This window comes from Camelus bactrianus, chromosome 21, assembly GCF_048773025.1.
Source record: "Camelus bactrianus isolate YW-2024 breed Bactrian camel chromosome 21, ASM4877302v1, whole genome shotgun sequence".
Taxonomy (NCBI): domain Eukaryota; kingdom Metazoa; phylum Chordata; class Mammalia; order Artiodactyla; family Camelidae; genus Camelus; species Camelus bactrianus.
Genome location: NC_133559.1, coordinates 8468477 through 8604505, shown reverse-complemented (window position 1 = coordinate 8604505; position 136029 = coordinate 8468477). Strand labels below are relative to the sequence as shown.

The 136029-nt window shown below is 48.3% G+C and overlaps 10 protein-coding genes and 2 long non-coding RNA genes across 31 annotated transcripts in view; 5 read left to right on the top strand and 7 right to left on the bottom strand.

Annotated features, from left to right (window-relative positions):
- Positions 1–6200, bottom strand: part of TSACC (TSSK6 activating cochaperone) — an 8540-nt gene extending 2340 nt beyond the window's left edge. Inside the window, exons 1-4 of the mRNA XM_045515916.2 lie at positions 6034–6200; positions 5125–5184; positions 1518–1640; positions 1–423 (exon numbers count right to left, since the gene is read on the bottom strand). The exon at positions 1–423 is cut by the window's left edge and continues 2340 nt beyond it. Coding sequence (XP_045371872.1) covers positions 206–423; positions 1518–1640; positions 5125–5161 — 378 coding nt within the window. The 5' untranslated portion in view covers positions 5162–5184; positions 6034–6200 and the 3' untranslated portion in view covers positions 1–205. The remainder of the gene's footprint in view (positions 424–1517; positions 1641–5124; positions 5185–6033) is intronic.
- Positions 6201–6328: 128 nt separating this feature from the next.
- Positions 6329–18644, top strand: CCT3 (chaperonin containing TCP1 subunit 3). Its single transcript, XM_010953894.3, has 14 exons — positions 6329–6485; positions 8372–8433; positions 9115–9165; positions 9255–9317; positions 10060–10156; positions 12308–12425; positions 13064–13250; positions 13966–14115; positions 15057–15189; positions 15370–15451; positions 16513–16693; positions 17325–17570; positions 17841–17972; positions 18320–18644. The coding sequence occupies exons 1-14, from the start codon at positions 6455–6457 to the stop codon at positions 18422–18424; spliced, it is 1638 nt and encodes a 545-aa protein (XP_010952196.2). The 5' UTR covers positions 6329–6454; the 3' UTR covers positions 18425–18644.
- A 3690-nt stretch (positions 18645–22334) lies between these two features.
- GLMP (glycosylated lysosomal membrane protein) lies at positions 22335–25333 on the top strand. Of its 2 annotated transcripts, XM_010953895.3 has the most exons (6): positions 22335–22493; positions 23005–23262; positions 23464–23664; positions 23790–24008; positions 24461–24717; positions 24831–25333. In XM_010953895.3, the coding sequence occupies exons 1-6, from the start codon at positions 22335–22337 to the stop codon at positions 24994–24996; spliced, it is 1260 nt and encodes a 419-aa protein (XP_010952197.2). In that variant the 3' UTR covers positions 24997–25333. The 2 variants fall into 2 exon arrangements, with proteins under 2 accessions (XP_010952197.2, XP_074205675.1); XM_074349574.1 differs by lacking the exon at positions 24461–24717.
- On the bottom strand, positions 24085–24938 carry LOC141574364 (uncharacterized). Its single transcript, XR_012501334.1, has 2 exons — positions 24804–24938; positions 24085–24316 (listed from the first exon to the last, which is right to left on the bottom strand). It is a non-coding gene; the product is annotated as an uncharacterized LOC141574364 (long non-coding RNA).
- Positions 25334–25595: 262 nt separating the features above from the next.
- On the bottom strand, positions 25596–31295 carry TMEM79 (transmembrane protein 79). Of its 2 annotated transcripts, XM_010953896.3 has the most exons (5): positions 31173–31295; positions 29574–30373; positions 29096–29309; positions 26410–26652; positions 25596–26113 (listed from the first exon to the last, which is right to left on the bottom strand). In XM_010953896.3, the coding sequence occupies exons 2-4, from the start codon at positions 30331–30333 to the stop codon at positions 26439–26441; spliced, it is 1188 nt and encodes a 395-aa protein (XP_010952198.1). In that variant the 5' UTR covers positions 30334–30373; positions 31173–31295; the 3' UTR covers positions 25596–26113; positions 26410–26438. The 2 variants fall into 2 exon arrangements, with proteins under 2 accessions (XP_010952198.1, XP_074205676.1); XM_074349575.1 differs by having other exon boundaries at positions 25596–26652.
- Positions 31296–32656: 1361 nt separating this feature from the next.
- On the top strand, positions 32657–58609 carry SMG5 (SMG5 nonsense mediated mRNA decay factor). 3 transcript variants are annotated; one of them, XM_074349566.1, is made up of 22 exons: positions 32658–32900; positions 36604–36702; positions 37234–37357; positions 37721–37877; positions 39598–39687; positions 40648–40737; positions 41447–41525; positions 43686–43811; positions 43918–43986; positions 44452–44660; positions 45342–45479; positions 45640–46239; positions 47690–47865; positions 49030–49105; positions 49853–50028; positions 51049–51207; positions 54356–54415; positions 54794–54953; positions 55378–55468; positions 56386–56460; positions 56868–57006; positions 57168–58609. In XM_074349566.1, the coding sequence occupies exons 1-22, from the start codon at positions 32827–32829 to the stop codon at positions 57249–57251; spliced, it is 3051 nt and encodes a 1016-aa protein (XP_074205667.1). In that variant the 5' UTR covers positions 32658–32826; the 3' UTR covers positions 57252–58609. The 3 variants fall into 3 exon arrangements, 2 of the variants coding, with proteins under 2 accessions (XP_074205667.1, XP_074205668.1); XR_012501329.1 differs by lacking the exon at positions 57168–58609 and having other exon boundaries at positions 32657–32900; positions 55950–56460; positions 56868–56941; XM_074349567.1 differs by lacking the exon at positions 39598–39687.
- Positions 58610–60252: 1643 nt separating this feature from the next.
- PAQR6 (progestin and adipoQ receptor family member 6) lies at positions 60253–71307 on the top strand. 3 transcript variants are annotated; one of them, XR_012501330.1, is made up of 10 exons: positions 60253–60395; positions 61032–61107; positions 61550–61677; positions 61810–62015; positions 62143–62269; positions 62668–62764; positions 62937–63087; positions 63434–63847; positions 70460–70593; positions 70725–71307. XR_012501330.1 is itself a non-coding variant. In XM_010953898.3 (8 exons), exons 2-8 carry the CDS (start codon positions 61057–61059, stop codon positions 63706–63708), a joined length of 1035 nt encoding a protein of 344 aa, XP_010952200.2. In that variant the 5' UTR covers positions 60254–60395; positions 61032–61056; the 3' UTR covers positions 63709–64399. The 3 variants fall into 3 exon arrangements, 1 of the variants encoding a protein (XP_010952200.2); XR_012501331.1 differs by lacking the exon at positions 70460–70593; XM_010953898.3 differs by lacking the exons at positions 70460–70593; positions 70725–71307 and having other exon boundaries at positions 60254–60395; positions 63434–64399.
- On the bottom strand, positions 64515–65615 carry BGLAP (bone gamma-carboxyglutamate protein). Its single transcript, XM_010953902.2, has 4 exons — positions 65475–65615; positions 65198–65236; positions 64943–65012; positions 64515–64792 (listed from the first exon to the last, which is right to left on the bottom strand). Exons 1-4 carry the CDS (start codon positions 65536–65538, stop codon positions 64663–64665), a joined length of 303 nt encoding a protein of 100 aa, XP_010952204.1. The 5' UTR covers positions 65539–65615; the 3' UTR covers positions 64515–64662.
- Positions 65535–88437, bottom strand: PMF1 (polyamine modulated factor 1). 7 transcript variants are annotated; one of them, XM_045515920.2, is made up of 6 exons: positions 88252–88437; positions 71893–71998; positions 71033–71133; positions 69468–69663; positions 67751–67808; positions 65629–65766 (listed from the first exon to the last, which is right to left on the bottom strand). In XM_045515920.2, exons 1-5 carry the CDS (start codon positions 88410–88412, stop codon positions 67755–67757), a joined length of 618 nt encoding a protein of 205 aa, XP_045371876.1. In that variant the 5' UTR covers positions 88413–88437; the 3' UTR covers positions 65629–65766; positions 67751–67754. The 7 variants fall into 7 exon arrangements, with proteins under 7 accessions (XP_045371875.1, XP_045371876.1, XP_045371877.1 ...); XM_045515919.2 differs by lacking the exon at positions 67751–67808 and having other exon boundaries at positions 65535–65766; XM_045515921.1 differs by lacking the exon at positions 65629–65766 and having other exon boundaries at positions 67275–67832.
- Positions 88438–88614: 177 nt separating this feature from the next.
- On the bottom strand, positions 88615–103402 carry SLC25A44 (solute carrier family 25 member 44). Of its 6 annotated transcripts, XM_074349568.1 has the most exons (6): positions 103237–103402; positions 102946–103072; positions 97972–98609; positions 93382–93509; positions 91074–91261; positions 88615–88808 (listed from the first exon to the last, which is right to left on the bottom strand). In XM_074349568.1, the coding sequence occupies exons 3-6, from the start codon at positions 98594–98596 to the stop codon at positions 88760–88762; spliced, it is 990 nt and encodes a 329-aa protein (XP_074205669.1). In that variant the 5' UTR covers positions 98597–98609; positions 102946–103072; positions 103237–103402; the 3' UTR covers positions 88615–88759. The 6 variants fall into 6 exon arrangements, 5 of the variants coding, with proteins under 5 accessions (XP_074205669.1, XP_045371874.1, XP_010952205.2 ...); XM_045515918.2 differs by lacking the exon at positions 102946–103072 and having other exon boundaries at positions 97972–98635; XM_010953903.3 differs by lacking the exon at positions 102946–103072 and having other exon boundaries at positions 103237–103401.
- Positions 103403–108731: 5329 nt separating this feature from the next.
- Positions 108732–113378, top strand: LOC141574363 (uncharacterized). The gene is made up of 2 exons (XR_012501333.1): positions 108732–108875; positions 112713–113378. It is a non-coding gene; the product is annotated as an uncharacterized LOC141574363 (long non-coding RNA).
- On the bottom strand, positions 110144–126781 carry SEMA4A (semaphorin 4A). Of its 3 annotated transcripts, none has more exons than XM_045515923.2 (15): positions 126565–126781; positions 125632–125802; positions 124165–124397; positions 123173–123235; positions 122825–122923; positions 122489–122594; positions 121526–121642; positions 121038–121162; positions 120701–120873; positions 119898–120048; positions 114489–114669; positions 112548–112666; positions 112281–112438; positions 111857–111957; positions 110144–111464 (listed from the first exon to the last, which is right to left on the bottom strand). In XM_045515923.2, exons 2-15 carry the CDS (start codon positions 125771–125773, stop codon positions 110872–110874), a joined length of 2361 nt encoding a protein of 786 aa, XP_045371879.1. In that variant the 5' UTR covers positions 125774–125802; positions 126565–126781; the 3' UTR covers positions 110144–110871. The 3 variants fall into 3 exon arrangements, with proteins under 3 accessions (XP_045371879.1, XP_045371878.1, XP_045371880.1); XM_045515922.2 differs by having other exon boundaries at positions 126579–126781; XM_045515924.2 differs by having other exon boundaries at positions 124165–124325; positions 126579–126780.
- Between the last annotated feature and the right edge of the window lie 9248 nt (positions 126782–136029).

Genomic DNA, 136029 nt, shown 5'->3' with positions numbered 1-136029 from the left:
CTGTCTTATCAGCCCTGTAAGATAATAAAAACCCCCAAACTGTCTCTTCTGTAATATGCTTCCCCAAGTGCCTTGTACAGTGCTTTGCACTCAGTGAGCACTTATTATGAGCTTGTGAACTTACAGAATGTATATGCCCAGATTCTGCCAAGGGTTTACTGGAAAGAGAGAGGGGAAAACATACACAGTAACTTTGTTCCACAATTCATTTACTGAATTGGGGCAGGTGATTTAACAACAGATTGCGAGATAAGGCTGGGAGAGAAGAGTTCTTGCTTTCCCTCCCAGGAGTCAGTTGTGTCATGGATGCTTGTAAATTTTCCAAAATAGCCATCTGTTGTTGGGCAAGCTGGGTCTGAAGCTGGAGATTGGCATACATACGTTCTAGGAGTCCTAGGCATTCCTTGGGCTTGTGGTCAATTCCTGAAGGAAGAGCAGTGGAGGTGCAAAGGGGACAAAAGAAGATTTTATAATTGGACAGAGGTGGGAAGGGAGCTAATAAGATGACTCCTCTAATCTTTCTGGGCACAATTTAACCCAGATGCACCTTTGCTCAGCTGTCACCTTCTCCATGAAGCCTATCTGGACACCCTATTTTAATTTGAAACCAATCACTGGAACTTATTACCCCCTCCTTTGCTTTATATTCCCCTTAGTATTTATGATTATTTGGCACATTTTGTAATTACTTATTTAATTGTTGGCTAATTCCCCTTTCTGGAACGTAAGCTCCAGAAGATAGGGATTTTTGTCTGGTTTGTTCATTGCTGTATCCACAGCACCTAGAAGAGTGCCTGGTGTGTTAAGTGTTCAACAAATATTCAATGAGTGAATGAAATGATCTGGGAGTGAGGCCTAACTTCCCTTTCAAGAGCTCAGGGGATGCCTTGGCCTTCTTTCGCTCTTATCTGATATATTAAGTTCTTAGCAGGGACCTGAAGTTCTTCCTGTTATCTAACCAGTCTTGCTGCATCAGCCCAATATTTGTTCTACTGTTTTCAACTACATGATACACAGACAGCTCTTAGTTAACCTTGGTAGTTATTTACCCATTGTTTGTGTATTTTTTTGGTCTTGACTTCTTTGTTAAACTCTGAGGTCTTCAAAAACAGGAGTCATGACAGTCTAGTCCCCTGTTTGACTCCCCAGTGGTATGCTAAATATCCACTGATATCCCCATAGGAGGATGAATAACTAAAATTCAAAGAAACTGACCTAATAGTTACTATTTCCTTGCCTGGCCACTTTTTAACTAACATTATCAGCAAGCAATAAAGTTTCCATTTCATTCTGCCTCACCTAATAAAGGTGCTGATAAGCAAGGAGACAATACAAATTGGTAGAATCAAGAAGAAAATAAAATCAGTAGAACTGAATAATCAGCAAGCCACCAGTGGAAAATCTAGAGGTGGCTTGACCCAGAGTTGGCACCAGATCAAGACAAAGCTCCAGCCACCTCCTCCATGCATCCTCTCCCCTTGCTGAGACCATCTGGGAAATCCACCCTGCATCCTTACCTGAGGGCAGCTTTGTTGCCTGGACATTCAGGAAAGTGGCTGGTGGGGAACTTGCTTGAAGATTAATAAAGCTGGGAGAGGGTTTGGCTCGACAAAGAGGCACAGCATTACCTTCCCCTTTGGCTGGAACAAAATCAGAGGCAACTAAGTCAGAGCTCATTCTGACAAGGACAACCTTTCTGATTAGATCCCTGCATCTGGTCTATGAATGCAGGTGCCAACGCCCTGCCCTGAATATCTTCAAAGAAAGGTATATAAGACAAAAAAGGGACCACAGTCAGACTAAGGGAAATCAAGCAGGGATGGGATAAGCCAAAGCCTACCTTGCTTTCATTTTACAAATTCTTATTGACATGCGCTACATGCCCACTACTGTGCTAGATGCCAGAGCTGCACAAGACATCTAAACATGGTTTCTTCAGTGCTGAATATCTAGTTAGGGAGACAAATCAGACACTGATGAAATGGTGATATAACAGGACACAATGAGTCTGACACTCTGGAGTGCAAATAAGCCCTTTTATCTTTTAGCTATACTAAGATGGGATTAACATATAAAAATGAAGGTTTTCGAAAAGAGGGGAAAGATCAGTATGAGTACAGTAGTCAGAGAAGACTCCAGGCAGGCAGAGGATGTTTACTGGAGCTTGAAAACAGGAAGCTTTTGATAAATAGAAAAGATATTTCAGGTGGGAGAAAAAAGGATAGCATGAGCAAAGCAAGGAAGCAAGAATATGGCTGGAATGACAAGGAGCCCCAGGAAACTGGCCAGAATTAGGGTAGGAAGAGCGGGAAGGCAGGATGGGCCATGGAAGACCTTTTCCAGAAGCCAATCTGAGACTTTAGCCTTTCTCTTGAATACAGTGGAAAGCCCTTGAGTCTTTTATGATTAGGAACTATGATAAAAAAATTTATTTTAATTAATCTATAGGGATTAAAATGAGCTGGATGTGGAACTTCTTAACAGGGAAAACAGATTACCTTTGGGAAAAAATAGTCAAGTTAGAAGAAAATTTGATTTGTAAGGAAAAGATGGTGAGTCTGATAGGAGACATGTTATTTTTGTTTACTGCCCAGGAACTCTTCCTCTGGGAAACTACTCTTTCCCTAGATTCCAGGCTTTACTGGTGGGGCTGCATCAGACCCTTCTCCCCAACAGAAATAGGCATGTGACCCAATGCAGGCCAATCATGGTATCCTGTCCCCCCTGGCAACTATGATTGATTCAAGGGATAAGCACTGAGGCAAGTTGGGCCAATCATTCCCTGGAACCAACACATGTATTCTGCATCAAAGCCTGCTTTCTTCTGATTTGCTGTGCTAGGAAGACATAAAGTTGGAGCCAATGAAAGTGACCGAATTTGACCAGCAGTCCATGAGAAGCAGATACAAGCAAGAGATTAGAGATGAGAGAGTGTAGGAGAGAGATGAATAGATAGACAGATACCTACTGACACTGAATCCCCGGTTCCAGTCCCTGCGGCCCTGGTTTTTGCATCTCTTCTTCCTATTCTGTGACTTCCTCAGCAACCCTCCCAACTGCACAAGCCTCTGAATTTCCTTGTTACCCAGAGGAATCTGAGTTGGGGTAATTAACATAAATCACATCTGGGACATATTGGATCTGAGGAGAGACTAGGTAGTCCAAACAGAAACGCCTTGAAAAACAGCCAGAGAGATGGCCCTGCGTTCAGGTGAAAGGTCAAACTGCCAGGCCAGCCACGAAGAGGTGATGAAGGAGCTGCAAAAATAAATGAGCCCTCTGACGTCAAAAACTATGAGAGAAAACTGGACCTTTGGGGAACCCTTCCTTGGGAGTTTAGAAGATGAAAAGGGAGTAGAAAAGTAGACAGAGAAGCAATGGATGGAAAGGCCGAGTAGCTGGGACCATGAAAGAATTCAAGGGCTTGGGACAGTGGGGAGTCCATAATTCGCGTCAAAATGAGATCAGAAAGGATAGAAAAGTTGGGTGGGGGTATAGCTCAGTGGTAGAGTCCATGTTTAACATGCACAAGGCCCTGGATTCAATCCCTAGTACCTCCAGTTAAAAAAAAAAAAAAGGAGAGAAAAACTGAATTGATTCATTCATACATATACGAGATAGCTAAGTGCCTGCACTGTGTCAGCCACTGAGGCTACCACAGTGAGCTAAACAGACATGGTTGTTATTCTCACAGAACTGAAAGTACTGCAGTGTAGTCAGTAAGTGATCAAGCAAGCACGTTCCTACACCCCGTAAGTGCTAGAAGAGCAGCTAACCTAATCTGTGGGGCTGGGGAATGTGGTCAGGGGAAGTGACCCGGTCCCAACTGGGATCTGAAGGATGAAGACAGGGTCTCTTCATAAAAAACAAGCCTGGGGGCAAAGATGTGACAAGTAGGTTGTATGAAGGAAGAAGTCTTATTCCTGTTCTTTACTCAGTGCCAAGAGGAAGAAGCCTCATAGATGGGTGCCAGGCTAAGGTGCTTTCTGTCTGGAAAGGCACCTAACCTGTGAAAATTCAAATCTGTTTTATTCCCTGACAGTTATTCTTGGTGAGGGAAATTTGGGGTTTTTTTGCATTGGGTTTGTAGTTTTTTTCTAAGCCTACTGGAGGTCTTCCATCTTCTCCATGCTCCTGCCCCAGAGTCATCAACAATCATTTAATGGCTCATGCAGCGTGGTAAGGAGCCAGAAGCTGAAACTCAGGCCTCAAGATTCTTCTCACCATTTGCAAAACTCGTTAACTTCCACGCAAATGCACTTCTAAATAATATGAGCCCTTCCCAGGTGTATGAAGATGCATTTTCCACTGGGTTGTAAGGTTTGAAGAATATTTTACACACAATCCATACTAAAGGAACCATATTATGACTAGACAATATATAACAGAGGATGAGGTTGGAAGCAGCAAAAGGAAGCAGAACAGAGAAAATAATAAATAATAAATAATAATAGAAAATAGAAAATAATAATAATAAAAATGCTTTACACACATCTTCTACATTTCTCATGATGACCCTAAAGAGTAGGTAGCTTTATCTCCATTTTTTTTGAGAAAATTTAAGTTAGAAAATTTGCTAGATTCCACAATTAGTACGTGGCAGTGCTGGAATTAAATCCAGGCTTATCAACTCCAAAGTCATGCTCTTTACCACTGCACAATATATTCTGTGAAAAGAGCTAGTCCATTTATGTTCAAGTTATGACAGAGCAGGCCTCTCAGATAAAATAATCTACTCCTCCCACAGTTATCTGAATAGGCTCTGGAGTCAGATGGTGTCAGGCACTTTCCTGGCCACCAGTGGGACTATACCACTCAAAGTGAGTATCTGTTCACTCCAGTCAACAGTATGTCTTCCAAGTCTTAAGAGGACATACAAAGGAAGAATAATATATTCACCCATATATAACTACTGAGCATCTATTATTTAATAGATTCAGTTGTAAGCACTGGGAATACAGGAATGTTCCCATTTAGTGGGAAATACAGAACAAATACAAATACTTTCCAATTAACTAAGTAACAGGAATAAACATACATACAACTAGCTTCATTTTCCCCAAAGCAGAGCAGTTAAGGAAACCTGATTTTTAAGGGAGAGGAAGCAGGGCCTCTGACACACACCTCTTCTGTTAGTAGGATGATTAGAATGCTGCGCCATCTGAACACCAACAGGTGTGGTGCCTGGGAAAGAATCATAGATAGCATCACGTGATCAACAACCCACGCTATTATTTCCCTACTAACAATTTCATAAGTTCTCTCCAGCAGATCTCAGGCTTTTCCAATTTGGGGACGAAAAAGTGTCAAAGGGGATATTCCATTTAAGGTCAAATGTAAGTAACTGTTCTTGAATTGTTCGTATTCTCATGGTCCCATCACTATTTTGGAAAAAGTTGTTTCTATTAGTATTGCATCCTTTTTTCTGGCAAAATAGTACTTTAACCATGTCCAAACCTTAAAAATCTCCTACAAACCGGCAAATTCTCTGTTTTCTCTCCTCGTTTTAAATTTCTGCTGCGTTAGCCCTTTTCCTGCCCTGTATGGTAATTTAAAAACTCTGACTCCCCAACATCTCTAATGGATCAGCAAGCACATCGGATGAGGAGGGCAGGGGAGGGAATGGGCGTGGAAAAAGAAAATCTGAGAGCACTACAGGAAATACTTGAGAAAATGTTTTAGCAAGGGTAACTAGGGAAAAAGTAAGCCATCAACCTCCGGTACCGCTCACAGCCTCAGCAGAAAGCATCTGCTTAAGAAACGAAAGGTCCAAGCACAGCAGCGAGTCAGAAGCAATAAACCACAACTCCCAGCGTGCCCAAAAAGACAGTTTCCGCCCAGCCCGGCCCGATCGGACTACAACTCCCATTTCACCCCGCGTCAAACCGGTCAGGTCTTCCCTCAACCGCCGGTTGAAGTCCCGCCCCTCTATTCCTTCCCGTTGCTAAGGCTGGAACGAAAGCTGTGGATACAAGCTTTTCTTGACCTTCGCGGCCCAAGAGGAGCCGAGACACAGTAGTTTAGTGATCTCACCTGCGGTGTTAATCGAAAGCCTCACACCCAGCACCCACCCTCGTAGTTGATACACATGCGCAGTGGCGTGCCGGCCAACTGCCGGAACTTTGGCGCTTGCGCTGAGGTTCGCGCCGCACGCGGCCGGGAGCGGCCACCCTATTGCGCAAGCGCCTGTGCCCTCGCCTTTCCACGATCGTGCTCTCTCTATCTAGCTTGCCCTGCCGTTCTTGCGTAGAGGGCGGGGCTAAGGATGTTAATTGGCCTGTTTTCGTGTCGGTCAGTGAGATGGGTGCGGTGATTGGTGGCGACCCGGAGGGTAGCGGGTTTAGGTGTAAGCCCTAAGGAGGTAGCGTTTTCTGGGCTTCTCTCTGGTTCTCTCTCTCCAGAAGGTTCTGCCGGTTCCCCCAGCTCTGGGTACCCGGCTCTGCATCGCGCCGCCATGATGGGCCATCGTCCGGTGCTCGTGCTTAGTGAGTTGTGGGAAAGCCGGGGAAGGGACCCCCTTTTCGCCCCTACCTTTCCGCACTTTACCGCCCTGCCCCAGCCCATTCCTGCCCTGGGCCAGCCACTGAGCCTTCCAGTCTTTCATTTCGGAGGCTGCTGCTCCCGCTTTCTTCTCTTCCCGTAACCCATTCTCCTGTCTTCACAGACGCAAACTCACCTTCCTGTCGCCGAGCCTCTTGTCTTTTCCGGCACTGGCCTCGGGAAGGTGCTTACCACTCGGCTTTCCGTTCTTCACCCGCAACCCCCGCCCCTGCACCCTTCCTGGAGCGATTTTAAGCATGTAGCTGAATGAATAGTGGTTTTTTGTTTGGCCTAGCTTTATAACCTTAATCCATTCCTTATTAGCGGTGTGGCCTCGTCCAAATTGCTTGATTGGAACGTTTCCGTATTTATTATTGGAGTTAAGTGTATTTCCTATTTGTGAGGGATTATGAGGCTTAAATGAGTTAAGTGGGTGAAACTTCAAAAGAGGGTCTGGACAAACAGCGAGTGGTATCCTTGGTCACTTTTCTTTTCAGTAACGGCCCACTTGAATTTCCTTTCAGCAATCCCTGTTCCTGAAGTAACCTTATGTCCCTCATCGGTTTGTCTGAGATGTAATTACTCCCTCGGTGTCTCCTCCGTCGTAATCTTTCCCACTTACCAACGGAGTTTTCCCAGATTTCTTAACTGGTTGTCTTTACCTGTCAGGAACAGCTCAGATTTCTTAGTAATGAGTCCCATTTCTGTTGTCTTCTGGTATGTTTCCATTCTGTGTAACTTCTGTACCTCATCTTCAAGAGCACCTGAGAGGGCTTTGTCCCTCCCTTACCATTCTGTACACAGAATGCTGTTCAGAGATTTCACCTATTTTCTCTGTACGTGAAAAATAATTTTTCAGAAAAAATTCACTTAACCCAGAAAAAAAAACTATTCTTTCTGATTAATCTATCAGAAAGGTCCATTCAGGAAGTTACCACTGCCTGAAGTAGGACTCAAAATCCTAAGAGTTGTGAGCTTTCAGATTTGATGGGACTGGATTGAAACATTTACAGCAAATTGTAGGGGAAGTATAATTTGGAGAAGGGAGTGAAATAAACATTATATTGGTTCAATTATAACCATTGGTTTGTCTCCCAGGGAGTAGGCCCTGGGCTGAGTGGTGCATTATGAGCCCTTTTGAGGTTCAGGTCTGCATCCCTGGCATTAGTGGCTATAACCGATTAGGCTTCCTATTAAAATACGTAGTCGGCTTTTACTGATGGTAAATGAGTTACTGAGGCATTCTGATTATATATCCAAGCATGGAGTGACTATCTTGCAAACCAAGACGCTTTTGAGTGTGTGTTCTCATTCCACAGAACACTGGGGGATTCGGGGAGCTCTATCAGTAACTATGCTGGGACTGTCAGTACGATTCCCCATTTCCAAGTATGAGAATACGAACCCCCAAACTCTCCCTTTTTATATGAAGCAGTAATTGATGCTTTTTTAGGATCACCAGCGCTTTGAGAATCTGATGGATGTCAGGTTATGAATCCTCACTGTAAATATGTGACTGGTTAGAGGGAAAGTGATGATCAGGATACCAAAGTTGAAGTTTTATAGATTGTTTCTTAGTATTCCAAGGGTTGAAGTAAATAAAGAAGTAGCCATAAGTACATACATTTACTGTTTTAACAGTTTTTTTTGAGGTAGTCAGCTAGACTGAAAATAAGCTGCACGTATTTAAAGAGTACAATTTGATAAGCTTTGGTCGATGTATGCATCTGTGAAACCTGGGTGTGTTTTTATTTTGCCAAGATTGAGAAATAAGTAGCTTATATACAATGGGCAATCCTGGGGTGTTGCCTTTTGTTTTTATCTATTTTAGGCCAGAACACAAAGCGTGAATCTGGAAGAAAAGTTCAGTCTGGAAACATCAATGCCGCCAAGGTAGCATATCTTTTAAGTTGTTTTTAGTAGTTTGCCTCCGTGGTATTTCTGAATTTGCAATTTGGCAGAGGAAAATTTGACTTCCCTTTCTTCAGGACATTTCCCTCTTGGTGGTATGGAGGAGGAAGCCTTCCGTCTCTGAGCTAGGCCTAGTGGTCTTCTCACGTTAACTTGTGCATATTCTGTTGCCGTATATTGTTCTATAGTAATTGTATTTGTGTCTGTCATACTAGACTGAGTTACTTGAAGGGAAAAACTATATTAATTCCCTTTTGTATTCTAGTATTCGCTGTAGGTCCTAGATAGGTATTCAGTAAATATCTTTCAAATGAAAGAATGAACTAGCCCTAGATCTAATTTAGCATAGTGTGGAGGCCACTGTCATGATGATAAATACTAAGGTGTGGACTTTCCCAGGACTGCTGGGAAACTTAAGCTTTGGGAGGCATGTCCCCCTTTTTTTTTCTTGTGAAAAGGTATTTCTTTCCTCATCCAAAAGACATTCCCAAAGGGGTAAAACAACAGAATCTAGCCACATGGCATGCTACATTTAAAGTGGTTGCCAACTATATTTTAGAAGTGTCTGTTAAAACACTGGCTTTGTGGGTTAGTCATGCCACTTCTCTTAATACACTCACCATCTGATTTGTGCTTACATGTCTTATATTTTCTTTCCAATAGACTATTGCAGATATCATCCGAACATGTTTGGGACCCAAGTCCATGATGAAGGTAGGCTTATCTCTTACTGAAACTTTGATTACAGATTTTCCCTTTCTGTTTTTGGGGACATTTAGGTATAACTTTTGCTTTTGTCGTAGATGCTTTTGGACCCAATGGGAGGTATTGTGATGACCAATGATGGCAATGCCATTCTTCGAGAGGTATGACTTCATTTTGCCTTCTAACATTTCATAAAGAACCCTTAAAGAGATAATATAAGTAATTAGTTTCTTTGGGCTGCTGTAGCAAATTACCACAAACTGGGTGACTTGAAACAACAAAAACTTACTCTCATGGGCCAAAGCCTGGCGGTCCAAAAATCAAGGTGTCAGCAGTGCCATGCTCCTTCTAAAGGCTCTGGGGAAGAATTCTTCCTTTTCTAGCTTCTGATGGTTGACCACGATCCTCGGCATTCCTTGGCTTATAAACTCTCCTTCTCAGTTGTCATACGGCATTCTCCTGTGTGTCTCATAAGGATTTAGGGCCTACCCTAATTACCCCATGACTTCATCTTAACTTGATTACATCTGCAAAGACCCTGTTTCCAAATACAGTCACATTCACAGTTTTCAGGGTGTGGGACTCAACATGTCCTTTCAGAGGACACAGTTCAACCACAACAGTGGTGCTCCTAGTAAATAAGTTGAAAGATACTGTTCTGTTTTCAAGAAACTTTAATAGTTAAGTCGTCATAAAGCATTTTTCCCCAAAAAGAAGGAGACTTGGAAAGGTGGTTTACTTAGATAATTTGCAAGGCCACTTTTAATCTTTCCATCTGTGGTAAAACAGTAAAAGAAAAGTGCGTTGGTGAAAGCAGGAAGCTCAAGAGTTAGGACCAAGCAGAATGGGTTAAGAGGTCTTTGAGTAGTGTTGATTCAACGGCAATCACATTTTTCTTTTCAGATTCAAGTGCAGCATCCAGCAGCCAAGTCCATGATTGAAATTAGCCGGACGCAGGATGAAGAGGTTGGAGATGGGACCACATCAGTAATTATTCTTGGTAAGAGGACAGCGGGAGGTTGATAGGGAAAATTGGATTGAAAGGTTAAGATTTTTGCCAGAATTAATGTCTGTGTCATATTTTAAGAAGAAAATTTTCACCAGTTCATTAATTATAAATATTTAAATAACTTGTTGCTAATTTTCTATGTATTCTCTCCAACTGAGTAAAAAATAGTTCATCGTAGTATAGGATAAGCATTGCAAATCTGGTTGAATAAAAACAGTCTGTTCTAGTTATTCACAATAGGTTATGTAAGTCACCACAAACAGTGAATTACCAAATACCAAAACATCACTCCTTGGGAAAGTACAGGGTTAGGTTCCTTAGAACCTCTGGTCACATACTTATCAACTCATAAATACATACCTTATTTTATGTTTTGTTTGACACCTTATTTAATATATATTGTTGATTCATTAACATTGAACTCATGGCCAATAGCACTATAGCTAATGTTGGAATAAAGGTTATGTAATAAGTTATTTTCTTTATAAGGCACATCACAGCCTTCTTGCACTTAGGAAAACTAGATAGTACTTTAGGGCTACATTTAGGCCTTTTTAAACAGTATATCACCAACAAAATGCACAAAAATGTGGAAAACGTGCCACTAAATGTACCACATAAAGGACAGTTGTCTACAGGATGAGAGCTGAAACAAGGCAGAGCATTACCTTTTTCAGTCTGACCTGGGAATGTATGTACTGGGTAGCTTAAATTTTTTATCTCTGCACATGTCTGTGAATGACCATGAAAGTGCAGCAGACACTGATTTTGAGGTTATAAATTTTAGTGAGTAGCCAAATAGACAAATATTGAATCTTTAAAACGAGTCTTGGCTATGTAAGTTTTAATAGCTAATCTTTCTACTTCCTGTAGGATCATAAAAGATCACTTTTGAAAATTCAGCATACTGCCTTTGTTGTATAAAGTTTAAGTTGATTATGGAGTTTTTATAATAGCATTCATTTTTCAAGAAATCTGTAGCAACATGTTTTTAAGAATTGAGAAAAAACTTAAATTAGAGGATGCCAATTTATAGTGTTGGCCCACTTGCCTAAAAAGAGTCTTTACAACAAAATTATTCATAATATGAACTTTTTCAAAGGTAATATTTTAAAATTATTTTTAGAATTTATTTGTAGTAGTCCATTTTGAAAATGGTGAGTTGCATGGACATTGGCTTGAGTTGCTACCAGCTAATCACATCTTCAGATCCAGTTCTTTTGTGGCTTCAGAATTAATTACATATGGCTAGTTCTGTACTTTGAAGAGAAACTTAGGATGAAAGAGGGAGGTAAAACTTCATATGCTTTCTCACTTTTTTGGATAGAAGATGAGCTTTAGATTATCAGGCAGAATTTTCTAGCTGGTAATCTGAGTTGAATCTCCTGGGAGGTATTAGGTAGGTTAAGTATCCATGAGTTAAGTGTCTTAGAGGTAGCTTTTAAAAAAGCAAAACTTGACCATTCCTAAAGATATCTTCCTTCTATGTTACTGTTCTTTAACAAGGCATAGCCTTTTCTAAGTTAACTTACTAGAGCATCTTTTTAAATATTTGATTATCTTTCTTTTAGAGACTAGCTTTTGTGTGTATCTGTGTATTACTGTGTGTGTGTGTGTGTGTGTGTGTGTGTGTGTGTGTGTGTGTGTGTGTGTGTTAGAAAGTAGGACAGCTTTTAAAAGAAAAGAAGATTTTACCAGTAATCCCTCTTCCAGAGGGTAAATTTTTATGGGTTTTCTTCCAGGTATAAGGTTTTGTGTGTTTTTTGATTTTAGTACCAGCAGTTTTACTACACGCTAGGTGTTGAAATAATAATAAGCAAGTCAGATTTCTTTTGTGTATTTTTCTGTTTCAGAGTCTTTGGGAAAATGTTTATTTTTTGTTTAGAAAACTGATAACTTTTTAGTTAGATCACAAGAATAAACTCTAGGATCAATCTTTGATCATTTAAAATATATCTGATGAGGCTGTTTTCTTTCTGAATTGGCTTGTACAAAGGATAAAATTTGGAATAGTATTGGCATATTTTTTGGGAGAAAAAACTACTTTAGAAAAAAACAGGTATTTTTAGAAGCATAATGAAATTACCTTGATATCCAGCTAGGTACTTGTCATAATGTTATGGTATATGTATCCTTTTCCAGCGGGGGAGATGCTGTCTGTGGCTGAGCACTTTCTAGAGCAGCAGATGCACCCAACAGTGGTGATCAGTGCTTACCGCAAGGCATTGGACGACATGATTAGCACCCTTAAGAAAATAAGGTATTGGGGGTGGGGACCAAAAGTGGGTAGTGTCAAATATGGGAGGCCTGGAACACTGCTCTGTTATTGGGTGGCAAAAGAAGGCCAGGCACATTACACACAGTAGTTTACAGCCTGGTGTTGTTTTGTGAGAAGGAGAAACAAAGAGGAGCACACAATGAAGGGAAGGACAAGAGAGATAAATAAAAATGTTTGGAAAACGGCAAAGGATATAAAGCAGGCAAATAAAAGGAGCTCGGTTCAGTTCTTCAAAATATATTTTGGTTACAGTCTGCTGGTTTCCACGTTAGACACTGCCGTGGGAAATGTGTAGTAAGTAAAATAGAGCTGCCCTCCGAAGTTTTAGATTCTGGTTCTATTTTTAGAGAAATAAATTAAGGAGTTAGATAATTATTTATTCAGGACTTATATTAAAATACCCTACCATCATGTATGATCACAGCTAATTCAGTCAGTACCCTAACGTGCTGTGAAGGATGGTAGCCAGCAGTTTTCCATTAAAATCAAAAGGACTGGGAACTAGATTCCCCTAGTTCTGCCTATTGGCCCACTGTTCTGGTCATCAGGATATAGATGAAGGATTTCCTTAAATATCCAAGATCCCTCTGAGCATATTATTCATTTTCTCTTTTCTCCAGTACCCCTGTCGACACCAGTAATCGAGATATGATGCTGAACATCATCAACAGCTCCATTACTACCAAAGTACTCAGTCGGTGGTCTTCTTTGGCTTGCAACATTGCCCTGGATGCTGTCAAAACTGTACAGTTTGAAGAGAATGGTCGGAAAGAGATTGACATCAAGAAATATGCGAGGGTGGAAAAGGTAAACTCTTCAAGTGTGTGATTTGGAGACACATTATTTCCTAGCATGAGTCATCACACTGCACTTCTGGAGGAAATTAGTTTAAATCAGAGCAAGATACCTTTATTGTTAGAACCAGGAAGAATATTTGCTAACCTGGAATGCAAAAATTTGAAAAAGAGGGTACCAAGGAAGTATCTAAAATAATTGTTAGCTTCACTCCCTACATAAGGTTTATAGGGGTAAGAAAAGGGCTTATTGTTGTGTCCACATTTGTGTATTTGCATGTGTATCAGCCGCTTGGTCAGAAAATAAACAAGGGCTCTACAGCATAGTGCTAAGAAGCTCCAGGAAAGCTTTCTCCTTCTCTACTAATTTAAAATTTAAAAGTAGCATTAATAGCTTGTGGCCACTAGATGGCGACCTATGCCTATACTTCTTGGGAATTTTAGGAAGTAGAAGGGAAATTCAGAAAGTAGAAGTCTGCGCTCTTTTAAATCTTTGTCAATTACTGAATTTCTCTGAGTCTCAGCTGGCTTTTAAATTGTGTCTTGTGGTCTAAGACTGATGTGCTCCCTAGGGGAAAAGAAATACGATTGCAAATGTAGTTTTTGAGGTTCATGGAAAAAAGATACTTTAGAAACTAAGTGGTGGTCATTTGGGAAAGATGAATGTCTGGGAAGGGAATTGAGAAACTGTCTCTTGGGTTGTGGATTAAAGTGGATCTTTTGCTCAGATACCTGGGGGCATCATTGAAGACTCGTGTGTCTTACGCGGGGTCATGATTAATAAGGATGTGACCCATCCACGAATGCGGCGCTATATCAAGAACCCTCGCATCGTGCTGCTGGATTCTTCTCTGGAATACAAAAAAGGAGAAAGCCAGGTAAGTTTCTTGGCTCTATTCCTTAAGGTTGATGTGAGAATCTGTTACTGTGGATAAGGGAAATAAAAGATGTTTATTACATGCCTACTCTGTGATCATTACATGTAATCTCTGATTCTTACAACAACCCTTGGGAGTAGATGATACTGACTTCCATTTTACAGAAGAGGGATCTACAGCTCAGGGAAGTTAGGTTTATTGCTTGAGGAACACAGCTGCTGTTGGCCAGATCAGGATTTGAACCCAGCTTAGTGTGGCTTCAATTCCACACACACTATCATGCCACTTTTCCTAATGCATCAGTAGGACATAGAGTAGGAGTTAATTGAGCTTTGAGGTGCCAAAGAAGAATTTCCAGAGAGCAGGAAGCTCAGAAGGCTGTCACCTTTGGATAAAACAAAATAATTGAAGCTTATCAAACAAAGGTTGGGAATAAGAATCAGTTTATTAAGGAGGAGGGTGTACCTTAGCGGTAGAGAGTGTGCTTGGCATGCACAAGGTCCTGGGTTCAATCCCTAGTACCTCCATTGGAAAATAATAAATAATAAACATAAGTAAATAAAACTTAATCCCCGCCCCCACAAAAAAAAAGACAAAACAAAAAATCAATTTATTGTTGGGAAGAATTAATACCCTGAATTACCAAGCACACTGGTAGATCAGAGGTAGCATTGAACTGAGTGGCTAGAGACCTTAGCCAGACTCTCCACTAATTGCATTATGACTTTGCTTTCCAGTTGCTCTATAATTAAATGGAGTTAAACTAATGATTGCTAGAGCTAAACTGGCTTATTGAGGTATGGGGCCATGGATTATTCTAATTCATGCTTTCTAGGATACATGAGAAGGCTGAGGGGAGGGAACGTAGTAGTTGGGATGACCCTGAAGAGCTTCGTCAGTCCAAAATTTTTAATTCAGTGTGACTTTTCTTCACTGCACAGACTGACATCGAAATCACGCGAGAAGAAGACTTTACTCGAATCCTCCAGATGGAAGAAGAGTACATTCAGCAGCTCTGTGAGGACATTATCCTGCTGAAGCCGGACGTGGTTATCACAGAAAAGGGCATCTCAGGTAGGATTCTAATCATTTTTCCAGACTACTATTGAAGTAGAAGAGGGTGGGTGTTTTTTGTCCTCCCACATTGTCATAGACTGATCATAATGAACATGTGATGGTTAGGGCACATTGAGGATAAAACCAGTTCAGAACCCAGGGTTTCTGGCTTCCAGCTTGACACTTCTACTCTTTCAGATTTAGCTCAGCACTACCTCATGCGGGCCAATATCACAGCCATCCGCAGAGTCCGGAAGACAGACAATAATCGCATTGCTAGGTGAGTAAGCCAGGTAAAAATAAGATTCTTCCTATGTGTTTCTGTTTTGGAGCTTCATAATGTAGTCATTGTTACCTGGAAAAGTTTAATATAGGGTACAGTCAAATCAGTTACAGGTGGAGTTAACCTGGGTTTAGCTGTCTGCCCTCTTCAGAAGTTCTCTGTGTAGAGTAACAATTATTTACTGCATGAGTCTCTTCTAAACTGCTCCTAACAAGTAGTGACAGCTTATGGTTAGACATCTGTGGTCACTACCTTGATATAGGGGTCCATTATGGAGTAGTCTGTTTTAACTAGCTCAGTATAGCAGAACCAACAGTTAACTTGATTGGATCCTCAGCTGCTGTTAATGCAACTTTAGATTGCATTTACTATTTCTGCAGGTGTATCTATGTTCATATACCATCCATTTTTTAATATTTTTTTAAATAGTAGATCTACCCTAACATCACATAATATGTCATAGATCCAAATTGAATCTTATGCTTGCTCTGAAATGGCAGTGGGCGTAAATGCATACACTTAGTTGACTCTACATGCCCATATGTGGGGGGAAAGAGTGACAAGTAACGAATTAATCATACATTTATCAAAATTGGGTCAGATACATACTTACACTCTTTCTTGCTTGACCTTTTCCTTGTCTTTAGTACAGTCTTTTTATTTATCTTGAGACCTAACTGGGAGTATAGGATGAATTTTGTCTAGAAATGACCACTATGGGGTATATACATGTTAGATATGCATAAGAACTCATTTACCCAAATCTTAGGGTTCCCTAAATACACTTTGAATTAAACTGTATCTGGTTAATAGTAGTTGTCTTAGACAAGCACTATTTCATTTATAAAGCCATATTTAAGGAAATTTCACCTATGTATTTGGAAATCTATTTCACCAGGCAGCCAAGACCTCTTGAGTTAGGTAGAAATGTTACTAGCGACCCACTTTGCCCTTGCCCTTATCCCCTGACACAGACTGTAGGGGCTAGGAAGATGAGTAAAAGTATCTGAAATCATCTGGTCTGCTTCCTGTCCTGCTCCTCCCCGTCTAATCAATAGAGCCTGTGGGGCCCGGATAGTCAGCCGACCAGAGGAACTGAGAGAAGAAGATGTTGGAACAGGAGCAGGCCTATTGGAAATCAAGAAAATTGGAGATGAGTACTTCACATTCATCACTGAGTGCAAAGATCCTAAGGCCTGCACCATTCTCCTCCGAGGGGCCAGCAAAGAGATTCTCTCAGTGAGTCAGCCTTGGAAATGTGACTGAATGATCTAAGTCTTTCCATTTTTAATTATGGTTTAAAAATTTAAAAACATAAAATTTACCAACTTAACCATTTTTAAGTGTATAATTCAGCAGTGTTAAGGGTGTTCACATTCTCATGTAACAAATCTTCAGAACTTTATCTCCAAAAACTGACACTGTACCCATTGAACAAGGACTCATCATTTCCCAATTTCCTAGCAACCACCGCTTCCTTATTTTTCAAGTTGAAATTATGAGTATTATGTTTTTTCCCCTCAGTGAAGTTAAGTTAACATATCAAAGGCACATAGCTAGAAAGTAGAGTTTCCACTACACCATGCAGCCTCCTAAAGTACACAGTTAGGACATAGAAGGGTATTGCCGTGAAACACAGTGACAAAGGCCTGGATGGATACAGAGTGACACCTCATTCCCTGGCCTTCTTGCAGTTATAGTTATTGTGGTTTTCCAGGGTAAATAGCGTCTGCCCTGCCCAAAAGGTTCAAAGGACCTTTCTTAGTGGCCCTCTTTGCGGTTTAGCAAACTTCGCAGTCAGGAAGTCCTTTGGTGCCTCTGATTTGTTTCTGAGTCATCAAACTGGTTTTATACTGTTTGCTTTCCCAAGGAAGTAGAACGCAACCTCCAGGATGCCATGCAAGTGTGCCGCAACGTTCTCCTGGACCCTCAGCTGGTGCCAGGGGGTGGGGCTTCTGAGATGGCTGTGGCTCATGCCTTGACAGAAAAATCTAAGGCCATGACTGGTGTGGAACAATGGCCATATCGGGCTGTTGCCCAGGCCCTAGAGGTCATCCCTCGTACCCTTATCCAGAACTGTGGGGCCAGCACCATCCGTCTACTTACCTCCCTTCGGGTGAGTTCCTTTCCAAGCTGTTCTCTTGATGGGGTAGAGAAAGCTGTGTTTGGCCTAAGAGGATGGTTTGTGTCTCTTTCCAGGTTCTCCTTGCACCTTGTTCCCTTAAAATTCTTCATTCTTAATTTTTGACTTGTTTGCTGTCTTTGCCATTTCCCCTATTCCCTACCTTATCAGTCCAGTATATTTGATTTTTACCTAATGGTCTCTGTCAACTTACTTATTCCTAGTATTTTCCCCTTTAACTATTTATGCTTGTTTCAACTACAGGCCAAGCACACCCAGGAGAATTGTGAGACCTGGGGTGTAAATGGTGAGACAGGTACTTTGGTGGACATGAAAGAACTGGGCATCTGGGAACCGTTGGCTGTAAAACTGCAAACATATAAGACAGCAGTGGAGGTGAGGCTCTATAAGACATATGCTTTGCTGTTTATTTCCAGATAACCAGAAAATAGCGTGTTTGGCCCAGTCTTAAGGAGGGGGGTATAGAAGGCAGGGTTATTCCCCAAAATATCTCTCAAGGAATTCCATCCCCCTACTTCTCTTTAGCTCATTTAAAAAGCAAGGTACCAGCACAAGCTGCATCCCTTGCTTGGGGAGAACTACATTTTACTTTCAAGACTCTCAAAGGGTAGATTTCAGATAAAATGGTAATTATGTAGGAGGAGCTAGGTGATACGTCTAAAAGAAAACAAGTGTCCTTCCTTTCTTTCCTGACCGCTTTGGGGCTGTGGTTTTTCTCCTAGACTGCGGTTCTTCTGCTGCGGATTGATGACATCGTCTCAGGCCACAAAAAGAAGGGTGATGACCAGAGCCGACAAGGCGGGGCTCCTGATGCTGGCCAGGAGTGAGCAGTGGGCAAGGCGACCTCAACGCACAGAGTCTCCCCCTCCCCTGAGCCAGACTGCCAGGGACACTGTGGATGTCTTTGTTTGGAAGGGATCAGATTGAGGGGCAGCCCCAGTCCCTTTCTGTCCCAGCTCAGTTTGCAAAAGGCACTGACATGTAATTCTTCTCTATTGTAAGCGTTCCATTTAGTTTGCTTCCGATGATTAAATCTAAGTCATTTGAGACAGTTGTTATGTGTTTTTTAACCTTGGGTCATCTCTCTGCCTCCTGGCAAGGAGGGAGGAAGCAAAAATCCTTCCTGGGAAGGAAGAATGATGGGAATGAGGTCATTAAATATCTTTGCGTTCTTCAGGGGGTATTCTTCAGACTTCTCAGTAGATAGTGGTTGGGAAGACTCTAATAAGAGTTCAAAGAATGATACTGTAAGGCTTAAGGAAGCACCACTTTGCATTCACCACCCAAAGAACAGGAGGAGCCTGTCCAAACCATGGGTGTTCCTCATATGTGGCTTTGTATAGATCAACACCCAATAAGTGCTAGGGTTCAGGCATTTATCCCAAAGAACATAGAACATCTACATGTACTTTATTTTTGTATAGAATCCTTCCTATCATACCTGGAATTCTTTTTCTCTGCCCTCTCCCAGTGTTCTTCCTGATTCTTACCTATTCTGGCTAGCTGGCTTACTATCCCGCCATGCTTGTGTCACAGTAGGACCTCTGCTTTCCCTGTTAGAAGCAAAAGATTTAAAGCTATTTGTGCTTTGCTTTGTTCTTATCAAGGCAGAAAATCTTTTAGTGGCCTAGAAATACTGGAGGCTAGATGGGGCCAACCTTTGATTTCTTCAGAGTCCTTCCTCTTGGCTACTAGGCCTTCCACTGTCCCCTTTGTCCTTATGACTCATACAGTCACCCTTTATCTCCCTGACCACAGGACTTACTAAGCTGAATCTTGGGTAGACTAATGGTAGCTGGCATACAGTGCCTGTTGTGTAACAGAATACGTTCTGGGTACTTCACATGTGTTAGTTAATCAAGGACCCTATAAGATAGGTAATAACCCCATTTTATGATGGGGAATCTAAAGCATAAATAAAGTGGTTGGTTCAAGGATCAGAAAGCTGGTAAATGGCAGACCTGGGATTCCACTGCAGGCAGCCTGGCTCTGGAAGCTGAGTGCTGACAGCCCTGCTGCTGGAACTGAGCTGCGCTGTGGGAAGGGTCTCTGCAGACTGCTCTTACTCTGTCTACCTAATACTTAGCTTCCTGCTTAACCGAGTCTTAAGTCCTCGGCTTCTCTTCCACGAGGAGCTCTGGAATAAGCCTACCTACCTTTTGCTGAAATCCCTGCCTCTTTAGTTACAGTATTAATTCCTTCAACTTTTAAGGCCTTAGAGAAAGATAATGGATTAATTCTCAAGTAAATAAAAAGATCTTGGAAAAACTGCAAGACCTGAGAGATTATGAGGGGGAAGAATATCCTCCCATTTGTTCCTTACATGTTTCTAGGTCCATTCTGGTTTCAGCTCTAACAGTTAAGCACTTGGGTAACTGTACATAGTAGTCTTCTCTGCTGTCATCAGTGCCTCTTTTTTATTTAAGCCCCTGTAGCGTCTCTTGAACCTATGGAAATTCTTCCTGGCACATTAGATCAGTCAGTACTCTTCAGTCTAGCTTTCGAAGCCCCTTTGTGCTGTTCAAAGCCTAAATTTAACATAGTGATTAAAAGCATCCAATTTGTTGCCTTGCATGAGCCCTAAGTGATTGCATGAACACAATTTTGCTGCCATTTTGACTTTGCTCATGGTCCTTCCTGTCAGATTTCTAGATTCAGCTAAATCCTTTCCCCCACCCAACCCAATGACAGTATTTGGCGGCGGGGGGGGGGGGGGGGGACGGACTTGAATTCTTGTTTACTCATATCTGTACTCAGCCATGACCCTTGTTTATATTTTCCCTTATCAGCTCTCAGAGTTGGACCTCAAAGGGTGCAAGTAGTTTTTTTCTGAAGAAAATATAAGTTTTTAAGGAAACAAGTTTTATCTTAGAGTAGCCATTTGGATCCTTTCTTCACTTATTACAGCAAAATTAATTACATGCAAGATTTAAACATAAGAAAGTGGAACCGTAAGAATAGTAGAAGAAAACATGAGATTTAAAAATACCAGAGTGGAGAAAAATAGGGTAACTACATAGATTTGCACTGCAAAAGACAAATGAGGGATAGAGGATGTTTGCAACAATACAAGAGTAATTTCCTTAAACTTGGAACTTGGCAGTCAAGAAGACGGCCTCAGAAAAATAGGCAAAGAGTAAAAAATGCTTCAGAGAAGCAAAAACAAATGACTAAAACAAAGAAATGCTTAACCTTGTTCCTAGGGAAATGTAATTAAGTTTGGTAAACACTTGCAGGGATGTGGGAGAAATGAGCCCCCGAACATGGTGTGTCAATTGATGAACCTCAGAGGGCAGTTTGACCATCAGTTCTGCCCCTGGGTGTTTATCCTGTAGATTTGGTTACAAATGTGTATGAAATGCGGTACACACAGGGCTATTCCTCTCAGTGTTGTTTGCCATGGCAAAGTGTTGCAAACTATCAAGGTTCTGGCTAAATATATCCAGGGAATACCCCCCCTGCTATGAAATACTATGGAGAATGAGACAGTTCCAAATGCATTAATGGAGAATAGTCCCCAAAATATAAGTGAAAAAGCAAACTGCAAAACAGTGGATGCCATTATATGGTATTTTATATATATAATGTACTGTGTGTGTGTATATATTTGAGTGTGCTTAGACTATTTTAGGAAGGACACGTGAGAAACTGATAGTAATGTTATCTCAAGGAAGGACCCAGATTGCAGGGGAAAAGGGGTGATACCCTTTGGTACCTTATGAGTTTTATATCATATGCATTAACAGAAAAGGAACAAATCTGACTCCATATTAGATCTGTTCCTTTGGCTTTAATCCTGTGCCCTGTTGTCTAGGCTTAGTCTTGCTAGCTCTGCACTCACGTAAAGATAAGTTGCAGAATAGAGAATAACATTTGTTTTGTTGGAGGTTTTGCAGGAGCACCAAGAGCTGGCCCACGTGGACAGCTGCAGGAGCAAAGAATCCTACACCAAGAAGTTTGCAACAACCAACCACACCCCCTCCCCTGTTTTTTTGTGTAAAAGAAGCCTGTGTGCTAACTGGTGGAGGAGGATTCTCCAAGACATTAGCCTGTCATCCTCTTGGTCTGCCAGCTTTCCGAATAAAGTCCTTATTCCTTGCCCCAACACCTCATCTCCCGATTTATTGGCCTGTCTTGCAGTGAGCAGAACAAGTTTGGACTCGGTAACATGCATATACTATTAGTCAAAATAATTTTAGGCTTAAGAAAAAAAGAACAAGAAAAAGTGCTTCATTCATCCAGATTCGAACTCCCTCCTTTGACAAATACATATTGCTTTCATATCCTGTTACCTAGGGTTTCTTTTCTCTACGATAAAATTGTGAGCTCTTCCAGGACAAGAACCTGTATACCTGGGGGCTCAATAAATATTAATAATTGAATAAAAGAACCCCCTGAGGTACGCGCTCTCTTCTACCAAATTCCTTCAAATTCCTCTCTCTGCCTTCCCTGCTACAGAGACATTTTATAGAGATTCTATTTGGACCTTGAATCCAGACATAATGCCCACTTACAGATAACTGTTTAGTGGGACCAGCTGGGTAGGAGAGGTTGCGAGTATGTCTGCAAATCCCGTCTGGGATGTCTTGTTTGCCAGCTCCGTGGGGGATGATGAACTCCTAACCTTTCTGATTCTATTCTCACTCAAGCCGAAATCTGGGTTAAGGGAGGCGGTCTCTTTAAGAACTGTTGTGATGGCCCCACCCTTTAAAGAGATCAGCTGAACCTGTGAGTCACATGACTAGCGTTTCTTCCGCCCTCTGGAGCTGGGACCGCATGAGTGGCTGTGAGGAGCCCTGCCGGGGTTGGGGGCACTGTGCCCCCAGCCCCGTGCTCCTTCTGAGTCTACTTCTGACAACAGCTCCATTTGGCCTGCTGGGGGAAGAGACCCGCCAGGTGAGGAGCTACAGCAGTAGGTGTTTCAGGATATGCTACCCTTGAAGGGTATTTGGAACCCAGGCAACCGAGGGGTGGTGTTAGAGGTTGCTTGCATGGAATAGAGTTTCTTCAATCTGAGAGTCGGGGCAGCCATGGATCATGGGACAGGACTGTGGAACAGGGCAGATGTGAGGGTATCCTGTCTTCCGGTGAAAGCTGGACCATGACTTAGCCCTGAGTGAGCCAGGTCCAGGCAAGTGTTGGATTTTTTTCTTCCTCTTGGCCCTGTGCCCTGATCTCTCCACCAAGGTCAGGGCACTTCTGGCTCTACACACCTCTCCTCCACCCCACCTCTCCTTTTACACCAGGATCTCCTTAGCTCCCACAAGCATTTCTCTTGCCTAGACCCCAGGGTCCCACCCTTTCCTCATCATTTCTGAAGCCCGGTCTCCCTGTCCCCAAGCATCTTTCCCCTGTGTCTCTCCCTGAATCGGTTCCCTTGACCCTCCACTACTCATGTTCCTTCCAGGTGTCTCTGGAGGTCATCTCTGACTGGCTGGATGCCCCCCAGAACCTGCTTCATGTCCGGGCAGTGGGTACCAACTCCACACTGCACTATGTGTGGAGCAGCCTGGGACCCCCAGCAGTGCTGCTGGTGGCTACCAACACCCCCTACAGCACCCTGAGTGTCAACTGGAGCCTCCTGATCTCCTCTGATCCTGATGGGGCCCTGATGGTACACCCCAAGGACAGCATCCAATTTTCTTCTGCCCTCGTCTTTACCAGGGTGAGGAGGTTGGGGGAGAACCAAGGGGAAGAGTGTAGAGGAGAGGGTTCATCTGAATTAGAGGAAGAAACTAAAGACAGAGTGGGTGAAGTAGAGTCAGGTATGAGAGACTGGGGTGGGGTCCAGTGTATGGGGGGGGGTGGTGATTCAGGAGAAAGCTGGACTCAGGCAACCCAGTCCCTCCCCACCCCCACCCACCAGCTATTTGAGTTTGACAGCACCAACACATCTGATGCGGCTGCAGATTCTCCAGGAAAGTCATATCCTCCATATTCCTTGGCCGAGTTCTCCTGGAACAACATCACTGACTCATTGGATCCTGCCACCCTGAGTGTTACATTTCGAGGCCACCCCATTCACGACCCCACTGGGGCTTTTGCCAATGGCAGCCTGATCTTCAGGGTAAGGTTATGGAGAATCAGAATTCAAAAGGCCAGTTTATGAGGGTGGGAGTTAATGATGGGGGGTTGTCTTCAAATGCAGGTATCCACCTGCTTCCCACACCTCCTTTGCCTCCTCCATCCTAGGTGCAGGCCTTCTCCAGATCTGGCCGACCAGTCCAACCCCCTCGCCTTCTCCACACAGCGGACACCTGCCAGCTAGAAGTGGCGCTGGTTGGGGCCTCTCCCCGGGGAAACCGCTCCCTGTTTGGGCTGGAGGTAGCCACCTTGGGCCAGGGCCCCGACTGCCCCTCGGTGCAGGAGCAGCACTCCATTGATGATGAATATGCACCCGCCGTCTTCCAGGTTAGGCTTCCAGCAGAGAGACAGATGGATAGGGGGTGAAAGGGGGACCTTAGGATCACAGACAATCATTCAACCATTTACGATTTAGCAGCACTTTATTCAGCAATTTTGTGCTGGGCACTATGCTGATGAATTTAGCACCGTTTCTGCCCTCAGTGGGGAAGCCAGACAGAAGGCAGTCCAGTATGACTAGTGCTCTGGCAGGTGGGATCTGCAAGGGTGTGGGGGCCCAGAAGAGGGAGCTGAGTGCAGGTTTGCTGAGTGTTGAGGCTGGAAAAAGACTCTGCCATCCAGTTCAGCTCCCCTTTCTGCAGAGAAGAGATAGGTGCAAACAGCCTGTGAGTTCTAGACCCAGGCCTAGGACTCAGGACAACTCCTGTCAGAGGCTGGGAAAGGGTAGGGGAGCAACACTGTTGGTTCTCCTCACCCTGCCTGTTTGCCTTTCTCCCCAGTTGGACCAGCTGCTATGGGGCTCCCTCCCATCAGGCTTCATGCAGTGGCGACCAGTTGCTTTCTCACAGAAGCAGGGGAGCCGGGAATCAGCCATGTCCTGCCAAGTTTCCCCTCTTTACCCCACCTTGGCATACCTTCTCCCCCAGTCACCCATTGTCCGAGCCTTCTTCGGGCCCCAGAGCAACTTCTGTGCCTTCAATCTGACATTTGGGGCTTCCACAGGCCCTGGCTATTGGGACCAACACTACCTCAGCTGGTAAGAGTCAGGACATGGGCCGACGGTTGGGAGGGTGAAGTAGGGGAGGGCTGGGCCTCTCAGCCTTCCCTCCTAAGCCTACTTACCTCCCTTTCTCACTCTGCTTGCTCTAGGTCAGTGCTCCTTGGTGTGGGTACCCCTCCAGTGGATGCCTTGTCCCCGCTTGTCCTGGGCATCATGGCAGTGGCCCTGGGTGCTCCGGGGCTCATGCTGCTGGCAGGAGGTCTGTTTCTGCTGCTAAGCCACAAGCGGCACTCAGAATACCAGCTCATAAATTGAGGCTTGCTCACTAGACAGAAAAACATTACTGGACTTTCCTTGCTGGTCTACAGGTTTGAGGGTCAGTATTTCCAGCCAGCTGCTCCCTTTTCCCATCTTGCTTTTCAGCAGAACTTCAGAGACCAGCCTCAACTTCCTGTGGACCCAGGTGGAGCTTCCTTCAAACTCTGAGGAGGGACCAGGGACAGAGTGATTGGTAGTGGGAGAGTCCCCTCTTTTACTTCCCCGCCCCTCCACCCCCCATTTCCCTTGAATGAGACTCACAGGCCTAAATGAGAGGACTTCTCACTGATTGGCTGCCCTCAAGGGCATGAAATAGACTTATTTTTTCCACAGGGTTTGTCTCTCGGTGTGTGTGTTGTTGGGCTGGTTTGGGGCTGGTTCCAGGAAATGAGAGGGCTAAGAGATGGGCGTGGAAGGCAAGATCTTGTTTGTGGCCCCATTTCCTCAGCAGGCCTAGTTCTCTCCCTTGCCATGAGACCAGGCTTCTGCCAGCCACTCTTCAACATGTGGAGCTGGGAGGTTTCTGGAGCAGTCTGACTCAAACAAGGAAAGGACACTTAAGACTGAGGGGCAAACATGAAGGAAGAGCCAAGGAAGACTGTGGTAGTCATTTATTGTTACACACACATTCACACAGGCTTCATATCAGCCACTGTGCCTTCCATCCATTCCCCAGTCACCACATGTGGGTGCATACACACACACACACACACACACACACACACACACACACACACACACACACTCCTCTTGGGAGGCAGGTTTCCCTGTCCGCTCCTCTTCCCATGGGAGAGGCATGACTTCTGGGCAGTTTGGAGGGGGGAGGTTATAGGGACATAAAGGGTGGGAAGGGAGGAAGCAGCCATTGTGGACTGGGGCAGCTGTAATCCTCTTGATTGAGGCTAAAGGGCCTAAGAGGCCAGTCATGGAGGGTCCTGAACCCAGGCCCCCTGGAAGATTTCCACCAGCCGTGAAAGTCCTATTTGATCTGATGGCAGTCTTTACCTTTAGGCATGGGCAAAATTTCTAGTTCCATTGAGGCCCTCTGCTTAGACAACTGGCACAGAAATGGTCCGAGTTTTGGCTGTGGCTCTGCCGACTGCCTCACAGGAAGCTGGAGAGTGAAACAGAGTCCAGCAGTGATGGGGCCTAGCGGCAGTGGTGAGAGGCTGCTCAGGAAGGAACCATGCCTCTGCTCCTGTTCCTGGCCCTGCGCCCTCAGCATCCTTAAGGAACATGGCTGTCAGCCTCTTTCCCTACAAGAATGTCTTAAGTCCCTCCCTCATAACTGTCCCAGGCTCCAAAGGTGAAAGGCAGCACCCCAACTTGGGGGAGAGCCGGGGACAGTCCAGGCTCTAATTGGATGGGAACCCTGTCGGGGCAGTCGCTGGGTTCATCCCACCCAGGTACCTGGGCTGGGGGCAAGGGGGCGGAGCCGCTCAGCCCCAGGGGCGGGGCCTGTGATCCGATGCCGAGCGGGCGTGGTCGGGGTAGTCAAGGCGGCTCTCGGAGGCGGTGAGCATGCGTTCGGGCTCCACCAGGAACATGTAGTAAAGGTTCCACACCAGCATGGACAGCAGGGGCAGGAACGTCAGGCCGTAGCCAAAGCCTCGGAAGGAACGGCCCACGGCGAGGGTCAGCCAGTATATAAGCCTGGGAGGCAAGAAAAGATCGGGCTTTCCTTGAGGGAAGTGGGTCTGCTAACTGGCAACAGGCTGAGGATGGGGGGAGTAGAAAGTGAGGGAGCAGATGGGGGTTGGTGGGCATGACTGATGCTTCTGAAAACAGCCAGTGTTTGTGTACTTATTATGTGCCAGGCACAGTGCTGACTACTTTGGGGGCACTATTTAATTTAGACCCCCATATCTCAGAAGTGAATATATTATTCACTTCCCTCTTTTTTTTTTCACTTTTCAAATTTTAATTTAAAATGTTTGAATAGGCAATGTAAGTTCACATGGTTCAAAATTCAAAGTTTCCAGTGAGTATAGTAAAATGTCTTCCTCCCTTTATTGATTCCCAGCTGCCCCATCCTCTTCCCTCACTTCCCCACCTCGATTCCACTCCCATCCCAGACATCCAATGTTGTGGCTTCTTGTGCATCATGATGCTTTATGTATATATGAACAAAAAATGTTTGTTTTCTCTTTACCCCTTTTTTGAAATTTGGTAGCATACTATATATAAAGACTGTTCTACACATTGATTTTTTTCCCATTTACTGTATGTTGGAGATAATGTTGTATCAGTATAGAAACAGCTTTTTCATACTTTTACAGCTGCAGTGTATTCCATTGTATTTATTTCCCCTTTTGCAGATGAAACTAAGATTCCAAAGGGGTTAAGTAGGACTGGTCCAAAGTCGCACATTGGGGAAATAGTAAAACTGTGATTTGAACCCCTGCCTGTTCATCACCCTCCTCTCCTGCGATTTTAGACAAGCTGAGGGAAAGAAGAGAGGATGGAAGCAAGCTTCAAGAGAGCCTGAAGCCCAGAAAGATGGATCAGGCACAACCAAATTTCCTTTCTTGGAAGATCCACTCAGAATACACATCCCTTCATTGGGGGGAGGGCAGCAGCTTCCTCTTAATATATGAAGGACCACTTATTACAAAATTGAGGTACCTTTTTTTTTTCACCTGTGAAACAGAGGTTAGAGTAACTGCAGCCTCTCTACTGTACTAGGAAGTAGTTTGGCATAATGGTAATAAAAGTTCATATTCAGTGAACCCTTACCAAGTACCAGACTATTGTAAGCACTCTACATGAATTAACTCATTTAATCTTCACAATAACTCCATTTTATAGATAATGAAACTGAGGCACAAAAGCTTAAGTAACTTGCCCAAGGTAGAGAAGAAAGGACCCTGGATGAGAGAGGGAAGGGACATGGGTTCTAGTTCTGCCACTGCTGCTGACTGAACTATGCAACTCTTCTCCCCAGTCTGTAGTGACTTCCTCTCTGTAAAATGGATGAATGGACCAGACAGTTGCTGAGTCTTCTTTTAGCTCCCTGATGATTCTTACTGCTTAAGCCAACTTCTATCTGAGACCGTCAGAGGGAGATGTGAGGTTGAGTTACATGAGCAGGAACATATTTATCTTTGGAAACATCTATCGGGAGAACATGCAGGGCGGTATGATGGTCAGGAGGCTGGTGGGAGAGATGACCACCAGACTACACTCAGAAGTGTCAGGAAGACAGATTTTAGCTCAATAGGAAGAATGTTTTAGCAGTAAAAGCTACCTGCTAATCTATATGGAAAGTAACAAAAGGAAATGTATTAGGAGAAAAAAATGGAAAGACTTGCATTGGGCTTCAGAAATTCAAAGGTGCCTTGTGGGTTAACAGTAGTTCACATGAAAATACCTCTAAGGATTTCATGTGATGACAAATTCTAAATGGAAGGAGAGTAATAAGGCTGCTGTGAGGCTTAACATGGCCTTGGTTTGTATGAACAGGACAATACTCTTGAACAGCCCCCCCTCCACCCCCACAATTGACAAGCAGGACAATTTCCTGCCCAGACAGGAGGACCCAGGACAGTGAAGGGACCAGAGCTACTTAGAAAAGTAAACACTGAGGGAGCAGAGTGCTGGAGTCAGGGAATTGAGAACTGTTGTCAATCAAATATCTGAATTTGTCTAGGCACTTTCAGAGGTCAGAATCAGGGCAGCAGTTTTTAGCACAACGTAAAGAAGAACCTTCTAATAATTAGGATTTTTGAAAAATGAAACAGATTGCCTTATAAAGAACTAAGCAGTTGGTCACAGAGGGTGCTCAACTAGAGGCCAACAGCCACCAGACCGGAGTGCCACTGAGGAGTGCTGCAATGGGTGGGACGTTGGTCTAGGAGACACCTGAAAGCCCTTCCTGTTCTAGGTTTGCATGTGTTATATGAAAGACATATGAGCTGATCACCCGCTGCTAGGTGAGGTAAGGTACAATGGAGAAAGTGGACTTATATTTCCAGGGCTCATTTGGGCTGATGCAGAATCCAGAAAGCTCCCTGTCCCGGGCTCTCCAGACATTCTGATGTCCGGGTCCCTCTAGCACCACCACCTCCCCTGTGCCCCACCCCCATCCCCAACTCACCGGGAGATGGCAAAGAGACCAGTGAGCAGAGGGAGCAGTTTGAGGGTGTCTTGGGGCAGGTAGGTGGAAAGCACAGCCAGGTTAAAGAAGTAGAGGATGAAGAGCTGGACTGACTGGGCCACATATCGCCGGTGGAGCTCCACCTCCCGCCGTGGCTCCCCAAAGGGCCGTAAGGCAGAAAAACACAGCAGGCTCAGCCCGTGCACCAGGATCCCTGGGTGGGGTTGGAGAGCACAGAGGATCAGGAGAGGGGTGGCAGGCAGGAAGCGGGGACAGGGTTTGTAGTGGAGCATGGGCTCGACGCCGTGGGGCTGAGGTGGTCCTGGGAGGAGGCGGGCACACAGGGTGACAGGGTCACCTGGAGTCCCTGAGGGTCCAGGTCTAGTGAAGGGAAGCTCCTGTTCCCCAAGCCAGGCGGGCCCTGCCCTCCAGCCCAGCTCCCAGATGCGCCCTCCCATCTCACAGGGCCCAGGCTCACCCAGCACAATGGGGAAGGTGGCAAAGACCCCGCAGCGCAGCGTGTAGACGAGGCGGGAACTCATGGTGGGCAGGCGTGGGGCATCGAAGGGCAGGAAGGCATACGCCCCGTACAGCAGGCAGGGGAAGAGAACGAGGGCGGCTCCCACTGAGGCCACGGCCCTCAGCCCCTCACGGCCTCCACAGCCCCTGCAGCCCCCACAGGAGCGGCCAGGCGGCCTCACCACTGCCTCGGCCCACTTGCACTCTGGGGGCGCAGGGTGGGTGGCCCGGGGGGACAGGAAGGCCCGGCGGCGCTCGCCCTCGCTCGCCTCACAGAACACAACAAGGTCCTCCTGCGGCCGCCGCTCAATGCACTGTAGGTCGATGGGCACGAAGGCCCGGGTCGCCTTCTCAGGCAGCAGGCTGGCGTCATCTTCAGGCAACTCCTCTAGCTTGGTGGGTGGCTGTGACTCCAGGGGCTCAGGCTCAATGTCCTTCCAGCCAGGGGGATCTGGGAATGGGGCACTGGGCTGGGGGCCAGTCCCCCAGGGCAAGGTGGCAGCCTCACTTACTGTGCTGTCTAGACCATCCTCGGTCCCCTCTCCAGCTGTGGGAGACCCAGCTGAGGACCCTACTTTGGAGGACTCAGCTCCGAGAGACTCAGCCCCACCTTCTCCTTCTGGCTTCTGGCCATTAGGGACCAAGGCCTGGGGTGGGCTCTTCTCCAAAGCCTCAGGCCCCTTCACTTCCATCAGGGCCAGGGTCTCCGGTTCTGTCATCCTGGGGCACTTTGGGGGTCTACTGCAAGGTCGTGTCACCCTGAAGGGAGCAGAGGAAAGCTCTATCAGATGCTGCTGTCCTCTGGCCCTCAGGATGGGTTGATAGAATTGGAACTCTCCAGGACAGCTGGCCTCATGGGCTTTAGCCCCTTCTGGGTCATTAAGGAGAACATAGTCCAAGGGAAGGTGTTGAAACAGAGGGAGGCAAGAGGGAAGTGAGCAGCTGAAACGGAGGCACCGTTTCGACATTGAATACTATTCAGCAGCAGAGGGTGAGTTGGGGGCACAGGCTCTGGCAGCTGTGGCCTCAGCCAGCCTCCACCTATGCCTTCTACCCACCTCCACCAAAACCTCTGGGGTCATGGCCACCCTAATACAGGAATGGGAAGAAAAGGTGTCTAGAACTTTGCCAAGGGCTTTCTTCCCACTAAGGATCTTCTTGTGGCCAGAGAAGCTACCCTTTCACCTCCAAATCTCCCCTTCTCCCCACAAATCCCCAGTTAGAACTCCCCTGGCAATTGATACCACCATTGATTTGCCAACAAATCTATCCCAAAGAGCTGGCAGTGGCAGCACACCCTGTTCTTTCATCTCCAGTCTGGGTACTTGGTCAGTTTCCAGACTTCTCACTAACCCACCTCCTCCATCTCCGGAGAGTCTGGGTCTGTCCATTCTAACCTCTAGGTTAAATCATGGCTGTTTCCCATGCCTCCTCTCCTGTCTTTCTCCCCTCCCTGCCGCCCTCCACCTCACTGCTTCTGGATGGGGCTGATTCCCCTCCCTCTACCTCCTCAAGGACCTCCTACCCCTTACTGTTTGGATCCATGACACCCTCTTACTTTCCATCTGGAGAGAGGCAGAGGTTCCCCAGCACACGGGAAGGAGCTGCCTGGCTTCCTGCTGGCTCTGCAAGTATTCCTCTCGGTCTCCCTCCCTTTACCTGTGTCTCCAAACCTGTCTGACCAGAGCAGGTGGGGCCCAGATTAAAGGGGCAGGCCCCGCCCTGCTGAATCTGCCGACAGAAAAAGCAGAGGAGGACGTCGTCCTTTCTGAAAGTTGGTTAGGGGCTGGTGCAGCTGGGCATAGAGGTGTGTGTTCTAGGAACATGGGATGTGTAGGAACTCCCAGCACAGGAGACCAGAGTGGGGGAAGAGTGGGTTTGTGCATCAGAGGGTGCTTGGAGCAGGCTGGGATACCCCCAAAGAGGTGGAATTCACTTACTCATTCAATATTTATTGAGCACCTATTATTAGCTAGACACTAATCTAGGCACAGTCACAGTAAAGGACAAGATGACAGGCGAAGTCTTTGCGTTTCAGGAGCTTGTTCTACTGGGGTAACATAATAAAGAAGCCTAGCAACTAACCAACAGGACAATTTCAGTAGGGAAAACCTCTTTGCCAAACTTGATGGGAAATTAGGAGAATGACTGTTCCAGGCAGAGGAATAGCAAGTGAAAGGCCAATGAGTGGGAAAGACAGGTTGTTTCAGAAACAGAAAGAAGGTTAGTGGCTGGAAAGGGATTTTACGTTCCCATTATAGTGTGTACACAGGCCCCCCAAACACCTTGTTTTTTAGGTTAGGTTTAAGAGTAAGAAAGCAATAGGAACCCAAGGTGATCTTTTCTGTGGGAGGACTAGGGGCAGAAACATAAGGGTGTAGCTTCTCATTCCTGTAGATCTTCTTCCCTGAAGTCATCTGAGCTTTATGAGGGGAGAGACAGCGTCTGGATTGCTAATCTCTGTCTCCAGAACCCAGGATTGTGGCTGGAAGACAGGAGGTGTTCAATAAATGTTTGCTAGACTGGTGAGAGATGAATATCCAAGTGGAAGTCTTTGGGCTGGGGTAGGAGAGCTTGGGGCAGAGATGCTTGTACAAGAGCCTGTCTTGGAGGGCCCTACTCATATATTATTCTCTGCCCTTTCCAAGAAAATTTTCACATACGCGTTTTTTGCTTGTTTATTTAAATAATTGGGGAAAGGGAGAATTGGAATCACTATAACCAGTCATCTGAGAGAGACAAGGCTCAAAAGGGGGGGGACGGAAAGATGGACCAAATGACCACTGCTGGACAAAGCAAAGTCATGCTCCTAGCTGTGAGCCCGTCTGCACCGATCCAGCTTAGCCTCAACCCCCTTCACAGTCCACTGTTCGTTCTTTAGCAGCTTTGTCAATAAAGTTTTTCGCAAGAGCTTGCAGAAGCCGGAAAGAGGCCATGCCGCCCAGAGTTAGTTCTGGCAACTTCCGGGGAGGGAAAACGAGTTTCGCGAGATCTGGTAGCAGCAGGCCACTGGCCCGCAACTGTGCGACTGCTATCGCGAGATTTGGCAGGCGGAGGAGGAGCTGTCTCGGGCAGCCGCCTCACAGCGATGGCGGCCGAGCAGGGCCGGCGGCGGTGGCGGCTGCGGCGGCTACGGCCGGAGACGGCAGTGGTGGCAGTAGCGGCGGGTGGCGGGGGCCTGTGACCCGGAGCCGCCCCGGGACCCGGGCACCATGAGCCAAGGCCCCCCCACAGGGGAAAGCAGCGAGCCCGAAGCAAAGGTCCTCCACACTAAGCGGCTTTACCGGTGAGAGGGGCCGGGGCGTGAGTGCAGTCGCCGAGGGAAGTGGGGGGGACAGTGAGGGGCGGGGCCTCCCCGGCGGGCGGGGCCCGCTGTGGACTGGGGTGCAGGCGAGCGAGAAGGGTGCAATTTTGGAGGGAGCGGGGGGGCGGGGCCCGGTAACCCGGGATGGAGCTGAAAGAAGGAATTGGGTGGGTGGGAGGTTTGGAGGGAAGCACGTGGACTATTCCCTTCCGCAGTGAGCTTGGGGCGGGCACCGTGCTTTGCGGATTTGGGGTAAGAAGGTGGAAATTGGGGACTGCAGGGATTGGGAAGGTGAGAGTGGGGTCACAGATAGGAGAAAAACCCGGAAGGGAATGCTGCTTAGAACCCTGTAGGATTTACAGGGAAGAGCCCTGGACTGAAATCAAGAGAGCCTGATTCATGTCCTTGCTTTGCCATTCTCTCAGTGTGACCTTGGACCTCAGTTTTCTCATCCTTAAAAGGAGAGATTTGGATTTGATACGCTTTGAAGTCCCTTATGGGTCTAGTTTTTGGGAATCTGAATGAAAAGAAAGAGGCTGGAAGACTATTTGTGTTAGACTGGAAGGGCAGTGAAGGACTTTGAATCCAGAGTGTTCTTAGGTCTTAGGAGCCCATTTCAGGGCACCTGGGGACTCCTGAGTCCTGCTTGCCTTGCAGCCTCATGACTACAGTCTCTTGCCAGGCAGCTTCCATTCCTGGTTTCTGATTTCCACAGTGCCACTCACACTCCTCAACATCTTCAGCCTTTCAGCCCTCTGTTGGGAACAGGCCATTTTGAGCTCTTCCCATCCTGGATCAAGGATTTTTTTGTGGGGGGGGGGGGCAACTGGAACATGGGCTCTTGAACTAAAATAGGATGAAGCGTAGAGACCAAGTTGAGTTTTCTTCTTTCTAATGGGGAGTAGGTTTGGGGGTTCATTTGGCTCAGGCTCTGTAGAACAGAGGTGTGCATGAGAAGACCTCCTTCAGAGCCATGGACCCCATCTTGGCAGTGAAAGAGTCAAGAGCGTGTTGTCTTTTCCTCTCTTGAGTAGATATCCTGCCTGCTCTGGGTCCCTAAGCCAGAAGGCAGAGGGGAGTACAGGCTGCTCCAAAAATAGAAAAGTGATCCAATCCACCAGCCCCTGGGCTCCTACTGTGGGCTGCCTGGAGCGGTCTCCAGGTGCTGAGGAGTTGGCTGGGGTGGCACGTGTGCCTCTTCAAGCTGCTGAGTGTCAGCGCTGCCTGTCAGACAGAGCGTGGGCAGTGTCTGCAAGATTCCTTACTTGTCTCCAGCTTTTGGTAATGGCTCTGGTCATCCTTCTAATCATTCTCAAATCCTGTTCTTTCTCAGGCTACTGCCCTCACAGGACTGACTGACTTACGCTGACGTGTTTGTGTGTGTGGCTTACATGGGTGCACATGGGTGTCTCTGCCTGTAGTTGTGTATTGTTGGCTTTGAGCAGAGTGGAAATTTGAGGCAGCAGATCTCTTTTTATTATTTATTATAGCAATGGTGATTGGTGGAAAGAACTGGGGGAGGAAGGTCTGATTTCTCAGCCCAAGATAATTGTATTGTTAGACTATGAAACTGTCACTCCAAGCTTCAGTAAATTTGGGACGTTCCCACAATCTGTTTACAGAAATGAAATACTGAAATGTTTTAAGCCCTTCAGAAAAGACAGCTGGAAAAGAGGGTGCTAGGACACAAGCACCAATTAATTATGCCAATTTTAATTTAAAAATTTGTTTTTGTTTTTGTTAATGGAGGTACTGGGGATTGAACCCAGGAACCTTGTGCATGCTAAGCATGTGCTCTACCACTGAGCTATGCCTACCCCCCAACTATTTTTTAAAAAACATAATTTTCTTTTTTAACACTGCTAGACCTGGGATAACAGTAGTGAATGAGACACAAGACTGGTTTTTGTAGTTTTTGTTCCAAAGGAGATTACAGTTTAGTGGAGGTATTTATGTTCTAATGGGGAATGGAGAAGAAAGTGCAGAGTCCTCTCTGGTTTAAGAATTTGCAGTTAAAACTACTGAGAGTAGTGGTTATTAACATTTTTTGGATTGAGAATCTAAGGAGAGCTCTGAGGCCTGTCCATAAAAATGCATACACATACACACCTTCCCGTAGATATGTGCATGACACTGAAGTTAAAAGCTCTTCCCTGGGGACTAAGCTGGCGTAGAGTATATCACTTCTGGCCTCCTGATGCTGCCCTGGCATTGAGGGCCAGGCTGGCTGACAGGCTTGACTCCTGTCTCTAGGCAGCCCAGGAGGTATTTGGAGAAATGCTGAGTTCTTAAGATTGCCTGTGAGAAGGCCTTGATTACCATCTCACCCACTCAGCTGGTGTTGGCAGTCACTTTGTCCTGTACAGAGCAGCTTTTAGTGGTGTACCACCTGAGCCATCACAGGATGCTCGCCTGCTGTGGCCCACTTTCTCCAGCCCAGGAGCAAGTTTCAGTGTTCTGAAACAGTTTTAGATTGTTTGGGGAATCATCGCTCCCTACTCTTTGGTTACTTTGTGTCCAGAGCTGTGCCTGATCTGTTCTCACAGCTGCTAACATCCTCGGGGTTTCACCCTTCCAAAGATGATAATTACCTAAGGACCTCCTAGCCAACCATTGTAGAGTTTCCTTGGACTTCCCTCAGAGTCTGGAATCTCCTCCTCAGGATGAAGACTAATACTTACTGAGCATTTACCATGTTCAAGGCACTGATATGAGTATTTTTTGTATTAGCTAATTTAACCCTCACAAAGTAGGTGATAATATTAATCCCATTTTATGGATGGGAGAACCGAGACATAAGGAAGTTAGATATTGCCCAGGACCACATAGCTGGTAAGAAGTAGAGCTAGGATTTGAATCCAGGCAGTCTGGTTCCAGAGCCTACACTCTATATTAAACAAATGGTTCCTTCAGCAGAATCCAGGAGACCTTATGACTAAGCAGTTCAGGGATAACCCTCCCTCACTTTCCCATGCCCCATTATTCCAAAGCACAGTTTTCTACTAGGAATGCCTTTCCTTTATGTCAGAGATAATAAGCCCTTGTATAATAATCATTCATTCATTCCACCAATCTTTATGATTGCCTACTATGTACCAGTGATGTTATGTAAATTATTTCATTTAATCCTTGCAACAGCCCTTTTAGGTAGCTGCTATTATTTCTGTTTTTATGGATGTAGTAACTAAAGCTTAAAGAGGTTAGGTAATTCGCCCAAGGTTACAGAGTTAGTAAGACACAGCCAGGTTCAAATCCTAAATTTTCTGCCTAGCATCACAGCCTGTGCTCTTTCCGTTGAGAGAGTCTACCTTCCCGTGTCACAGAGTTTCTCTGCCTTGACAGTTTTCTCTACTGTTGACAGTTGGGGCAGGATAGTTATTGTGATAGACTGTCCCATGTATTGTGCAGTGTCTAGCGGCACACACTAAATGCCAATAGCAACTCCTCTTCTTTCCCTCCCACAGGTTGTGACAATTAAAAATGTCTCCAGCATTGCCAGGTGTCCCCTGAGGGAGCTGCTATATCAGGATGAAGACTATTCATCTTGTTTTGTACAGAGCTCAGCCTGCAGCCTTTTTGTTTCCCCACCCCTAATTCTTTAGCTTTTCTTCTAGGATCAGTGTCCTAGCATTGTGGCTGGACCATACAGATGGCTCAGGGGCTGTTTGCCTATATTTCCTTGCAGGGCTGTGGTGGAGGCTGTGCATCGACTTGATCTCATCCTTTGCAACAAAACCGCTTATCAAGAAGTGTTCAAACCAGAGAAAATTAGCCTGAGGAACAAGTAAGCTGAGACTCTAAACTACACATCCTTATGGTTTCTCTGTTCCTCTCCACCTGAATCCTGTCACATGTAGACACATGTTCTCTCTTATCTCCTAACTTCATGGTACAATAGTGGGCTGTGAATAATGGGCCTTTCTGAGAGAGGAGATGGGGATCCCTCACTCTCTGCAGTATCTACCTCTAACAGACTGGTGCCATAAGAATGGCATTTGAGTTGGGGGAGTTGGCCATACTGCCTAATGAAGGAAAGAAAGAGGAGATAAAAAGGCTGAGTAAAAAGAAGAGAAAGGTGCAAGGGAAGAAAATGAAGATTATTAAAATTCTTACTTTTCCTCTCTCTGTCTTGTGGGGCTCCCACTGCCTTCGAAGACTGCTGTTGTCTTGGGTCCTACTAACTGACCTTGGATGTCTATTGGGAAGCACAGAGATTTGTCAGTCAGGGTGTTGGCAAATGCCTTCTTGCCTTCAGTTCTTCTGTCCCCCACCACGGGATGGGCAGTCTCTCTCATGCTCCTCTGCACCCTCCCAGGCTGCGTGAGCTCTGCGTCAAGCTTATGTTCCTGCACCCGGTGGACTATGGGAGGAAGGCTGAGGAGCTGCTGTGGAGAAAGGTGTACTATGAAGTTATCCAGCTTATTAAGACTAACAAAAAGGTAAGGGAAGGTCATAGATCTTCGGAAGAAGTTTGTCTAAAGAGGAGAAGCTAAGGAAGAAGAAAGCTAGGCAGGTGGGCCAGAGCATGGTTGGAGACGGGAACCAAGGAAGAGATGGCAGAAGGAGGGAAGGGGGAGTCATATATAATTAGGAATAGAGAAGGAAGGGGGACTGATCTCAGATGGGGAGACCAGAGTAGACTTAAGGGTGTGGGGGTAACTTGTGAGTAAGAGGCAATGCGGATAAAGTTTTAGAACCAAGAAGATAAATTTATTTCTTCAGTGAGATGACTACAGTTAGAGAAGGTGGAATGGAACTCTGAGAGTGTTGCTTAGCTAGCCCTTCCCTCTCCCACTCTCCAGCACATCCACAGCCGGAGCACCTTGGAATGTGCCTACAGGACACACCTGGTCGCTGGTATTGGCTTCTACCAGCATCTCCTTCTCTATATCCAGTCTCACTACCAGCTAGAACTGCAATGCTGCATCGACTGGACCCACGTCACCGACCCCCTCATAGGTCAGTGAAGTCTGAAAGGTGGGCTTGAGGAGCAAGTTCATGTGCTTCCACCTCTGGCTTTCTTACCCCTCGGGATTTGTGTACCTTGTGACCCAGCCAGGCAGAGAGGATTCTAGCAAGACTTACAAATTCTTCATGAAGTTTGGATTTATCCAAAAAAGCAAGTGAGACTCTGGTTTGGGAGTGTAGCCCCATGTCAGGAGGAATGGAATGGATCTAGAGTAGGTCTGGCACTGGAAGATGCTATTAATAGCATTTGTTTTTTTTCTCCCAGTTGAATTTGGCTGACACTGTTTCTTTTAACTTTAGAGATTTTTTCCTAGTATTTGATGACAGTATTAAAGTTTTCATAAATGTTGGGGAAATTATGGATTTTCTTTCAAGATAGTACAAAACTCTTTTCGGCATTCTGAGGTACTGGCAACTATGATTTATCACCTTTTCTAGCTGGTAGTTTTCCCTTCAGTTTGGCTACCCTTTAGAGCTCCTCTCCCTCTTCCTCCAACTCCTCTTGCTCTTTATACCCTCTGCGCTACCCCAGCCCCATGCCCCTGCCCTCACCAGGACAAAGACATTCCTGGGTCAGAGATGGAGTTTTTGTGTGTGCGACTGCACCGTAGCATTCCCTGGTAAGAAGCACAACACTATATTCTGTGCACTTAAAAACACTTAAAAGTAAAACAACGTTAATCCAAGACAGCATTTGTAGGCTTTATACCAGCTCACCAGAGGGGTCCATAGTCTAAGCAAGGATTAAGAACCCTTATTTCAAAGAATCAGTTCCCTTTAGTTTTTCTCTGTATCTCTATTTCTCATTCACACAACTGATAGACATTTCTATAGAGATGTCTCGGTAGAAAACATTAGGAAGGGCTTCTCAGAATGGGAGCTACACAGCCAGGAGAGTGGCTGCAAGGTGTAGTGGATACAAGGATGGTCTCTGAAGCCAGACTGCCTGTTGAATACCGGCTCTGTCACTTCCCTGTTGTGTGACTTTGATTTCCTTAACTGTGAAATGGGAGTAATAAGAATAACTACCTCATAGGGTTGCTGTGAGGATCACTTAGGTTAATACTGTACTGCACTCAGACCAGGATCTGGCACATGGGAAAACTGCCTCCCAAGTAGCTAAGGCTCTCTGAAGTTACAAGGCTGCCTGGATGAAGGGAAAAGTGAGAGCCCAAGCATATTTGGCTCTGGCCACCACCAGTCCTCAGGTCAGGCTGACCTTGTCTCCTTTATGGGTAGACTCTCCAGTAGGCTGCCTTCTCCATGGACCTCCTTTACCAAGCAGAAGCCAAGAGCATTTACCTTGACCTTTTTCGCATGCCATTCTTCCTGGGCAAGTTTCCCATCTTTATCCAAACCTTTTAGCTTTGTGTGGGGAGCTGCTACCCAAGGCACCTGCAACTGTACTGACGCTTAAGTCTCACCTCTTCTTTCTGGAAGCCTTCCTATGATGAGCTTTCACATGACCTTCCCCCAGGGAGCTGTCCTAGGTTGAGGACTCTAGCCCATCTCTTCCAGTTCCTTCCTGTCCTGTAAATGACTTCTACCTGTGAGTCTCTGTGCCTCATCCTGTATGGATGTCTTCTCTGCCCCATAAGACTGTTCCAAAACTAGCCCTCGATTCTCGATCTTTCTTCACCTAGGAAAGGTGTGTCCCCTTCGGTAGGGGCAGAGAAGTGGGCTCATAAACCACTCTGTCTTTCTTTCTCAGGATGCAAGAAGCCAGTGTCTGCCTCAGGGAAGGAGATGGATTGGGCACAGATGGCATGCCACCGATGTCTAGTGTACCTGGGGGATTTGTGTAAGAATCTGAACCTTTCATTTTCTCTGTTTTGGGCTATAGGACAGGCTCCAGCTGCTTCAGTCATTGGTATTATCCTTTATGTGATTGGAGAGCAGGAGAAATAGTTTGACCTCTGGTAACGTTTTCCCTGCAGACTGCTTACATTGTTTCCTCTTTGTCACTGCTCTTCCATGAATCAAAAGGATGAGTGAATACAAGACAAAGAAAAATGTCTTTGTGATTTAAGGAAGTCAGGGTGATGACTCAGTTTCAGTAGTGGGTTAGGAAGATTTTAATTTGATGTCTTTCTCCTTTGGGATTTTCTTTTCTTTTCATGGACTCCTGGAGGAATTGCAGTTAGACCTCAGGGAGGACTTGCATGTCTGAAAAATGTTTCTCAGAATGGAAAAGTACCCTCTTGCTTTATGGCCCCTGGGTCTTAGTCTTAATAGACAAAGGTTCTGTCATTTGGCTGCCTGTATGTGACTGTTGGATGCATTCGCTTTTATTGACCTGAGGCTCCTTCTCTCCCTGCCCCCATTCCACTCCTGGACCTCTCATAGGCAGCGGGACATGGAGGGAACCTGCTGATATTCAGTAGACTGACCAAGTGTCCTTAGTAATGTCTTCTCTCTAGAACTGAGCAGTTGAATTCCAGAACCAAATATCAGAAGTGTTTTCAAGCATTTATGTATGCTGCAGCTCCCTTTCATTGGAAAGAGATAATCAAGAAGAGCCTCTTTACTTTACAAACACTAAATAGTGTTTACATTTTGGACCTACCAGCAAGGAAGAGAGAGTTGAACAGTTTGCCCATAGTCATGCAGATTTAAGACTGTGCCAGAGAGTCAAGCAGCCTGCCTCCTAGCTCAGGTATCTTCCTCCCAGGCTCTTATTACAGCTCTATAGAGTGGACTCCCAGATGAGGGGAGGTTTCTCTTAAACATGGAATCATCACATTTCTCATCTCTCTTACAGCACGATACCAGAATGAATTAGCTGGCGTAGACACCGAGCTGCTAGCTGAGAGATTTTACTACCAAGCCCTGTCAGTAGCTCCCCAGATTGGTAAGTGGACCCCCACTGGGGGCTCCTAAGCCAGCAGCATTTTCCAAAGGGAAGACGATGCTGAGGTGGCAGACAGGCCATACTCATCTCCCCTTAGGTCCTCTCCACTCTGAGTTCTTCCATACTTCACCTTGGTTCTGCAGTCTCCTTGTAACACACACTCAGAAGATTGTGGGAGGGGAGGAGAAATGGAAAAGTCTTGAACTAAGAAGAAGGGAGGCAGAAGAGAAGGGAGAGAGAAGACGACTTCTCTATGCCTGAGTTCTTTGTAGAATGAGGAGACTGTACTTTAGCTGCCCCCATGGAGGCACAGTGAGAGAAGGGGCTAGGCTGCATTACAGGGAGAGATGGGGATTAGTATGCAGGAAGGAGAACTCAGAGGTGGGAAACTGAGCCGGGATAGAGGAGCGGGCTCCGTGGAATTCAGTCAGCGCTGGCAGAGCCACAGCTGCTGCTGAAGGAGTGGCGCCCATCAGTGCTGAAATCCAGGGGGTTGGTGGGGGCAGGCAGGATTAGACTGATAAGAAGTGAGTGTGTAATCAGTAATCCCCCGGGGGAGCAAGATTACGCTGCTTATCACTGAGACACCAGTGTCACCTGCAGACCCACTTTTTTCCCCATGAGTTCTCTGATGTTCAGCATTGGTTGGGCCTGGCAGATTTCGGTGAGTATTATGGCTGCAGACTGTGTGACTTCTCTTTCTCTCCAGGAATGCCCTTCAATCAGCTAGGCACCCTTGCAGGCAGCAAGTACTATAATGTGGAAGCCATGTATTGCTACCTGCGCTGGTGAGTATCTGCTAGCTCTTTCCCCAGCCCTGCTTTCATGCCCATACCACTCCTGCTTTGTTTTCTCTCTTCCCTCTCTCCCTTCTCTAGCTCCTGCATGAGATAGGAGAATGCTAAGATTGAGGAGGGGTCCCTCCGCTCAGGGGCATCCTCACATAGCCCTGCTGCTTTTCACATAGCCACCTGGATTTGTAGGTGTTCAGGCAGCTAAAATAGCTGTCCAGTATCATGCAAAATAACAGGATTGCTGCCTTCCTGAAGAAGGAAATAAATTTGATATAGTTAGTAAAATGGTACCAAAGTAGCTTCTGACAAGAACTTCAGAACTGTAGAGCTTCAGTGTTTTGAGGTGACAGATGACAGCATGGGGGGACCAGCTTAGCAGCAGGGTGGATCACTGCTTCCCTGGATCTGACACTTTGGCTCTTAGAATGAAAAACAAATTTTTCAGGGCACCCAAAGTTGGTTAGGCTTAGGTTACTAAGTCACCATAACCAAACGCACATGAGACTGATAGGTAAACCAGAATGCCACTGATGAAATTATAGGGAGACAGAAACCCACTGTTGCCACATAAAAAGTCTACTTGAGAAGCTGAATCATCCTCAGAAGTTATACAGTGAATTGGGCTCCAAAGGAAATACAGTAGTGTTCATAGCTTAAATGGTCAGATGCTAGAGTGTAAAGTGAAATACCTAATTCTGCCTTGTAACTCCATGTGCTGTGATCCTTGGTTCACCTGGTCAGATTTCTCTGTATCAGCAAGTATTTGCTCTTGTGGTGCCCCTTTATTTCTAGATCAGTACAAACTGCCCTCCTATCCTCTGTCTTCATTCTTAAATATGATTACCAGGTTTATAACCTCCCTTTGCATCTTTCCTATTCCTCACATGCCTTCCAGGGAATGCCCCCCCTTACTTGTCCTGGATCCCTCAACACACTCATAATCATGATTTAGGATGAGTCACTTGCAAAGAGAGCCAAGCACATCCAGGTTTGGGAGGTGCCTACTAAGGTCCTCCTCTACTGTGCTTAAATAGTTGTATCTCAGGGTTTGTGGATCTGGCATGCAGGTAGGGCTCAGTTGGGCAGTTCTCCTTGTAGCATTGTCTAGGGTCAGTCAGTGGTATCCAGCTGTCTGGGGGTCTGATACGTCTGGAGGATTGCACACCTGGACCTCTATCCCTCTCCATCAAGTCTCAGGGCCTCTCCATGTGGTATCTTCCTCTGGATAGATGGACTTCTTACACAGTAGCTCAGGACTCCAACAGTGAATAATGACCCCAAAAATGTGGAAGTAGAGCCTGCCAGTCTCTTAAGGCCTGGAAACTGGCAGAGTCACTTCTGCAATATTCTGATGATCAAAACAATTGCACAGTCATTGTCCCCAACACCCCATCAAGATTTAAAGGAGGTGATGTAGAACCCACTTCTCAGTGGAAGGAATATCAAAGAGTTTGTAGCTATATTTAGTTGACCACAACATGTATTTCTTTTCTGTACCTTGCCCTTTATAATTAAAAGATGTTTTTTTAAAAATGAGACATAAAAAAATTACAGTGCGCTGTTTAGGTCATAGGCTTCATGGTAAGACAGACTTGGGTTGGAAACTCAGCTCTACCATGTGGTAGCTATGTGACCTTCGCATTATTCTTGATCTCTCAGGCTCCATTTCCTCATCTGTAGATGTGAACAGTATTAAGGGACAGTGCCTGGCACAGTATGGGGAGCTCAGTACCTTTTTGTGTTTGAATGAATAATGTGAGGATTAACTGAAGTAGTGGGTGTAAATATCCTTACATGTAGTAAATGCTTATTAAATGCTATCTATTAAGTGTTCTGTGCTTTAAAAAAGATGAAGGATTGTGTATTTCAGGGATGGTAACTAAGTTAAGTTTGTAACATACAGTAGGATTAATTGTCCCATTTATAGATATAAAGGAGATGCAGACATCATCATTGCCCTGATTAATCTGGAAGTTGTGTGTGTATATTTTATTAGGAAACATAGCTTTCACCCTGAGTATATACATGGAAGGGCAGGCTGGGGAAGCCTGTATTTACTAGAAGTGTTGCTCCTTCAAGTCCCAGAAGACTGACATTTCCCCTTTCGACCTATGCCTCTACCATGTCTCAGTAGTTTACCTCTGTCTCCTTCAGCATCCAGTCAGAAGTGTCCTTTGAGGGAGCCTATGGGAACCTCAAGCGGCTGTATGACAAGGCAGCCAAAATGTACCACCAGTTGAAGAAGTGTGAGACTCGGAAACTCTCTCCCAGCAAGAAGCGGTGAGTGGGGCCTGTGGGAGGAGGGAGGTCTTTCTACAGTCAGTGCAGTAGGACCACAGGGATTCTGGAGCCATTCACCGTATACCTTGGGCTCCTCTCATTTCAGATGTAAGGACATTAAGAGGTTGCTGGTGAACTTTATGTATCTACAAAGCCTCCTGCAGCCCAAGAGCAGGTGAGTGGAAGAGCATGAGCAAGAACTGACCCGTGAGCTCCATCCATGATGGCTCCCTTATGGCCGGAGACTTGAAGAGAAGGGAGTGGGCTGTTGAATTCTGCCTCTTGGTTGGAAATTCTTTAGCTGGTTGGTTAGTCCTTTCTTGGCATCATTTACTGTCTCACCTAGATTCCGTGCCCATTCTTCTGGTAGCTCACCCTCTGGCACAGAGTGGGTGCTTACTAGATGTTGAAGGAGTGGCTGAATGGGAAGCCCACCCACATCCATTCTACTGTGTGTCTGCCCTTCCTGTGTTATTCTGTCTGCTTTGGTGATCAGCCCAGCCCTGAGTCCTCCTGTACTCTCTTTGAAGTCTCCCTTGCAGGATCCTGTAGTCTTTCCTCTGAATCCTGTATTCCCAACTCTTTCCTCCTGCCCCAGCCCCCATCACCGATCTCCCCTTTTGCTCCTATCCTTGCGTAGCTCCGTGGACTCAGAGCTGACGTCGCTTTGCCAGTCAGTCCTGGAAGACTTCAACCTCTGTCTCTTCTACCTGCCCTCCTCACCCAACCTCAGCCTGGCCAGTGAGGATGAGGAGGAGTATGAGAGTGGATATGCTTTCCTCCCCGACCTTCTCATCTTTCAGATGGTCATCATCTGTCTTATGGGTGTGCACAGCTTAAAGAGAGCTGGTAAGTCCCCTTGTGTCCCTCTTTTCCCCCCCACTGAGTTCTAGGATCCTCACTATCCTTTTCGGCAGCTCCTTATCTGTAAACTTGCTTCCATAAGCAGTCCCTTGACTACCTGTGTCACTGCCTGGCTGTGGGAGGGAGGAGACAAGGAACCCTGCCCTGAGGAGCTCTTAGAGAACAAACAAAAGGCAGCAGCGTATTCCCTCCCCCTCCCACCAACACACACACCCTTGGCCAAGACCCGGGCCAACGAATGCTTAGCTGATGATCCAGACAGAATTCAGTCCTTGCTGGGGATGGGGGGAGGGAGCAGTTAGGCAGTTTTGGAAACCTTTCTGGCAGAGGTGTATGTAGAGCAAGGTTGGATGGAAGGGTGGAGGAGGCAGGGCGAGGTGTGAAGGTGCTTGAGGTATGGGGAGGGGTTTATGTGAAAGCCACGGAGGATGAGATGGGACAAGAGGATCCATGAGCTTACATGAGGAAGCAGGGTGAGCCAGCACATTCTACATTATAGGATGGTTGTGCAGAGACCTGAGAGATCTGTTTTTCACCTTAGAAGAAGCTTTGAGTGGTAGTTGGATCCTTGAAAGGGCTGAGGACAGGTGAGATGTGGTTGGAATTAATGATGCATACTCCTCTTCAGGGCCCTGGGCCTCTAACGCCTGGCTTTCCTGGCTTTAGGATCCAAGCAGTACAGTGCAGCCATTGCCTTCACCCTAGCTCTCTTCTCCCACCTCGTCAATCACGTCAACATACGGCTGCAGGCTGAGCTGGAAGAGGGCGAGAATCCCGTTCCGGCATTCCAGAGTGATGGCACAGGTGCAGGAAAGGGGGAGGTTGTGACTGGAAAGGTTATCTTGGGGTGTGGGGGTCATGGAAGGGGAACTCAGGTGTGGTGTGGGAGGTGCTGTCGAAGAGCATCTTCCAGTGTTCCGGTTCCAGTTTGTCCCTAGGCCTCCTGACCATCCTCTTTCCACAGATGAACCAGAGTCCAAGGAACCCTTGGAGAAGGAGGAGGAGCCAGGTCCTGAGCCTCCTCCTGCAGCACCTCAAGTGGGCGAGGTCAGAAAGAGCCGGAAGTTCTCCCGCCTCTCCTGTCTCCGCCGCCGCCGCCACCCCCCCAAAGCTGGTGATGACAGTGACCTGAGTGAAGGCTTTGAATCAGACTCCAGCCATGACTCTGCCCGGGTCAGCGAGGGCTCAGACAGTGGCTCTGACAAGAGTCTTGAAGGTGGGGGAACAGCCTTTGATGCTGAGTCAGATTCAGAAATGAACAGCCAAGAGTCCCGATCAGACCTGGAAGATATGGAGGATGAGGAAGGGACACGGTCCCCAGCCCTGGAGCCGCCTCGGGCCAGGTCAGAGGCTCCCGAATCCCTCAATGGCCCACTGGGCCCCAGTGAGGCCAGCATTGCCAGCAATCTACAAGCCATGTCCACTCAGATGTTCCAGACTAAACGCTGCTTCCGACTGGCACCCACCTTTAGCAACCTGCTCCTCCAGCCCACCACTGAAGCTCCCACCTTGGCCAGCCACAGGCCCTGCGTCAACGGGGATGTGGACAAGCCTTCACAGCCAGGTATTTGGGCCTGTCTTCATCTGGCTCTGGTCCCTATCTCCGTACCATCAGCACTCACTGAGAGAGGCTTCTTTCCTCTCTGTTCTAGTACGTCTCACCCTCACCGCCTTACCTTTGGCCTCTGCCTGTAGTGTGGCCCAGGAGTTTTCTGTGGGACTCCCCTCTCCTGCTCACTTCCTCATTCTCAGTTCCCAATCGATTTCATGGTCTTCATCCCGTCCGACTCCACCTTGCTTGTGGGTTTGGGGCTTTCCTCCCACATGACACTGCAGCTGCAGCTCCCTTCCCTGCCATCCCAGGTCTTGCCAGGGCTTGTGGAAACTAGAAAAACCAGCACCCACCAGGGCAGGCGGATTAGAGTGAGACTTACTTCCTGAGGTACTTCCCTTAAGGTGCAAAGCACCTGGTGAGCAGCATCGAGCATTTGCAATGTCTGCTCTTTGCCAAGTGCAAGGCTGGACTTTTTTTGAGTCTTGTCGTACTTAACTTTTCACAGCAGTCTTGTGGTGAGTTATCCCTATTCTAAGTGCTGTCCTTACCTCCAAGCTTCTGTGCATGGTGCTCCTTTGGTCAGGAACATATTTTTCCTCCTTTGCCCTGAAGCTGTTGCTTGGCTAATTCTCACTTGCTGTCTAGATCTTAGCTTAAAAGTCGCTTGTTCTGGGAGTCCTCCAAGGGTAGGCTTCCTGTGGGCTCCTGCAGCCTGTGCACGTCCACAGCTTCCAGCCCTTTCCCACTCAAGTGACAATGTCTGTTAACTTGTCTGTCTCCTCACCTACACTGTGAGCCTCTTGAGAGCAGGACAGTCTGTGTTTTGTCTCTTGCTGTATCCTCAGTACTTACAGTGCCTGGCTCGTGGGTGGGACTTAGGAAATACTGAATGAATGAAAGCAATGAGGAAGCTGATGCTCAGAGGTGAAATAAGACGTGCTCAGTGTTCTGACCTGCAGACTGGAGGAGCTAGGAGTTGGAAGTAGTTCTTTTCATCTTGTACCCCTTTTCTCCCTCCCTATAGCCCCCTTCTGTCTGTCTGCCTTGCCTTTTGCACAGAATAAGCGCATCATAAATATCGGTTGAGGGAATAGCTGTAGACCTCACAAATTAGCTTGAGTCTGAAAGAATCATATATTTTTTGTTGTTGTTTTTGGTTTGGGGTTTTTTTGGGGGAGGGTGGCAATTAAGTTTAACAGAGGTACTGGGGATTCAACCCAGGACCTCGTGCGTGCTAAGCGCTCAGTCTACCACTGAGCTATTCCCTCCCGTCTTGAAAGAATCATATTTTAAAAGGCACCTGGCTCTTGGCTTAAAAGCAGTCAGTGGGCCTAGAAAAATTAAGCAGGGGCCTAATTCCTTTCTTTTCACATTAGAATTCTTCAGAAAAGTCCAGGCAGTTTGGGGCATGCTCCCTGCACAGTGTCATTCATCCCAGTTCTCTATCACCCACCCCCAGCCTCTGAAGAAGGCTCTGAGTCAGAAGGAAGTGAGTCGAGTGGGCGCTCCTGTCGTAATGAGCGCAGCATCCAGGAGAAGCTGCAAGTCCTGATGGCCGAAGGCCTGCTTCCTGCTGTGAAAGTCTTCCTGGACTGGCTGCGGACCAACCCTGACCTCATCATTGTGTGTGCGCAGGTGTGTCACTCTGCTCCAGCTGCCCTCTGTCAGGTGCCAGGGTGTTAGGGAAGGGTGCCAGCCAGGATGGGGCATGGGAGTCCCCTCAGATGGTCTAGTCAAGCCAAAGTTACTGTCAAGCACGTGCTCTGTGCTGGCTCCTTAGGCTTTTTCCAGAACAAGGATTAGGCATAACCTTTGCCCTCAAAAAGCCTGTGGCTGGGGCTGGGATACAAACTTTGTGGACTGGGAAGGTGAAGGCCCTGCTTATTCTGCTTTGTGTCCCCCACGCCAGGCATAATTGCTGCCATCATGAGTAATGTTGTTGAAAGTATGTGTTTGAGGGTTAACCTCGGTAGGTAAACACTGGAGTCCCGAGAGGGGAGAGCACTGAGTGGTGACAGGAGAGATGGGACTAGGAAGTGCAGGATGTTCAGACAAGGGGTCAGCATTGTGGGCAGGGAAACGGCTTAAAGAGACTCCTGCCGCTGGAGGCAGTGGTGTCAGGCAGGCTGCAGTGGAGGCTGGCTGGGGCGATGGTGGCCTTCTCCTCCTCCTCCTGTTCTCAGGTTCAGAGTCTCAGTCTTGAGCCTCTGGTGCCCTGAGGCTTTTCTGTGATGTTGCTTTATTCCAGGGGCACAGCTGTCTGCTGTGGAAGACCCTTTTCCCTTCAGGTCACCCTCTTCCCTAAACGAGACAGTTTGGGTCAGGGCCAGGCACACCCTTGGGTGTGTGCTTGTGCCTGATGACAGCTAGTTAATCATTGTTGGTCATCAAGGGGTGTGGTGAAGATGGAGGTGGGGGGCGCGTCCCTGGAGAGGCGGCCCAGTGTGGGCACGTGAGGGCCGAAAGGAAAAATTTGTGCTGGATGGGGAGAAGCCTCCTGCAACACCAGCTTTTTCCATTACCAAGATCCAGAGAGTCCTTCCTGCAGTCTCACCCCCTCCCTTTACATGAAGCCTTCAGCTGGTGATGAAGTTCAGCAAGACTCCGTGGTCCTCCTTCTTTCTTCCTTATTTTCCAAGTCCTTCACGAGCCCCCCTTGGGCTCTTTTGTTAATTTTTGTATCAAATGCATCTAGGCCTGTGGCCATAGCCAGATGCCCCCCAAATATAATGTTTTTCTTGCTTGCTGCCATCCTCTAGCACTGCCCCAGCTGAAGGCCTCCTCTTTTTGTTCCCCAAGAGCTCTCAAAGTCTGTGGAACCGCCTGTCTGTGTTGCTGAACCTGTTGCCAGCTGCTGGCGAACTCCAAGAGTCTGGTGAGTGAGTTCCTGGCACTGCCCTCCCTTCCCCTCTCCCTCACGGGCCTCACGAAACCCACCATCCCCCCTTCCTGGTAACCTGGTCCTTGGGGTAAGGAGGTTAATGGGATTCACTGCCCAGCCTCCCTGACACACAGCAGTCATTGTGGTCTGGGCCTCTCTGGTTTCCACCCCTGACACTGCCCCACTGTAGGCAGGTAGCCTGCTCTGCCAGGGAGTGTGCTCCCTGGGGAAGGCAGTGGAGTGGACAAGAACGAGGGAGGGGAGCCTGGGAGCCAGCACCAGTTGCCGATGTGGCACCAGTACCTTCGTCACTGAGAATTGGCCTTGACCGTCAGAGCTCATCTGTCTCATTCATCTCCTCCTACCACCTTCCAGCTGGAAATCTACCTTCTCCCACCTCTGGGCTCACCCGAGGGTGATCCATTCCTTTTCCTCCAGAGTCCCTCCGCTCACAGCCATCCTAGTGTGATTGTCTCCACTGTCAGGGAGCCGTCCCCGTGTAAGCTGTCCTTACTCTCCCCACCTGCTCTGCTTCTCTAACCCTTCCAGCTCTGGGCTCCTAGAGTTCTGCCTGATGGCCTGTGAGCTGTCTCTCCTGTCCTCCCCCAAACCTCCCCCTACCTTCTGTCCAAGGGGTATGTCCTGTCTCACAGCCTGGGAATTCCCAAAGGGAAGAGCTGTGTACCTCTGACTGGGGCTCCCACAAGGCAGGTAGGTCTCATGTGTCCTCTTTCTCCCCAGGCCTGGCCCTGTGTTCTGAGGTCCAGGATCTCCTTGAAGGTTGTGAACTGCCTGACCTCCCATCTAGCCTGCTGCTCCCAGAGGACATGGCGCTCCGCAACCTGCCTCCCCTCCGGGCTGCCCACAGGCGCTTTAACTTTGACACGGATCGGCTCCTGCTCAGCCCTTTAGAGGAGGTGAGGAGAGCATTTCTCACGTCACAAGCTCTGTTGTTAGTCAGACTCAGCGGCAAAGCAGGGGCTCGGGGCTGCAGAGGGCCAGCAGGCACCCCTCCTTCCATCCAGACAGGGAGTGTGTCCCTGGGGCTGCAGCTGTGAGCGCTTCTTCACTCAGTGGGCCATTTGGGCTTCCTTTCCTTCTTGGCAGGGTGTCCTCCCACAGGTCTGCCGTTGGTGTCTTCCTTTGTAGAACAAACTTCCTTCCTTTTCGCCACCTTTTGTAGAGGACAGAAGAAGCAGATTATTAGGACTTTGAAATCTTTATCGGTCTTTTCTCTCTTCTGGGCCCAGCTTCCTCTAAGCTGACCACCAAACAATCAGAGAAAGTTAGAGCTGGAAGGGCATGTGCTACCCACTTAGTCTGGTGACCTTCACCCTTGAGTCAGTGTCACCACATGGGCCATCTGGGGGCAGCAGAGGAAAGCCAGGCAGACAGGCCTCCCTGCCCCTGTCCCTGAGACACACATACACACCGCCGCCGCCGCCCCGCCTCCCCCTTGGTTTCTCTCTCTCCAGCCAGAGTCGCTTGGCTTTAGTCTGTTTCATGTTTTAGGGTTCTAGATAAGATTTTTGTCTGTTGGAAAAAGAAGAGCTTTGCTGATCAAAAACGTAAGCTGGAAATAGTGATCTGGTTTGTCCTCTCATTTTACACATAAGGAACTGAGACTCAGAGGAGAGGGACAGCATAAGGACCCAGGTCTCATCACTCCCAGCCCAGTGCCCTGCTCTTCTCAGCCCCGAGTCCTACTTCTCTAGTCCTCGTAGGAGTCTCCTTGCCCTCCTTGCTTGTTCCTTTGTGGCAGCTGGAGGCTCTGGGCTGTGGTGCTCCTCTTTTCCGCCCCACAGACCAGAAGCCTTTCCGAGGAGCCCGTTTGCTGAGGCAGCTGGGCTGGCGGAGAGGCAGGTGGCGGGGAGTCCCGGTGGGCGGGTGGGCCTGCGGCGCCCTGCTCATTGGGCTGCTCCCATCTCTCCCCACAGACGGTCGTGCGCATCTGCTGCATCCGCAGCTTTGGCCACTTTGTTGCTCGCCTGCAAGGTAGCATCCTGCAGTTCAACCCAGAGGTCGGCATCTTCGTCAGCATCGCCCAGTCCGAGCAGGAGAGCCTGCTGCAGCAGGCCCAGGCCCAGTTCCGCATGGTGAGTCAGGCCTTCGCTCCCTCCACTCTGCTCCCATGGGCTTAAGTGTGCTGGTGGGCCTCGACTGAAGGTCAGTGGGACTAGGGAAACAGCCTAGGGAGAGGAGGCCAGGGAGGGAGCTAAGGGCTGATAGGGAGTGAGAGGTGCTTTGAGCAGGGGCAGCCTGGCACTGGGGCTATATCTAGACTGACTGGGGGTGGATGGCCATCTCTGTCCTCTACTAGTCTGAGTTGAGCAAGTTGCTTAACCTTGCTAAGCCTGTTTCTTCATCACTTATGTAGGAATAGAGTCAGCTTTATGGGCTTGTTGTGACGATGGAATTATAGCAAATGTCAGGCTCTGCATGTTGCATTATGGAGTGTGTGTGCTCAGCAAAAGCTTTTCCCTTCCCTTTTAGAAGGGTGAAGCCTGGGGAGTGGAAGGGAGTGGAGGGATCCTGGCATTAGATACCATGCAGGAACCCTCCCATCCCACGGAAGCCCCAGAGAATAGGAGGTGGCATGTGTTACCTCTTACCCATTCAGTCACTCATTCCACAGATGTTTATTAAGAGTCTGCTGTGTGCCAGACCCGTCCGTATCCTAGGCATGGGTCACAGCAACATACAAGATAGGTCTTTCTCTCGTGGGGCTAATACAGTATACAGCAACTTGGGTTCTGCAGTGGGGCCTGCAGCCCTGGGCATGTCGTTCTTCCAGGCTGAGTGGCACCAGCGCATTTGAGGGAATGGTGTCTGGCACGGGAGGCATGTCCCGTGTGTCTTGGCAGGCCTCAGGGGTTCTTCATCTCATGCCCCGTATTCTTCCCTTCCCCAGCCCCAGGCTCCCCTACCTCTCTGAGCACCCGCTTCCTGCGGACGTTCTGCTTGATGGGAAGGGGCACAGACTCCCCAGAAACTCCCTTCCTTGCTGCCTTAAAAGTCAGCACATTTTGTTAAAAACTAACCTTTTGTGTTAAGACTTTTATTGCTGTTCCATAGGGGAAAACACAGGGGGTTACAAAAATAATTATGGGGAAGTTACACAGCTTCAAAAAATGTTAGAGTTTGCAGGCATTTCCTCTGGCCTAAAGCTCCCGAAGACTCCTTTCTCGCGGGTGGGGGAGGGAACACCTGAAGCCCCTCTGGTGTGGTGCCGGACGCCACAGGCCGTGCTGGACTCGGGCCACACTGCCTGCCGGGGCTGCCGCCTGCCCTCCCTGAGTCACGTTTCCAGCCCGAGGAGCTTGTTCCCCAGCAGCAGCAGCATGGTCCCTGCCTTATAACCATCTCCTGTCATTTAGCAAGAGCTTTCTCTCTGTAAAGCTGCTTTGCATGTGACACCTCATTTAACCCTTGCAGCAGCCCCGTGAAGGGTGCTTGCACCCTCAGTTTACAGATGACGAAGCTCAGAATGACAAAGGGAGGTATCAGTGGTAGAGCCAGGGCTCTGGAATTGGAAGGACCAGGCTCTTGTCCTTGTTCTAAGCTGTTGTAGGAGTTTAGCTTCTCTGCAGGCCAGGGGGGCTCTCTGGGCTCTGGTGTCTGCCTGGTTTAGGGACCCTGTCTTTTCTGATGAGACCTCAGGTTTTCCCTGAGGAACACAGAGGCCCACACCTCTGAGCTGCTGGGTTTCAGAGCCTAAGCTTAGTGCAGCTCCCCTCCTGTGGGTCCAGGTGATCCCCACTCACCTGCACTGGTTCTCTGGGGGCACTTACCCAACTACACCCATCCGCCTCTCTCAGACACAGGCTTCACGATTCCAGTTGTAGCCTCAAAGTCAGATTCCTGGGCTTGAGTTCTACAGTGAGAAGAGGGGAAGCTTGTCCTCGGTGCTCCTGTTCCTTACCAGTCTGCCAGTGGGGCCTGTGAGAAGATGGCTCTCACCTGGGCTCTGGTCTTCTGCCTCCCTTTCCTTCTTCTACCAGAGTTTCTCTAAGGGGACACTCCTGGCATTTTGTGCAGGACCATTCTTTGTTGTGTAGGACTCTGCAGGGAGGTAGCAGGTGGATGTTGCATAACCACAGTATAATTATCAAAACTAAGAAATTAGGATTGCTACAACACTATTAACTATAGACTTTATTCGTATTTCATTAGTTTTTCTACAAATGTCTATTTTATTTTCCAGGATTCCACATTACATTTGATAGTTAATGTCTCATTATTAAAGACTCCTTTCCTTGTCTTTTATGATCTTGACATTTCTTAAGAGTATTGGTCAGTTGTTGTATAGCGTGTCCCTCAGTTTTGCTTTGTCTGGTGTCGTCTTATGAGTACAGTGAGATTATGTACTCCAGGTGAATATTTTAAAGCATCACTTTGATGATGCCACTTTGCTTGTCAAAGAGCCTTTAGTGGCTCCCCATATCTTTTAGGATAAGTCGCCATTCTTAACCTCATCTTTTAGATTGTATTAAGGAATTTGGACTTAATAGTCCAGAAGACAAAAGAAAACCATCAAAGGACTTTCAGTCAAGGCCATGGTAGACATCAGATGGCTTTTGAAAGCTTGCCTTGGTTGCAGGCAGAGAAAATGGATGGGGTTAGAGCCAGAGGCCAGTCAGGAGGTGGTTATAATAGTCAAGGTGGGAGGGGTTTGAATGATTTTTTTGAGGAACTACAACTGACAGGACTGAGAGGCTGATAGCTTCTGGGGCTGAGAGAGAGGGAAAAGTCAAAGCCAACTAGCTTCCTGACTTGGGCAGATGGTGGTTTATATAGCAAGTTGGGGAACAACAGAGGACGAGAAGCCAGTTTTGAGGAGCAGATGGGGCTGTCAAATAGGCAGTTGGGTATGTAGGTCTGGAATTCAAGGGGTCAGGTCTGGGCTGAAGCTGTAGGTTTTGGAAGAAGTTGATAGGTAGATGGTGATAGAAAGTGAGGGGGTGCATGGATGGTATCCCCTGGGAAGGAGGACGGATTGAGAAGAGCAGAGATGGAGCCCTGAGGCACAGCCATGTGCTGTCACTTCTGCTGATGGAACGTATTTAGATGGCACCCATGCCTCCTTTCTCCTCACTTAGCAGGAGTGGTAGAGAGTTGACTTTATATGAAGCTGTACCTATTTCAGACCCTAGGAATCCCTCTTGGTCTTCTTGATTCCTTCTGGAGAAAGGAATATTCCCCCAGCTCCTCGTCCCGAGCTTAGCACCTGGTTTCCCCTCGCAGGCACAGGAGGAAGCTCGGCGGAACAGGCTGATGAGAGACATGGCCCAGCTACGACTTCAGGTAGGAAGTCTGGAGCCAGCGCTCCTTCTGCTCTTGATCTGGTTATTGCCTAAAGCCCCTGGCACATCCTCACCCCTCCAGCTGCAGCCCTCGCTCTGTCTATTATGTCCCTCTGTCCCTCCACCTTGCCCTCTCGGTGCTGACTTGTCACTGAGCCTTCATGCTCTCTTTCTGCCTTCAGTTCTCTTTCTCTTCCTTCTCTTTCTCTTTCCCATATCCTTGTTTCTGTCTACTTTTCCTACGAGGCCATTTGTAGAAGGGGCCCCCTGCTCCCCTTGGCAGCAGGAGGAGCCCCATAAGAGCCACCTCGAGTACAATTCTTCCCCTACTCAGGCTGCGGCCCCACACGGCTCTACCCACTCTGCCTTCTCTCACCAGCTCGAGGTCTCCCAGCTGGAAGGGAGCCTGCAGCAGCCCAAGGCCCAATCAGCAATGTCTCCCTACCTCGTCCCTGACACCCAGGCCCTCTGCCACCACCTCCCTCTCATCCGCCAGCTGGCCACCAGTGGCCGCTTCATTGTCATCATCCCAAGGACAGGTAAGCACATTAGAGGGGTGGGGTGTGGGCAGAGAGTATGTTTAAAAGAGACTCTGGCTTGAGATTGAGACCTTTACTTACGGCCCAGTTTATACACAGTGGCCTTGGTCAAGTCCTACCATCTCTCTGAACCTCAGTCATTTCATCTGTAAAGTGGGCATGACAATCTCTGTTAAACCCTGACTCAAGATGGTTGGGAGAAATAGATGAGAAAATCTAAGTGACAGTAGTTGGTAAGGTGCCAAATACATTCGTGGCAGAAGGTCAGTCTTTGCAGGAACTTCAGGATTCCTGTGGGAGCCATGGCCCCTTCTTTTCCTGCAGCGTGTCCTGGAGCAGGTGCAGATGTTTCTGCAGGGCCCCATGTCACAGCAGCCCGAGCTCATCTGTTTTGTCCTTCCCCCACCCCCACCTTGCCCACCAGTGATCGATGGCCTGGACTTGCTGAAGAAGGAACACCCAGGGGCTCGGGATGGGATTCGATACCTGGAGGCAGAGTTTAAAAAAGGGAACAGGTGAGTGCAGGCTGGCTGGACCTGTGCTCAGCCCAGACAGCAAATGCATATGTGTTCCTTGTGTAAGACACATGCTCGTGGTCCCAGCTCGCAGTTGGCTCACTGTCTAGGGAGGGAGGCCAAAGACTATTAGAAATCAAGGTCTTAGGTGCATAAGTAGATGGTGATTGGAAGAGCCAGGAGCCCTGTCAGGGAGCACCAACCTGCCGTCCATTTACCTTTGGGGCAAACATGAGATCATTGTCACTGGGGAGAGGGGAGCAAACCACTGACTCCAGGCTGTGGGCTCTTTTGCAGGAGTTTCTCCTCCTTTAGGTGATCAGGTTGACCAGGGTGGGAGCGCCTTCATCGGGGCTGTCCAGGGGCTTCCTACCTCCCATGAAGCCATGTGGGGGGAACGGATGGCAGTGTGTAGGTGCTCAGCCTAGCAGTCTATAGCCTTTGGGGCCAGAAGAGGACTAGGCATTCGTGTCCCATCTAGGGTGCCAAAAAAAAAAAGAAGAAGAAGAAGAGGACTAGGCAGTCTGTGCAGGGAAGAGAGAGAAAGCTTCCCCTCTCCCTGCTGGCCGGCCCACCCCTCTCTGCATCTGCCCTTGCCTGGCCAGGAAGCTGCACAAAGCCTGCTTGTTTGGACCGTGTCTCCAGAAGCACTGACTTGAAAAGCATCTGCTGCCTCTCTCCTCCCAGCTCCTCCCCCGGGAGGAACCAAAAAGTTGATGTTATCAGGAGGAAAAGCGAGCCGGGCTCAGCAGCCAGGAAGCCACTTCAAAATCGCTCCAAACAGACCTGTGTTGGGGAAGATGCACCCCCCTCCACCTCCCATAAAACTGGGTCCCCTGCGCCACAATGGCCCGCTTTATGTGAGGTGCCCTCCCTCTCCTCTGCCCCCCACCTCCACTCTCTTGTCTCCTTTGCAGGTACATTCGCTGCCAGAAGGAGGTGGGGAAGAGCTTTGAGCGGCATAAGCTGAAGAGGCAGGATGCAGATGCCTGGTAGAATGTCAGCCCCTGCCCCTCGAGCCTCTGCTGGGCTGCCTGCCTCACTCCCCTGCGGGGACTCCCCGGGAGAGCGGGACAGGAGCGGACGGTTCTGTACTAGGCGGCTTGCCAGGGCACTCCTGCTGGTCTCACCTTGGATAGAGTGAGAAATTGCTCCAGTACCAGAGCCCCTGTGGCCCTGGACACTCGGGCTTGGCGTCCTCACTCATTTGCACTTTTGCCCAGTCCCTGTAGCACGTCCTCCAGGGCCAGCTCCCAGGACCCACTGCTCCTGGCTACCTGGTCTCTCTTGCTCTCTCCCAGGGCCCTCCTCGCCCCCCGCTTCCCCTGTGCCCTGGAGATGGGTGTTCAGTCTGTGCTAATGCTGGGGCTTGGCCCGCCTTCCCTCTCCTCCCCACCAGGACGCTCTATAAGATCTTGGACAGCTGCAAACAGCTGACCCTGGCCCAGGGGGCAGGTGAGGAGGACCCGAGCGGCATGGTGACCATTGTCACAGGCCTTCCACTGGACAGCCCCAGCACGCTCTCAGGCCCTATGCAGGTGGGTCACGGGGTGAGGTGGAGGCAGAGTGTGGAATGGGGAATAGGTACCAGAGTCGACTCCCTGAGACCAGACAGCTGCCCTTCCCCAACCCCTCAGTGACTTGTCCCGTAGTTCAGGAGGGCAGGCCTGCCTCCATCTGTCCTCTCCTCAATTCACAGGCAGCCTTGCAGGCCGCTGCACATGCTAGTGTGGACATCAAGAATGTTCTGGACTTCTACAAGCAGTGGAAGGAGATTGGTTGAGACCGACCCCCAGGCCCTGCAGCGGGGCTGACTCCAGATCTCTCCTGCCCTCCCTGGCAGCCAGGACCACCACCTGTAGTCACCCCACCACACACAGCCTCACGCACGCACGCAGGAAGGAAGCCCAGCTGCGCACGGGCTGCAGGGAGGGCCCAGGAGCCGGCTGGGAGGGCAGGGCCCCCTGTTGCCAAGACGACGTCAGGAAAGCAAGGAAAGTGCTTGGAGCAGGAGAGGCCTGTGGGCCCCTGGCTAGCCTTCCTGCCTCAGCCCCCCTGCTTTCCCCAGGGGCAGGGGGCAGGCGTAGGTGTCTGCGTTTCATTGGAGTGGTTCCTGGACCTCTGAGGGGAAGGGACAGCAGAAGGGGCCCTTCTTCCTCACCCAAGAAGCAGGGTGGTCGGTGCCAGGAGTTTGGGCCCTCTGGCCCTGGGGGAAGAGCTGGGTAACACAGGTGTCTGGGTGGTTCTCCGCAGACCCTTCCTCTCCTCGAGGACCACCCGTCCCCCTCTACCTCCCTTTGCAGGGGCTGGGCAGCTCTGGAGCCTTGGGGACTCTTGAAGAGGGGCCTGGAGCTGCCTGCACCGAGAGCAGGGCAGGGCTTAGATCCCCTCCTGCTGCTGCAGGGGCCACACACCTGTTGCCCCACTTCTGTTTTCTGTCTCCCTCCATCTAGCTTCCAGGGCAGGCAGCAGGACCACGACGGCTGCAGGCAGTCTGGCTCTTATGCCAGTGAGGGTTCCTGTGCCCACCAGCACGGTCACTGTGCTTTGTGCTCTGGGCTGCTTTGCTAGGACAGGGTGGGATGCCAGTAAGAGGAGAGGGGGGCACAGTTTGAGGCCACCCCCCCCCCCTTACTACTAGGGAGGGGACTGTGTCCGGGTGAGCAGCAGAAAGGAGAGGCGCCTTGAAGCTGCCCTGCCAGGGACCCTCTACCCTGGTGGGCTTCCCTACTTTTGTTCTTCCCCAGGACTAGCGGCCTGGAGGAGCTGAGCATGGGGCTAGCTTTTGGAGTGTCGAGGTGAATGTGGGAGCAGAGATCATGAATAGCTCAGGGCAGGGAGTGGAGCGAGAGCAGGGCTGCGTGGGGGGGGCTTTGGCCAGAATTGCCTCGGTCCCTCCCCTTCAGGCTGCACGTATAGCTCGGGCTGGGGGTTGAGGGTGGGGGATCTCAGCTCTGCTGTCTCCTGCCCCAGCGCTAGCCTAGCTTCCCAGGCTGTTCTCAGAGGAGAGCAGGCTTCCTGCCTCCTTCCTCTTAAGACAGAAAATCTGGGACAACCTCGGGGGAGTGGGGTTGCTCCCACTTCCAGTCCCTGGCAGAGACTGAGACTAAAGCATCACTTAATAAAGACCCCCAGAGCCTACTCCTTGTCTCCTGATGCCTTTCTGTACAGTTTTATTGGGATGTCGGAGATTACATGCCGAGATGGCGTTTCGGAAAGGTTTCTTTGAGGTGGACCCATTGAAGCAAGAAACCAGCAACTGAAGCACAAACTCCAGAGATGGTTTTGATAGACACTGTCAAGTTTATTGACTCTGTGAACTGAGCTGGTGGCTCCACAAGGGTGACAGGTGAAAACAATACATAGTTTGACCCTGCATGACAGAGTTTGAGTGCTGACCCCCATGCAGTCAAAAATGTGTACATGAGTTTACAGTTGGCCCTCATGCACGATACTTGTTGACCACAGTACTGAGTAAACATTTAATGGAAGAAATCTGCATGTAAGTGCAGTTCAAACCCATGTTCAAGGGTCAAGTGTATTTTGAAGGCAACAGTGCTGCTTAGGGGAGGTTTGCTGTCTCAGCTGGGTCCTCTGAGTTGGGGAGAAACTTCCTCAAAGGAGAGGTGAGAGTGGGCCTTGAAACCAGCCTCTTGAGTCTTCAACTCCTGTCCCTCTGCAAGGACAGACAACTCAAGTGTGTGGAGAGTGGAGAAGCTTGGTGAGTCCCCTCGTGGTTGAACCAACACAACCAAGTGCATTTGCTCTGGATCTTACCTAGTACCAGATGCTAAGAGGCCGTGAAGCACAGTGAGGAGTGGTTTCGGAAATCCAAAGTCAGGGTTTGGAGTCCTCTGCCCAGCCTAGGGCAGAGCCACCCTCAGCTGGGAGAAACTGGAACCCTGGCGCCAAGGGGCAGCCCAGTCTGTGGGGGGCGCTCTGTATCACCCTGGCTGCATCCTGGCTAGGGCCCCCGCCTCTTCCGGCCAGTCTGCTCTCTGTGGGGTGGGGTCAAGCTGGAGGGGCTGGCTGTGTGCTGGAGGCTGAGTGAGCTGCCTGCTAATGGGGCTGGGCCACCCTGCGCTGCTCCCTGAAGGGTGGACAAGGCTGGGATTGTTCCCCGGCTCTCCTTTGTCTCCCACTCCCCGCCCAGGCCTGGCCCGCCTGTCTGCCACTCTCCTCTCCCTCCCGTTGGCCCGGCTGGCAAGAGCCTGGGACTCCGCCCGTGGAGCCAGGGCCGGTCACCCACTGCCTTAGGAGCGCCCATCAAGCCCTGGGTAAGGAAGCTCACCTGGGGCCCGGATGCCCGTGCTGAGAAACGAGAGGCAATGCGCCTGCTCCAGCCTCCTCCCCTATTTCCATGGCTACAGCACAAACTCTACTCCAGAGACCCTTAGACCCTAGTGCTGAGGGAAGGGACCCTGAGGGGAGCTAGACCCCCAGCATCGTCCTGCCTCACCCCTCCCCCAGGCAGCTGGGCAGCACTCAGGTTAGGTCAGAACATCCCCATCCTGCTCCCAGGAGGGGTCATCTATCTTAAAGCTCAGTCAGGGCGCACGGACTAGGGGCCAGGTCTGCCTTGTGCCCAGCTGGGTCCCCAGCACCCAGCTCAAGAGCAGAGGGCCCCAAACTGTTCAATCACAGGAGCAGAGGCTTGGGGTTCCAGCTGGTGGTGTGAGGCCCACAGTGCGTGCAGCACAAACACATGCAGACAGTGCGCAAAGCAGCGGCAGGAAGATGGGTGGGGCTAGGCTGGAAAGTTTTGGCTTGGGGACTAGGGGAGTGTCCTGTTCTCTCTCCTCCCCGGGCGGTTCCACCCTCCTTGCTGGCTCAGCCCCTCCACTTGTGCCAAGGAATGTGCCTGGGAGAGGCAGCCTGAGAAGCAGGCAGGGCAGCAGAGCCGCAGCCACCCGGAGGCAGCACACAGGTCTGGGGCTGAGGGGCACGGGGCTCAGGAGGGACAGGGACCCCGAATGCCCTCAGAAGGTACTAGGGTAGTCCTCAGAGAAGAGCCAGGCATCCCTCTAATTCGCTGTCCCACCGGTGGCATCTGGCCTCTCCAGAAACTCTCCCCAGTGCCCTGAATTTTCTGTGCTCAGCCCAGGCACCACGGGCCAAGGGGCTTTCTGGTGGTGGCAATGGTGGGGTGTGCTTGGGCTCTCTCTGTGCTGCCTCCATAAGTCAGCGTTCTCCTGAAACAAATTGGGGGTTGGGCCTGAATCCAGGGTCCAGGGTTACCGTCCAGCTGAGGCAGCCTTCTGAGGGGGACCCTCTATCACTCCTTGCTGAGTTGAGGCTGACCAGCCCCTCTCAGTGGGGGAACTGAATGCCCTCGTGCTAGGATGGGGAGGGTTGGGGTTATGTGATATGGGGGCCAGGCCAGCCTCCCCTGGCCTGAAGGAAGCAGCTTGGTGGCCAGCTACCACCCACACGTATGTGTGTATGCGTGTGCACACAGCCCACTCTGGGTCTCAGTGACCGGGTCCAGCCTAGACCTGGGTGAAAAGGGACCCGTGGATGGGGGCAGATACCTAATTTCCAACCCCCTGCCCTTTGTCTCCAGGTCAACGTGGAGGTGCCGGGCCACCATGCTCAGTCTCAAGCTGCCCCAGCTCCTTCGAGTCCACCAGGTCCCCAGGGTGAGGGCCTTAACTCACTGACTCCTACCTCCCAGGAGACTGACTGGGGCAGATGTTCTCTTTTTGCAAGTGCAGAAGTCCCTACTGCAGGCTAACTCTTATCCCTGCCATTTCGGTGTGGGACTCTTATGTTCTCTAAGGAACAGGCTATGACCTGCTCCCTAGAGCCCAGAACGCTCCTTCATCCAATGTCCCCTTCCCCAGAGCACTCTGCGTCCAACTACCCCATCCTATCTTGCCCCTTTATTCTGCCTCTTCTGTTTCTCACCTGCTCTCTGGGTATTGGAACCTGTGGTGTGATGAGGTCGGATTTTAGCTTGGCTTTGGGTCCTTTGTGACCTCCAGCCCATTCTCTTCAACCCTGCCTCCAGAGATCTCTCTTGGACAAAAAGGCTGGGGCTCAGTAACTCCCCTCCTCTCCCCTCCGCCCCCACTCCACCAGGTGTTCTGGGAAGACGGCATCATGTCTGGCTACCGCCACCCTACCAGCTCGGCCTTGGACTGTGTCCTCAGCTCCTTCCAGATGACCAACGAGACCGTCAACATCTGGACTCACTTCCTGCCCACCTGGTGAGGGAAGCTCTGTCCCAGGCTTCGGTCTCGAGCTCAGAGGGGGTACTCAGGCGGGCCGGGACGGCCCAGGCCCGCGGGCTGCAGCGGGAGTCGTGGGGCTCCGGCGACCTGAGCACGTGCCCGCCGCAGGTACTTCCTGTGGCGCCTCCTGGCGCTGGCCGGGGGCCCGGGCTTCCGGTCGGAGCCCTACCACTGGCCGCTGCTCGTCTTCCTGCTGCCCGCCTGCCTCTACCCGTTTGCGTCGTGCTGCGCGCACACCTTCAGCTCCATGTCGCCCCGCGCGCGTCACATCTGCTACTTCCTGGACTACGGGGCGCTCAGCCTCTACAGCCTGGGTGAGCCAGGCGGCGACGGCGGGCGCGGGGCGGAGCGGGGCGTTCCGGGGCAGGGCGGGGTGTGGCGCGGGGGTCTCCGCCCAGAGCGCGTCCTTCGGGCCTCAGCTCCCGCCCCGCGTCCCCCTAGGCTGCGCCTTCCCCTACGCCGCCTACTCCATGCCGGCCCCCTGGCTGCACAGCCGCCTGCACCAGCTCTTTGTGCCCGCCGCCGCACTCAATTCCTTCCTGTGCACCGGCCTGTCCTGCTACTCCCGGTAGGTTCTCTGCCAGGGGTGAAGGGGAAGGCGGCGGGGGCGGGGGCACACGGGGCAGGGCACTCACAAACATTTGGACTCCCAGGATTTGTGGGAGACCAGCGATCATGTGCCTCAGCCTCACTGCTCTTGAACAACAGTAGTAACAACAGGACCATTTATTGAGGACCATACTGTGCCCAGACTCTGCACTGTCTCTAATTCTCACAGCCACCTAAGAGGCAGGCTTCTAGCCCCATTTTACAGATGTGGTCACTTACAAAGGAGTCATGTACCCTAAGGGCTTTCGTAGCCACTAAGCTACACTGACATTCTATCTTGGTCAAAGGTCCCTTGCCCTCCTCTGACCCCCACCCCAGCACAAGGATGGTGATCAGCCTTTCCCTCCCACCTCCCAGATTCCCAGAGCTAGAAAGGCCTGGACTCAGTAAGATCCTTCGCACAGCTGCCTTCACCTATCCCTTCCTGTTCGACAACCTCCCGCTCTTCTATCGGGTAAGGCTCCTGCTTTCCTGCCCTGACCCCTACAGTGCCCACTTCCAGTCCTGCCCACTCAGTCCCAGCACCCAGTCCAGCTGTGTCCTCCCCTCCACCCCCCACCAGATCTCAGACACATGGTGTCCACTCCCAAAGCCCCTCCCTGCCAAACCGCCTTTTCCTTTGCCAGCTCAGCCTGTGCTGGGGCAGGGCCCACAGCTGTGGACAGGAGGCGCTGAGCACCAGCCACGGCTACCACCTCTTCTGCGCACTGCTCACTGGCTTCCTCTTCGCCTCCCACCTACCTGAGCGGCTGGCACCAGGACGCTTTGATTACATTGGTGAGAGCAGGCCTGGTCTGGCCCGGGAGGGGAGCATTTGGGGTGAGTCTGGATTAGTCAGCTCCTCAGAGCGCAGAGTGAATTGAGTAAAGGAGCGTGTCCCTGGCAGGGTCCTCAGGGTCCAGCCCCAGCCCTCAGATACAGCAAAACCAGTAGCATGTCTGCTGGGGCTCTGTGCACCCCAGCTCACTCACTCCTGTCAATAATCCTGGGAATCAGGTTTCTTATTCCCAGTTTTAGGAGAGTAGCAAGCCCAGAGAATGGGGTGCTTGCCAAGGGTCACAGGATGAGTCGGGGCAGCCCTGGGGACGGGGTTTGTGCCCTGACCTGCCTACCCTCCCCACAGGCCACAGCCACCAGCTATTCCACATCTGTGCAGTGCTGGGCACCCATTTCCAGCTGGAGGCGGTGCTGGCTGATATGGGATCTCGCCGAGCCTGGCTGGCTACGCAGGAATCGCCCCTGGGCCTGGCGGGCACAGTGGCCACACTGGGCTTGGCGGTGGCCGGGAATCTGCTCATCATTGCCACTTTCACAGCTTCCCTATTCCGGGCCCCCAGTACATGCCCCCTGCTGCAGGGCGGCCCACTGGAGGCGGGTACAAAGGCCAAACTACAGTGAGGCCCCAGCTCTGAGCCTGCCCTGGAGGGAGGCAGAGGCCAGGCCCCAGTGCTGGCAGGAGACCAGACCCAACCAGGCCTGATAAGGTGCGGGCACATCTGAGCCTGGAACCAAGAGTGGCTGAGGAGAGAGTGCAGAGGTGAGAAGGGAGAGGAGAGGAGAGGGGCTGGGGGGCCGGGTGAGAGCAGGAGGGTCAGGGAGGGGGCTCTTGATGGGGTGGAGGAAGTGCTGAGGGTCTGAGAGGGGAGGTGCGTGTGTCCAGGCTGGAGCTGCCCCACCCACCTCAGAGGCTGGGATAGGGAGGTGTTGGACCCTTTTATCAGGTCCCATTTCTGGTGCTCCTGGAGTCTCTGCTCAGCCCAGGGAAGAACTAACATGACTAACCCAGGCCCACCCCAAATGCTCTGTAACCAGGCCAGGAGGCCTGCTATTGCCCCCTACCCCTAAGCCAGGCAGTACCGTCTGCCGGCAGCTGTTTGCCTACAGAGATAAGGCCTGTCCGCTCATAGCCATGCACTCCAGGTGTCCAGGAGTGCATGGGGTCTGGCCTATTTGGGTGTGTCATGGATGGCGCAGTGGGTTGAGGTGGGGAAGGTTCTGGCCTATAGAGGGGAACCCTAGTTAGACTTTAGGAAGCCACCTTCAGTGCTTCTGGAATGAGGCAGGGACAAATAAATAAATCAACAACAGACTTTGGGGAGCACTTTCTGGGACTGAAAAAGATAAAACCTCCTTTCCACTCCCCATCCTCCCAACGCCTCCTCCTCATACTCCATAGATGGACAAAGAATCAGTTCCACCACTAGTTCCTCTTCTGGAGTTTATTCTGGAGCAGCTGGAATGATGGGGACCTCACACTTGCAGGGCAGGGAGGTCCGGGCGAGGGGAGGGGAAGGGGTCCTGGAGAGGAGCCAGCGCTGGGGGCTGCCAGCCAGGCCAGCAGGGCTGCGAGCTCTAGGTTGTGCCGTAGAAGCGCCGGTAGGCCTCCTGGAAGCCCATTTGGTCAGCCAGCTCATCACAGTCCGGGTTGAGCTCACACACCTCCCTCTTGGGCTCCAAGGGATCTACGTAGGGGGCTGGGGCTCTGAGAACCCAACACACTAGCATCAGCCTCCAGGCAAAATGCCCACCCCTCCTCCCACGGCACTGGGGCTCCAGAGTCCTGGCCAGGAGGCCTGCCCTGACCCCCCCACCTGGAGATGCAGGGCCCTGTCCAGCACCTCCTTTCTCTCACCCCAGCCCATGATCCAGGTAGCGTCTGAGTCTCTTCACCATCTCACTGCCCTCCTGCTTGGACACGAAGGCTGTGGAGCAGAAGGGCAGGGGTCAGGTGGCTCTGAGTTTGGGTGGACAAGGAGGGGAGTAGGCTGGCCTTCCTGATAGCCAGGTGGGAGTGGGCAGGAGGGGGGAATGGGACTCGGGACGGGGGGACGGTGCTGGGAGTGGGCAGCACCACTGGGTGATACAGGGCACAGCCCCCACCTCATACCTGCACCTTTGCCAGACTCTGCACCACTGGGCTTCGCATCTGTAAAGAAAGGGGGCCCAGTTCACCCCTGCTTCTCCCTACGGCCCTCCTCCTGTGCCTCTCTGGCCCCTTACTCTTCCCTTCTCTCCCTCCACAAGGTCAGATCTGGGGGTGAAGGGACTGAGCCCACAGGAAGGTGGTTAGACTACCACGGGACCACCAGGGGAAGGGATGAGGAGAGGCGAGGCCATGGCACTCTCCCTTTGCAGCTCCCACGGGCTGGGGCGGGGGCACTCACCTACCCGGCCAGCGAGGCAGAGCGTGGCCAGGGCCAGTAGGGCGAGGAGCGTGAGGGGCCTCATTGTGTGTCTTGTCAGCGGCTGTGTTGGGGCTGCTGCTCAGGACTCAGCTGGTCTGCCTCTCCCAGCCTCCAGCACTGCTTTATACTCTCTGGGCTGTGCCCCGGAGGCAAGGGTTCAGGAGGGTCACGGGAGAACCTGCCAGGGCTATTTGGGGGTCATCCGCCCCAGCTCTGTAGGCCAAACCCCAAAGGATGTTGTGGTTGGAGCTGCGGCTGCCTGGGCAGGGCCCTGGGAGTGATGGAGGAGGGTAGGCCTCAATCAGACTGCCAGTCTCCAGACATGGAGGTCCCCAGCCCCTCCCTAAAGGGGCTGCCCTGGGTCCCCCAGCCCCTACTCACTCTTGCTCGGAGCCCCAGCCCCAGCCTCAGTTTGAGCACCAGCGGGACAGGCTAGAAGGGTAGGAGAGGGAGCCTAGAGAGGAAGGGGGCCCAGAGATCTAAAATAGGTTGGCACAGAGCTGGGCTACAGCCTCTTGCAGACTGTGATTTCCACCGTCGGCCCCATGGGCAGGAGCCAAACCCCAGGGAGGGAGGGCCTGCCGCTGCCCTCGTTCACCCCGAGGGGCCCTGCCCCAGAGAGACACCAACAGCAGGCCTGGTGTGGGGGCAGCTCGACTCTGCTCAGGCCCTGGGCATCAGGACTGGAAGGGGTTGGGGCAGCACAGGGACAAGAGCCGAAAGCCAACACAGGTGGGGCCAGGTATGAGGTAAGGACAGCCCTTCTGTTTGGGGCCGGCCAGGTGAGCACTGCAGTGGGGATGCCCTTCCCCGTGGCCCTTGCAGGTGGGGAGGCAGGGCCCACGAGGGGCAGGGAGGTGGAGAGCACCTCTGGGCTCCTCACCCCCCATCCTCTTCCTGCCCTCACAGCCTCCCCAGTGCCAACAACCAAGGGGACGTGTCCCCTGAGGGGCAGGACATCCAACCTGAAACCACCCCCAACACTTAGAACCGCTTCTGTCTCAGCTCAGCCTGGAGAGGAGGGAGGGTGTCCTCACCCACCACCCACTCACCAGGTGGAAACCTGCCAGACAAAGCACTGCCACCCCACAGCCTGCGGCTCGGCAGGAGGGGCTGCCTGATGTTTGGGTGCATTCAGGAGGAGGGAGGAGCCGCTGGGCACAGTTTGAGGGGTGGGGTTGGTGAGCAGGGACCACCCTGACAACTTCCCAAGTGTCTCCAGTGCTCCTAGACAGACCCCACTAAGCCTCTCTCCAGAGTTAGGGTGAGGACCTCACCAGGGAAGAAAGTTCTGCCCCCATTCACCCCCACCCCCTTCCCCCTCCAGTCTGGAGGATGCACCCACCCTGCCTTTGGGGAAGTCCCTCCTGATACCCTGTGGCCCTGGCTGGGGAAGAGGAAGGCATGAGAAGCAGGGGGACAAACTGCCCAGCTATTCAGAGGGCCCACCTGCTCCGTATGTGAGCGCTCACCAGGTGCAAACACCGAAGGAGGGCTACCATGGTGCCTTTAAGGTCAGGCTAGGTTGGACAGTGACATCCCCCTGGCAGCTTGTCTTGGCCTCAGGGAACCCAGGCTCCTGGTTTCTGTGACAAGGGGCTCCACTGCCCTTCCATACATGATGGTCAGATACACCCCCCACCAACCCACGCCGGCCTAGAGGTTCCCGGAGCCCTACAACTGAGGCCTCAACTGGAGCCAGGACTCTGGACTCCAGGGTGGGATCTTGGCCCAGGAGAGGCCTGGGAGAGGCCCAGGCGGAGGAAGCATCCTCACAGATTACAGTGCAGTGGAGGAAGTTTATTTGCGGATGTGGGGAGAACATGGCAAGAGCCCTCGAGCTGGCCAGCAAGGGGGCAATCAGTGGAGACTGAAAACAGATTCCCCATGCCAAGCCCGAGGTGGGGCTCAGGAACTGGTGGTACGTGTTGTGACGGGGTAGGGTAGGGGGTTGGCTTGAACCTAGAGAAGAAGGAGCATGGTGCCTGATCCCAGGGCTGGGAGCCGGCCACGGATGCTCAGGTTAGGAGAAAACGGGGAGAAGCCTGAAGGTAGTGTGTGTTTACGACCTCAAGGGACTGCCAAAGGCACAGTGGCAGTGGAGACGCTGAGGCCTCCTCCTCCAGCAGATCCCATCACTGCTTAGGGACTGGGCACCGATCTGGCTATTCTCAGAGGCAGCTCACTCAGGCCCAGCATGCTGGACCACAGGCCCTTGACCTTGACTGCCCTCTGATCCTGGGCCCGGCTCTTGCCTCCTCACTCAGGCTCCCTCAGCACGGCCACCAGCTCCTTCTGTTCTCTGTGTAGAGCCTGACATCAACAGGAGAGAGCAGACTGATTGAGAGGTGAGAAAACCCAACCCTTTCCCTCCACTGTCCTTGACTCCAGGCCTGGGTTTCCCCCCGGACGACGTGGAAGTGTCTGTACCTCATGTAACAGGCCCAGCAGGGCACTTTAGGAAATCCACCCCAATCAGCAAGCGTTTGTGGTAGGCTGTGTGCCGGCCAACTAGGCTGGACCTCCCCAGAGCAGAGCTGTTCCTCAGTAAGGGTCCCTAGGGTGTTCCGTGATCCTCTGACCTCACTGGGGATTTCTAGCAGAGAAACTTTCTTAAATTAAGTGGACTTTCAGCCAGGCTATAGCCATGGAAGTTGTGGTGAAAAAGAGCTCTCTGAAGCTCCCACACAGGGCTCAGCACTGAACAGTCAATCCAGCTGACCCACTTCAAACAATGGTTCAGATCTGCAGCTGTAATGGGAGAGGTGTGGCTATAAGAGCAGGGGGCTTCCTTCCTCCTCTTAAAATAGAAGCACCAAACAGAGCCGGCAGGCCCCGGGGATCACTATTTAGCCACTTTGGCAGCCAGGGCCCAGAAGGGAGTGAGGGACACTCATGGTGATGGAACAGCAATGGCAGCGCAGCTCCTTGCCTGAGGACTCAGCAGGGCGGCCCTGAGAGTCCCTGAGACGTGGCTCTGAGCTGTGGAACCTGCCCCAGGAGACAGCAGCAGGCCGAGGGCCTTGGTTACACCACCTGCATGCCTGCTGTGTAGAGCCTGGGCCGCTCCACTACACCGCAGACCCCCAGGGCCAGTGTGTTACAGGAGGAGGCTAAGGGGGTGAGGACAAGGGGAGGCAGAACAAGGCGCCAGCCTTTCTCGTACTGCTGCCTCTCTGAGGCTCAGTGCCTTGCTGAGGCCAGAGCAGGGCCTTCAGGCTGCAGCTGACTCGTCTTGGGAAGAGAAGACCGGGGGACCCAAGAGCCATAGATTTGGGACCTATTCCACTCAGGATCAGGAAGGTCTGCCCCAGGGAGGGAGCTGTCAAGTGGCCATAGGTAGACATAGGCTGGACATTTAAATGATGGAGAGAACCTGACAATGGGCCACCTTTCAAGCCCCACTAGAGACCCTCTTCTGGAACTGCACGTTAAGCCAGTGAGAAATCCATCTCATCACTCTCCGGCTACACTTGCTCTGTGTGTCATCCAGCCTGATCACCCTCTTTCCCCTTATTCACCATCTTGGCCCCAAGTGACTTTCAGAAATTCATCCTCAAAGGACACACATTTGTTGCACAGAGGGTATGTTTTAGATATGCTGACAGATCAGAGGGAGATACAGCTCAAGTGGCAGAGTGCCTGCTGAGCATGCACAAGGTCCTGGGTTCAATCCCAGTACCTCCTCTAAAAGTAAATAAATAAACCTAATCCCCCCACCCAAGAACTATATAAATAAATATTTTTTTAAAAGAAAAAATAGAGCAACCTTCGTAGAAAAAAAAAGAAGGAAAAAAAACAAATATGCTGATGGACTAAAGTCATTCTAATGTACACATTTTAAAGGTACTGGGCAGTATCGCATGAGGTAAAACCTCCCTGGCTACAGAGGGTTAACCCTGACTCTGACGCGGAGAGGTCCGCGTCAGAACCCGGGCAGCATGTGCCTGTGGGCAGGGCCGGGACACTCACCTGCCAGGCCTGCTGCCGGGCCTGAACCTGCAGCTGCAGCTCCTCTACCTGCCTGCGCCCGGCCAGGACGGCATCTGCCAGCTGCCTGTTCTCGGCCTCCTGCTTCTGTACACGGCGCTGCAGGGCGTCCCGCTGCTGCAGGAAGTAGGGCACCAGGGTGCTGCGCAGGTCCTTCTCCGGGATCCCACTAGGGCGCCTGCAGGGCCGCGGAGGGCACAGGGGATGGGGACAGGGAGGGGTGTGTGGGCTGAGGCTTCTCCCTCCAAACCCAGTGGTGGCATTCCTACCTTCAGTCTCAAGCTGGGCTGGCTTCCAAGGCCTCTCCTATGGTCTCTCTCACTCCCAAGACCCAGCTGCATGGCTCCTGCTGCTGATAGGCATGCTAAGCCCTTACCTCTCAGCTTCAGCGCCCAGGAATCTACTTCTCCCTTTCTCACCAGCCCGTGTCTTAGCCTTCCTCCTCTCCCCACATACAGTGCCCCCAGCTGTCATGCTCCAGGCCTACAGGTGACTTTTTTGGCTCCTGTCTCTGTCCTTGTGACCATGGGCCTTGCTGGTGCATCTGCTCCATCTGACTGTGAGCTGGGGGTGGGGGTGGGGTGGCGGTGGGATGAGCCATCCCAGATGGAGTGGTGGCCCAAGAGCAGGCCCAGACCCTGAGAGACCCTTGCTGGCTAAGGTGGGAAGAAAAGGGAAGGCAGGTCTGAGAAGGTGAGACTGTAGAGGGTTCTGAGTGTCCAGAGTGAGGAGATGGGTCAGTTCTGATGGGCAGGGGGCTAGAAGCCACTGTAGGTTCTTTAAAAATTCTTTTTTGGTTACAAAAGTTAGTTCTCTTACATTACTAAGGTCACAAAGCATTAACAAATTGAAAAGCACAAAGGTTTTTACTCCCTCTGCCCCAGGATTCTACTCAGGCAGGGAAGGGTGGCAGGAGGCAGGAGCTCAGGCCACTTATGGTCTCGGTGGCCTCAACTCTCCACTCCTGTCCCCAGGGCCCCTTGCTCCGCGCTGCACAGGAGAGCCAGGCAGCAGAGCGGCTCACTGAAACCACAGCCCTGGGAGAGCAAGTCTTTCATGTCTTACTCACTGCTGAATCTCTGGCATCTGAGACAGTATTGGGCGTATAGTAAGTGCTCCTAAATACTTGTTGAATGAACAAATGAATAAAAACCAGATGCTCAGGCCAGACTAATCGACCTAAGATTCCACACCTCGCTGTTCTACCTCGTCTCACACTACCTACCCTCTCTCCTGCAGGCTAGATGGGTCCTGAAATGAGCTCCCCGGGAAGATTTCCCTCATTCCAGTCACCTCATACCCCTGGACAACATGGGCTTGCCCCTGGCTCTCCTCCCTAGAGGGGACTATGCACTTGTTTCTCTGTTTTGGGTCACTGTTTGGTGTTGGTCCTCTCCATCTGTCCCTGTCACAAGGTCCTCTCAGGGGCTGAGAGCCCAGAGTCTCATGCATATGGGTCCACCATAGACGCTCCTTCAAGATGCGGAAGTGCTGCCTCTTTCCCCGCCCTCGGCCCTCCCGTGGGGAGCAGGCATTGCCCTTCTCACCAGGCCGGCTCCCTGCGGTCTTTGCCTTCTTCCACAATCACATCCAGTGCATTCAAGACAGCTTCCAGGTTCCCCTCCTCTTTGATTTCAGAGATTTCATCCTGAAGAGAAATGAGGAAAGAGCTATTATGATACTAGACTGTTCCATAAGCTGAACTGCTAACAGCACTTAGTAAAACTTTCGCTAATTTAGGTCCTGTGTCTTTATACAAACATTCCAAGTTTTCTACATGTGACTTTTATAATTAAGAAAATAAAGTATAAAATGGAAAACATTTGAAAAGGGCCTGCAGCAGGCCTCTCCTCCTGCCATCATCTCTGAATGCTGCCACCCCCGCTGTTACCCCCATGCCTGAGCACCATTTGCTGACAGCACACGGACATTTTGCTGCTGAACCAGGCCCATCCTGCAGTGCGACAGCGTGGAAGTGAAACTCTAGAGAGATCACAGATATTTAAACACATGAATGGACTCCTGTCCTTTTCTGTATCCCCTCTAGGCAGTCCAGTAAATTCAACAATCTGTTAAATGCCTCCTCTTTGCCAGGCTACACCAGGTACTGGAGATACACAGAGAAGTCAGACCCGGGCCTGTCCTTGCCAAGCTCACAAGGTCTGGTGGGGTAGACAACATCTGAACACAGTTACACACTGCACAATGAGAGAAGGGGCATTCAAGACACCCACATCGTTTGGAGGGAAAGAATGACTGCCACTGCAGCCTGCAGGGCATGGAGGACAGATCCATGGACTGAGGGTGGACAGGGGATGAGGGTAGGGTCTCGGCCTTCAAGGGGCTGAGGATCTGGAGGCAGGACCTGAGCCAACAACAACCACCCACTGGGCTTCTTGCCACTCACCCGGATAGATGTCTGCAACTGAGTTATAAACTTGTCATAGATCCGCTGGGTCATCTCAGGCTGCAACTGATAGAAGCGCTTGTAACAGTCAGTGAATCTCCGGTAGCTGGTGGGAAGGACAGAAGGCGAAGGTGGGGAGGGTTAAGGCAGCCCGGCCTCTCCCCACAGGGCTCTGAGCCTTGTCTACTTCATGGCTCTGGTTAAAGGCAGTGGACACGAAATGCCTCATGGGCAGCTCCCGGCACTGAGAATGGCTCAGCCCCACCAGTCTCCCCACTTCCTCTCAGCAGAGCCCCAGCTGAGTTCAGGTGTTTCCCCCGTAAGGGTGGGTCACAATGAGGCCAGCCATGGTTCTTAAACTTGACCTGACCAAGCACCAAATCACCAGGAGGGCTTATTAAAATTCAGATCGCTGCCATCCTCCCCACCCCACCCCCCAGTTTTGAATGAGCTCCCAGGTGGTGCTGCTGCTGCTGTTCTGGGCACCCCACTTTAAGAACCTCTTCATCCCAGTCCCCATGCAGGGCTGGATTAGGACAGGGCATGTGGCCTCTGGGAGAAGTTCCCTTACTTCCAAAAAGAGCCACACAGGAAGGAACTGATGTCCTTTCTGTGGGGCATGACTATATTCAGGTGATGGTCCAGCTCCCGGCAACCAAGGGGGACTTAGCCAGAGGGCAGAGTTTCTAACCTAAGGAGGCAAAGCAGAAAGAGGGAAAAGACCAGGGTCCCCGAGGACATCATCAAGCTGCTGAAAACACCAACCTAGAACCACCCTACCTCTGGGCTTCTTGTTAGTGAGGTAATGGAGTTCTCTGATTGTTCAAGCCATTTAAAATCAGGTCCCTGTCACTGGCACTGATAACACCCCTTGTAGCTGGAAAGGTCAAAGGGTACCCAATATACCCCCAATGGCTTGCTCCTCTTGGACAAAGAAACTCAAATAAGTTAAATGAACTCTCTTGGCTGTTTCCTCTGCCTGCTCTCTCAGGCCCTTCCCCTCCACAAATACTGAGTGCCTCCTATGTGCTGGTCACCAGCAGGTGCTGGGTGTCCCGGGGTGAATGAGACCAGCACGGCCCTCCTGGAGCTTCCAGTAGAAAGTGGAACTCCATGTGGAGATGATTACTGTGGAGAATGCTTGGAAGGAAAAGGGCTGGGGCTATGGGGATGAGAGTGTATCACGGAGATCATCTTTAGGAGTTGGGGGTGGGGGTGAAGGCCTCTCTGATGAAGCAATGTGCAAGGGACCTGCAAAAAGTGTTTGAGCCAAGGAGGAGCCCACACTTGTGCTTTACTATGGGCCCAGATCCTCTCAGGCTGGTAGGCCCCTGGACAAAGAAGGGGTTAGGTACCCTTTTCCTTCCAAGCAAGTAAATAAACATAATTACCTGCCCCCTCCCCCAAACAAATGAACAAAAAAACCAAAAAATAAAATTAAAAAAAAAATTTGTGGAGGGGAAGGGCCTGAGAGAGCAGGCAGAGGAAACAGCCAAGAGAGTTCATTTAACTGATTTGAGTTGGTGCCTGGAACCCAATGCACTGCCCCCACCCCACCCAGGGAGTCACAGCTGGGTCCTCCCTTTCTCATGGGCCTCGGGCCTCCTGACCCAATTCCTACCCCCAAAACAATGCTTTTTGAAACAGGTGCAGAGTGAGAGCAGTGGTGTGCTTGTAAGAGGTAACTTAAATTTTCAGGAAATCTGTGGGCCAGTTGTTAAACATAGCCATTATTGAAAACTATATAAAGTTACAATAAATTACATTAAAGACAAAGGCACTAATTACTCAAAACATATGACCTCCTAGTCATTTCACACATTTCACTCTGCTCCTGAGGTTGCTTCCATTGCTGGTTTCTACCTGTGGAAACAGGTGTGCCGCTGCCCATCTCTTCCCAGCCGTGTGTAGCGAGGCTACAGTGGCAGGCTTAGGGGTGTTTACACCTTGGAACCTGGCAAACACTGCAAGCCAGGGCTTTACTTCTGGACAGTAGGCTGTAAGCGTCTACCAGCACACCTCTGGGTAAGGGTGACAGTCTCCCATCATTCCCAGGGCACACGTTTGATATCAGTAAACCTTGGAGGCTACAGGCCGAGGTACCAAAAGGACAATACAGAGATGATGGGCATCCTTTCCACCCCCAGCAGAGCCGCAGACATCTTGCTGTTTTGCCACTGGCTCCACAAGCCACGCAGTCTGTGGCTATATGCAGGAATGTGGAGGACACATGGTGCCTGACCAAGAGCTGGAATTGAAACCGGGTAATTGTGGCCTGAGATGGGTTTGGCTCGGACGTGGGAGATCCTGTTTCTCCTCCCAGCCCACTGGCTAGGCAGAGGGTCTGAGCTGGGCACATCTCTCCTGGGTTCAGGCGGCTGGCAGCAGATAGGACCCAGGGCAGGGGTGAGGCACATTCTACCCACCAGTGCTGCTCATCAACTCTTCTGGTGACCCCCTTGGGGTCTGAGAGTTCAGTGAAAGTGAAGGACCCAGAAACACACACACTGATACAAACACAAAAGGTGGAAAACATGTTGCAAGGACATGGAGGGAGAGCAGCCAGGTTGGAGTCCAGGAGCAAAGTGATTTTTTTTTCTTTTTTTTCTTCTAGTTTCACTGAGATATAATCCACTTATAGCACCTGATAAATTTAAGGTGTACAGCATAATGATCTGACTTACATATATTGGGAAATGATTACCACAATAAGTTTAACTAATATCCATCAACTCATATAGAAACAAAAAAGAAAGAAAAGGGGAAAGATAAAGGTTTCCTTCTTATGAGAACTCTTAGGAACTACTTTCATAATAGCTTTCAAAATGTACCACACAGCAGTGTTAACTGTAGTCAACATGTTGTACATTACATCCCTAGTACTTATTTATCTAATAACTGGAAGTGTGTATCTTTTGACCACCTTCATGCAATGCCCTCTCCCCCACCCTCCAGTGATTCCTTTCTTGAGAGCCAATGCAGAGTTGGGAATGGTGTGAATGCCCCTGTCAATTTCCTGAAAAAATACCTTCACAGAGAAACAAGAAAAGTGATGAATTCAAAAAAAATTCATGCAATCCCCAATATCTCCATTAAAAAATAAATAAACAAATAAACCTAATTACCTCCCCCCACACACACAAAATTCATGACCACCCCCTCCCCAAACGTCAAATTTTATTTTCTCATATAAACTCTAAACTTTGTGGACAGGGACACTATCTGCAATGGATCTTCAGGTGTCTTAGATACACAGCAGCACTCAAGACGTGCTGCAGACCAGGTGACTGGGGCTGAGGGGAGGTCTGGCGCTACCTGGCCCCCAGCTTGTCCCACTCCCAGCCACTTCCCCTACCCTCGACCCCAGGTTACCAGGGCCCAGACTACTTGAACAGAGGAATCCTCCCCACAGAGCATTAACAATGGCCACTCTGCCAAGCCCCACTTTGCCCTTGGCTAGAATGGTCTCCTGGCCTTGGCCTTCCAAGAGTACACAGGGGCCACCCAGCTATGTGCTGGGTAAGTGCACTGGCTCTGAAGACTGCCTGTCCTTTTGCCTGGGTTCAAATCCCACCTCTACTACTCAGCAGCTGAGTGATCTTGCACAACTTACCTTTAAGCCTCAGTCTCCTCCTCTGTCAAATGGAGACAATAACTATAAGTCACAAAATTATTGTGAGGATTAAATGAGGTTTAACATTTACTACAGTGGATAGCATGTGGAAATTCTCCATATTAGCTACAATTATTACTACCATTCTCAAAAGAACAGGCCTTATCACCACTCAGAAGTGTAGGACACAGTCAGTAACTTGGCTTCCCAAAGCTGAGAAGTCTCCTCCCCCGCAGAAGGTAGGTGCTTAGTAAGTGCGTCTTGGTTGCAGCTGCACGTGCAGGAAGAAACCATTGGCCCCCACTACAAAGAAAAGGCGAAATTATGGCCCCACAAAAAGGGCCATTTATCATCAATGAAAGTAACTTTTAAAAACTGCATTTACTATGTAAATCAAAACTACAACAAGGTATCACCTCACACTATCCAAAACAGCCATCATTAAAAATAAGTCCACAAAGTGCTGGAGAGGGTGTGGAGAAAAGGGAACCCTCCTACATCATTGGTGGGAATGTAATTTGGTGCAGCTACTATGGAAAACAGTATGGAGGTTCCTTAAAAAACTAAAATTAGAGCTACCATATGATCCAGCAATCCCACTGCTGGGCATATATTCAGAGAAAAGTCTAACTTGAAAAGACACATGCTCCTCAATGTTCACAGCAGCACTATTTACAATAGCCAAGACATGGAAGCAACCTAAATATTCATCAACAGATGACAGATAAAGAAGTTGTGGTGTATTTATATAATATGTGGTGTATGTGTGTGTGTGTGTGTGTGTGTGTGTGTGTATATACTAAATTTACTGAGTTTCAAAACAGAGATGACTACATTAACTGATTTTAACCTATTTTTTTCTCTTAAATACTTATTGTGCAGTATCTGAGACACAGTAGCTGTTTTTGAACTCACTGAAAAAGCATTTCATTTACTTTACTAAAAACTAATCATAAATTGAGTTAGCACATGTTTAACTTAAAATATTTAATCCCAGAAAAAAGCTCTGGTGGCTTGCCAACCTGTCAGTTTATATATGAGATAAATTGTGCAGGAACAGAAAGACAGAGGCACAGACAAATAAACATGTGTACTAGTGCTAAGGAAGCCCTGCCTTCCTCCTTCATGGTAACTGGCTTGCTGCCCAACTGAATGCCTGTTCCACAGACTGTCCACCAGAGGGCGGGCGGGAACTGGTGTTTCCGCCCAGTAAAGGAGTGGAAGGCAAAGGCTGAGACCAAGACAGATAGAAGTTGGGGATCCCTGTGACAGAAATTCATGCTCTTCACCCCCGACATGTACAGCTGCTGTGTTTCATTAAGAAATGTTTCTCTGTTTGGCCTTTTCCCGTCCCCCCATCTCAGTCCTGTGTACACTGGGCTGCCCCAGGACTAAGAAAGGGAGAGGGGGAAAAAAAACAGAAATGTTCCTTGATGAAAAATAAGAGGTCAGTCAGCTGCATGTAAATCAATGAAGTCAGAACACTCCCTCACACCATACACAAAAATAAACAGAATGGCTTAAAGATTTAAACATAAGACAGGACACCATAAAACTCTTAGAACATAGGCAACACATTCTTTGACATAAATCATAGCAATGCTCTCCTAGGTCAGTCTACCAAAAAAATAAAAGCAAAAATAAACAAATGGGACCTAATCAAACTTATAAGCTTTTGCAGAGCAAAGGAAACCATACACAAAACGAAAAGACAACGTGGACTGGGAGAGAATATTTGCAAACGATGCAACTGATAAGGGCTTAATTTTCAAAATATATAAACAGCTCATACAATTCAATAACAAAAAAAATTTTTTTAATGGACAGAAGACCTAAATAGACATTTCTTCAAAGAAGAAATATAGATGGCCAATAGGCACACAAAAAGATGCTCAATATTGCTAATTATCAGAGAAATGCAAATCAAAACTACAACAAGGTATCATCTCACACTATCCAGAATGGCCATCATTAAAAAGTCCACAAACAATAAATGCTGGAGAGGGTGTGGAGAAAAGGGAACCCTCTTACATTGCTGGTGGGAATGTAATTTTGTACAGCCGCTATGGAAAACAGTATGGAGGTTCCTTAAAAAACTAAAATTACAGTTACCATATGATCCAACAATCTCACTCCTGGGCATATATCTGGAGAAAACTCTAGTTTGAAAAGACACATGCTCCTCAATGTTCACAGCAGCACTATTTACAACCGCCAAGATATGGAAGCACCTAAGTGTCCAACAACAGATGGTGGATAAAGAAGTTGTGGTGTATGTGTGTGTGTATACATATATATACACATACGTATACATACAATGGAATATTACTCAGCTATAAAAAAGAATGAATCAATACCATTTGCAGCAACATGGATGGACCTAGAGATTATCATACTAAGTGAAGTAAGTCAGACAGGGAAAGACAAATACATCACTTACGTGTGGAATCTAAAATATATGAATCAACTTACTTACAAAACAGACACAGACTCACAGACATAGAAAGCAAAGTTATGGTTACCGAAGGGAAAACAGGAGGGGAGGGATAAATTAGGAGTCTGGGATTAACAGATACAAATTACTATATATAAAATTAACAACAAGGTTCTACTGTATAGCACAGGGAACTATATTCAGTATCTTGTAATAAACTATTATGGAAAAGAATATGAAAAAGAACTGAATCACTTTGCAGAAACTAACACAACATTGTAAATCAACTATACTTCAATTTAAAAAAAGAAGAAAAGAAGAGGTCAGTGATTTATGATGAAGACTATTAAGAAGTTATCGTTTAAAAATTAAAATTGTATCTTTAGGTTATTAGGTCTCAGGCTAATTTTAACCTTTTATTGCTTGAATTCTTTTGGAAACTGCTAAAAATTAAATAGTGAGAATCTGAAATTGGGATAACTTTTTTCTAAAAAAAAGGAGGAAAAAAACTTCTGATTTGATAAATATTAGCATGAAAATTAAAAAATATACCATCAGGGTAACTGTATTCATTTATTCACTTGATAAACACTGAACACTGACCATGTGCCAGGCCGAGGTCAGTCGTACAAACCCAAAGAAGGGTATATAGTTTGGAAGAAAAGACAGATCAGTGCCCAGGAAAATGAGAATGGGATAGCATGGGGAGCTTAGCAGAGAGCTCAGGAAGACTCCCTGTAGGAAGCAACATCTGAGACTTAAGAGAGCAGCAGGAGTCGATCAGAGGACAGAAGGCCCCAGCAGTGTAAAGGAAGAGCAGAGAGCACGTGCACGCCTGTGTGTGAAGACAAAATAACAGGAGAGTGTACTGAGCACGGACTAGAAGCAGGTACTGTTCTAAGCACTCTACACGGAGTAACTCACTCAGTCCTCACAATAACTCTATGAGGTAGGGCCTACTATCACCATGACCATTTTTCAGATGCAGACGCTGAGGCAGAGAGAAGCTTGCCGGAGGTCACTCAGCTGGAATATGGTGGGGCCATCTGCTCTGGATAAGGTGTCCTTGGCCTCCAAGACACACAGTCTGCAGGCTGGTAGGTCAGGCAGGGAAGGGCCAGGCACAGAGAGTCTGGACTGTATCATGATGGGATGGGACAAGCTAGAAAAAGGTTTTATGCAGGGGTGAGACATGATCACATTTGTACTTTAGAAGCTCCCTCAGGCTGCTGTGTAAGGGTGGACTCAGAAGGCACAGCTGAGATGACAGGAGAGTCGAGCAAGGCAGACCCAGTGGGGACAGAGCGAGGTGGATGGTCTGGAAACACATGAAGAGAGAATCAGCAAGATGGGGCTGAAGCCGCACACCACAGTCAGATGAGTCATACCCACATTTCAGAAACTAATCACTGCCAGTAGCACAGAGCATCTGCACATTCAAATAGGGTGAGATATTTCTGAAGCACTTATTTAATCGGAATATTTTATACATCAAGCCACTCTTTTTCCTGTGAAGAACTGTTTCCTATGAGCACCAACAGTCTCTGCCACCAGTTTAAAACTCTACCAGTTGACGTACAAATGCAGTCAGCTCTCCTTCCTTGGTCGTTGTCAGAGGCAGGCTTTAAGTCTGTTTACACAAATCACACTCTACAGCACATCTCGGGCTGGAAGACTGGACCAGGACAGGCATTGGACCAGTCTGGCATCTAAGAACTTAAGAGCTGTCAATCTCCTCTCTCTCCCTAAGGCCCGCACCACCTTGCCCCAGGACTGACATGTGGCACAGCTGCAGATGCCATGGGTACCTGTGGCAGACTGAGCTTTCCTCCAAACAGTGCTAACTTCAACTGAAGCTCCACCAACACCACCTCTAACCGACTGCCTCTCTTGGCAGGTCCTGATTTCTAACAAAGCCGCATCTTCTTGTTTTAGCTATACAGAAAAACAGCTGTTTCTCAGAAGGTCCAGGAGGCAGTGAGGACAGAAAAGAACCCTTCATTTTCAGATGACAAGGGAGAGGTCGCAAATGGTAAGCTCCAATGGGGCCATATTTCTACATTCTGAAGCCTGAGAAAGGACAGATTCAGGCGTCTCTGCCTCACCAACCCAGTAAAGGAAGACACCCCAACTGAAGACAGGGCCACGGGTCCATGAGATCCGACAGCCCAGGGAGGCCAGTAATCTTCCGGTCACTCTGGAGTGCACCATATAATTTGCTCCCCCTCGTCAAGTTAACATGTACACAAAAATAGGCTGAGTTGTAGGGAAAATCAGTCTGAGGTTTAAATATCCCTTTGGATAACTGACATGTGAATAAACTAGCTTTCACTATGTAGAGATTCCTATCCCCAGTATAAGTACTTGGTCTTTGGGATTGAGGACTTTCAATTTAATGACCTGGGAGAGGGTCAAGTATTTGCATACATCTTAAAAGCCTGTATTCATACATGACATTTATTGAGCCCTTTCTATGTGGAAAACAGCCGTTAAGTTCCTATTTAACCAAGTGAGGGGAAGGATGTTCTAGCAAGGTGGAGGAGCAAGTGGAAAGAGCAGGTGGCAAGGGTCGGGGGACAGTGGCAGCACTCAGTGCAGAAGAGCTTATGTGCACGTGTGTGTTTGCACCTGCATGCAAGTGTGCATATGCTGTATACCCATGGCCCTGACCACAGCTGGAGAGACAGGAGGGCAGAAGGAGTGACTGGCCTTGTACACTAAGCTAAGGAGCTGACATTTGATTCTGGAAGCAACCCTGAACCAATTAAACATTTGAAGCAGAAGAACATGCTCAAATCTGAGCCATAGACTGGAGGGAGGGGGCGAGACTGAGGCTGGAGGGCCAGTCTGGAGGCTGGTGCAAAAATCTAGTGAGGGATGGTGAGGGCTTGAACTAAAGCATTTGCACAAGGAGAGGCAGCAAGGTATCGAATGGGATGTGATCATGCACATGTGTAAGTGAAGAAGGAAAGGGCCATGGTCACACGTTTAAGGGACAAGCGGAGGAAGAGGAGCCCAAGAAGGAGGCGCTAGTGAGGTAAAGGGGCAGAGAATGGTGTTGGAAGTGAAGGGAGAAATTTCAAGGACCAAGAAGTGGTTAACAGTGTCAAATGTTACAAGGAGAGCAAGTAGGTTAAAGATGGGAAAACATCCAAAGTATTTAGCAACAAAGCATTATTAATGACCTTGAAAGGAAGGTTTTAGGGGAATGGTGGCAAAATGCCCTAAGCTGAAGAAATAATTGGAGATGGAGAACTAGAACCTGGGAATGTAAAATCCTGAAGCCACAGCCTTGGATGTAAAGGGAAAGAAGCTGATGAGGAGTAGCTAGAAAGATGCAAGGTTGGGCATCTCTCAGCCAAACCTAGGGATGTAGAAACTCCTGTCTGGTGGTCTCAATTCTCTCTATAAACCAAGTGTTGGGGTCCTTTTCACCAAGAGAGTACAGGCAGCAGGGAAAGGGCCTGAGGGACACAATGACGATTTAAAATAGCTACTGTGGAGAAGGGGAAGAGAACTGGCTGTGGGCATGAGGATCATGGGCTCACTGAGTGCCCAGCTGAGGTCGAAGAACATGACTTTGTGGAGGCACGATTTTCCACCATGGGTGAGACTCCACAGTGCTGCTCAGAGGCTCAATGTAGGGACAGAGGAGTGCAGACAGGATACAGAAGTTGGGTTTGCCAGTTGGTGGGCTGGAAGAACGAGGGAACAAAAGAGCTGAGATATAGAAGTGTGGCTGCCTTGTATTTCCAACTGAACCTACCCAAAAATATGTTGTGATGTCCAACCCCAGAGCTCTCCCCCAATGCTCAGTGGTGAGTGTTTCTTCCCTATCTCAGCAGATGGTAAAACCCTCCACTCAACCACCCTCATGATGAGTCAGCATCCTCTTGGAGTTCCCCTTTCTCTCATCTTCCCCTCCAATCCATTCTATCTCTAATCAGCTCATATCTACCCATGTCTCTCACCTACATCATGTCTCTTGCCTTGACCACTTCAGCCCCTACCACAATGCAGTAAGCATTCCAGGCACAGGACTTTGACCTAACAAGCTGTTCAAAGGCATACAAAAAAATTTAGACTTCAAAATAATGGAATGCCTTCAAAAATAAAAGCTCAAAATTGAACTAGTAGTTTTTAAATTAATATAAAATGTAACATGTCAACTAGTCAACTGCAATTTTAATTAGATAAAAGTATTTAACATGGAATGTGATGCTTTCCCCCATAACCTAATTTTAAAACTTACCATTATCACATGATCATTTTCTCATGAATTATTTATTATTCAAAATAGAATTTTAAATATCTCCATAGTATTTTATCGGATAGAGTTATACTTATGTAACTTCTTCAAATGTTGGACATTTCTCACGGTTTCCAACTATTTCCCACTGAACATGATGCTACAATGAATATCTTTTGTACATAAGCTTTTCTGAAATTTCTATTTTGAAATAACTATATGTATATTTTTTGATTTTTAAAAACACGAAATAAAATTATTTAAGTACAGTCAGTTACAATGTGTCAATTTCTGGTATACAGCACAATATGAAATAATTATAGATTTTTATGAAGCTGCAAAGAAATGTACCCTCCCCGGTGTTAACATTGTTAACATCTTACACAACTATATTACAGTATCAAAACCAAGAAGCTGACACTGGTACAACCCACGGAACTCATTCAGATTTCAACAGTTATATACATCATTTGTTTGCGTGTGTACATCTTTGTCACATGTGTAACCTTGCATAACCGCCACCTCAGTCAATACACTGAGTGCTTTTTAAATAAATGTATTATCATGATGTGGGCTGGGGTCTCAAAAAAATCAGTCTAGAGCCTAGAAAGACCTTAAGACAGTCCTGCCAACAATCTATTATCTGCACAGCAGTCAGAGTACCTTTTAAAGATCAGTCACTGTATTCAGAGCATTATGAATAAGTAAATTTTTAAGCCGGCAGAGAGCCATCTCCCAAATATGAAAAATTTTTAAAAAGGATCAGTCATGACTTAAAAAACATCAATGGCTTTCCATTTCTCTTAGAATAATAAACTCCCTTGCATCTAATAAAAATAATAACCCCTACATATATAATGCAACAAAGACAGACTATGGGGGAAAACAGATATAAACAATTGTGATTGAAGATTTTGAAAAAGAAATAGATGGTTCAATCAAAAAGGTTTTTTAAATGAGCATATTAAATATTTTAATAATAAAATTTAAAAGCTCAAGCTAATAAATAAGTATAGAATTTTACACTCAAGAAATAGAAACTGCACACTCTTTTCAAGTACACGTGGAACATTCACAAAAATTGCCCCAAAATTGCCCACAGACTTGCCATATAGGGTCAAAGTACCAAAAATTCCGAAAAAAATCAGCATTACACAGACTGTGTTACCTCACCATAATGTGATAAAATTAGAAATCACAACAAAAGGATAACTTAAAAAAATTACATGTCTGGAAACCAAATAACATACTACTATAATCACTAGGTTAAAAGAAGAAATGATAAGGAAAATGACAAAGTACATAAAATTAAACGATGATGTCCATATGTTAAAATATGAAATTTGGACCTCTTTCTCATGTCATACAAAAATTAACTCAAAATGGTCCAAAGACCTAAATGTAAGAACTAAAACAATAAAAATCATGAGAATATATAGGTGTAAATCTTTGTGACCTTTAATTACACAGTGGTTTTTTAGATATGACACTAAAAGCATGAGCAACCAAAGAAAAATTCTTTGCAATTTTTAACCTAAATAAATAAAATTAATAAGTAAGTAATCTAAACTGGACTTCTCAAAATTAGAACTCTTACAAGTTAATAATAAAAAGACAGATAACCCAGTTAAAAAATGAGCAAAGCATCTGAATAGACATTTCTCCAAATAAGATACACAAATGTTCAAGAAGCACATTAAATATGCTCAGCATCTTTGACTTTTTGTCAAGTAAAAAAAATAAATATTATTCCAGTGCAAAAAAAAAAAATGCTCAGCATCATTAATCATTAAGAAAAGGCAAATCCAAGCCACTATGAGATACCACTTTACACCTAGCAGGATGGCCACTGGCTATAATAAAGAAGACAGGAATAACAAGTATTGGTGAGGATGTGGAGAAATCAGAACCCTCATAAACTGCTGGTGTAAATATAAAATGGTACACCTGATTTGGAAAACAGTTTGGCAATTCCTGAAAAAGTTAATCATAGGTTACTATATAATCCAGTGATTTCACTTCTAGGTATATCCCAAAAGAACTGAAAACACTTGTTCACAGATGTGTGCATAACAGCATTATTCATAAGAGACAAAAAAATGTAAAAATAACTCCAAATGTCTGTCAACTGATGAATGGATAAGTAAAATGTGATATATCCATACAATGGAATTATTATTCAGGTATAAATAGGAGTGAAGTACTAATACGTGCTGTAACATGGGGAAACGCTGAAATCATTAAGCTAAATGTAAGAAGCCAGACACATAAGACCACATCTTGTAAGGTATCATTTATATGAAATGTCCAGAATAGGCAAATCCATAGAGAGATAAAGTAGATAAATGGCTACCAGGAGCTGGAAGATTGAGGTGAGAAATGGGGAGTGACTGCTAATGAACACAAGTTTCTGGGGTGATGAGAATGTTCTGGAATTAGTGGTGACGGTTGTACAACTTTGTGAATATACTAATTGTACACATTAAAAGGTGAATTTAATGGTATATGAATTAAATAGCAATTAAAAAACATAAATGACTATGAAAATATTCGATATAAGAATTTGTAGAAACTAGCAAAAGCAATAATTAAATGAAAATTTAGTTTTAAACACATTTTTCAGAAAACAAAAAAGACTGAAAAAGAAGAGTTAAATGATCAACTCAAGAATTTGGGAAGAGACTAACAAAACAAATCTTAAGAAATAAAAAACAAACAAACAAAAAAAGACAAGGATAGATTCTGAAGATAAAGAGACTAACAATAACCTCAAAACACAGAAATTAAAAAAAAAAAGAAAACTGATTCTTTAAGATTAATAAAATAGAACTCTGGCTACATAAAGTCTAAAAAAGAGAAGCAGCATATAATGGAAAAAGGGGAAATGAAAATTAAATTAAAATAATATTTAAAATAGTTTGAACAGTTACAAATTAATAAAATATAACACACAAAAGAGACAGATTTCGGAGGGGGGGGGAACCGGTAAAGTGGCAAATTTGTCACAAGAAGAAATAACATCTAAACAGACTTGTAGCCATTAAAGAAACAATTACACCAAAAACCTGCAACAGACCTTATGGAGACACTTTGAGGACAAGACAAAGATGCCTACAGCATCACTGCTGTTTAACATAATACTGGCAGCCCTGGACAACCTCAAAAAGTTCTGAGTGTAAATAAGCTCTTCCAAACTACTGTGGATAATTTCGATCTCATATAAGCTGCTCCAGAAGAGGGAGTACTCTCCAACTCCTTATATATGTCTAATCTATCTTTCATTCTATAAGCCGATAAGAACAGTGAAAGAAGAAAGAAATTATAGGCCCTTTTCACTTATGAGCATATGAACACTGATCTAATTAAATCCAACTATATTTTTAAGATGCATCACAATCAAGTAGATTTATTTCAAGAATACAAAGATAGTTTAACTTCCATAAAATCTACCAACGTAGATCATGAACAATAATGAACTAGAAAAAAATCATCTTAACTGGGGAAGAAAAGATTTGATAAAGTTCAACAATTAATTATGATCTTTTTAATAGCTCTCAGAAAATTAGAATGAGACAGATTTCCTTAATTTGCCAAAAATATGTACCAAAAATTGTAGCTGAATGTTTTCAGGAACCAGAAAATTTCATTCTAAAGTTTATAAGGAAAAACCAAGGTTCCCAAATAGCTGAGACAATTTTAAAGAGAAGAGGGACTCTCTGTACCAGACTTAAGTTTCCTACAGAGGCCTGATATTAAGAACCTATGAGCACTGGCACAAAGACAGGCAAACAGATTACTGGGGCAGAAGTGAGACCCAGGGGCACAACGGGCAGAAGGACTTGCCATATGATAAAGGAGACCCCATAAAGCAATGGGGATAAGTGAACTGTTTAGTTGACAATGACTGAGAAAACTAAAAAAAATAAGACTGTCTGAGACCACCACTTTACACCTGAACCCAGACAGATCACAGATTGAGAATATAGAGCAAAATGATAAAGTAGCCAACAGAAGAAAACACTGGAGGTTATCTTTATGACCTGGGTGTGGGTATAGCTTCTATAAACAAGACCCCAAAAGCACAAACCATAAGATGAAAAACATGAAGTAATTACCAAAAAATTAAGGGTTTAAAAATAGAAATTGATTGGGCAATACTTAACAATTGATGCTGAGTTGGTACAAAGGCTGAGAAGAGTCATGAGTATCCATATAGCTTGCAAGAGGGTCCCCTGGGATGACTACATTTCTCTTTCTGCTTCATCTTCCTGGGGTAAAGTGTAAACAACTAAAATCTGTGTTATTTTTAATTTAATTAACGATTTCGGTTCCTCACAGGCCATTATAGACAAAGTTAACATAGAGATAGCTATTTCCTTCTTCAGTCTAAAACTGACAAAGGATTCATATCTAGACTATACCAGGAAATCCTGCAAATCAACCAAAACCGCCAATTAAAAAAATAAAAGGTCTGGAAAAAAAAAAAGCTAGAGGAAATGAGTAGGCAGTTAGCAGAAGAGGAAGCCAAACGACTAATGAGGCATATAAGGAAATGTCCACACCTGTGAGGAATTAGGGATGTGTGAATTAAAATAAATACCCCTTGCACACCTTCAGAATGGCAAATATTATAATGGTGGATACCCAGCGATGGTGAGGATGTAGGAGATAGGAACAGCTTTTCCTATCCAGCTTTTCTGGAAAGCGATCTGACAAAACACAGGTAGGTGTAAACCCCTGGATCCGGTGACCCTGCTCCATTTTACATCGCAGAGAAATTCTAGCACTAGTCTGTGAGGGATGTACCCTGGCCTAATTTGTGGAGGAAGGAGTTGGAAGCAATCAGGTGTCTATAACAGGGAATAGGTAAGTGCTGAATGCTTATCATGGAACGACGAGCAGCACTGAGAAACTCTGAACCATATGCACTTATAATGGTCAGATCTTTTTTAAAAAAAATGTTGAATGAAAAAAGACATATGCAGCATGATTATCATTCATATAAACTTAAAACATACACAGACAAAACAACAATTTTACAAAGATGCAAACACAAATGTCACTTTCTTGCACTCACACTAACCCAGACCCCTTCCCCATTGTTCTTTATTCCTTTACGCTGATTCAGTTTTCTTTATGGCACAAGAAAGTCTACTCCATGAGAGCAGGGACATTCCTATTTTAATCACTGCTGTATCTCCAGCTCCTAGAACAGAGCCTGGGACACTGTAGATAGCTAATAAATATCTGTATAGAAATATATGAAAAAATGGAGGATGTACAGCCAGTAGAAAGCAGGGCCTATGGGGAGGGGAGCAGGGAGCAAGAATGAGTAAAGGAAAATCAATCAATCAAAGGAGAGAGCTTGCCTGGACATATATTGATGGTGTGTCATAAATGGTCCATAAAAATAATTACAAATTATATTTTATCATATTTATCACATGTAAACTAGGCCATGCATACGGCTGTCACTTGCCTGACCACCCTCCTCTGATTTTACTCTTACTCTGATCACTATGTTATAGACAAGAAGGCTTCTGACAGTTCCCAAAAACGCCCTGACCATCTCAGGGCAAGGGCACAAGCTGTCCCCGGATTAGTATAAGCTTTTTCTCTAGTTCTTCAAAAAGCTATTTCTCTCTCATTCTTTAATTTTCAGATCAATGTCACTTTCTCAGAGTGGAATCCCTTAACCATCCTGATCTAGTTCCAAAGCCCGTATCTTTCCTCTCAACCATCTGCAGTCAAAACTAGGCTTACTAAAAACCAAGCATACAACAAACTAGATTTACTGGAGGAAGGAGTAGCTAGTTGTCCCAGGTCTGCTCTACATTAAGTGTGTTGGTAAACATCACGTGACTTCCCGAGCTCAGGAACTGAGCGTTGAAAGACAGCCAGTCAATAACCCGCGAACCCCGAGACCCACGTGACTGAGATGTTTTTCCCTCCGGCCTTCCTGGTCTCGCGGGACTTAGACTTCGGCGGGACAAACTCTCTCTGCCTCTCGCCCGCCTCAGGCTACTGTGAGATTTGCCCTCAGCCTTTGTTCCTCCACCTTACCTCCCGGAAGCGACTAGCTTCTGGAGAAAAGTGTCCACCATGGTGTCGAACAGCTTCACCCTCGAAATAGTAGTGCCGGTAGGCGCAGATTCCTGAGACAGTCCCTCAGGCTCTTTTTCCTCACGGCCTCTGCCTACATTGACGCTACCCGCTTCGGCCATGTTGAAGTAGAAGCGTCAAAGCTAACTGGCCCGGCCGCCCCGCCCACCGAAGCCCCTGATTGGCCGCTCCCAGCACTGGGCGCCTCCGATTGGAAGCAGCGGAATGTCTATCCCGAGCCACGGACGTGGGAGGGGAAACTGCCGGAGATGGAGGGTTATACAAACTAGCTTTCTCGGTAAGCGGACAAAATGAGCGCAAAGCTCAGGGACTCAATAAAAACGTTTAATTACATTTCAGAGACTTCGTACAGTGCAACAGTGAGTATTCGCTGTTAGTATCCACAAGTCTACTTTATCAAATGTTAACTGCATCTGCATTTTCATTCCCCTGTCCTTCAGTACTCCCATCAGGTGTCCCATCTTGCCGTCTCCCGAAAAATTCTTTTCAGTGTTTGGCTACGGAGAAATAATCAAAAATTCCAGCTGGTCCAGTTCATGGTCCTGGGAAAATAGAAGCCCACTGTCCCATCCCCACCAAGACATAGACATATTTTAACCAAACCCAGTCCTAGTCCCTAAAATATTAGATGGGAAAGTAGGGGCCAGGGGTCCCGTTTAGTATATGCACATCATCTTTTAAAACTCGTGTGTGTGCGTGTGTGTGTGTGTGAGAGAGAGACAGAGAACAGGTGAAAGACTGAAATACTGTACAAGAAAATAAAACAGAAGAAAGAGAATCTGGAGGAGTGTGGGAGGGAGAAACATCCTAAGACATGAGAAGCAAGAGACTACCTCCTGTCCACCATTTGCAATAGTGGGGAAGGATTGAAGATAAGTTTCCAGGGAGGGGAAGGTGTGGAGCTGAGAAAAGCAACTTCCAAAGGTCTCACTAGGATGAACTTAAAGAGAGAGGAGGGACACCTGGCTTCTATTATGTTGATGGTTCTTAGGGTAAAGGCATGACTGAGAGGCAGGAAGATTCAGAATGAATTGTGGGCCCAACCCTTTGGACGACCATTTGTGAAAAGAAATTGGAGGACTCTTGACAAAGTGCAAGAAGGGAAAAATATAAGTGAAAGAGAAAATAACCATAAAGATAAGAGACCAAGATGGGCAGTGGTGGTTGGTGAAGGTAGAGAATTCAGCTTCTGATCTGGCCCGGGGGACAGAATGTGGGGCAGCCATAGAAATATCAAGGCTTCAGGTAGCTAGCACCTTTCAAATTGGCACCATGGCCTTTCCCAGGGGGTGGGACCAATAAGAAAGTTTGAAGGGTCATCCAGGCCAGATGTCTGAAGTACAAGTGCGGGGTTTGATATGCCTTCTTCTCACTCTATTTGTTGCACCTCTCCTCACCTGCAACACAGGCTTGGTGCAGGAGGTTGGGGTGGGGAAGAGGGCAGGAGGGAGCACTCATCTAGCTCCTGAGAGCTTCAACAGATAATCTCGGCAGTATCAGGCTGGTAAGTGCAGTGGTCCTGGTATTGGGTGACTTCCTGACCCGCTCTTTACTCTCTTTCAAGCATCCCTCCAGAGGGTACCATGACCTGGATGACTTCTAACATCGAGGAGAAAAAAAAAAAGGTTCCACATCTCAGAGATTCCCATTGTGAGACAATATCTGTTTCTGTGTGTCCAAGTGATTGGGGTGTATATGTGTCTGTCATGACATGTGTCTGCCTAGGGCTGAGAACTTCCACTGCCCTATCCTAGGCTTGGCTCAGCTGGTCGAGAGATGCATTAGGGCACACATACCCTCCTGTCGCTTTCCAAACCAACTATTCTCTCAACCTGACTTTTCACGGTAGTGCTCCAAGTCCAGTGTGCCCCAGACAGCCTGATCTACTTAGAGCTGTGCCCACAACTGTAGTCATCTGGGCCGGGGAAAACAACAGCTTATATGTCCTGGGGCTGCTGGGACTAAGAGGACTGGTTGGGATAAGGAACAGGATTGAGGAAAAAGCTACGTTACTTTTTCCCACCTGTCTGAGGAAGGGGTGGGCTCTGACTGCAGGATTGGTGCTTTAGCAGGATTAAGACAGTAGCCTGGTTCACAAAAAAAATACACACACAAAATAAAGTATCAACAGTTCTACCCAACCTAATAACTCTCCAAAGAGAGGACGAGTGCTCTGGAGAACCAGAGGTTTTTACTGCTCCTACTCCATGTGCAAATGTGCCTGGGACCTTGCCCCCAGTGGCAGGGAAAAGCAGAGTAGTCTGGTGGGCAGCTCAGTCCCAAAATAAAAGTAAGCAAGCCTAAGAGATGAAGCAAGAAAGGGCTGATGGCAGCTGCTTGGAATCTGGGCTGAAAGCCCAAGAGGAGGAACCAGTGATAGTAAGCAAGCTCTATGTACAGCTCTTCTCAGGACCTCAGGGATGCAGATGGAGGGGGAAGGCAGAGAAGGGTCAGCAGGGGATGGACAGAGTGGGATTGGTGGGGAGGGTGGGTTTCCTTAGGGCAGGACTGAGTACCTGAACTTAGTGAGAGAGCCCAGTTTGGCAAGAAAATTAAAAATAATGGGGGCAGGGGATCCAGGCATGGAGCCTCTTCAGCAAGAGCAGTTCAAAGTCTCTGTCCCTGTCCCAGACAGGCCACCTGGCCCAGGGTAGGGCTAGATACGTGGTAGGGGCACTTGGAGAAGGTGCTCTCTTCTCGGCTCTGCCCCTGGCCCAGAGTAGTATGGGAAAGAGCAGGCTTCTCTCCCCACCACTGGTTACCAGTGTCTTGAGTCCACCAGCTCAGGTCGGAGGCTGAGTTTCTTGAGGCTCTCGTAGCCCACCACAATGACAATGGTGGAGGGCGTGGCTGAGATGATTCTGGCAGAGAGGCCCTTCATGAGGCCCCAAGGCCCCTCTTCTGCCATTAGCTGTCGGAAGGTCAGGATGATGGAGTTCTTGCCCTCAACCTGGAAAAGTTAACACAGTGGAAGACCATGGTTTGCAGTCAAAGCCCCTCTGCTCAGTCTCCCTCTGCCCTAGGCTACAGTGGAAAGAAGTAGACTTGAAAGTCAAAGTGCTGGATTCTTCTGAGGGACAGTTCAGCACACTGATTGACTATGGGCTCTGGGGCCAGACTTCCTGGTTTGAATTCTGATCCCCAATTTACTAATAGCATAATCTCTGGTAGTTTACTTAACACTTTGTACCTGAGTTTCCCCAACTATAAAATAGTGTTAATAGTACCTACCTCATGTGGTTGTTCTAAGCAGTAAACAAAAGAATATTCATAAATGCTGAGGACAGTGTCTAGCAGATATAAGTATTCAATAAATGTTAACTCTTATTAATATCATTAGATAAACTACAGAGCGATGAGTCTGGACTTGGTGCTTCTCTCTGGTCTCAGGGATGATTAAATCGCCCCTAAAATCCTCTGCAGCTCTACCAGTGATTTTGATTTTGATCATTTCAATCCCTCTGAACCCCCGCGGCTAGAGTCCCCCCTCCCGACCCTGTCATCTCCCATGCATCCCGTGACTTGTCTTCCCTGTCACACTGGAAGCCTGGCAAAGGCATGAATCTTTTCTCTCTTCTTACTTAATAATCTGCCCCCGTACTCTGCCACCAAACCACACCTTTAGAGACCACCTTGCTCAGACCCTCAACCAATGCAGGACAGATGCACTCCCTGTCATCCCTCCCCCTATTCTGTGTGACCTTCACAAGGTGGTCCCCCCTATGACTAAGAACATCTCCCATCCTCCCTGCCTGCTTTAGCACCCTCCTCCACATTCCCTCCTTCCTCCCCAGTACTTTGAACATCGGTGCTCCCCTAACCCTCCACTTATCCACAGCCTCGTCAAGGGCTTTTTGAACTATGGCTCTGGTCCTCATGTGTTCTTTGTCTCTTCCAGCCTAAGAACTCCTCAAAGTAGAGACCTGTCCTTTCCCTCGATTCTCCTTGTGGAACACCCAGAACAAGGCACAGGAGAGACTAAGGATGGGACCTGTGCATTTTATTATTTGCAAACCAATCAGATGCAATTCATTTTCAAATGTTGGGGTCATGAGGGGGCGGCATTCTTTTCTAGGGACAAATATAGAGTTTACCCTCAAACAACATGGGTTTGAATTACATGGGTCCACTTATATGCTTTTTTTTTTTAATAGTAAATACTATAGTACTATACAATCAGTGGATGGGGAACCACAGATTCAGAGGGCCAACTGTAAATTATACTCAGATTTTCAACTGCATGAAGGGTCAGTGCCCCATGTTATTCAATGGTCAACTGTACCTAGATTTACCGGCCACCTTCATCCTAACATTCTGGTATCAGGGAAGTTGACTTCATCCCAAACCTGTTAAAATTATTTTCCTCCCCACAACTCTTTACCCAACTCTCCTAGACAGCCATCCTCTTAAGCTACCCAAATCAGACATTAAAATTCCCCCGTTCTCTCCACGTAAAGCTTTATACAGCAAAACCTACCATTCGTATATTATACATCATCATTCAGATTCTATTTCCTTGGACTAGGTGCTGTGAAGTCATCACTGAGCTGACTAAAGACAGGACTATAATTTCTGGACAGCACTACCAAGGACATTGTCTGTGTTTGTGCTGAATTCACACAAGCTGTGAAACCTGTTCAAAAACAGTTATGCTCACTGTAGAGAGCTCATAGCCCAGTGCAGAAATCAGAAAGACTGATGAAATTACTGAAATCATATTTCTAATAACCATAAACCTACAAGGTAGGGGAAAGGTAGTTGATAGGCTATGCTAACAGGATGAAAGGCAGGTAGACAGCAGTAAGAATTCGTAGAGATACGGGCAAGTAAAGGAGTAGTGGCATGCAAAGCAGCAGACAGGATGACAGAAACATTCTAGGTAGTTCACAGTGCTCAGCTGGTTTCTGCAGATGGTAACTTGTGACCACAAGGTAGAGACTTGGATGACCAGGAGAAGGCTGGCCAGACTAGAGGGTCATGACACAAAGAGGTCAGGGGAACTGGAGGGCCAGAAGATCATGCTTCTAATGGCTTATCTGGGAGGAGGTGGGGGGAGAAGATTGGTCTTACCTGCACTCGGGTTCGGATGACATCCATGGGATTAGTGAGGATGGATGCAGTGGCTGCAGCTAGAGGCCCTGAGATGGCTTGAAAAACAATGTGAGGGCACTCCTTAGGACAGAGGGACGAGAGCTGCTCTGGAATCAAGGGAAAGACAATGCCTCAAGACATGAGGTACCACCCCATGCACCCCCAAGTTGCTTCTACCAGTTGGCCCAACGATGACAAACCCTCCGTCCTTAGCTGCCTTAGACTCCATAACTCCCATCTTTTCTTATCTTTGCTTCCTTCTGAACCAACAAAAATGTATAAACCTCAGGCCCCTTCCAGAAGTTATTTTGAACAGGACAAAATTTCTGTGGAAAAGGGTATTTCAAAACCTCTTTGCTTGCTGACTCCTTTCATCTGATGGAAAGAAATCTCCTTCCTGATGTAAAATTCTTATGCCTATGCTCTACTTTTCCCAACTCAAGGCTAGAAAAGCATACACTACATGTGTTCTTATACATGCATTGAATAACTGGTAAGATACATTAAAAACTGGTAACACTTATTGTCTTTAAGGAAGGGAGCTGGGTGACTGTGGTAGGTAAGGAGCGTTTTCACTGCATACCCTTTCCTCCTTTTGAATCTCGAACCATGTGAATGTTTTTAAAAATAAAAATAATCACAATTAAAAGAGAAAGTCCTGCAGTGAGAACTTTTCTCCAACCTATCGCAAGAAAGGAAAATTCATTTTTCAAAAAGCTGATGAAGAAATTGGAATGGTACCCAGATTCACCCATCCCCAGTAAAACTGGGAAGTTTACCTGCAACTGAATTTTTTTTGCTTTTCTCTCTCTGGAGGTGAAAGACAAGAATTAATTCATTTTTTTCAACAAAAATGTATTGAGTGACTACCATGAGCCAGTCACCTTGGGTTCTGAGGATACAACAGTGAATAAAAGAGCCTCAAATTCCTGTCCTTATGAAATTTACATTCTAGTGGGGGAAGACAGACAATAAACAAATAAAAAGCAAAACATATAGCTGTGTCAGAAGGTGATGTGTGCTGGTTATAGATAGAAATAAAGTAGGAAAAGGAGATAAGGAATGCCAAGGGTAGAGGGTGAAGTTTGAGCAAAGACCTAAAGGAGAGTTTAAGCCATATCATCCGTGGAAAGAATTTTTCAAGCAGAGGTAACATCCTGTGCAAAGACTGAGGCAGGAGCACACCTGAGATCTTCAAGGGGCAGCAAGGCCAGTATGTCTGGAGCTGAATGAGTGAGGGGAAGAACATTAGATGAAGTCTAAGAGGTAAGTCATTTAGGGCCTTAAAGGACTTGGGCTTTTACTCTGAGTGAGATTGGACATAAAATAGATTCACCACACCCCCCTCAGTTTTCTCTCTACAATTCAGTTGCCATAAAACCTTTAAGAATTTTTTTTTCATGCTTCTAGTTTTGTTAATTTGCAAATAGGCAACTAAAGATTAGGGGACAAGTAGAAGGGTGGAGGTTGGCAGGGCAGAAGAGAGTGCTTCCAAGTCCCAGCGGCGTGGCAGAATTCCTTAAGCCCCACCAGAACCACCTCGCCCCACAATTTCTAAACACTTTCTTCCCCAGGGTCAGAATACAAACAGAAACAAAGTGAACTGACAGCTCTACCTCATAGGTGTCTGGTTTCTCCGGAAGAGAAAGAGAAGACGTTATGCAAGCATCAGAAGGCAGCATCTGGACTGGCACTGCCAACCTCCGTGGGCCTGTCTGCACTGGCCCCAAGGCCTGCAAGCTACAATGGGATCCAGATTCCAATTCGAATCATGCACACATGCCATTTTCCTGGGGCTTAGGGAGAGGATGAAAAAACAAAAGCAAGAGGGTGGGGGAAAGACCCCCATGTCTTTCCTTCTCCGTTGTTCATTCAATAAGCATTTATTGGGCATCTGTTATCTGCAAGGCAGAAGATAAACCCAGGCTGATTTGGTTTAAGTCCCTCCTGGCTAAATGATTTTGGACAAGTAATATAAATGAATATTTACTTAATGCTATTATATGCCAGGCACTATGAAACCATTAGGCATAAAACAGAAATGGACAGGGAAATGCCTTCATGGAACTTACAGTCTAATTAAGGAGCTGGGTAGGAGTTGGGGATAAAATAATTGCAAATTATGACAAGTGTTATGAAGGAAACAAGATGCTGAAAAAGAAAACAGAAAGAGCCCTCTTTCCAACTGGGTAGTTAAAGAAGTCTTCTTTGCAAAGGTGGCATGGATGATGAGGCCTGAAGCATGAGAAGCATCCAGGCCCACAAAGAACAGGGGAAAGGGTATTCCAGGCAGAAAGAACAGTATCTGCAAAAACCTCGCAGTGAGACTAGAGCATGGTGTGTCTCAGGTACTGAGAGAAGGGCAGTGAGGACGGACCAGAGTGAATAAGGGGGGAGCAGCACAAGACAGTCCTGGCGAAGCAGGCAGCAGCCAGATCACATGGACCTGTGTTGACCGTGAGAAGCATTAGATTTTATTCTAAATGCCCATAAGGCAGCATTGGTAGATTTTAAGAAAAACGCAGTGGCAAGAGCCAATATTCTCACTCAGCAAGTATCTACTGAGAACTTTCAATTCACCCAACACTGAGACATGTGGTGTCACAGCCTGACACATAGTAGGCATTCAATAAATGTTAGTTTCTACGCTCTTCCAAGAGCCCTTCTAGTCAATTATATCAAAATAAAGCTGAAAAAAAGGCTTTTAAAAAAAAAAAGAAGAACCTGTCCACATAATAGAAGAGGTAGGCACATGCAAATAACACAAGGCAAATACTCTAACTGCCTTCAGAAAGACTGACGCAAGGACAAGAGGGTTGAAAGGAGGGAAAGATCACTTCTGAGTTGAGGGCTACTACATGGACAGGATGGGCGAGGAGGCAGTGAGTCATGATTTCACCAGGGCAAGTGGACGGGAAGGCATCGAGCAGAGGGACGATACGATCAGAGCAGAGGTGGGAGAGAGGAAGCATGGGTGAGGGATTGTGAGTTAACTGGCCTGGCTGCAGCATGGACTATGCACTGGGAGGCAGCAGGAGGAGTTTTCACCGTAAAGGGAGGGTGAAGCTAACCTGAAGAGTCTGGGTTTTACTCAGCAAGCAGTGGGAGCCACAACCAGGGTTTAAAGTTAATCCATTAGGGAGACGTGTGTAGGTGGGAAGGAAGAGACCTGGAACAGCTAGAAGGCTGATGTGGCCATCCAGGCGGGAGGTAACGGAGCATGGTTTCCAGGAAAGGCAGTGGGACTGGAGAGAAAGTTGGGCAAGACATACCAGGGTCACCACAACTAGATGTGGGGACAAGGAAGAGGGGGTGGCCAAGCACAAGTCTTCAGTCTCAGTGACTTAGAGAATAACGTGGCTGCCCCCACACAAAAGTAAATCAGAAGGGAAAGCCAGCTTGGGATGAAAAATAGTTAATTGAATAAAATTTCAGATGTAAATGCATGCCTCCAAGTTGAAAGGTCCAACAGTCAGAATGTCTGTCCAGAGCTCTGGACAGCTTAGTTTGGGAACAGAAATAGAGATTTTGGACATATTAGAAAAGGACCACTCTACTTGTAAATGAAATCAAATGAGGAGAGAAGGGTGAAGACAGACTCCAGAGAAAATGCTCACATTTCCTAGGAAGTTTCTCTAACACTAAGATCACCAGCATCCATTCCCAAAGAATCTGATACAGAGGGTCAGGGGTGAAGTTCAGGTATCTGAATTTTACCAAATACTCCAGACTATGTTAAACAGAAGAAAGAGACAGAGCTATTCAAAAAAAAAAAAAGTACAATTAGAAAAATGGAAAAGTAAACAGTGTCATAGAAACACGATTGTAGGTTAGGAAGTCATTACAAAACTTGGTCAAAAAAATTCCAGGTGGGATGGGACAGAATGCCTACTGCCAAGGGCTGGGAGCCAGCAGCAGGCACTAGGAAGGCTGCAAGCACAGACTGCCCTGAGTGGAGTCTGGCAGTTACCCAAGGCTGTGGACGTCGCAGGGGAGCAGGCACAAACAGGTCCTGCTCCTGGCAATGTGCTTTGCCCTTTCAGAAGGAAATCTGGCAGTATGTTGACTGGGGCCCTCAAAAATTTATATTTTGACCCAGTGATCCCATTTCTGGCAAATATTTAACAAGTAATGTCTTGTGAACAAAAACACATGATAGGAGTAGAGAGGTTCAGGGTTGTATCACATCTTGATCTGAGGAAAGGCATCCAACTCAAAAGCTCACTATTACCCATTGATTTCATCTTTAAATCTCATGGATTTTGTCCCTTCTCACCTTCTAATTCTCTGCCAATATTCCACTAACCCCAGTTGATTCTAATGCACACAGAACATGCTCTATATTCTACAGCCATATATTTTACTTGTCTGATTCCCTCCAGTATAATAGTAGCTCCCTGAAAGCAAGAATCATGTCTTATTTATTTTTGAATCCTTTTGAATTCAAATGTCTGCTGTATGAATGACCCATTCTCCCAGTAAATCTCCCGCTCCAACATGCACAGAGCAACAGCATCTCAGCCCCATTAGAAACCCATCCTCCGCCCCCACTGTCCTGGCCCTGCTTACCTGCATAGAAGTGGTAGAAGGGCCACCAGACAGCACTGTTTGGGATGTAGGTAAGCAGTGAAGCCACGTAGCCTCGGTAGAAGCCACGAAGTCCATCAGCCTGGAGGATCTGCCTGATGATGTCCTTGGTTTGGCCAAAGGCAACTACCCCTTGTCCCTCTAGATTCCCTCGCACTTGGAAGCGGCCCATTTTCTCACCCTTGCGCTGCATCATCAGGTGCTGGGAGACCACATCGATGGGCACCGTGATGCTCTGAGCCACGAGAGAGGCCGAGCCACCAGCCACCAGTGATTTGACTGTGTTGCTCTGGCTGTAGTCAGCTACAAACTTCCGGGTGAGCTCATAAGTGGTTACATAGCACTGGCCAGATATGAGGGTGAAGGTGTTGACCAGGAATCCCCGGTAGAGGCCAGTCACACCATCCGCCCGTAGGATCTTGATGAAGGCATCAAAGGTCCCATGGTAGAGGCTCTTGCCTTTCTGAACTTGCAGCCGAGTGCGGATGAGGGTGAATGGGTAGACGCTGACACGGATCATCATTGTCATTGCCACACCAAACACATAGAACTTCTTCTTGTCCAGGTGTTCCCATTCAATGATCTGGATGTTACGTTTGTCCTCCATGGTGCCTGAAGACCTGGGGATTTGAGCAGGGTGGAGGGACTGTGAAAGAGATCATAATTTGTATTCTCCCGTCCTGGCTAGGCTCTGAAACCCCATTCTCAGGCTTCATTTCCTGAGGTACTCAATTCCCCAAAGCTTAGAGGTCACCCAGCCTGGTTCTGCCAACCCCTGCCTAAGTCTTCCTTCAAAGATCAGGATTCTGTCCCTTCCTCTCTCCTTTACCACCAATCAGTCCCAATTCAGGTCCCCTCTTCTGAAAATTGTTCCTTACCTCAGTGACTCCTCTGGGCCCCCTCCCACCTAGGCTCCCTACCCCCGACTTATCAGATCATCTATTCTGATCTCTCTGCCTCTCCCCAAGCCCTGGTGTCATGGTCCATTCTCCTTTTTCTTCTCTAGCTCACCCGGACAGCTCAGGATGCTGTGGAAAGACTGACCACCTGGCAGGATGGAAGGTCTTTAAGTGGGCTAATGGGATGTCACTAAATGACATTCAGGAGGTTTCTAAAGGCTAAAGGGAAGTGCTTCATTTTTGATACTCCTAGGCTTACTGAGGAGGCATGGCCTTTGGCTTTTGAGCCTCAGCAGGGTGCCTCCTTTATCACCATTTACCAGTTTACTGACCTTTATTTATTTCTGGCTTCCCGTGCTGGCCCCTCTGAGCTCCCCTGACCCACACTCACTACACTTATGTTTTCTCCAGTGTGCATTAGAAGAAAGTGTGGGGAAGAAGGCAAGTGGGGCTTTCTCTCCACAGGGCACCCCCCCAAAACCTCCCTTCCCTCCAATGAAAGGAGTCAAAAAGTCAGGAGCAAGTCAAAGGTCAAAGTCCTCTTTGGTTATTAGATAACTCACTCTAGAGAAAGAAAAGAACCACCTGAGATCTAAACAGCTTCCCTGAAGAATCCTGAGAACTAAACATGATTGACCCCTTTCATTCCCAAGCATATAAATCATAATCTCAGTCCTGGATAATGAAGGGAAAGTCAGGTGACAAAGAAGATACACAGACTCTGCCTTCGAGAAACTCACAATCTCTTTAAAGAGACACAGAATCCCTCTCGGGAATGGGTGTAAGATACAGAGATAAAGAAACCAGGGCAAATTAATGTACATGTGGCCCTCATGTTACGTGTATCCAGTGACTGAAGTTTCAGACAAAACTAATAAGCTTACAAATGTAATCTGGAGCTTCCAACTTAAGAAATGTCAAATGGGAGGACATGATGTATTGGACATACACTTAGTGACCATGTAACCTGCTCCTGTATAAGATACTGACATTATGCAGCCAGAAGGGGAACATGGGAAGTTAAATTCCAAGAAGTGAGAAGTCAAGGGCTCCCCGAACTTAGAGACAAATCCCTAGAGGCTCAGAAAGGAGGTGGCCACATCAAAAGGACAACTCCAGAGAGCTGAAATACTCTACGCAAGCAGTCCCGGCGCCAGTGCCTCGAGAAACATCATGTCGAGTGTATAACCAGAATGTCTTCAACCACCTTCCCCAACCAAAGGTCCCAGCTGGCCTGAGTAGCTTCTTGGTTTACCATGGAAGTCAGAGGGGAAGCAAGGTTAGCTTTTTGGAATTCCCTGAGCTGGACTGTATCACCTTCATTGAAGTACAAGTACAGTGCAAACTGAGTACATGTGAGATGAGGGAAAACCTCAGCTTCAAGATGAGGCACATATAACCAAGACAGGCTTCCTGGAGGAGGACAAAGCAGTCTGAAGGGAGGAATACATGTGGACCATGAAAGGGAGAGAACAGTGGCTTGAAACAACTGGGTTGATCAGAATGGAGAATCTGACCATGGGAAATAAGCTAGAGATGGCGTTCTAGCAGGAGAACTCCTGGAACACTGATGTGCCACTGCTGTAGGCAAAAGTGGTCCTTCCTGCAGCCTCAGCCCGGAACACCACCAAGTCCAGCGGGGTAATCTTCTCCCTGGAGGCCTTCAAGAGAAGGGGATTACTGTATCACTGACAAACAGGGTGTTTGTCATCCAGGGCCCCAAGGACATGTTTCCATTTCCACTGAGAGATGAGAGAAATGGAGAGACACTGTGATTTACTGAATACCTATTACCTCATGCAGTCCTTACATCTTAACCTGTGCACGGTCAGGCATTTTTGCTAAGTGAAGAAAGGCACAGATAAGTTAAAAGAAAGAGGGCCAAGGTCACACAGCTGGTCAGTGGTGGAGGCAGGATATGAGCCAAGTTTTATTCTTTACTCCATCATGCCTTCTACCCCATGGGAGTTGAGAAGTTCCAGCACAAATCACTCTGTTCAGTCTAAAGCCAAGTCATTTTCACCCATGGGAGGCAGAATTAATGCCCTCATGACTGCCAGTCACCCAAGGGTTAAGCATGAGCTCCTGGCCCTGCAGACGCCCAGGGATTTCTCTCAGCTTTGTTTCAGAGAAACCAAGAGCTGTCCCTGCTTTCCCAGTGTGCATGTGGAGTAACTGAGCTGAGTGGCTGAGCGGGCGCGTTGTTGTCACAAGACAAATACAGCAAGGCTCAAGCAGGAGGGCTTCGGCGCAGCTCATGGATACCGCGTGCTATGCAGGGCAGAGAGGCAGAGCAACGAAGGACTCTGTTTCAGGACCTGGTTTTGTGGGCATCATCTCAACTTGTCAACCTGAATGACAGAGTACCAACATCTCCTGATGAGAAATCCTACAGCAGCCCCCAGCACCCCATTTCCCCACTTTCCTGCATCTCTCATGTGTGCCAGTCTATTTTAAACTCTCAGAAAGAAAGGAGGACTCTCCACGGCCGAAGCAGGTAACTTCTACCATTGCCGCGGTGATGGAAGGAACCACTAAGGGTCATGACACAGAGGGATGAGCTCCTTCAACTGAAGGGGAAGGCTCTGCACCCACACCCTCTACCCCTTTGAAAGGTGGGGCTACTCCTAAAAGTTGGGATCTCAACTTGCTCTTTGTTATATAAACTCGAAACTTCCCGCTGAAATATCAAAACCAGTTCCTCGTGTTACACTCTCTGAAAAATCATCCTTGCAGATACCTGTATGCAAACTTCCTTCAGTCTTCCCTTCTTCCAACCCAATTGCCCAATTTCTTTGTGGCTCTTTCCCAAACCCTTACTTGTGTGCATGGCTCCAATTCTGAATTTTCCCCTGTCTTTTAACATGGCTCAGGCACAAAGGTTAAAGTACCTCATATGGAGACCCAGCAGATGACCCAGGATGTCCTGAAGTCATCAAATGGGATGCCAGAGGCAGAGCCCCCACTGCTGAACCCACCAGAGGAAAAAGACAAACTGGCCCCAGGTAGGTACTCCTATCCACTTCCACTCTCCCAGTACCAGAAAAATCACAGCAGACTATTCACCAGGTTCTGAATAAGGTTCTGGTTTAGGACAAGGTGGTGTCACCTGGAAGGTAAGGTCATTCAATGGAAAGAAGACTAGTAGCCAGGAGATCCGAATTCCATTTCCATTACTTACTAGTAGGATTGGAACCAAGTCACTTCTTTGAAATTCAGTTTCCTCATCTGTGAAATGGGGCTAATAAAGCCTGCCATAGCTATGTAACAGTGTGGTGCAACTCACATGAGCTGGTATGTGTAAAAGCATTTTATTAACAGCAAAGCACTTCTATCACTGCAGAAAGCTCTACTGGTCAGTGCTGCTCTAAATCCTTGCTACTCAGAGTGCTACACAGACCAGCGGCATGGGCATCACCTGGGAGCTTCTTAGAAATACAGAATTTCAGGATGCTCCATAGACCTGCTGAATAAGAGTCGATATTTACCCAAGATCTCTGGGTGATTAATATGTATATCAGAATTTGGAAAGTACTGCCTTAATTATTAAGAATTGTCAGTATTATACAATGATAACAACTACTCAGGGAGACCAGGAGCATTATGACTAAGTTAGGAGCCCTCTGACTCCATCTTGACCTGGCACCAGGACTGGGCCCAATGATGACTACTAGACTCATTCAGATCTTTTCAGTCAACAACTCCAAATCAAATCACCTCTACAACTCCTGACAAGACACCCATGCGGTTTAGTCCCCACTTCTGTGCTGGGAAAAAGATCATTGCTTCCTCCTTCCGTTCCTCTGTTCTTCTTACTGCATCTGCATCAAGGCTCTGCCTCCTACCACATATACGTGAATATATTTACATGCTTGCCCACCTGTCCTAATGAATATGCATTTCCTTAGAAGGTCCCTGGCGTGTCTCCAAGCCCTCACTTAAACACAATCTCCCCCCTTGGACATGATGAGGCTCCCACCTAGCCTTCCTTTGGTCTTCCGTAGGTGCCCACATGATCCCTCATGCCAGACACCACATGACACTCCCCTTCACCTACTCCACATGACACTCCCTTTATGCAGCTTCTGTCCTGGCCCCCACACAGCCGCCTCTGGATCCTCGGACATGCCCCTGCCAGGCCTCTCGCCATGCTCCTTTCGCTGTCAGTGAACCTCATGCTCCTCCTACAGGAAGAGATGCCTCGTTGGAGTTGTCCCTCAATCCCAAAACTGCGTGGCGGGCTCCCACGGAACTGCAGCCGGGCACTGTAGACACCCGCTGCCTCCTGGACAGGTCCAGGTCTTTGGAGACCTTAGTCCTCAGGCACCCTAAACCGATGGTTTCTTACCTTCTCAGATCAGGGCGGTTCGGCCGCGTCTGCGGCGAACTCCAAGCGCGGACCTCTAGGCCGCAGCTCCCACTCTATCCTCTGTACCCAGCGACTGACGGCCTCGGGTCGCATCTTCCTCCATCTCGACCGGACTCCCGGTACTGCCGGAACCGGAAACTGGGACGCTGTCATTCCCACCCCCTGAGGGGGGCGGGGATAAATGATGGGCAACTCCACCAATGGCGTTCTGAGTCTTTGGCCTCTCCCTCGGCCCCCGCAGCGAGGGCGGACTGTCCTCCTAGCCATCTTGAGTTCGGGCAGAGGCCACGCCTTCATTCGCTTCGACACGCCCTTAACTCTACTGCGCATGCGTTCCCTTTCTAATTCATGAAAATTGTCATCCCGGCGCTTCTTGAAGGTCTTATTCTATGTGGGTCACCTTGTGTTTCGGGTCTGTTGGAATCCTTAAATTCAAATATAATCTGTATTTTTTTTTCATTTATAGAGCCAAAACAGAGGCCAGTGTACAACAGGAAGGACTAAGGTTAGACAACCAGTTTTGAGGTTTGGGAATTAAAAAAACTACAGGAATAGGGGACATCCTGAAGGTGGAGTATGTGACATTAAGGATCTCTTCCATCTGTAAAACTATTTGCCTGTACGTGGATTTAAAAGACAGGGCAGAGCCCTTTAAATGAGGGACTGGGAGATGGGGATTGGAGAGTCAATTCATTTCGAAATAGGTATTTCTACAACTCAACAATAAAAAGACAACCCAATTTTTTAAATGGGCGGAGGACTTGGATAGACGTTTCTCCAAAGAAGATGGCCAACAAGCACATGAAAATATGCTCAATATCATTAGTCATTAGAGAAAAACAAAACCATGAGATCCCACTTTACACCCACTCAGATGGCTAAAATTAAAGCAAGCAAACAAGAACCTAGAGAGTAAGAAGTGTTAGCAAGGATGTGGAGAAATTGGAACCCTCAGACATTGCTGGTGGGAATGTAAAATGGTGTAGCTGCTGTGGAAACAGTTTCGTGGTTCCTCAATATAGTAAGCAAAATTACTATATGATCAAGCAATTTCACTCTGAATGTATAGCCAAAAAGTTTAAAACAGGTGTTCAAACAAGAACTTGTACACAAATGTGAATAGCAGCACTATTCACAATAGGGAAAAAGTAGAAACCAACAGTGGTATATCCATATAATGAAACAGTACAAAGCGATTAAAGAAAGGAATGAAATATTGATATATACCACAACATGAATTAATTTGGTAACTATTATGCTAAGTGAAATAAGCCAGACACAGCAATCACATATTGTGTAATTCCATTTAGGTGAATATGCAGAATAGACAAATCTAAAGAGACAGAAACCAGATTAGTGGATTAGAGGTTGCCAGGGACCGAGAGGGAGGAAGAATGGAGAGTGACTACTTAATTAGTACAGTTTCCTTTTGGAGTGATGAAAGTGTTCTGGAGCTAGATGTGGCAATGATTGTATACCATTGTGAGTGACTAAATGTCACCAATAGTAAGTTTTATGTTATGTGTAGTTTACTCCAATCAAAGAATTTGATACTCCTAGGATAGATCCCTCCTGAACTCCAGAATTGTGTTGGCAACTGCCTCAGAATATCTATTGGATATTTCAAATTTAGTGTGATGGTTAGTTTTATGTCAGTCTGGCTAGGGCTACAGAACCTAGTCATTCAATCAAACACTAGTAGGTGTCGCTGTGAAGGTATTTTGTAGGTGTGGCTAACATCTACAATCAGCTGACTTTCAGTAAAAATTGCCTTGATAATGTCAGTGGGCCTCATCCAGTCAGTTGCAAGGCCTTTAGAGCAACACTGGTTTCTCTAGGAAGAAATTCTGTCTCAAGACTGCAGTATCAAAAAAAAAAAAAAAAAAAAAAAGACTGCAGCATCAACTCCTGCCCCCAGAATTTCCAGACTGCCCATCTGCCCTACAGATTTTACACTTGCCAGTTTCTGCAATGGCATAACCAATTCCTTGGAATAATAGACATAGATATCTCCTAATGGTTGTTTCTCTTCTCTGCAGAACCCTGACTGACACTTAGCATACCAAAAATGAACTCCTGTTCTTCACCAAAATCTAGCCTACCTACTTTCTTCATCTCAATTCATTGGCAATTCCATTCTTCCACTTGTCCAGACCGAAAATTCTGGAGCCATCCTTAAATGTTCTCTTTTTCTTATATATCACATGCAATTCATCATCAAATGCTATCTAATTTATCTTAAAAGTATGTCCAGAGTTTAACCACTTCCCACCACCTCCACATCACCATTTAAAGTACCCTATCTATTTTATTCATTTATCTGTCTTCTACACTTAGAATGTAGGCTCTGTTACGGTGAGAATTACCTATTTTGTTCATTGATATACCTTCAGCATCTAACAGTTCCTGTCACACAGTAGGTGCTCAGTAAATATTTGTTGAATAAATGAATGGATGTCAGCATTAAGAGAGTGCTTACTGTATGCCAGACACACAGAAACACAATGAAGCAGCAGCACTGTATAAAAGGGGTTATACTCAGACACACACTACTATACATAAAATAGATAAACAACAAGGTCCTAGTGTATAGCACAGGGAACTATATTCAATTTCTTATAGTAAGCTATTATGGCAAAGAATTTGAAAATATATGTATATGTATATATGTGTATATATAACTGAATCGCTTTGCTAAACACCTGAAACTAACATTGGAAATCAACTACACTTCAATAAAAAATAAAAACATTTTAAAAGGGGGCTTATACTGAGGTATATATAGGTCACTAATTCTGCATGGACGATTAGAGAAGAATCCACAGAAAGGATGCTGCTCTAGGTGGGAGACATAGCATGCCTAAAGGAAGCCATTAGTTCCTTTAGGCAGACTGTCTATTCACCTCTGTGTCGCCAAGGCCTGGAATAGTGCTAGGCACTCAATAAAGGTTTCTATGAAGTTGTATAGAGGGGCTCAGGATCTACAAGCAGTGCCCAGGTGTGGATGGGGGAGCTGGCAAGGCACACCATTCCAAGAGATTTTCACTTTATTTATTCTGAATTTAATGAAAAGCCACTAGTAGTTTTAGGCAGGTTTTTTGTTTTGTTGTGTGTTTTAGTAAGCTTTCCTTGACCCTTACCAGAGAGTGGAATGCAGGAGGGGAGTAGGAAAAGGTGGCAGAGACTGGTCAGGGGCCAGCTCTGGCTGTCATGGTACGTGGTCTGGGCCTGCTGGACTGGAGAGGCGCTGAGGAATTGCAGGGAGAGGGAGGAGGAAGAGGAGAAGAGACTGGTGGCCCACTAAATGTGGAGAGGAGAGAGAGGAGGTCTCAAGCTTCTCCACTGCAGTGTGGTTAACTAGCATGGGAAATATGGGAGGGGGAGCGGGGTTGGAGGAGCTGATAAATCAGATGGGGGCATGTTGCATTAGAGATGTTTGTGGTGTATCTGGGTGGTGGTAACCAGTGGCGGTAACCAGTAGCTAGAGGGGGAGGCAGGAAGCCTGAGCTAGGAACACTACCTAGGAACAGTACTTCCTCCCTACCTAACCCTGGGCTCTGATTGTTGCCAGTCCATCCCTACTGCTGGATTGTAAGCCTCATGAGAATAGGAAGCAGATCTGATTCATGCTTCTCTCCAGCTGTCTAGACCTCATTCAGAAACACAGCAGGTACTGAATGCACATTTGCTGAATGAAGGAATGGGCATCCTTGCTTGAGAGGTGAGAGTGGAAGCGATAATCGTGGAAGATACTGTCCAAGGGGATTTTTCAGTGAAATAAGAGAAGAGAAGAGAAGTGCTTGAAGGACCCTGAGGAACAATGGCCAGAGAGGTAGGAAGGTAAGCAAGAGCATCAACCAGAGACCAAAGGGTTAAGTGTTACAGGAAGGAACTGTCCCCAATGTCAAAGTCTGCAGAGGTCAGGTAGGATGAGACCAACCAAGGTTTTGCTCTCACAAATGGTAAGCATTTCCCAAGTACTTCCTTTTGCTATGGCAGACTGCCTCATGCCGTAAGCAGTGGAGACAGGCTTGAGATACTTCCTGTCCCCAGAGTGTTGACAGTCCAGCAGGGATAACCACCTGTGCAATCCCGTTCTGTGTTTTACATTCTTATGGTTGGGTCTGGGTACCTCATGAGTGATGCAGACAAGTGAGTGCTGGGGAAACCCTAGGGAAGACTAATCAGCCAGGACTGGGGCAGCCTGGCAGTTGGCACAGAGGAGACTGCATCTAAACTGTACTTTAGAGGGAGATGAAGAAAGAATACATGCTAGTGATGTTGGCAGGAGGCAAAGAAGGGAAGGAGAGAAAGGGTGAGGTTCCAGGGGCCTCTCGGTCACCTGGATAAAGATGTCCAGCAGGCTTACCCTGTACTGGCTGGAGCACAGGAGAGAGCTTGGCTATGGAGCTGAATATTCGGCAGTGAGGGATCCATTACGCTTAAAGCAGGAAGAATTTCCTGTGCATCCTTTCCTCCTGAAAGGTATAGAAATTGAAGTGCAAACAGGAAAAACTGTCCGAGTCTATTAACAGCAGGTGAATGCCCCAAGAACCCCGTCCTGGCCTTGTGTCCTTTCCACCACCCCACGCTGCCCCACTGCCCTTGGTCTAGAGGTCATCAGGGAGCCACAAGAAAGGAAGTCTGGAAAGGGTGCTTGGAACAGTGAAAGCCAGGCCTCAGGGTAAAAGTGCATTGGGTAATGGGAGGAAGAGAAGGAGCCAGCAGAAGAGAAAGACATAACTAGAAAAGCCAAGTAACTCTGATAAAGGAGCCCCAGCAGACAGGATCCTAAAGAGGTATTTGCACATCCTGTTCATTGCAGCATTATTCGCAATACTCAAGAAGTGAAAACCATCTAAATGTCCATTTATCTGTTGATGAATGGAGGCCCTCTCTCTGGATTTTCTCAGCTTCTCTGATGAAGTGAGATGCCACGTTGTGAACTGCCCAATGGAGAGGACCACAGGACCACTGAGAGCAGCTTCTAGCTAACATCGGGGGAAGAGAAGGATGGAGGCCCTCAAACCAACAGTCTTCAAGGAACTGAATCCTGCCAGTGCCACTTTCCCCCAGTGTGGATACCAAGGCAAATACAAAAGAGGCCTAGCACCGAGGGACATGATCTGAACCCGAAGCAAGCAGTTAAAACACCCTAGCATTGAGGGACAGATATTTTGATCATCAATACTTGCTATGGAAATATTTGCAATCAAGAGGGGAAATGATGGGAAAATCTGCACTCATTGAGGAACTAAGGCCCCCACCCAAGTGAAGGATAACAATTTCAGGCTGAGCTCAAGATTCCTGGAACACTGCCCTGTTACATCATCACCAACCAATCAGAAGGAAGTCACACACCCTGCTGCCCTCACACCAAGTTTTGTCTAGGAAAACTTCCCCTCAAACCATCGGGGAGTTCAGGTTTTTCGAGCACGAGCTGCCTGTCTTACTTGCCTGGCCCTGCAAGAAACTTTTCTCTGCTCCAAAAAACAAACAAACAGATGAATGGATAAAGAAATTGTGGTCTATACACACAATGGAATATTAATCAGCCTTAAAAAAGGAAGGAAATCCTGTCATACGCAACAACATGGATGAACCTTGAGGACAGTATGGTGAGTAAAATAAGCCAGTCAGCAGAGGCCAAACACTGTATGATTGCATTTACAGTAAGTACCTAAAGTAGTCAGCCTCATAGACAGCAGAATGGTGGTTATCAGGGGTTGGGAGGAGGGGGAGAGGGGAGTTGTTGTTCAATTTGTACTGAGTTTCAGTTTTGCAAGATGAAGAAGTTCTAGAGATCATTACACAATGTGAATATAGTTAACACTACTGAACTATATGCTTAAACACGGTTAAGGGGGTAAATTTTATGTTACTGTGTGCTTTTTACCACAATTAAAATTTAGAAAAAAATTTTTAAAGAAAAAGCCATCGTAGAAGAGAGTTGTGAGAAGAACAAGGTGGCCAAGGTGTGAAGACTGCATAGAGGTCAAGGTCGGTTAGTGCTTATGGGAAATTATGAGAGTCATTTGAGCACAGAGGTGGGGAAAAAAGCAAGACCACAGGGGATTAAAGAGGGTGAGGGTGACATTGGGCACGGAGTTGGCGAGGCAGCCAGAACAGACTCTACCTGGTGTTCAGTAGTAACGGGAAAGGGCGAGCCAGTGAGGGTGGAGGGCATAGATTGAAATGGTGGAGTTGTGGGAAGGATTATTGCTTTGTGTTTTCCCGGTACAGACAACACCTAGCACACCCGTGGGTGGGAGAGGAGATTAAAGATGAGAGAGTAATAAAGTGAGGAGGGCGATGCTGGTGGTGGAGGTGGCGGGAGGTTGGCACAGAGGAAGGGCAGATGCCCTGGTTAGTCTTGGTTGGAGGAGGGACACGTGCCTTCGTGACAGGAGGGAGAGAGGGAAGGTGATAAGGGGGTGTGGACAGAGTGTTTGTCAGATATTGGGAAGGATGTGGCCAGGATGGGGGTGGCTGCATGGTCTTTCTATAAATTCAATCCACCAGGAGTTGAAACCAACTGCTGCAGGGGGAAAGGGGGGCTGAGCTGGAGTCACGAGAAGTGTGGGAGAGCTGGGGACAGCCACTGTGGGGCTGTGGCACGGAGTCCATGATGGATGAGGTGTTGCCTGGCCAGCAGACACACAAACGTGTGTTGGCCCCAAAAGCAAAGTTGGAAGCACTCTCTAGCAGTGCCTGGAGTGGAAGAAAGGACTGTGGGGCTGGTTGGGGGCTGGGAGGGAGCTGGCAGGGCAAAAGGGGTGGTTTGGAATTTGAGAGAACAATCACCCCACAAACCTTGGACTGCCAGCTCCCCTTCCATCCCACACTCCTCAGCTGGAGCACTCTGCTCCGGCAAAAACAGCACCAGTTCTAAGCTTTGTCTTTTTAATAAAAAATAAACTGTCTGTTGCAAGCAGTTTTTGAATCCCAAAACAAAAGGAGAGGAGAGAGGTCAAGGGGGCAGCCGGGGAAAAAAGTATGAACAAGGCTCAGATCACCCCTGCCATTCTAGCCAGGCTGGAACGGAGCAAATCAGCCCCAACTGAAGCAGGAAGGAAGGAGGTCAGACTTCAGGAAAGACCTCCCCGGCTCACAGTTGTGTTGATAAGAGGAGCAGGAGGGAGCCTCTCCCTGCAGAGCCCTGGGACCCCTGGTAGAGGGGAGAGTTGGTGTCCGAGGTGGCAGCTGCTTTCAGAGTGGAGTCTCCAGGAGCGTGTGCTATCTTACAGTGGCTTAGATGCTTGGTGTTTTAGGGTCTCCTGCAGCAATAGGTTTCTGGAGGGTCCTGGAATGGCCAGAACTGAAGGAGTCTCGCCAAGTCCTCCTATCACAGCGGAGGTCCGGGTCTGCGGCAGCCCCCGTTAAAGAATCCACGTGCTTGGTAGAAGGGAGTCCCATAGAGGAGTCAGGCGGCTGTGCCCGGCCCCACCGAGTGCTCTCGGTGGCACAGAGTGTCAGGAGATGCTCCTCTTATGGGAGAAACGTGGTCTTTTGCGCTATTCCCACCCCAGTCAGGGCTGCACTGCTCTAGGTCCCTCCAGCCATCTTCGCCAGGCACCCTGCCCTACTCAACAAGCCGCAGCCTGTACCCAGAATTTAAGCCACCTCAGTGCCCTGGAGGTTGTTGTCGATGTCCACATCACCGGCAGAGGTCCTGCATTCCTTGGGGGGTTGGAGGCACTGCTCCCTGCTTAATGGGGCTTTCTCCCTGGAGTTCAAGGTCCCACAGCCTTGGACTTTGCCCCGGGCTCGGAGTGCCCCCAGTGGGGAGGCGAGGAGGATGATGAGGGCTCCTGAAAGCACTAAGGCAAGGAGTACAGTGACAGTGAGGAAGTGGGGCCAGTAGGACCGCTGGGCAGCCAGGGCAGCCCCGCCACCGACCCTGGTCAGCGGGGCCTCCACACGCTCCCGGGGAATGCCCGCCAGTTCAGGATCCAGGGCCAGGGGCTGGTCCTGACTGTCCACCCAGTAGGAGACCACAGGGTATGAGAAGTCATTCTCAGTGGCCCAGCACTGATAGAGCCCCCATGCCCCATCTCGCAGTAGCAGCAAGAGGGAGCCACGGTACACTGCGGAAGATGCATCTGGGATTGTTGCTGTCCCATGACTCCAGTGGTAAGAGGCCAGAGCTGAGAGATGGGGGCAGGGGAGTTCCAGGATGGAGTTGGGGACAGCTAGGACTTCTTTAACTGTAGGTGAAGGAAAGGGGCAAAAGATTAAGGGAAGAAGGCAGGCAGAGGGGAGTCTCTACCCTACATTTGGACCAAACTCCTGTCTCCAATTTTCATTTCAGCTCCCAAATCCAACTCTGACCTCTTCCCTATCTCCACTCTGGACCCCAAACGAATCCTCAGTCCATCTGATTCCAACTCTGATACCAAAACCAACTTTAACCTTAATCCTGAATCCCAGCTTAGAATTCCTGTCCCTCCTCCTTATAGTCTACACTCCAATCTATCCCAACTCTGGGTGTTCAGATCTCAAGCAGAGTAGGTGCTGGGGAGAGAAACTGAGGCAGGAGCGCCCAATCCTGCCCAGAAGTCCTCCTGAGCCTTTATACCTCGCCTGGTCCCATACTTACTGATCTGGGGGCGACTCTGAGGCAAGCGGCTCCTGCCCATGGGGCCACTGGCACATGCCCACCCTGGGTTCCCTTGCTGCATGTCCTGTTTCCAGGACTTCCTGAAAAGGAAGGGAAAGCAAAAATTATCCCTTGAAAACAAAAGTTGGAAGAGGATGGAGCAAGAGAGGGAAGTGCAGTGGGGAAAAAAGTGGGTCAGAGGAGACAAGGTAGAAAAGAGAGGAGAGGAGGAGAAACCCAGGATGCGCAGGAGCATTTTCAAAACTGCCTGGTGCAAACCATCCCTGAAGGAGCCCACTGCAAGAGGGCAGATCCTGGAGGGAATGTGTTAATAGCATCTGGAGAGAGGAAGACCCGGAGCATAAGCTGGGTAACTAGGGTCCTGATAGGCCAGCACCAGCCACCATCCAGGACTGGCACTCACGGGATAGGGGTGGGCAGGAGGCGGCAGATTCGGGACTCAGGGTCCCAGGCACAATGGGGGTCCCGGGCAAGGACACAGTCCACACAGCTCTCGTAGACACTACAGTTGGCTCGGGGAATCCTCCAGATGCCTCCTGAGAAGCCTGCAAACACTGCGCCCTGGAAGAGAGATGGAGAGTGTCAGGGCGCCCCCGCCATACCCAGTAAGGACCCCGCCCCCAAGGCCCACCCCACTGGAAGGCCATCTGATGACCAGACCCTTTCCCACCTGGGTGGGGGCCAGCTGCAGGTTGCGAACGGGTTCAGGGGCAGGGAACAGCTGGATCTCCTCCACCAGATAAGCGCTGTTGTCCCCACTTACCACAGCCTTGTGGAGGGACCCTGTGCCTACGGAGAGACAGAGATTGCTGAAATTGTCTCACCCCATCTACAGACCCCTCTCGTGCTCCTGCTCTCAGTCCAGATGGCCTCCCCAGCTGTCAGAAAGTTCCCTCGGACGTGTAACGTGCACTGGACACAGATCTGGAAATGGCTTGAAATTGTAAATGGCTGGAAATTTCTTGCCTCTGTCCTTCCTTTGCAAGCGCCGATAAAACTCCATCCCTGGAGGAACCCAACCGTCTGCTTTCTCCATGGACGTGGGGCAGTGGACAGTTGAGCGCTTCTATAGAAAACCACATCACCAGCCTCCCTCACTCCCATCGAGTGTCTCTACCCAAAGGCACTTCAGTGAGGTCTACCCTGACCACCCTTCTACAAGTTGCTACCTCCCCAAATATAACACAAATGAATTTATTTATGAAACAGAAACAGACTCACAGATGTAGAAAACAAACTTAAGGTCACCAAAGGGGAAAGGGGGTGGAGGAGGGATAAATTAGGTGTTTGGAATTAGCAGATACAAACTACTATACATAAAATAGATAAACAACAAGGCTCTACTGTATAGCACAGAGAACAATATTTAATATCCTGTAATAAATCATAATGGAAAAGAATATGAAAAAGAATATGTATGTATATGTATAACTTTGCTGTACACCAGAAACTAACACAATATTGTAAGCTGTATTTCAATAAAATAAAAATAAAAATTGCTGCCTCCCCAACTGGCATTCCTGACTACCCTTCACACTGCTCTATTTGTTTGCTAATCTCATAATGCATTAAGTAATTGACTCATTCAGTATGTTTATTGTCTGTCCCCATGTAGTTCAAAAGGACCTTGATTTCTGTCTGTTTTGTTCTCTGTTATAGACCCAATATATACATAGCTTACGTCCTAAAAGAATGAATGAAACTGTTGGGTTTCTGCCACTAAAGCTCAAGGTTATCCACCTCAACCAGGCCCTCAATATGTATGCTTAGCAACCTTCTATATCCCCCACCACTGACTGTCTTTCCTTCTTTCCATGATGAGTATTTGAATCTACACCCCTCTTCTCAAACCTCCCGCCTTTTCCATTCCTCAATCCCAGATCAAGACCTTGTGTCTTTCTACCTCATAGAAAACACAAAAGCCTTCACAAGAGAGCTCCCCCTGCTTCCTGCCCATCTCCCTGCAGTCTACCCACTCCCTCCTCCAGTCTTCACTCACCTCTTACTCCTTCACTCTTATCCCAGCAGAGATGCTGTCCCTCTTCCACTCACAGCCAGGCCCTCTACCTGTGAGCTGGACTGTGGCTTCCAGCTTCCTCTGCAACTTCACCTGCCAATTAGCCCCTTACCTGCCCATCTCTTCACCATCTCCCTCTCTACTAGATCTTTCTCACCTTTAAAAAAGAATGCTGGCTAGACATCCCCCCACCCCTACCAGTTACCTCCCCTCCCTCTCTTCCCCTTCACAGCCAAGCTTCCTGAAGCATGATCTCTACTGTTTCTGGCTCCCCCTCTATCCACTCTCACTCTTCATCTCTTTACCTCTCTAGCATGGTCTCCCCAGTAAGATAAATAGCTCTTGCTAAGGCCATCAAAGCCCTCTGTGTTCCTCTCCCCAGCCAGACTGAAAGCTCAGAAAAGGCAGGGACAGGGCTGTTTTGTTCCCCACTGTATTTTCAGAGCCCAGCAGGATGCCAGGAACCTAGTAGGTGCTCAGAAAACATTTGGTGAATGAATGCATGAGCGAATGAACTCAAAGGTTCCCTTCCTCAACCTGAGTTGCAGCCCCTGCTCTGGTCCCCTGAGGGATGCCCTGGAGCCCTTTACTCACTGGTGCCCAGATACATGACCAGATGGCTGTGCCCATGGACGCCCTGGGCTGTCTCCACCACAAGTCGTGTGTACTCCACACCAGACTTCACCAGCAGGGGTGTCCCCACCACTGGCTCATCCATTAGGAAATGGTCCTTCATGAAGGTCAAGGCTTTATCAGAGGAGGGGCCCTCCGAGCACTGAAGGGGGAAGAAGGCAAATCAGGTCAGTTTCCTCCTTCCCTTAAACTCACCCACTGTCTCTTCTCTCCCTCCCTCTCCCCCTAATCTCCTTTGCCTCCCTCCCTCTTGGCAGTCCTCATTTCAGGATGCTGATTAAAGCTGAACTCTGCCTGGCTTTGAATTCCAGCCTCTGAATTCAGCATGCCTGAGGTTCCTTAACAGTGAAATGGGCTTATTACCAATACATCATAAGCTTGCTGTGAGGATGAAATGCTCTAATACATGAAAAGCAATTAGAATAGCGCTTGGCATGAGGTACATACTTGAAAAATGTTGGCTGTTATTACCTTCATCATCATCACTTTCACCAAGGATACCTGGCCACCAGCAGGAAACAGGGTGAGGGTCCCTTGCAGGCAAGGACCACTCTGAACTCATGTCTGTAACCCCAGGTTTAGCACAGGACCCAACACACAGTTGGTGCCCAATAAATGTTTGCTGAGTCAATGATTGAATGAAGAATGTCGCAGAAATGCGGGGTGGGGGGTATAGCAGAAAGTATTTCTCATTATGGTTTGGTATGAACTTGATGCATGACTTTGGAGAGTCCCTTCTCCATTCTGGGCCTCCTTTTCCTTACCCAAAAAATGAGGAGGTTGGACCAGCTGTTGTCGAATGGCCCTGCCAACACCAGCGTATTGTGGCTCTAGGACACCTGTGTCCTGTTCTTTTGTCACGATTCTTATCCTCCTTTTCCAAGAGCACTGTCTTAATGCTACGCCCAGCTCTGTCACCTATAAGCTGTGTCTTCAGACAAGTTACCCCACCTCTATGAGCTGCAATCTCCTCATCTGTAAAGTGATGTAATAACATCTATATCTCATTTTGATGCCAGAATGAGCACATACACGTACTCTCACTTCCTCCCAAAGGGATTTTTTTTTTAAGACATAAACCTACAGGGATGGGGAGAACAGAAGAGGAGGCAAAAGCTGCCACATTTGGGAAGCTGGAAAGCAAATGAACAAATAGTAAAAGACTTAGCAGGAAAAAAAAAATCTTCTTAAGCCAGCCCAGGGATAACCCAAAATTACCTGATTTACAAGGCAGAATTCTTAATGTTCATGAATTAGTGGCCCCATCACCTCTGGAAATGGGGTAAAGGAGGGACTGAATAAAGAAGATTATTTGAAAGTCTGTTTAAGAAGCAAGTAGATCTTGTCCCAGTTCCATGCAGCTGAGTGACTGTCCCTTTCACACCCTGGCCCAAGACTGGAGGTTTATGCTCTGGAGAGGGTAAAGCACACTGGATGGAGGACAGCAAAGAGGGGACACCATCATGAAAGCAAGGGATTAAGTGCAGGTAGACATAGGACCTGCTTGGACTCTTCCCCCATACCCAGCCCTCTTTCCCCGTGGCTCCCAGAGATCAAGAGCCAGACCATCTCCCTTCAAGCAGAAGACTAGAAGAGTCCACTCCAGGAAAACTGACTAGAAGCTCAAAAGGAAAGACTTAAAGATACTGACATTAAAGGTCCCCAACAAAGCAGCCCAGCCAGACTGTCCTCAGGGGAGCTATCATGGAGCTCAAGTTGCCAAGTCACATCCAGGGGCGCAGTTTCCAAACAGCTTCATGGTCCCCTCCCTCTTAAGCATGAATAGCTAGCCAAAGATTACCAGACATGTGAGTGAAATCATGAACATGGAAGAGATCAAAACAAACCAATGGAAAAAGTGAACAAACAAAATCCTGACAGGAAACAGAAATGATTCAGAGAAAAGAAAACTTCACAGCAAAGTATCATTACTATCTTAAGAGAGAGAAGAACGAAGATAGCGCACCCATGAAACAAGAACATAACGCTACAAAAGAGGAATTCTTTTTTTCAAAGAGTGTGACCAGACATTACATACATCCTGAAAGAAGGCAACCCTACCACAATGAAGTAGTTGTGCTCCCCTAAATCAAATCAAGTCTCTAGATCTAACCACCAATGAATTTACATAAACCTTTTAAATTCCACCACAGAGATGCAAAATCATCAAGATCCAAACTGTAGAAAATTCCACATAACAAATAAATTGTAAGAGAAAATAAGACGATGGAAAGGGAACATACAGATTAAAAGAGAGAGAAAAGAACAACCAATCCAAATTTACAGATTTTATTTGGATTTTGATTCCAATAAACAAACTGTATTTTAAAAAACTCTTCTAACATCTATGAGACTGTTAGAAATTTGAAAATTTAATTATATTAAGGAATTATTATTAATTTTTTGTTGTTATAATGATACTATGGTTGTATTTTGTTTTGTTTTATTTTCCCTAAGCCCTTATCTTCTCAAGACACATACTAAAATACTTATGGATGATGTAGTGAGTTGAATGGTAGCCCCCCCAAAAGATATGTCCATCTAAAACCTGTGACTGTGACTGTTTGGAGGAAAGTTCTTTGTAGATATAATTTAAAATCTCTAGATGAGCTCATTCTGGATTAGGATGGGCTCTAAATCCAATGACAAGTGTCCTTATAAGAGAAGTGGAGGAGCTATACAGAGAGAAGGCGAAGTGATGACAGAGGCAGAGATTGAAGTGATGTGCCTACAAGCCAAGGAACACCAAGGATTGCCAGCAGCCAACCAGAAGCTAGGAGCGAGGCATAGAACAGAGTCTCCCTCAGAACTTCCAGAAGGAACCAACCCTGCTGACACTTTGATTTCAAACATGTGGCCCCCAGAATTTAGAGAATAAATTTCTGTTGTTTTAAGACACCAAGTTTGTGGTAATTCGTTATGGAAGCCATAGGAAACTAATACAGCTGAAATAATATGATGTCCAGAATTTGCTTCAAAATAATATGAGGGGAGGTAGGTGATGTATACATGAAACAGTTTGATTGGCTATGAATCGAAGCTGCCTGATAGATGTATGGTGGTGCATTATACTAGTCTGCCTAATTTTCATATGTTTGAAATTCTCTCTAACAGAACATTTTTGTAAAAGACATAACCAAAGTTCCCCCCCCAAATCTAGGAAATTAAATATGTTAGGAGAAAGTTAAAATCTGATAGAAAGATCGAAAGATAAAATTGAGGCACTCTCCCAAGAAAGTAGAACAAAACCAAAGACTTGGAAAATTAAAAAAAAAATTTTTTTGAAAAGTTAGAGGACCAGTTCAGGAGGTTCAGAAAGGAGCAAGAAAACATTCTAACGTAACAATGGCAGCTTCAGGAGGAAAGGGACTTTTGTTTGTTTTATTCATTGCTGTACCCCCCAGGGCCTAGAATGGTGGAACATGGCCTCAAAAAATATATGTTGAAAGAAAACTTAGAGCTGAAAAGAATTAAATTTCCAGGCTGAAGGAGCAAATTGAATATCCAGACAATAAATGAACAGAGTCCCATCAAAGCACAGTATCATGAAATTTCAAAACAACCACAGACATAAAAAAGACACAAGATTACAGTGGGGGGGGGCGAAGGTGACATTCAAAGAACTAGGGACCAGGACAGCTTTAGACATCTCAATAGCAGCACTGGAAGTTAGAAGATAATAGAGTAAGACTTCAAAGTTTTGATGGAAAATTATTCCTATTATAGAATTACATACACCTCGCCAAACTCTCAAATGTGCATGTGGAGTAAAGACATTTTCAGACATTCAAGGTCTCCAAAAAATTTACCTGCCATGTATCCCTTCCAGGAATCTCCAGAGGCTATCCTTCACTAAAATAAGAAAAGTGACAAAAAGAAAAAAGAGGAAGCCGTGGGATGCAAGAAACACCAAACTATCACAAGAGGCAAAGGGAATGCCCAGGATGATGACAAAGGAAGATTCCAGGATGGCAGCTGTGCTCTTGATGTAGAGGGCTACTAGTCCTGACTGCCACGGGTAGGAAGGATTTCCAGGAAAATGAAATGGTTAGAATATCTAATGGGTCTGTTTTTAGAAGAGATTCAGATAATTGAGGAAGAGTTTGGGGTTGAATTAAAGATAAGAGCTTAGAAAACAAAGAAATGAAAACAATTAGTAACCCCAAGGAAAATGTAAAATTATGCAAAAAGGAAAAGTAATCGTGGCTTACTATCTGGCTCAGTTTTGAATAATGGATCATAAAATAAATATTGATCTAACCCAAATTACTATAAAACTATGTTGGGAGATGAGGGGTGGGTGCAGTGGTGTGTTGGTAATTCAGGTCTGGGGTGATGGGTGGGGGAGTCCTGATTTGGAGCATTCATTGATTTCTGTGATGTATTATCCCCACCATGGCTGATTTCAAGTTATCAGTGTAATGTCACTGGACACAGATTTAAAAAAAGATATGCAAAGAGTTCTTGTTAGTTGCTGCAAGCCAGCTCCAGCATATCACTGAGTGGGTGGGGGTAGGGGAACATGGTTAAATCCTCACCATCCAGAATGGGAATTCGATAGATACTGCCTGAAACTGAAATATCAAGAAGCAGCAATAAGGGGGAGGGTATAGCTCAGTAGTAGAGTGTGGGTTAGCATGCGCAAGGTCCTGGGTTCGAGCCCCAGGACCTCCATTAAATAAATAAAAATAAACCTGATTACTTCCCCCTCCCCCCCAAAAAAAAATTAAAAAAAGAAGTAGCAATAAAGTATTTAGAGATTTGGAGATAAATACCAAAAGAACCAGCTAAAATAGTTGAAGGTAATTGTCTTTAGAGAGGAAAAAATGCTGAAGATTGGCTATAGGGTTATTTTTTGTAACCAACCATGTAGATCTATGATTCTTTAAATGGTGTGCATATACAACTCTGATAGAAAAACAAAACAAAAGTTAAATAAGAAATGCAGGTGAAGGGGGAGGATATAGGTCAAGTGGTAGAGCGCATGCTTAACATGCATGAGGTGCTGGGCTCAATCCCCAGTATCTCCTCTAAGAATAAATGAATAAACCTAATTACCTCCCCCAAACAAACAAAAAAAGAAATGCAGATGGAGATGTCCCCTTGTTTCTTTAGTGATATACCCAGGTATTCTGCGTGCATTTAGCTGGGGTGGATGCAGGGGCTGCTCTGTGTTTAGGATGGGGTTGGACACCTGTGGAATTGGGCAGCTTGATTGGGTGTATATCTGAGCAGAGAGAGCTTGAGTTCATGGGGAGCACTAACATTTACTGGGCATTTATTATGCCTTGATAGGTGCTTTGGCGTGGATATCATGAGTCTGAGGGAAGGAGGGCATTGCTCAGTGGCTGGGGTAGGGGTAGTACTCACGCTGCCTGGCCGGGGGCTGATATCAGAGAACCCATAAGTCGTCCAGCGTGAAGTCTCTTTGTTCAATTCCTTGTACTTCCCCTCAAAGACACGCTGGATGTCCTTGAGAGAAAAAGCACAGACAGCAGAGCTCCTGGTCCCAACGACCTGCCTGGAGACAGCCAGAGGGGACACTGTCTCTAAGCTCTGCTATACTAGGAAGCACCTCCTCCAGCCCTGCCCCACCCTCAGTGAGAAACCCCAGGACATGGCAGGAGTATGAAGGGCTGGGTCAGCCCCCAGCTGGGGTGATAAGGGCTAGGAGAGCCTCAGACCCTAGCCTGTCTTAGGATCTGAGGTGTGATTATCCTTAATGAGAATTAATTGGGGCTCAGGCCCTGGGGGTGTCTCCTGCCTGTCCTGCCCAGACTGGGCTGTGCCAATGGGAGGGGCAGTGTAATCAGCTCTGGGACAGGCTCTGGATGAAGCCGTCTCCTTGGGGTCGCACGTATTCCCGCTTCTCAGATAACCAACCAAAGCCTGACTACAAGACTATTTTTATTCCTTCAGCCCTGGTCTATGGAGATGAAAGGTCTGTCTCTCCTGTTCTCTTTAACCTGACTGTGGCACACACCATGTTGTCGGTTCTGGATGCCATAGATACCAGACCCTGTTTATAAGGAAATCTCAAAAGATTTCCTATATGAAGTGTGGAATATGTGCTCGGGTCACGTGAGTTCCTACCCTCCTTGGCCAGCGAGGGCAACACGGATGCTGGCCCTAAATCCCGCTTCCAGCCCCCAGATTCCCGGCTGGCTGCTCACCACTGAGAGGTGAAGACTGCGTAGACATGGGGATCGTTGGAGGAATTGTCTGCCAGCAGGACAGCGTGGCGGATGACGTTGAAGGGCAGCTGCCCCGGCTGGGCGCAGAGCAGCTGGGCCTTCAGGAAGGTGGTCCACTTCTTCTGCAGCAGCTTTTCCCCGCCCATGTCATTCTATCCACAGGAGAGAAGTCAGGGGACGCCCCCTGCCCCGCGTGACCCAGCCCTTTTCCCCGCCCCTCCAGGCTCCCATTGGGCCCTACGAGCTCAGCCCCGCCTCTGCCATATCCCCATTGGCTTCTCCACGGCCAGCCCCACCTCCCGCCCAGGCTGCGGACCTTGCAGATTCTGGCCACCCGGGAGGTATGGAGCTTCTCAAAGAACTCAAACTCGCTGGCTGTCTCCTCAAAGAAGAAGTAGACAACCTGGGTTGAAGGGATGGATGCCACGAAGGAGGCGTCCGCTGCAGGGATGGGACAGATAGGTTGAGAGATGGAGCACCTGTGTGCCCTGGCTTCCCCCTGGTGAAATCCCTTGGCTCAGGAGGCCAGGAGACAAGATACCTTGGGTCCCACATATGGTCGAAGCGTAACCATGGGTGGGGGGGTGGAGGTGGGGAGCGACTGATAACGTCTTTAATTTATTTACATAAAATGAAAGATTCACGAGGACAGGAGCTTTGTCTTCTTCCTTGCTGTACCACCAGTGCCTACCTGTACTGCCTTGCACATATCATGCCTCAACAAATGACAGTTGAGTGAATTAACAGCACCTGGGACTTGGGGAAGAGGGCCAGACCTGTGCTGAGTGGGACTCAGGTCCTTACATTGCAGCCATTGGAGGAAAATGTCCGTCTTGAGGACTGGCTGAGATCCCAGCGTGCGCAGCAGGATGGGCTCACTGCCCAGGAAGTTGTTCATGGTGCCGGAATAGAGCGTCCCATCTAGGGTGGGGAGAGGAGGGGAGACCTCATCAGTTGGAGGATGCCCCTGCCTTCCTGAGACCGGCCTCTGACTGGTGTCAGCATTCACACCAGACTCTGGCTTCCTTCATTTGTTCTACACCTTCCTGCAGCGCCCCAAAGTCCAGCTCACAATCTCCCACTGAGCACCCACCTTAGGTACTTCTGCCCACAGGGACTGGCCAACGTTATGGCCTGAAATGTTTTGACACTTTTCCAGTCCTTCTCTGGCTGCTCCCTCCCGCATCCAGCTGAAACACTTGCCAGTTAGAATCACTCATTGTTCCCTGAAGATGGCTGTGTTTTCTGTTTCCAAACCTTAGATCCTACCCTTCTCTTCCTAGAACACCTTCCCTGCCTTTCTACCTATTTTTCAAGGTCCCACTCGAAAATCAAAGGTCATCGCCTTCAGGAAGTCATGAGGGGAAGTCTGTAATGGTTGGGGGTGGGGGGAGGACATAGCCATAATTTCTTCTTTGCAATCCCTCTAGTTTCTGGCACAATGCTTGGCACACCAGAGGAGATGTTCACACAGCGCATATTTGTTGAACAAATGACTGAATCTCAGGCCTCTTTGCCTGAGACCCCTTCTTGACCCTCCTGCTTCTGTGTATCTCTCCACATCTGCCTTGCTGAACCTGCTTTGTAGCAGCTTCAGCAGGAGCTGTGGATTGGGGTGCCTGATTCTGTCTCTGATTTTGTGCTCTGAGGCTTCTGGCTTCCCCTCCCTCTGTCCCCTGCCTTTCAGGAAACTCTGTCAGGTTCCATATGTCACAGAATGACCTGGGAACACAGATGTTGGGACGGACCAGGAAACCTGATACTCACCTGCCAAGACAGCTGTGTGCTTATGGGCAGGGTCGAAGGGGCTCTGGCCTTTCCCCTCCACAACCTTGTCCTCTGAGATGGGCAACAGGTTGGAATCTTGAAGTTCCTGGAGGAGGGGAGTGGCTGGGGGCCAGAACGCCAGAGTCTCATGTCTGGGAAATGTGAGGTGTGAGGGAGGAAGGGAAGGGGATGTGGAGGGAAATTGGCCTGAGGCCAGGAAGCTCACAAGGGTCCTGCATCTGGAAGACCAGAGTTTTCCAGAGCTGCAGAGGATGGGCTGGGAGTAGGTGTGAGGAGGGATGCTTGGGGCCTAAGAGCTGGTGCCAGATAACTCACAATGAAGGTACAAGCAGGGCTGAAGGCGAAGGTGCCGCAGGCATAGAGATGGGTGGCGTTGAAGGAGACCAGGACACGAATAAAGTTGAAACACTGTGTCTGGGGGAGACAGAGAATTCAGGCCTCCTGGGCACTTGTGCCAAACTCCTGGGCCCCCAGAGGCTGCTCCCTCACTCCCTAGTAGGGAGAAGGACTGGGTGATACTGACGCCTTCTCTGTATGTCTTTATAGAACATGATGCAGGAAATAATCATGCAAACAAGCAACCTCTACTGCCTGCCCCACCTGAGGTCATCCTGGGGACACCAGGGTTCTCCACAAGAACCCCTGTACCCCACCTCCACTTACCTCATTGCTCTTCTTCTTAAAGGCACATTCACTCTTTTTTCTGTCACTGGCTGGCCAGGGTATCTGAAGTGGGGAGTTGGGAAGGGGGAGATAAAGGGAATGAGGTCTTCAGCTCTAGCTCTGACCTGCTGTCCCCTTCTTAGCTCTGGTGTGAAATCACCAGCAGGCATCATGGTTAGTTACATGCTGATGGGCGATCACAACCTCACTTTGTAACCCCAGCTATTGCTCTGATGATATAGATATTCATAGGACACAGCTTTATGGTAGAACATGGAATCAGACCTGAGTTTGAATCTAGGCTTAGCTGCTTCCTGATTGAGTGATCTTGGTCAACTGCATAGGCTTCGGGAGGGCACAACTAGGTAACATATGGAAAGCACTGAATGCCGTGCATGGTATATAAAGTAGCAGTTGGAAAATTACACATTTCCTGAGGAAATTGTTTAAAATGTCAGTTCCTGGGTCACACTTCAGAGAATCTGCATTTTTAATCGGCATCCCTTATGTGTAGTTGGCCCTCAGGCCACACAGGGAGAAACACAAACCTTGGAGATGCTCAGTAATTGCTAGCTCCCTCCCTCCCTTTATTCCTTCTTTCCCCCTTTCTCCCTCACATTGTTTACGTTAGGGGGGTGACTGTAATTCAACACAGAAGCTTCAGTTATTTCTACCAGTGGGTGGATATCACATTATTAATGTAATTTGAGTCAATGTTTCTCTCATTTGTCAATGATTTCCACATCAGCCATTTTAGCAATTAATGTTATTCAGCCAGTAGTCATGACACCAGTGAATAGTGAGGCCACTATAGTATTTCTTGTCTGTTATACGGACCAGATATATATATCCATCTATCTCAAGAATAGCTGATAGTTGCTGATTATAGACAACAGCAATTGGGTGGTTATTCATGCGTAGATAGCCCAGGTGCAAGGCAGCTACTGCCCCCCTCCTCACTCCCAGCCCACGGCCTTTCCTTGACCTCTCACCATGTTCTTCAGCCTTGGTACCCCTGGATCCTGGATATCCAAGGCCAGAATGGCCTCTCGAACCCCCACATAGAGAGTGCCTTCATCACCACTCAAGAGCAGAGTGTCAAAATCCTGGAGGCCCTTCTGGTGGAAGAGGCTAAGAGCTCTGCGTCCATCCCCTGTTGAGAGGTGGTGAGACGGGGTGAGTGATGAGGAGTCGGTGGACAAGCAGCTGACTTCTGAGATAAAAGCTGGGGGAAGCAAGGGTTGGCAGAGTGTGCTCCCCAGGCCTTGGCAGCTGGACCCACTCTTCGTCAGCAGCTCCCCACTTCACCCCACCCTGCTGGCAGCCATAGGAGCTTTGTGTGTTGTGCTCTCAGTAGAGAGGAGAGGCAGCTAGACACAGGGTAATGACAGGCTGGGGCTGGGGGAGGGTGGCCTGCACCCAAGAGACAGACAAAGGGACAGGAAATAAAGTGAGGCATGATGAATGATCTTCCAGGCTTGGGGGGCTGGTGGGGAGGATAAATTGGCCCTCACTGGTGGTGGGGTGGGGGAGGACAGAAGGCAGATAAACCAACAGGAAGGTGTTGGCAGCCACAGACATGAAAACTAGACAGAGACAGGACTAAGTGTCAGAGCAGCTGTGGGTTGTAGGGGTCCCACTCTCCAACCTCACTTTCCTCTCCTCTACTGCAGGAAATTTCCACCACTAGAATCACTGCCATAGGCTGAATAGAAAGGAAACTTTTTTCCCAAAGGTTCCTGTGGGGATGCCTGGATGTCACCTTGGCACGGGATTCCAGCTGGTGGAGGAAGGCTCCCCAAAGTCTCTCCATCACCCATCACCGTAGTGTGGCGGGGGTGAGGGGTGCGTGCCCTGTTCCCCTGGCATGTCAGCAAGGGGGGAGGAGCTTCTCAAGTCCTCTCTCACGAGCACATTTGCACTTTTGCATTAGAGGACCGACTAGCTACTTGTTACCTTTAGGGGCTCAGAGAGTCTTAGACAGGACCAAGAGGAGGAGTTGGGGAAACATGTGGCAAGGTACTGGAGGGGCCAGCCTCCCCAGAACTGTACATAAACCTCTCAGTCACTAAACTGATCACCCCAAGTAGTGATTATCTGATTGCTCACCTGCCTCCCCTTCAGGACTATGAGCACCTTGAGGGCAGAGGCTGAGTTCCAGCATCCAACACAGAGGAGGCCCCTCCATCAATGGGCAACATGTACTTCCTTTGGTTGTCCCAGAAAGATGCTAAAGACAGCTAGGCCTAGGAGATCCCGCCCCTACAACTCCCTATTTCTGGCTCACTCTCTCTCTCTCTCAATCTCTCTCTGAGGCCCTCTATCTCTCCCTGGCAAGTATGTCTTGGTTTCTCCATGTCCGTTTTCCTCCCGCTCACCCTCCGTTCCCTCTCTCTTTCCTCCACAGCCCTCCACTTTGGCGTTGCCATCCCCACACTTCCTGACCATCAGACACTTACCTGCATGGTATTTGACCCTGGGTATGGGCCCCTGCCCATCACCCACCACAGTCATCGACGGTGGCAACAGCAGCAGGAGCAGCTGGAAGAGGAAAATGTCCAGGAGGCTCCAGGAGTCCAGGCCCAGGGCTGGGAGGGCCATGCTCAGCCAGAGGCTGTCACCAGACGGCTCTGGGGAAACAGGCACCGGGCACTCTGCGTGAGCAGTCCTTACCACATCCCCCCCAGGAACCAATCAGATAGGCCCAGGCAGCAGAAGTGTGTGTGGTGGGGATGCTAGGGGGACAGGCCAGTTTCCTCTCCGGAGTGCCGTCAGAGAGTCTCACTTCCATTATCCTCATGGGCCTCATCCTGCTGCCACACTGTGCCCTCTGGGTAGGAGCCCAACTGCTTCCTTCCTGCCCTGCCGCTCTCTTTGCACCAATAGCCCTGCTCTGCCTTTTCTCACCTTACTCTCAGGGAAGTCCTTCCTGCCATCTATTCTTTGCCTTCCCTCCTCCCATAGTCCGGAGCCCAAATCAATGCCTGGTCCCAGGCAGGATTCCTGCACTCACAATATAGATTCTTACGACCCGACTCTCCTGGCACTATCAGATCTCTTGATTCCCAGGACCTCCTACTCAGCCCTGCCCTCTGATGACCCAATCAGAGAGACCAGGGCTGAACTGGCCTGCTCTGATCTCTCCCCCAGCCCCAGCTGGGCTCAGGTCTCTGACGCTGAGGCCTACACGCCTCTTCCTGCAGGGAGGAGGTGAGAGTCCAGCCTGCCAGGCAGGCCATCAGCACCACGCGGGAAGTGGCCAGGGCGAGGAAAGGCTGGCTGGCTCCCAGCCTCCGCAGCTGCCCTTCTCTCCCTGGTCCCTGTGCTGCTGTCAGTCTCCCTGGGTCTCTGCATAACCTTCCCTTGGGATCGGCACCCCTCAAGCCACCCACCTCATCTCACGTACCCTTGAGCCAGCCACAGTGTGGAACCAAGCGTCTGGACTCCTGGGCAGGGGTGCCATCCAAGAGAAAAAAGAAGAGGGGGTTCCCAGGCCCCAGAGGCAGGGGATGGAAGGCTTAGCCTGGCTGGGCCAGGAGTGCGGCCCTCCAGGTACCCATAGTGGCAAAGCCAGCACTGGAACCTCTGGGCAAGGGAAACCAGAATTTCCACCTCTCGAGTTATGACAGATCCCTGGTTTGGGCGGAAGTTGGTGGATTGGGAGGGGAATAAAAGGAGACACACCTCTCTCCCAGTCCTCTCACCTTGTCTATCCAGAGAGTTTAAAAGGCTAGAAAGTTTCTAGGTCATTTCAGCCATTCCCCTGCCCCTCCAGCATGTCACATCAGGTCTAACCAGCCTAGCAGTGGTTTCTCCTCTTGCTCAAGGTTTCCCAGAGAGGAGACATGACACTGTATTTCATATTCCTCTTTTCACTTACCCACAAGGTGGGGTCTCTCCACTCCTAACCTGCTGGGAAGTCCCTGCAGTAGTCTAACCTTCAAACCTCCCAATTCCAACCTGACCACAGTCTTTAAAAAATAAAACAATTGCATTCGGCTTTGCTGAGGAAATTCCTCCTGTAGTCTTATTTCCATCACTCAAGGCAGCATCAGGCCAGCAGGAGGCCCAGAAAAATTCCCATCTGAGCTCATACTTCTGAGACACCCAAACCCCCGATGGTGGCTGTTCACCCCTCCCTGAAGGCTCCGGGGGAACCTCATAACGCAGGGTTAATGAGGCATCCAGCACCGAGGGCTCCATGACCTATAAAGTGGGTAGTTGCCTGCCCACTCAGCCCGAGACTCTGCTGGTTACAGAGCACAGACATCCCAGGGCTAATTGACTCCAATAAATAACCCAGCTCCTTCTTAAACGCACATTCCTCACGATCAGGAAGTCCTCGCTGTAGTGCAACTTCCCTCCCTCTTGCCACAGCACCTGTCTACAGGGTGATGTTACAGCCTAGGCTCCTCCTGAGAAGAATTCCTTGTCAGAGCCGGCTCAGCCTTCTTCCCTCTCTCTGCTCCCATTTTCCCTCGATTTCCCTGAGGGCTGATCTCAGCCAAACCCCTCCTGACAACTGCTTCTGTCAAGACTTGCCTAAGACCCCCCAGACTCTCATGGAGGCTGGTTGCCAGGCCCTTGGGAGAAGCCATGGGCCAAGCCACCCAGAGAAAAATTTCTAGACTGTCAGGATCAAGGGAAACTTCCACTTGGACCCCACATTCCATGTTCCCCACCCCAGTCCTTCCCACCAGCTCAGATTAGGAACCTACCCTGCCTCGAGCCTCTCTGCTTGAACCAAATGGCTTATGGGTCTCTGGAAAGCGGTCTGATGTGGGGGGTGGGGGTAGAGGGAGGAGATTTCAGCCCCAATTGCCCTGTTTCCATCTCTTTGGAAATGTTAGATTCAATGCCCTGAGCCTAGTTCCTCCTTCTCTAGGGACCCAGGAATTCTCCTTCTGGTACGGGCTCTCCTTTTCCCCAGCCTCTCTGGCAAATATGAAGTTCGCATTATTAGGCTTTGGTTATCCAAAAGTTTTAGCTTATAGGTACCACCATAATCCCATTTGACAGATGAGGAAAGAGAGGCTAAGGAGGTTACACAGCCAGAAGCCAAGTTAAACTCAGATCTGCCTCGTTGGAGAGCAAATCCCTTAACCACACTGTCTCTGGAGTCCAACTCCTGCCTTGGCCAGGAAACTCAGCTCTGAGCCACTTGGATGGAGAAGGCAAGTGTGGAAGATGGGGGGTAGCAAGTTCTAGCTCCTCTGGGCTAAGAAACAGTATCTCTGGGGTGATTCCTGACTCAAGAGGGAATAGAAATGTCTCTGAAGAAAAGCCATCATGTACACGTACCGCTCTCTGCCTCCACAAGATCCTCCTGGTCTAATTCCACGGAGGGGCCTGGAGGGGAGGAAGGGCACCCTGCCCCCTATCACTGCCTTGCACCAGAGCTGCAGGAGTCAGACCCCAAGTCGCACTGCCATCTCCCTTGCTGCAACTTGCAGGGCCCACAGCTAGGTCTGGCTTCCTGGGCACGAGACCTGTGGAAGGGCCCACAGTTGGTCTAATGCTCAACTGCTGCTGTCTGGAAAGTCTTGGTCTCGAACGAGGGGCCCCACACTTTCATTTTGCACTGGGCTTTGCAAATGATATAGCAGGTCCTGCCTGCAGCGTTCAAGATGCTCAGAGCTGACAGAGCCCCACCCCCTCCCTCACTGTACAGATGAGGAAATCAAGGCCAGGGAAGGGAAGTGTCTTCCCTGGGTTTGGAGTCAGGCAGCCTTTCAGGTGGAGTGGCCATAAGAACCAGTCAAAGTTTCAGGAACCAGGCCATAGGGGTCATGCCATTTCATAACCCCAATGTTGGGGTTCCCAACTCCTTTCTCCGTAAGCCCTGGAGCCCATGACAACAATGCTGAGTTCAACCCCGACCCCCGAGTGGCAATTCCTCCCCTACAGACCTTAGACCACATCAAACAGTAGCCCCTTTCTGGCCAGGATAGAGATCCAGATGTGGGGGTGGATATGGGAGGGGAGATGGAGATGTCTCTCCTCTTCCTTACCCCATGCTCACCCCAGGGGCTCTGCCTCTTCTGCACTCCGAGGGAGCATGGATATCTCATTGAGGGAGGGGCTCCTAGAGCCAATGACCCGGCTTGTTCAGTTTCCCCAAACACCTCTGCTTTCTGCCCCAAAAGAGCAGTCCTAGAGAACAGCAGCTTCCCGGCTCTCTTTTTAGGCCCCCCTGCCCTGCCCCTCGTTGCCCTCGTTTTATAATCACAAGAAAGTGAAATCAACTTATATTTATTAACTGCCTACTGTGTGTAAGGCACTAGGGATGACCCCAAGCCTCTACTCCCCCAGCATCCTCCCATCTCTTCCCGTCCCCACTCTCTTCCAGCCTGCTTGCTTCCCACCCAGTCCAGTCCCGGCTAACCCCTTACCCAGTGCCTCCTAGGTTTCCTCCTCCCGTCTGACTAGTGCTGGAAGCTGAGCTGAGTATTGAACACAATGGCCCGACCCCTTCTGTCTGCCCCCTCCTCAGGGCAGAGCCAGCTCCAGACAATGGCCTGCCCCCTCCTTTCTGAACTGTCAGCGCTCCCTCTCCCTTACCTGGAGCTTGGAGATGCAGCCACCACGTTTGCCTCCCCCTGGAATGCCAGGCTTCCTGTCTCCCAGTGCCTTCGTCCCTGCCACACCCCCGCCCCCCATCCCCAACCCCATCCCGCCTCACTGGTCCTCAGTCACCATGGCAACCGCATCTCTAAGTAGGAGGGACTAGAATCTCCCCATATTCTTCCTCCTCCTACCCATGTCCCCCTGCGCCCCACCTTCTGCAGCTACTGGATCCATATGTGTGGGAGGAAGGGCTCCAGATGTGGGGGAGGTAGGAGGGGGCACACTAGCCCCTGGGGGTCCTTGCTCAGCTCCCTTGCCCACTGTCAAGCAGGCACCACGGTGCAGATGTTCCCCAGCTGGGTTCAGGGGGGTCAGTAAAGGCCAATTCTCTTTATGGTCAGTTTCTCTGGGCTTTCTCTTTTCCCTTGGGAATGTATATATATACACATAGAGGGGTCACACCTGGATGCTAGCCAGCCTGACCTCAGGCAAACTGAGTTTGCTGGTGAGGATGCAAATGAACATACAAATATCTGTGCAAATAAGCCAGGAGACAGGGTCACTGTCAAGAAGCCTCAGAAGGCTTTTTCTATTAATATTATCCTTGCATGGCAAGGGCTCCCCAGACAGGTTCAAATTCTGCCATTTCTTCCTGAGCCACCTTCCCAAGAAGATGGCTCCTCCAGAAGCCTTCTTTGGCTAAACCCCGAGACCTATTAGGGGGAGAAGATTTGTGCTTTATAAGAGGAGGGATGGAGGGCTGTCTTCAGACTTTCCAGAGGTCTAGACCAGCTAGGCATTAAAAAAGAGAGAGAGAGAGAGATAAGCCTGACCTGTATTCTTTCCCATCTGCGAGGCAAGCAGGGGTCTGCGTGGGAGATTTGGGAGCTGGACCTGGTGTCCTCTCCCAGTTCTGATCCTGAGCTACTGTTTACCAGAACTCCTTCCTGTCCCCACTGGGCCTCGGCTTCTTTAGTGGTAAAATCAGGAGTTGAAAAACCCCTTCCAGTTTGGCCTTTCTCAGCCTGTGGGAAAACTGAAAAAGGCACCATGGGGCTGGGGAGCCAGAGCCCTGGATCCCAGGCCTAACTACCTATATCTTGATGTGTGATCCGGGACAGAGCACTTGCCCTCTCTGATGCACACAGGTAAAATGATGTCTTTTCAGACTACCTGGGAGCAGCAGGACTCACCTCTAGATTTAGTATTTTTAAGAAGATGAAAGTGGGTGTGCTGGTTCTGGCTAGCCCTCGGGCCGAGGGTTTCACAGGCAAAGCCTGGTTCCCCTTTAGGTCTGGGCCAGGGTAATAGGTGAGCATTTCTGTCTGGGGCAGGGTAAGAAGGGCATGTGCTGAAAGCAGAAGTAGGCTCTGAGCAGAGCGGCTCTCACCTCCCCCACTACTTCCTGCCACGCCATCCTCTGCGCCCTCAGCCCGGAGGCCTTGGGGACTCAGAGTATGCCTACACATCCAGGCTCTTCTCCCCCAGGACAGGGGCACATGGCAGGAGGGGAGGAAATGATTTGGAATCAAGGTGGCAGGGACTCGAGGAAACGGAGCTAGGGCTGTAACAGGAAGGTTAGACTGCAGAAGGACTTTATACCCAGGGGGTGTCCTTGGGTCCCTGCCCCCATCTCCTTCTCTTTTAGGGGAATTGGGCTCAGTCTTTGTGGCAGAACTGGAAGGGGCTACATTTCTGAAATAATCCAAGGGAGTAAAGTAGGGAGGTCTACAGAGGACCCCCACCCCTGCCACCGTGGGCTCCACTTCATTCCAGGTTACCCAGCTGGGTTTCAGGAAGCCTCTCCTGGCCCTGACAGATGGAAATCAAACTTCCAGGAAGAAGCTAACTAGTCCTGATGAGGGACCAGGGACTTAGTCTCGGGCAGTGGTGTGACTGCAGTTAGAAACTTGCTGGCATGAGCTGGACACACAATTTCCCTGTGTCTAGTTCTCTGGGGTAGAGAAGGACAGAGAACCTTTCTGCAGCCTAATCTCAGTTTCTCCTGCTGCAGCACAGACAATTCCTTTTCCTCTGGTTTGCTTAGCCTCAATTTCCCCATCTGTGGGAAGACAGGGGGTCAGGGCCCTATGTCTTTAATTGCAGGAGGGGCAGGGAATGGTTCGATGGAGGTTAGCAAATGAGAATCCCAGGAAAATAAGATGGGGGAGTGGAGCATGAGGAGACCCAGGCATCCTGCCCTCTAGGCTCTGTCCCTCAAGATCCCTGGAGCTGCTCTTCTCCTAGTCTGAGGCTGGAGGACCACCCAGAGGACCCCGTATACAGAGACATTCCATGTCCCTAGTGCTAGGAAGCTGGCATCCCGCCCCCACCTCCATCCCACCCCAGGGACCACGGTCCCCCTTCCCCACCACTTTCAAGCCTTACCCCTAGCCCAGCAGTGGAGACCCTAACCCAGGCGTCCAAGACTTCCAGCAGAATCTGTACTGGGCAGGGGGTGGAGCAGAGGCAAGCAGGGCAGGGGGAGGGGGTGGGGGCTCTGCCAGCCCCCTCCAGTGCCCCAGTTCCCAGGCAGCTCTTAAAGGAACCAAGGAGAATTAGCTAGGGGCAGCTTAAAGGGGTGGGTGTAAAGGAAAGTGAGTGGTAGGGAGAGGATTAGGTTTGCCAGGGACCACAGGGCCAGAGTGGGGAGTCTGACACCTCCTCTAACCCCCTGGAAACCCTCCGACTCCTCAGTCTAGTCTTTCCTTCAGCTCGGGTGACCCCCATGTTGGCCACCCAGCTTATGACTACCACCTCCTCAAATCCTGGCCCCTGTTCCCCTTGGGCCTCTGCCCACTCCCCCACCCCCCATATTCATGCCACCTCAGTCTCCGGTGAGAGCTGCCAGCTGGCACTGACTGGTACTAAGCACGGAGAATCAGCCCAAGGATTGTAAGGGCTCCAGAGGGGGAGGGGAGGCCAGTACCTCAGAGTCAAGGGGGGTGTTGCGCAGGATGCACCCTACTCCCCCAACTGCCTTCCCTCTGCCCCTGGTGGGGCAGGATAGGGGGCACTAAGGCCCTGGGGAGACTAAGAGACAAAGTGTCTTGGCTCAGCCCCTCCGTCTCCTACCCACTGAGAGACTGTCAGGGTGGTGACATGGAAAAGGAAAATGACTTAAGCAGTTACTTCTGGCCATGGAGGGGCAGGGGACAGCTGAGACATACACATATAAGGAGAGGGGAAAAGAAGTGGAAACTGAAAGACAGCAATGAGCCAGCAGAAAACCTCAGTTTTCATATCCCTGCTCGAAAATCCCCCTGGCTCCCCAGGGCCCGTGGAATTAATTTCAAACTCCCTGGCTTGTGTCCTAGGTCCCCTCTCAACCCTTCAGCATGGGAATGCTCTGCTCAGTCCACTTGGACCCTGCCTTTTCTCAAGTTTCACTTTAGATCTAACCCCTACCTGGAATGTTATTTCTTCTCATTTCTACCGAGAATTCTTCCCATTCTTCCACGCCTGCCCCAAAAGGACCCCTTCCTCCATAAAGCCCTCCTGGATCCTCCCACAGTATTCTGAGTGGCAACAGTGTGTTCTGGGAATCAGAAGTCCTGGGGTCCATCACCAGCAAGTTAGGTGACTTCAGGTAAACCTCTCTTCTCCTTGGGTCTCAGTTGCTTCACTTAAAATGGGACTACTAATAAGTAGCCTGTCCTCTAGTGGTGAACGTGCAAACTGGTTCCATCATTTTGGAAGCTATTTGGCTGAAGGTGTCAGGAAATCAGGTATCAGAAACCAGCATATACGTTTTCGACATGTTAACTTTGAAATGCCATCAGACTGTCATGTGGGCATTAAGGTTTGGAGTTCAAGCAAAGGAATGAGCTAAAGGTGTAAACTTAAGAGTCACCAATATGTGGATGATATTTAAAGCCATGAGCCTGGAGGAAGTCTCCCAGGACCTAAATGTAGACAGAGGCGAGAAGAATTGAACCCTGGTTCACTCCATCCATCAGAAGTCAGGGAGAAGAGGAAGATGTAGCGATGCAGGCTGAGAAGGACCAAAGAGTGATCATCTGACAAACAAGGTCAAGGAGGATAAAGACTGAGAAGTGGCCGCTGGGTTAGCAACGTGCAGGTCATGGGGACCTTGCAAAGCAGTCTTTTTGGAATGAAAGAGGAAGGAGGTCAGCAGCTGAGAGTGAGAAGTTTGAAGAGGGAGGAGAGGTGTGATATAGTCATCTGGAGAAAGGGGATGACAGGGCTAGGGACAGGAGTAGCAGTGGGGGCAGTACCAGGGGCGTGTGGTCATGAATTTAAAATAAGACCAATTAGCAGAATCATCAGGATTCCATCCTAAGAAATTACCTGAAATATTTAAAGAAAAGACATTCACTACAGCATTATTTACAATCATAAAATTGAGTATTAATCTAAATGTCCAGAGGAGGTGGTTAAATGAAGTGTTGTTTATTCATTCAGCCATTAAAAATGGCTGCAAAACACAAAATATTTGCAAAACATATGGCCTAATAGCTATAGATAGATAAAATGGAGAGGGAAACTTTCTCCCTTAAAGAATCAACTTAAAAAAGATAACTTTGCCAATAAAAAAAAATGAGCAAAAGGGATAGACACATGTTATTCACACCAGAAGAAATGCAAAAACCAATATACATGGATGCAAAAAAATTTCAGCGTCTTCAAAGAAATGCAATAGGAAACACTAATGAGCTATAATTATTTTCCTAACAAGTTGGCAAAGATGAAAACCGACAAAAATCCTGGTGTTGGGAAGAGTTTGGGGGAAAAGTGGGCTCTGTGGCAGGTGAGAATGGTTAAGGACCCAGTTTCTCTGGATGCCACTTGGCAATATTGTCAACTGCCTTTATAATATGTATACCTTTGACTCAGCCAGTCCCCTTCTTGGAATTTATTTCATGGAAATACCCAGAGATGCATGCAATAATGTCTGTTCCAGGACACATTATTTATAAACAACTGGTAGAAAACTGTAAGTATATTTCAAAATTGAAAAAAAGGTGCTTAGAGTCCTCCCCCCCTCCATAGTGTTCATAGTGGACTGGTTATCGCTGAGGAGTGGAAGTGGAGATAATGATTTTCTCCTTTCTCTTGTTCTACCCTCTCTATAATGGCCAAGTATTACATGATAGAAAAAGAATCAATGTAGGGGAGTTGATATAGCTCAGTGGTAGAGTGCATGCCTAGCGTGCGTGAGGTCCTGGGTTCAATCTCCAGTACCTCCATCAAATTAATAAATAAACCTAATTACCTGCCCCCCAATTTTTTAAAATCAGCGTTAGTTTTAAATAACCTTTATAAATTTTGTAATAACATTGGAAAGTGCTTATGCATGTTAACTGAGAAAAGCTGAGAAAAGCAGAATCAAAGTTTAAATCACAGTGAGATCTTGGCTATATAAAGTATATATTCAGGGGGAAAAATCTGGAAGGAAATCCATCCGTAGCCTCTGGGTGCTTGAAAAGGGATGACTTCTTTTTTCTTCTTTGTGATTACCTGTGTTTTCCGTTTTACTAGAGTGTGAGTTACATTTTAACTACAACGAAAAAATTTTTAATAGTCAAGCGTGGTCCGCTGTGTGTGGAGCATCACGTGGGTAACCACGTGCGCGACGCCGCAGCTGCGCGGAGTCAGAGCTGCGAATTCTACGGCGGGGGACAGCTTGCTGCAGTTTTTACAGACTTGCCTTATCCCTCGGCCCTCCTCCAGAGCAGGGTCCTTGCCTGCTGGTCCTGCTGTTTCCCAGTTCACCGTGCGCCATCCACGAGGTTCAGCTGGGTTGAGGGGCGAAGCTAAATGTGGGGATGTGGGGGGTGAGAAGAGGCACGGTAGGGGGTCAGGGGGCAGAACCCGAGTGGGTGGGGCTCTGGCGCCCCCGGGTGTCCAGCCCGGGAAGTGCATGTGGACACCCTTGGAAGGGACGACTCGGCTGATGCACCGGGGGCCACTGAGGCCTTCGCAGTGGGCTGGGAGAGGAAGTTTCCTTCTTCGAAGCTGTCCACCACAGGAAAAGACTGCTTCCTCAAGCCCACGCCCCATCATCTCAGCATCCCTCTCCCAGAGGCGCCTGGTCTCAGTCTGGGGCTTTCCTGCAGGACTTCGGATGCTTTTCTCCTCTCACTCATTTCGTTTCTCCGCAGTCCCAGACATGCTCTGTCTCACTGACTTTTGACTGGGGCAGGCTCAACTCCTCTGCTCCAGGGAGTATAAACTTGTATTTTATCATCACTATTTTTTTCAGAGGGGGAGCATAATGTCACAGAAGCAGGGGTCTGCAGACAGGACCCTGGGATCTCTGCCACCTA

Excerpts from the sequence above, each read along its gene's own strand:
- CCT3 (XM_010953894.3), top strand. The coding sequence starts at position 6,455 with ATGATGGGCCATCGTCCGGTGCTCGTGCTTA. Across the intron at positions 8,434-9,114 it reads GAAACATCAATGCCGCCAAG|ACTATTGCAGATATCATCCG; the intron begins GTAGCATATCTT and ends TCTTTCCAATAG. Across the intron at positions 14,116-15,056 it reads ACAAAAAAGGAGAAAGCCAG|ACTGACATCGAAATCACGCG; the intron begins GTAAGTTTCTTG and ends TTCACTGCACAG.
- GLMP (XM_010953895.3), top strand. The coding sequence starts at position 22,335 with ATGACTAGCGTTTCTTCCGCCCTCTGGAGCTGGGACCGCATGAGTGGC. Across the intron at positions 22,494-23,004 it reads TGGGGGAAGAGACCCGCCAG|GTGTCTCTGGAGGTCATCTC; the intron begins GTGAGGAGCTAC and ends TGTTCCTTCCAG. Across the intron at positions 23,665-23,789 it reads ATGGCAGCCTGATCTTCAGG|GTGCAGGCCTTCTCCAGATC; the intron begins GTAAGGTTATGG and ends CCTCCATCCTAG.
- TMEM79 (XM_074349575.1), bottom strand. The coding sequence starts at position 30,333 with ATGACAGAACCGGAGACCCTGGCCCTGATGGAAGTGAAGGGGCCTGAG. Across the intron at positions 29,310-29,573 it reads CACCTTCCCCATTGTGCTGG|GGATCCTGGTGCACGGGCTG; the intron begins GTGAGCCTGGGC and ends AACCCCACCCAG. Across the intron at positions 26,653-29,095 it reads GGTCTCTTTGCCATCTCCCG|GCTTATATACTGGCTGACCC; the intron begins GTGAGTTGGGGA and ends CTTGCCTCCCAG.
- SMG5 (XM_074349566.1), top strand. The coding sequence starts at position 32,827 with ATGAGCCAAGGCCCCCCCACAGGGGAAAGCAGCGAGCCCGAAGCAAAG. Across the intron at positions 40,738-41,446 it reads GTCAGTAGCTCCCCAGATTG|GAATGCCCTTCAATCAGCTA; the intron begins GTAAGTGGACCC and ends CTTTCTCTCCAG. Across the intron at positions 41,526-43,685 it reads ATGTATTGCTACCTGCGCTG|CATCCAGTCAGAAGTGTCCT; the intron begins GTGAGTATCTGC and ends TGTCTCCTTCAG.
- PAQR6 (XM_010953898.3), top strand. The coding sequence starts at position 61,057 with ATGCTCAGTCTCAAGCTGCCCCAGCTCCTTCGAGTCCACCAGGTCCCC. Across the intron at positions 61,108-61,549 it reads GAGTCCACCAGGTCCCCAGG|GTGTTCTGGGAAGACGGCAT; the intron begins GTGAGGGCCTTA and ends CCACTCCACCAG. Across the intron at positions 62,270-62,667 it reads GGCCTGTCCTGCTACTCCCG|ATTCCCAGAGCTAGAAAGGC; the intron begins GTAGGTTCTCTG and ends CCCACCTCCCAG.
- BGLAP (XM_010953902.2), bottom strand. The coding sequence starts at position 65,538 with ATGAGGCCCCTCACGCTCCTCGCCCTACTGGCCCTGGCCACGCTCTGC. Across the intron at positions 65,013-65,197 it reads AGAGTCTGGCAAAGGTGCAG|CCTTCGTGTCCAAGCAGGAG; the intron begins GTATGAGGTGGG and ends TCTGCTCCACAG. Across the intron at positions 64,793-64,942 it reads TACCTGGATCATGGGCTGGG|AGCCCCAGCCCCCTACGTAG; the intron begins GTGAGAGAAAGG and ends TTGGGTTCTCAG.
- PMF1 (XM_074349571.1), bottom strand. The coding sequence starts at position 88,412 with ATGGCCGAAGCGGGTAGCGTCAATGTAGGCAGAGGCCGTGAGGAAAAA. Across the intron at positions 71,999-88,251 it reads AAGCTAGTCGCTTCCGGGAG|CTACCGGAGATTCACTGACT; the intron begins GTAAGGTGGAGG and ends CCTTCCCACCAG. Across the intron at positions 69,664-71,032 it reads GACCGCAGGGAGCCGGCCTG|GCGCCCTAGTGGGATCCCGG; the intron begins GTGAGAAGGGCA and ends GCGGCCCTGCAG.
- SLC25A44 (XM_074349568.1), bottom strand. The coding sequence starts at position 98,596 with ATGGAGGACAAACGTAACATCCAGATCATTGAATGGGAACACCTGGAC. Across the intron at positions 93,510-97,971 it reads CTTCTACCACTTCTATGCAG|AGCAGCTCTCGTCCCTCTGT; the intron begins GTAAGCAGGGCC and ends CCTTGATTCCAG. Across the intron at positions 91,262-93,381 it reads TCATCCGAACCCGAGTGCAG|GTTGAGGGCAAGAACTCCAT; the intron begins GTAAGACCAATC and ends TAACTTTTCCAG.
- SEMA4A (XM_045515923.2), bottom strand. The coding sequence starts at position 125,773 with ATGGCCCTCCCAGCCCTGGGCCTGGACTCCTGGAGCCTCCTGGACATT. Across the intron at positions 124,398-125,631 it reads CAGGGTCAAATACCATGCAG|CTTTTATCTCAGAAGTCAGC; the intron begins GTAAGTGTCTGA and ends TGCTTCCCCCAG. Across the intron at positions 112,667-114,488 it reads GGTCATGTATCTGGGCACCA|GCACAGGGTCCCTCCACAAG; the intron begins GTGAGTAAAGGG and ends GTCTCTCCGTAG.